The sequence below is a fragment of the Diabrotica undecimpunctata genome, chromosome 1, assembly GCF_040954645.1.
Source record: "Diabrotica undecimpunctata isolate CICGRU chromosome 1, icDiaUnde3, whole genome shotgun sequence".
NCBI classification, from domain to species: domain Eukaryota; kingdom Metazoa; phylum Arthropoda; class Insecta; order Coleoptera; family Chrysomelidae; genus Diabrotica; species Diabrotica undecimpunctata.
The window spans coordinates 34,515,432-34,637,327 of NC_092803.1; the positions used below are offsets into that span (position 1 = coordinate 34,515,432).

A 121,896-nucleotide genomic window follows, 5' to 3' on the forward strand; every position below is an offset into this window, starting at 1 on the left:
GCTGATGTTAGTGCCCTTACATCCAAAATTTGAGAAGGCTGTAACTCTCTATTCGACAGAATATAGTCTATTATAGATCTCTGTCCTTTACTGTTTTCAAAAATGTATTTGTATTGTTCTTTGTGGGGGAAAAATGTATTATTAATACGTATCTCGTTTATGTTGCAGAGGTCCGTCAGAAGGTCTCCGTTTTCATTTCTGATATTTTCGTTATATCGCTGTTTTATTCCTGGAACTATATCATTGAAAACACGGGCGTTAAAATTACCCATAATGATTATATATTCATCATTTGGAGTCTCGTTGATTACAGTCTGAAGGTATTCGTAGAAGTTTTCCCTTGTGGTGTAATCTTTGTTGTTCTCTGGTGCATAGATTGCTATCACATTCAGAGGTTTGACATCCAGTTTAAGTTTTACACTTACTATTCTTTCAGAGGTATATTTACATTCTTGTACTTGGTCTAAAATTTTTTTGGGTATTATACTAACAAGGCGACTCCTTCTTTGGCTTTGGTTTCTTTCGCAACACCACTGTAAATCACCAGATAGTTATCGAGCATAATTTGACCCCTTTCTTTTTTCTTCGTCTCTTGTAGTGCACATATGTCTATTTTTTTTCTACAAGCTCTTTTGTAATTTCTTGCTCCCTTGTGTTTAGAGACTTTACTTTCCAAGTACCGATGCGAAGTATATTTCTCGTTTTCCATAAATTCTTTGACCTCTTTCTCTTGTTAGTCGTCTTAATGAAATCATTTCTGTTCCGAGGCATAATCCTGTTTCTATGAGCTGTATGGTTTTAAAGTCTATCAGTAGGGTGCTAACCTGGTTTTAGACCCCCTCCTCCTTTATCCGGGCTTGGGACCGGCAACAGTTATGTCGAGCTTCTCGATTTACCCAACAAAACTGCAGGCGGAGTTATGAACCAATACATGTTTCTTAACACGTTAAGCACGGTGAGACATCAACGCAATGTCTCACTGTCCGGTAAACTTAGGCCGGCGTGACACCAATAGACGTCTCATGTCAAACAGAAAATAAGACGGCGTGGCTCACTGTAAAGTCACACGATAATGATAAATTTATGGGAGGCGATAAATAGCCGTCTATAGAAACATCGAATGTGAACCGGTCTGGAATTTTTAGACACATTCAGTACTTACAGTCAACTGAGTGTCATCAATGAGGAGATATTGTATTTCAAAAATAAAATGCATATAAAGTAAACAAAACATTTATTAGCAAAAACTCAGTTACAAAATAAAGACATAGTTTTATATAAATGAAAAAAAAATCGCATTACTTTGATTTTGTAGCAGAATGCGTTTCAAAAAAACATGGAACACAAAAACTCTTTTTACAAGATGTGTACTGAGATTTCGTTCTTGGAGTTTTGCTTTGTGCTTCTTGCCGTCCTAAAGTTTCTTTTTTTAAAGCATAGCACACAACACATCGACCTTTAGCGTGCTCTTGTAATACATGACGCTCATCATTTTGGATGTTCTTGGCCGATACAAGCTCATGAGTTACATCTAAAAGTGTCAAGGCAAGATGCTCTCTGAATTCAGTAATCTGCATTTTATTTTTCGTTATTTCCTTATAACACAAGTATGCATTCACTAAAGCAGAACCTAAAATTAACTCGATTGCTAACTTCCGGTACCATTTCGTTCCCTTTCTAAGAGAATGCGAATATGCTTTCAATTGATCCGAAAGATCAATATAAGCTTTGGCTTTGTTATAATCCGCGATGGCTTTTGGTTTTTCTATCTCTTTTCCACGTTGTCTCACTCCCACTACCTCATCGGTGTGTTTGGTGGTCAATAGCAGCACATCTCTCGTATCTTTCCATTTCATCATAACGACACCTGTACCACTTTCCTGGGCAAATACTTCATGTCTTTTTAGTTTTTTTGCCACAACTTCTTTCGCGTTCAGTTTTCTGTTCGTCCTTAGAGTTCCAACAAGATGTGTTTTTCTGTTCAATAATTTAGATGCTAAATCCACACTAGTATAGTAGTTATCCGTATGGAGGGTTCGACCTTTGTCCAAAAGATTGTACAATTTGATTCCAAATTTGTTCTGTTTGTTTTTAATGTACTGTTTAAATTTTAAACGACCTCTAAAAGGAACAAGAGTTTCGTCAATACATACATCTGGTCCTGGCACAAGAACGTACTGAAATCTTTCTATCAACTTATTGATCAGTGGGGTGAACTTTCCAAGTTTATCATTTGCAAAGTTCACATCCTCGTTATTGTTGAAATGCCACATTTGAAGGAGTTGTTCGAATCTGTTTCTTGGCATGAGATCTTTTACCTTGTTAGCGTATAAAAAATTAGTGCTTAAATAAGCTTTTAGACGTGGTAGCTGAACTAAACCCATCCAAATAATTACACCAAGAAATATTTCCATTTCTGTGTTATCAGTGGGAACCCATTCCTTTACGTGGCCTTTTGGCTTCTGCTTCTCTCTCAACACTTGCTCGGCATAAAGATTGGTTTGGTACACCATATGGTCAATAATCTCATTTGTAATAAATAGTTTGAAAAAGTCGTATGGAGTCTGCTCATATCTATCGTAGAATTCAGCTTTAATTCCAATATCAACACTAGAGAAATCAAACGTTCTTAGTGAAGTACCATCAACGGGTCCCCATACTATTTGAGTATCCTGGGTAGTGTTATTTTCTTCATCGGCGTCTTCGGATATATTTCGAGCTATCACATCTTCAATAGTTTGATCAATCTGTAACAAAATAACTGCTGTGATCCAAAAAGTTTTCAATTGATTTATAATAGCAATGTCGCCAACAAAAAAGAAAGATCTGAACTAAGCTTACTCACCATACTGTTGTCGTGTTCAGTTGTAAGTTCACTGATACATTCAACTGACGTGGATGGAGCAAGTTCTCTTTCAACATTGATCGCCTCAGTGGTTTCAAATTTTTTTGCACGTTTTGTAGGAATTTCTTCATCACTACAGGTTGCGTCACTACTATCAGGTACATACTCATCGGATAAATAAACGTCCTCAAATTCACTTATTTTATCGTCTTCATCAGATAACAATTCATCCCACAATGTTTGCAGCCTACGTTGTTCTTGTTCATAATCACCGTTAGCCATGCTGCTCTCTTGATGTTTCGACTTAGAATGATGAAAGATGAAATGTGCGTAGTCAATGAAATCAGAAACACAAACCAACTTGTTGACATGCGCAAAGTGTGACATCACATTCATGTCTCGCCGTCTCTGTAGGCCGATATATTCGGAAAGACGGCGAGACATTAATGTGATGTCACGAGAAAAATGATAAAAAAATACGTAAAATTTTGCAATATTAGAACTGAACTATATGTCAGGTATACATATTGAGCATTCTATTTAACAAAAAATAAAAAAAAAACTCCCGTCCATGCGGAACTTTTTTTACTTAGTACACCCGTGCTTAACGTGTTAATATTCTTAATTTGAGGCCAAGTTGCTTGCGCTTAGTAAATATGTGTTTTGTCAGTCGTCGATTACGGTTAATGCCGAGATATTTAGCGCTATCAGAGTGTGGAAGTGGACATCTAATAAATTGAACAGGTGGGCACGTTTCTCTGCGGAGGGTAAACGTCACGTGTGTTGATTTCAATCCATTTGCTTTAAGTATAGATGATCTAAGTGTATAAATATACTTATAATTATTTTCCTTTCTTTAACAGTGTTTAGCTGTTACCATCGTTCCCATTTTGGTAACAATGAATGCTGAACGTAATATTTTTATAAATAGGTGTTTTTTGAAATTACTTTTATATGATTCATTTATCGTATTTCTATTTAAAAATAAACCACAGTTTGGTGCATATTAAGTAACCCTCACCAACAACTAGAGTATAAAAAAGCAAGTGACATGAATTTTGAAGTTATTTTACGCGATTTTTAGGTGAATCCCGTAAGTAAAAAAAAACATCTCGGCTAACAGAAAATAAAACTGGGACATACAGAAAACATATTTATAAAATATTTGTAAATATTTCGATACTTTCTGAATCCAACATATTTTTTATCGTGTTCCCAAATGGGAACGTTGGCGTTTAAAAGGTTAAGAATTTAGATTGGAAAACAAACAGTATAAAAATAGATGATACATGTCTGAACAACTTATGTTTCACCATTTACTACTACTACTACTAAGGATTTCCACAGTTTTCACTGTCTTCCTTCACTCAACCGTTTTCTCCAATTTTCCCTGTCATTCCAGTCTCCATCTCGCAGGGTTCTTTTCTCCATAGCCTCGTCGATTTCATCTCTGAATGACCTTCGGGGTCTTCCTCTCTTTCTTCTTCCAATCGGGCTAAATTCTGTGATTTTGTTTATCCAGCGTCCTCTGTCCGCTCTTCTGACGTGGCCGTACCAGGATAGTCTCTTCTCCTCTATATAGTCGATTATGTCTGATTGCACTCCCATTCTCCGCTTAATCTCTGCGTTTTCAATTCTGTCTCTTTTTGTAAGTCTACAGCTTCTCCTCAGGAACTCCATTTCTACTGCTCTTATTCTACCTCTATTTCTCTTGTTTATTGTCCAGTTTTCGGACCCATATGTCAGGATACTTCTTGTCAGGGTGTTATATATTCTCTTTTTTGTCTTTATCGTAATGTTCTTATCCCACAACACTGAGTTTAGTTGTCTTATACAGTTTCTTGTTTGTCTCAGTCTGTTGTTTATATCTTCTTCTGTTGTTCCCTGGTTCGATATTATGGTTCCTAAATACTTGAATTTATCTGTTCCATTTATTTGTCTTCCCTCGTCTATCTCTAGGTTTCTCATATCCTTGTTTTCTGTTGTTAGGTATTCGGTTTTCTCTAAGTTTATTTCCATTCCGTTGTTTTTATATTCTTCTTCTAGTTTTCTGAGCATAAAGCTGAGATCTTCTTCATCTTGTGCGATGACTACTTGATCGTCGGCAAAACTTAAGGTGTATAGGTATTCGTCTCTTACTGGTATGCCCATTCCTTCGCACTTTCTCCTCCATGGTTTGAGTGTCTTTTCCAAGAATATTTTAAACAGAGTAGGGGACGTAGCACAGCCTTGTAGAAGTCCTTTTGTCGTCTTAAATGGATTGTAGGCTTTATTTCCACATTTAATAGCTACTTTGTTTTCTTTGTATAGTGCTTTAACTGTTTTTATTAGTGTTTGTCGGATTCCGAGATCATTCATTGCTTCCCATAATTTGACTCTAGGTATTGAGTCATATGCTTTCTTTAGATCAACAAAGGCCAGATGGACCGGTCTACCTTTTGCCATTTTCTTCTCTATCAGTTGTTCTAATGTGTACGTATGATCTAGGCATGATTTTCCTACTGTGAACCCTGCTTGGTCTTCTCCAATTTTTCCTATTATTTCAGTTTCTAGTTTTTCTTTAATAATTTTCCCGTAAAGTCTACCTACCGACGATATTATACTAATTCCTCTATACTTTTCACATTTTTTCCTGTTTCCTTTCTTATGTATGGATGTGATGTATGCTTGTGTCCATTCCGCAGGTATTTCTTCTCCATTTAGTCCTCTTTCGAACATTCTATGTAGCATGCGGAATAACTTTTCCGTTCCGTTTTTAATTAGTTCGTTTGGTATTCCTCCGGGTCCTTTGGCTTTTTTGTTCTTCAATGTCTTGATTGCTCTCTTAACTTTAGAGAACTTTAGAGAAGTTAAGAGAGCATGTTTCACCATTTAAATAGCTCAAAATTGAGTAAAAGCAAAAAAGGTAGTACGTGAACTGAAAGATTTGGTTTAAATATTACCTCTCTGTGACTAAAAGGATGACAAATTTTTCTATATTTAGTTTTTTATCTGTAAGCATTAATTGTTCGGAATATAAAATAAAGTTAATACAAGAATTGGATTATTTCTTTGTAAAAATTATTTATAATTTCCTAGATATTGTTGATATCAACCAGATACCCAATAGTATTAGATGTTAAATTGTTTGTTATTACATTTTTTTTTATAGTAAAAAAATCTTGTTTTTTTTTAGATTCTCCTCAATATAAGGATAAATTGGACATATGTATTACGGATCAACTAAGGGAGAGAAAAAGCCAACAGGGAGAAGAAAAATCATCCAAATCCAAAAATTCAAAATTAAATAATCAATATAAATGTGAAATTTGCTTTAAGCAGTTTCCTAACGTAGCAAATTATAAACGCCATTTGAAAACACACACTGGCGAAAAGCCTTTTAAATGTGAAATTTGTTTTAAACAGCTTACACGTAGAAGTCATTTAAAAAGACATTTGAGAACCCACACAGGGGAAAAACCTTTTAAATGTGACATTTGCAGTCAATCATTTTCCTTCAAGAATAATTTGAAAGATCATTTAAAAAGACACACTGGAGAAAAATCTTTTCAATGTGGGATTTGTAATAAGCAGTTTGTTCAGAAGAGCAATTTGAAAGTGCATTTAAAAAGACACACTGGAGAAAAATCTTTTGAATGTGGGATTTGTAATAAGCAGTTTTTTGAGAAGATTAGTTTGAAAGACCATATGACAATGCATACTGGAGAAAGACATTATAAATGTGAAACATGCTTAAAGCATTTTTGTCGAAGTGGAGTTTTGAAAAAACATTTGAAAACACATACGGGAGAAAAACCTTTTGGATGTGAAATTTGTTCGAAACATTTTTACACCAAGAGTCATTTGAAACGCCATTCCATAATACATAAGTAGGAAAAAGTGTATAATTGTGAAATTTCTTTTACAAGGTTTTCTAGAAAAGGACATTTGAAGACACGTTTGGAAAATCACACTGAAGGGAAACCTGTTAAATGTGAGGTTTGTTCTCAACAATTTTACAAAGTTCTGAGTTAAAAGATGATATGAGAACACACACTGGTGAAAAAAGTTTGGACTGAGGAGTTATAATAAATAATTTTCTCAGAATACCTATTTGAAAGGGCATTTGAGAACGGAAAGTAGCTACACATCTTGTAAAGTTGAAATTTGTTTTAAAATGATTCGTGTGAAATAAGAAATATGTGTATTGATAACAAACATTATCTTCACCTTATTAGTAAATATGAATAAAGTTTTTCATTCATGCACTTTTACTCCTATAATTCTTATGTTCTCTAATATCGCCCCAAGGTAAATAGGGCATAGAATAGCTTCTTTCCACTTGTTTTCCTGAATCAGGTTATCTTATTTCGCTCATCCCCAAGATGGTTGTTTTCATTCTTCTCATCGCTGCTTCAGAGTTTGCCGGTTTCCTGGACATGAATAAGCTGTGTATGTTCCAGGTAACAATGCATAATATAATAATTCTCTCACCACTTCCTTGGAATCTCAATGGTAGTCGATGGGGGGATTATTCTCATCCTCTCCCCATTTAAGTGATATGGCTCGGAATGAGGGCCCTTTTCTAGTTTTCATCTACTATTTAGATTTTTGGGAAATATAATGGGATGGATATCCTTTTGCCTTTCCTAAAGTTTGGGATATCAGAGAAAATAAATATTTTGGTCTAATTAATTCGTTCTTAGGCAATGTTCCAGAAATGAACATATTGTTTTTGAAATATAAAATAAAAATGTAATTCTTTAGACTTTTCTTAGTGTAGAATAAGTAAAATAGTCAGTTTATCAAGTTTGTTCGCGACACCCTGGCGTCTTAGCCTCTTAAATATTTTTTCACACCTAAATAAAAGGGGAGTAATCTTTACTTTTACGCATCAAGTAGTGTTTTATCAGTTCGTTCTCACACACCGCCCTTGAGGCATTGCATTTTTAAACACTCTCAATTCATGTATAAAATATTTCTCTACGCCGAAATCGGGCATTTTTCTCATACATAAGGTTTTTCTCTTTCACGTGTTATAAAGAAAGAATTTTTTGACATTGTATAGTACGCTACGGCCGTGTTGGGCCTCTCTACTCTAAAAATATTTAATTATAAGTCGATAAACCTAAAGTGATTTTATTTCTCTGGAGCTATATTTGCTCATATTAACAATCCTTATCCGTCAACGGTCACTGAAGAACCAAACCTATGGAGATACATCCATTCAAAAGTCCTTTGAAGTAAGGCTTGGAATCAAAAGATTTCGAACCCTCGAGTGTAGGTAGCCAGTTATATGGCTCCCCCTCAGACAATATTGAGACAAAATGAATTTCTAATAATTTTTCTTTCAATATTATAGAATTGTTTTTCCAGGACTGTTAATAGTCTGATGAAAAATTGCTTTTACAACTATTAATAAAAGAAAATGACGAAAATAAACAAACATTATTTCAACATTGTGAACACAAAGTATATAAAAATCAGTGTTAGCAACCATACTACAATAATTATAGTGGACATAGTATAATTCCACTCCTTTTTACTATGTACTATCATCTCTCTCTACCTCTCTCTCTCTCCCTCTCTGTGTGTATGTGTGTAGTTCCATCCCACCTTGTGGAGTATTTGGCGCTTGTCCGTTTCTTGGTGAAAAGTTTAAGATTGCTGACTGGCCGGGTCATTAATATGAAAAATACGAAAATAAAGAATAAAGTGCTTCAATTAGCAAATCAGTTTTTTTTTAATTTACTATTAATATGATTCCTATACGAAAATGAACAAGGAACCGGTGTCGTTATGGAGTGTATAAGAGTGATACACGCTATAAATAATTTAAAGGCAATATACACGGTGTTTTACGACGAGCTAACACTATCTATATATCGGAAACTACTTACACGATATTTATGAAAATTGGTTTATGGTGACTACAAACTATGACGAACTTAAAGAAAATATTTTGACAGCCATACCACTTCGGGTTATGCCGAAACTTAACAGCAACTTTTTAATTCGCTGGAGCAACATAATGAGGCTTCGAGATAAGCCGCATAGTAACCAAGAACATTAATTGTATGATTATTATTATCAATACTAGACTTTGCTTTCTTGACTTTTGTTGAAAACAACAAAAATGTGTTAAATTTACCTAATCTATTCACAGTGTAACGGGTAGTTCGTTGTCGATATGGATATCTTTTGTCAAATTAAGCACATATTCTAGTAATAACTCACATTCTCCGTATATTAAAAGTAAATTTACTAATTCTTTATTGTTTAATTCTAAACAAGTCATGTCTATCACTTTGCAAAAGGGCCAATAACAACAAATAATGACTGATGATAAATATTTGGTGGTTTGTTGAAACACGATTTTTTCCAGCGGTTGTCAGAAGACAAACACAAAATTTTAAATACAATTGTAAGCCACAAGGCCAGTGACCAACAATTAAAGAAGAAAGAGTATCAAAACCTCCACTGAATTGGAATTTTCTGTTATATATTTTTTACAATATTCTTAATCTAAACGAAAGTACAAATAAATTCCCTATTTTAAGTTATACCTTTTTATATTTATTTAGTTTATTGTAACACTACATTTTGTAATACAAATTCGTTTCTCGAAGGAAATCACTGAACACTCTGAGTACACTTTGAACAAGTTCTAATTGGCTGATGATCACATTTGTAAGACCTTGTATAGAGAATGTTTTTGTTCTTGCTCGTACTTAACACACTGTGTAAGAATATGTTGAACGGTTTAGGATTGACTACACTTAACAAACGGATGATTTCTCTGAAGCCATCAGATGTCCATGTGTCGGCCGTGTGTGACCAATCCTTAGCCTGCGCACGATTAATTTGTCTCTTGGCATGGTACAATGAATACAGAAGGTATGATATTGCGCATGACATTTGACAGCAGGCCCAGGAGTGTGACGTAGTCAAGACCGCTCGAACCACCTCGAACCCATTATTACAGCTTAACGTACTATATATTTTATCTATTTTGTACTAGCTATTTTGAAATTATGCTCAAAAAATGATCAAATTTTTTTTAAATGTTTTGTTTTGGTTATAATTGAATAAAAAATATATTTTCAGTAGCATAAAACCTTTACTTTTCCTAGGGATTCAGGCGAAATATTTATTTTTGTTTTCATACATATACTAATAACATAAGCTTTTTTCTGTATGCAAATCTTTTGAAATTTAAAAATTTTCTGCAGAGGAAATACTGTGAATAGGTATATAGTAGTAGATTTGCGTATTCTGTTTCACTGTCACTCATTTCCCAGCAGTTTTACTGAAATAAAAACAAAATAGATTACAATAAAGAAAAATCTGTTTTACAATTCAATATCGTATTTTAGATGAGTTATAATGAAATTTAGTGAAATAAAAAATATACACATTACTATAACCTACCGATTATTATATGCAAAATTTACTTATCAAACAATTTAATAATATAAAAATAAGGCACAAATAAGTTCAAACGCAAAACACAATAAATATTGACTTCAGACGACTTTACACTTACAAGACAGAAGGCTTGTATAAAAACAAAAGTTCGACGATAATATCGGTTATCTGCAAATTGCAAGTTATGAGATAATAAATATATTTTAAAGTAACTCAATACTGACTGAGTCATCTATTTTATAATAGAAAAATAATTTAGACATATGCTTACATATGTCTCTTTATACAAATTTATACACGTTGCAAGTGAATATTACACATCTTTATGAACCGTCGCTGTTAAAAATAGGTGCTTTTAAAAACATTTGGATAAACTGAGTGATGTGCATAGTTATGCAACTAGAAAAAACTCCATTATAATATTTTTCATTTTATAGATTAACGAAGACCCAGAATTCATATGAATATATCAGTTTAAAGCTTTTTAACATGTTACTGCAAAATTGTTGATATTTTTTTAGACAGCAACCTTAAATGGTTCTTTCATATCGATTTGTTAAGTAAGAAACTAGCCTCAACCTGCTATGCAATTTGCAATAAGAACTATTTCGGAAGAAATCAATTTAGCATCTTCCAGAATAAGATAGTTTTCTTTGTTAAATCATGTTATCATTATTAAAATATATAATGTTATCATTATTATAAACAATACCAAGATAATTTTATGTTTGAATACTACAAAAGATATCATTTAAAATGTTATGCAATAGTGTGTGATCTCACTACACTACAATATTCGATGGCCAGCTAGCTCATCCGATCTAATTAAAGTTGACTTTATCATTATTTATTTTGATTTTGTGTTTTGTTCAGTAGGTATATACGTACAAATTTTGTGTACCTTCATTACCAGTTTTTTGTATCTTTTGACGTGACAACGTCTTAAATTAGGTTGTGGCTCGGAGTCACTCATGAAAAAGTGTAACGCCCGCTCACGTCTGTTACGATGAGTCACCGAACGAGAGAGAGGCCCGCCGGACCGGCGAATGCCTTGGGTCTCTCTCCCACTCAAACATGATCGGTCCGCTGCGCGCGCAGCACTAGAGAATTAGGCGCGTTGGAAATTAGTTAAGTTTAAGTTTACATGTACAATGTTTTAGTAAACAAAATATATTTCTATAGTTAAAATTTGTGCAATTCTTATTTTCATTCAATTCCTTGTTCCTATTGTGCAATTTAATAATATTCATATCAATAAATATTCTACCGAGAAAAAGACGTTGTCACGTAAAATCTTCGCCCGTAAAACCGACTTTACAGGCAACCGATTTTTTTTAAACATCTGAAATATCGAACTCTGGAGTATAAGTTAACTAACCTGCACCTACGTGTAATAAAAGATAATTAAAACTTTTTTTATAAAGGATATCTATGTTAACAAAATAACTGTATCAAAAATCAATAAATTTAAATTACCTTCAAAATTTTATTTATGATTAAGATATTATAATAACATAATTTTATCATCTCTTTATAATTACTATAATTAAATTAGCCAAATAATATAAAAAACTTAAAATTAAAAGTCTTTCCTATACTACATTCAAATGTTGCGGGAATAAGCGTTCTTGACTACGTCATGCGCGAAAGCGAACCGATTTTGGAACATTATGTATCATACCTTGTGTATACATTGTACCATGGTCTCTTGGTAACTGAAAGGTTTGGGTGTTAAGTTGTATTTTGTGTAATTTTGGTTGTAGGTAATTGTAGGTTGGTTTTAGATCAGGGCCCTGATTCTAATTGAGATTTCGACTCAAAACATGTCGAAATTAATATGGCGACGTCGAAATGCGACTTTGCGAACCTTGTGGATTTCAGCTGAACTAACCAAAAGACGTCACTAAATTTCGATTTATCGAAATTAATTTCAACTTCAAGAAAGTGGTTGAAATTTAATTTCGAGTCGAAATTAATCTGACATGACTGACTGGACTGGGAGAAGTGAACTTAGGTTCAGTTTAGGTAGGTGGTGTTTTGATCCTTGCAAGGAAAACAGGCAAAAAGTATTAATATGGCTGTGTTTTACGGACATTTGCTAGTTTTGGAGGAATTAGAGAGGATAGATATCCGACGCTCATAACGGAGGATAAGAAGAATGTTACGGGATACTCAAAATTCTTTTTCACTAAGTGATGCTCAATTTAGGCAGCAATTCCGGCTTAATAAACAAGCTGCAAATTATTTAATAAGGGTATTAGAACCATATTTGGAAGAAGATGTTTATGCCTCTAGGATACCTAAAATGTTTAGGGTTAGTATTACTAAGCTGCAGTAAATTTAAAAATATATTAGAATATAACCACTAAGTCAAATCTTAGTGATTATAACTTAAGGATCTCCCACATCGCCTTTTTTTTCTTGCCATCTTTTCTTTCAATTCAAAATATAATTGAGAATGGCCACTATTTATGATTTAACAACTCAAACAAGAAAAAAAAGACGTTCACGTAACATAAACAAAACAAACATTCAACAAGCGTAGTGCAGCCAATAAACAACAGGGCCAACCCAAATTTTCAGCAGTGTCAAAATGATAAAGTAAATATCCCCAGTTTTAACTACAATCGAAATGAATCAGAATCGCTAGCGATTGCGACTGTCATGGCGTAGTCGCTTTTAAATTTCGACATCGAAATGAAATAGAATCAGGGCCCTGAGTGGATCTGGTGCTAGTTGAACAGATTTGATGTCTGATTTGGATGTAATTGCTTTTTTTACAGCAGTCTCATAAAATACCAACGTGTGAAGGAATCCAGATTAATGTTATGTTTGTTCCAGAAGTGAGACAGCTTGTTGCTTTATGTAAGGCATGAAATAATGGATGTTCGGAATATATATTTTTAATTGAGTCGATGGAAGACATCGAATCTGTACATATTGCAGTGTTCTTGGATTAAGTTTGGTTACATAAGAATTTTAATGCTCGTAGGATGGCGTACAGCTCTCCTGTATGGATAGAGGTGGATGAAAGGCAGAACTTCTGAATGATACTATTTGCAGGTGTTACAGAATATCGACACTTGTCTCAGTTTTAGATGCATCTGTGTAGAAAATCTCGTCATATGAGTTTGTGTTGACCAGCTCTAGGAAATATTGTCTCAGACTTTGGCTGTTGGTTTCATTTTTGTGATAATTATTAGTGTGTGTTATTTTTGGTAAATTTGTAATTTTTGGTGTGTTATTAATCCAAGGAGGAGTTGATGACAGTATATTAGTATCTGTTCTTGAAAAATCAACAGGTCGTGAAAGGGGAAGTAAAATTTAAGGTAATGTCTGGTATTTACTGTTAGGCTCACAATTGTAGGGTTTGTAAATTTGCTTATATATAAGGTTGTTTTGATTCGAAGACACTCTAGCAAAGTATGTCAGAAGAACTTGTTGCCTGCGAAGAGAAACGGGAGGTTCATCTGTTTAACAGCGAAGAATTTCGGTGGGACTGGATCTGAAAGCTCTCAGACATATTCGTAATGGGATATTCTGAATTAGATAGAGAAAAGAATATACTCCTAAAAATTGCCCTAGAAAACAACCCGCCCGGTTCAAGACCTCCCGGGAGACCACCTAAAAGATGGAGGGATAGATCTACCTCCCAGGAAATTAACCAGAGGCAGCTTCAGAATTAAACAGATCGAAAGATCTCCAAGAAGTAGAAGATATTCTGAATGATGTCAAAAGTCCTTAAATCAGTCTTTGATGCTGACATGTATACAAAGCATTCATAATCCAGTCGAGAGCGAATGAGAGATCTGTATACCTTAATCTTCATCAGCTCCCCAGTGGTGGTTTGCCACAGATTTTAATAGATTTTAATAGTTGAGGAATTAGCTTTGACGTTTGTAGTCTGTGGTTTCCATGTTAGTCGACTATCAAAAATTAAACCTAGTATCTCTATGTTTAGTACGTTCTCTACAACTTTTCCTTTGGCGTACATGGTTTGTGAACCCCATGCAATAGTGTGGGCATTAAAGTCTCCGACAATTAAAACTGGTGCTGGAAGTTGAAAAATTAAGTCTACCAGTTCAGCTTCAGTGGGATTGTAACACGGTGGGATATATATACTACAAATAGTTATTCTCTTAGAGGCCACCATATGGTTACTGCGATTGCTTCTAGGTTTGTAACTAAAAACAAATGAGTTGAATAGACGTCTTTTTCGACAAAAATTGAGGTTCCTCTACTTGCTCTAAGGCATTCTGTTCTTACGTGATAATAATGATATCCTTCATATCCCCTAAGATCAATGTTATGATTTTGTTTGAAATCGGTTTCTTGTATGCATATTATATTTGGATTGGTGTTGCTGATAAGTAGTTGGATTCTTTCTAAGTGGCAAAAGAATCCGTCTCAATTTCATAGAATAAGTGTGAAAGTTAGTGATTGAAGTTTCAGAATGTTGTGAATGTTCGGTTGGGTCATAATCGTCAGAAGTATCAAGAAATGTTTGTGACACTAATCTATGTGTCTAATTCTGAAGGTAATTTCTGTTTGAGCTTCTTTGATATTCTTTTGAACTTTTTTTTTTAGTGATCTGGTGGTTAGGAGTGGATAAATTGCATACATGTCAGATAAAAATGAATTAATGTCAGAAATAATTTGTTGGGTTTCTATTATGAGATTACTACTTGACGGAGCGTTCTCAATAAAGGCTATGAGATGATCTGATGGAGTAAAGAAGCTTTGTGGGTTTTTCGTGTAAAGATCCTTGATTATTTGCTTTGATGCATCTGATATTTTGAATTTATCTGCGGGATCCATTTTTGGCTTCTTCTTTTATACGTGTGTTGTGCTTTTTTCTATTATTAAGTCTTTAGGAGGAGGCTTCAATGGCGAGTTTTCAATTTGAGGATTAGATATAAGTTGGTCAAGAGACTGAGGGCCTGGTGTCACAGAATAATAAACAATCAGAATGCCCACTCTGCTTTCAGCCATGTTTTAAACGGAACCACTACAGTGATTTTCAGTGAAATTTTTTCTGCATAGAAAAATTAACCCGGTTTAATTTATTTACGGCAACCATAGACATAATATGCACTATTTGATTCGTACTTTTAGTTGAAGAATAGATTAAATTATTTTAAATTTAGTAAATTAATAATTACAGTTCTGTAGTAGCTTGTGTAATATTTTTATTAATCTAATTTATTGTTTTTATTTATTATTAAAGGTTCTATTTATAACACTTACAAATTTATTAAAGTCTTTATTACTAATTTATTTTACACCAATAATTATATAATTATTCTACATTTATTATAATACGTGCGTTACATTTTAAAACGCGACGCGATGTTCAAAAACTAACTGTCCCTTTACAACAGAATTCCTTCTTTAAATATAAAATGCCGTTATTCTCGAAGTTCTGGCGATGAATCGATGACCTTTCATCCATTAGAACGGGATTCTATAGAATAGACGAGAAGGTGACTCAAGGACTGGTCTTTCGGCAAATTTACTAGAAGTCGGTCGACGGCTGAAACTGGTTTTAGCGTAGGGGTCCCTTGGATATTGCGTACTAAAAAATACTTATTAGAAAAACATGTTTACAGTTTTGAGTCATACGACACGTCATTATCTATCGTAACACTTGTCACAAATTTCTCAATTCGAGTCTATGTTTGTGTTTAAAATATGGCGATCGCGTGCTGACACACTTCAAAGGCGGCATCTGAGAGTGGGCATTCTGATTATTATTTATTCTGTGCCGGTGTGCTGAGTGAACTAGAAAGTGCTCTTTTTTGTCCTTGTATAGGTTCACCAGATAATTGTTCTAAAATAGTAGCTGATGAGGTTTTTTTTACCGATAATTGTTCACCTGCAAGTAGAGGAACATTAGAGTTTTAACAATTTGTACAACTTGCAGCTGTAGCCAGTTTGCTTACAAGTAAAGCATTCCATTCTATCAGTAAATAAAACTTTACGGTATGGTGTGAAATCGAATTCAACGACTAGTTAGGTCTGAGGTTCATAATTTTCAGTAAGTGGAACTATGTATACTTGCTTCGAAATAAAATATCTTGAATTCCAGCTTTTAAGAAAGAGACGACAGAAGCAAGTTTTAAACTAAGGCCGTTTAAAGCATTTTCTACGAGATCGTGAGGAATGGGAGGACATATATTCGAAATTATGGTACGTCTTGCTGGAGTAGCTAATCTAATAGGTAGGTCTAGGGCGTTTACTTTGATAGTGGGATTGTTGGTAATAAGCTGGTCAACAAGTTCAACTTTGCTTTGATATACCTATGCAAATCTGGTTGTTAGAGATCCGAGATGCAACATTTTTACAAATCAAAAATTATTCAAAAACTACTGGATTCATGAATCTCGTCATTCAAACATTATGGCAAGACATAAAACTCATAAGATGAGTAAAAGTGATTCCTTGCTATATAGAGTAAAAGTGCAACCACTATTTTAAAAGAAGAGGAAATTTAAATTAAAATGACAACGACACGTCATTATAGGTTATGTGTATTGTACAAAATAAAGATATAAAAATGGGAGATTATATTAATTCAAACCAACAGGACTATTATTGGTCACAACAGAATCCTCCAAACAACCAAGGGTATTATGAACAGGATTACACTCAGTTCCAAAATCAAACTTTAGGTAAGATTAAACATAAACAAGATTTTTGAATTGTAAGAGACTTCATTTTTAGAATTCAACACAAATATTGAATACAATGATCAGTCATTTGCCAATACACCGCAAATGCTCATTCCTGAGCAATATGACAATATAGGAAAAGGTGAAGATGAATTTGATGAACCGCCCTTATTAGAAGAGTTAGAAATCTATCCCGATCGTATATTAGAAAAAATATTGGCAGTTTTGAATCCCCTACGAGGTCACAGCCTAGCCGATGACGCTGAATATCTTACAAAAGACTCGGATGTAGTTGGACCCATATTCTTTTGTCTTCTATTAGCTGCCAATTTATTCTTAGCTGGAAAGAGTGGTTACATATATGGTATTTCAATGATATCATGCATACTAATGTATGCTTTATTGTCCTTGATGTCACCAGATAGTGGAACATTTAGCCTTACTATAGTAGGAAGCATTTTAGGATACTGTCTCATTCCAATAGTTGCATTATCAAGCTTAGGAATATTTTTTAGGCTCAATGGTCCTACTGGATTATTCCTTGCTATTCTGACTATTGCTTGGTCAAGTTTATCTGCATCTAGATTATTTATTGCTGTTTCTGGAGATAAGGAGCAACAACCTCTCATTGCTTACCCTTGCATGCTGGTATATGGTGTCATTACTTTGTTAGTACTATTTTAACTTATTTCTTTGTTTCAGAGTATTTATGTATATTTTCTAGAATTTTTTAACAGTGTAATAAAAAATTTATAATACTGACTTGAGTATGATTAGTCTTAGTGAAAATACATAACTAAAAGATTTTATTTTTTCAACTTCATCAGAATCATACTAACAAATTATATACAAACAATAACTAACAATTATATACAAACATAACATTCACAATCTTGCAACTTACGAAATGCCGAATTTTATTTTATGAAACAAATTCTCTATGAACAATTCAAGTTATTCTACGAACATACAAGGTAGCAGTGATTTCAGCCTGTTTCTCACATGTTTCATTAGGAAAACACGAGTTTTATTATCAAACTAGATGATAGGTATTTTTAGTTTTTCAGAATTTTAAAATATTAGAATACATGTTGCTTAACTTGCAGATGTCTTTTTTATAATTAATTGAGTTTTTGTTGATTGTTACATTTCAAGAAATAGTGTTTTTAATATTTGTTGTGTATATTTAAGATCCGCTTCTTCTTTGAGTGCCTCTCCTATTGGAGATTGGATATTAGGACGATTCTAATTTTATTTACTGCTGTTTTGAATAATTCGTTAGTGGTACAGCCAAACCACTCTCTTAAATTTCTCATCCAGGACATTCTTCTACGGCCTGGATTTTTGCATCCTTGGATTTTTCCTTGTATTATATTTTGTAGGAATGTGTACTTTTGTCCTCTCATCAGGTGGCCAAAGTTTTCTCTTTCTTTTTGATATTCAGTATAACTTCTGGATCGTTATTTATTCTGTGTATTACCTCTTCATTTGTAATTTTATCCACCCAACTTATTTTTAGTATACGGCGGTAGCACCACATCTCAAAGCTTTCAAGATTTTTAACATTCTTCTGTTTAAGAGTCCATGCCTCAACACCGTAAAGCAAAGTACTGAATACATAGCATTTTAACATTCTAGTTCGTAGCTGAATACTAATATCACAATTACAAAATAATTTTTTCATTTTTATAAAGGTAGACCTGGCAATTTCAATACGTCTTTTATTTATATTTAAGATCTTAACATCAGATAAATTAAATGTGTGGCTTGTAGTGTTGGTATGTACTGCACAAAATTTCTGTTTTGCAATCACTTTTGTGCTGCTTTATTCTTTGTTTAAACATCTGTGATGTATGCCCTATATACTGCCTATCACATTCGAGACAAGAAAGTTGGTAAATGAAATGACTGATTTAAATGCGGTGTCTGGACTTTGAGCTTCCAGCTACTATGCCACTGGTCAAATTCAGCTTGATCTATTTGTCATGAGGAGTCTTGCACATTTTGGATGCGTGCCATCCAGAGAAGCTGCAGTGAACATTTGAATGATGTTATATTCCATATAATATAATAGCATCGAGATGCCCCAATGATATCTCACCCACATTTTGTTTTATTTAAATTTAAAGATAAAAAGCACTTAATTAAAGACTGTATATAACTTTATTGTTCGAAAATTATACAGAAAGTAAATTCAGCTGTAATGTTACACTAGTTTGGTGGCTTTTTACTTGAAGCACAGGATATTAAAGCTTAACTTTTTTAGTTACAATATGTAGTCTTATTTGTATAGGTGATCAGAATTTTAATAAGATGTCACGATCATTTTGGCATACATTTTCCCTTATCAGATTTGTCATTATCATCAGTTTTAGCCACCTCTTCTCAGGTGGGAAAAAACAAACCTTCAAAATGATTCTGAAAATGGATCAATTGACTAATTCTAAGCAACTTTTATTCTATAGAGTTTTTTCACTAAGTTCATATTTTTTGACTTAACTGCTAGTGCAAATGTTTTTTTTTCCAAAATTAAAACCATGTTTTCTGACTGTTTTTCACAAATAACTCAAAAAGTAATTATTTGTTGAAAAAAATATTTTTTTAAAAATTGAGCTTATAAAATAGCAAAAAAATTGTGTAGGTACTTATGAAGTCTGTAGGCCCAGTAGAAGCAGAGTTGTAGCTCATGAAAAGTAGGTTCTCATTTGTCATAGGGTACAGCAATAAAAGGGGCTCATCCACATTTTTTGAGTTTTACACCTTATTATGCTAAGTTGTTTCAGTTTTTATGGCGAATCATCCAGTGCTTTTAAAAGTTGATGAACGGGGCTCATTCCGCTTATATTTCATAAAATTATAATCCCGTACAGGAATAAAAGGTGCTGACTGCGATACAAACTAGTAAATAAGGGGCACATTACAGGCTAAAAAGCGATAGAAGGGGCTGTTTATGTGTGTTCAGCGAAAGCACGCGCACATTACCTGACCTGAGAAATTCGCCATACTTTCAGTAACAACTGTTCATTGTTGCGTCATACTTTACTCTTACGCGTTCTTTGAAGAGAGATTATACGTTTTTGATGTGTTTGTTGTTTAGCTAAAATAGTGTTCGTAAGAATTAAAATGAGTAATGAAACTAGTATTGATAGTATGGGAGTGTGTGTAGAGCCAAAAACTAAGAAAAGAAAGTCACACGGACGGATGGCAGACGTTGTTAAAAAAAATAAAACTCCCGAGTCATGAACCGGAACTATCATGTGAGTGTAAAAGGAAGTGTTTCGAGCAAATACCAGAACAAGCTCGACAAACTATTCTGCAAAATTTGAATATTCTTGAATCTCATGATGTACAATATAGCTATTTGAGTGGTTTGATCTCAGTTTTTCCAGTGAAGAATGAAGATGCACGCCATTATGACACTGTCCACAAGTATAGGTTGCTCGCTATGATAAAGTCTTGGGTGACAGAGGTTACTGTATGTAAGAAAGCTTTTATGTCGATTCATGGTATAACTAAGAAGAAAATTGAATATTTAGTCAGTAGTCTGACGAAAACAGGGATCGCCCCAAGTGATACAAGTGGAAAACATGGAAACCACCACAGACTTGACGACGAAATTGAAAGTAAAGTATGCGGATACATCAACTCATTCAAGGGACGGACCAGCCCTTATAGTCTTCACTACTCAACAAAGCTGTATATACCAGAAGAATTAAACGTAAAAAAATGTACAGGATGTTTCTAGAGAACAACAAAGACGTGACAGTATCTTATAAAACATACCGGAGTATATTCTGCACAGATTTTAATATAAGTTTTGGTTATCCACGCACAGATACTTGTAGTGTATGTGATGAATATCAAATTAAAGTTAAAGCATTAGACGTTGAAAAAAAAAGGTACAAATCATCCGAATCGCTCAGCATCCCTTGATCGTGAGATTTACAAATTACATGTAGAAAACAAAATACATAAACTAAAAGCAGGCACTTTCTATGACAGAAAACGACAGTCTCGAATTAACAGTAGAAATAACGCAAATTTTTCAGAATCTGTCAGCATAGATTACGGAAAAAATCTTCCAGTACCTAATATTCAAACTAATGATGCCTACTATAAAAGGCAACTTTCTGCATACGTATTTAATATTCACGTACTGGCTACATCACAAAGTATCTTCTAATATGTATCCAGAAATAGAGAGGAAGAAAGGTAGTGATGACTTTTGATCTCTTGTTCACCACTTCGTGTACAATATTATGCGACGAATTACAAAACACCTAAGTATCTTTTGTGATTCTTGCAGTGGCCAAAACAAAAATTTTACGATGTTTCGGTTACTTCATCATTTAGTTCATGTAGAAAAAAAGTTGGAATCTCTAATGATGACATTTCCAGTAAGAGGGCACTCATACTTAGAGTGCAATAAAAATATGGGACTTATCAAATCTGCAGCTAGGACAGAGGTTCCTGACGATTGGATTAAGGTAGTTAAGGATGCTCGTCAAACACTGACGCCATTTGAGGTAATTAATGTTGACCATTCATATTTTCGAAGTTGGACACCCCATCTTGATACGATATATGCCAAGAAATCAACATTTCCATCACGACCGATAAAGGAACTAAAAATTACTAATTCAAACATTAACATCTACTTCTGTTCAACATACAATGGAGTGTGGGAACAGGCCTTTATCGCTGGAAAAAACAAAAAGCGCATAAAAAATATGCTTGGTACTGAATTCATACTACAAGGATCTGCCTATGTAGATGTTTTGCCAATTTCTGCAGAAAAATATAAGGACCTGTAAGATTTAAAGAAGTTCTGTTCACCGAATGCGGCCGAATACTACACTAACATTAAATATTATAAGTACTTAGTAAGTTTTTTTTAAACTAATGTAACATTGTAAAATTAAACATCTATTACTATGTCAATAAACAGTAGAAACCTTATTTGCATTAATTTCCCCACAGATAAACCCAACTTTTGTTTAATCGTTACGGAGACTATGCGTTTAGATACAGTACAAAAAGGGGCACATTGCAAGAATGAACCCCGTGTTCCTTTGCAGATATCTGACATGGTGCGTGAATGTTAACAGATCGTCTATAACGAGTACATAATTAGACAAACAAAAGTAAATTCATATTATACAGACATTCGGTAATAAGAGAATATTATTTTATAGTTATTTATGTGTGTTTTAAAGAGGCCATGTGTAAATTACCCCTTAAATATTGATTTACTCAAAACGAACAAAATGTCGATGCGCCCCTTTTATTCCTGTACCCTTCATTCCAAATCGAATATTCCAACGTGAAATAACCAAAAAATGAAGCTTTTTTCGGGAAAAGACTCAAAGTGTTTAGAAAAGCTTTATTTTTTTAGTTTCTAGTATCAAAACTAAGCGAGATAATGTATTCAAGGACATTTTTTTAATTATAACTAATCTAGGAGGGGAGATTTAGGGGGTTAAACTGTGATAAAATCTTAAATTATGTTGTCTAATGTCAATTGACATTCATTTACTTCATTAAAAGATGATTTGGTTCAATTGCCTGCTTTAATTTACAATTATACGATTTTTTTCTAATAGGGGTAGCTTTCAAACCTAAAAAATAAAAAGCAACCAACGGCACAAGTCCAAAAGTGAAGTAGAGGATAAGGATAAGTAGAACCTACATCCAAATTTTCATGCAATTCAGTGGCGACACGGAAAATTACAGAGTATCCGCCGCATTTCACGTTTAATTACTGGACTTGGTGCCAATTTTGATTTTTTTCCATTGTGATAGTTCATTTGCTGCTTTTTTGCTAGAATATGTGTCCTTCAGGTTAATTTTTGGTCAAGATGGAAACCCAAATATTTCACCTTATTCGTCATTGGGGTGGGTTGATTGTTAATTTGCTATGAGATAGGATAAGATTATAGATTGTTAAATTGTGACTTATGGATACAAGGTATGTTTGGTCACACAGCCACGAAAAGTATGCTCTTTCGACAAACATTCCTACGAGCGAATGTAGCGTTAGCTCCCATCTAGCTGTGTTTCAAAAATTCCTGTTCTAAGCAAAAAACCATAAACGCCCTCGTCTTTTTAATTGGTGGGATTTACATTCATGCTATTAACACTAAAAAGAAGAATGGTTATGGTTGGCAGTAATGCATTTCTCCCTATTGGTGTAAATGGTCTTTGTCCCTAACCATACTTTTATTCCCAACTATGTTATGATTATCAATAAGAATATTACTTTTATGTCATATACTTTACATACAAATAAATAATACTGGATGTAGCAAGTGTCTATCTCTCAATAAGTCCTGCTGTATAGATTTTAATGAATTCTTTTACAATTATAAATTTAAAAATCAGTCATGATTGAGGAAGAACTTAATGCTTTATCAGACTTGGCTTCAATTCATGCAGATCCTCCGATAATGAGAGATATATGCTCTAAGTGCCAGTAAGTTCGAAAATATTTATCTGTTTGTACATAAATATTAAATATCGCATTTTTTAGTCGTCCTTCCACAGTTTGCTATTGTAAATGGATACCAGTTCCACCTATGTGCCCAAAAAGTAGTATAATACTGTTACAACACCCAGCAGAAGAAAAAAGGTGCCTTAGAACTGCCACTATGTTACAATTAGGTTTAGATTCTTCAAAATGCCTTGTATTTAAGGGTAAACGCTTCCCAGGAAAGTATAATATTCTAGAAGATATATTAACTGCTTCAAATACACTATTGCTTTATCCAAGCAAAACAGCTGTAGACATTAGAGAAGTGCTTAAAGAAAATTCTCATAAGTTTTATAATATAGTACTTATAGATGGTACTTGGCCACAAGCAAAAGCAATATACACATCTAGTTCAATTTTACACAATATTAAACAAATTAAGATTCTTAATAATGATACAAGTAATTACATAATTAGAACTCAGCCTACTGATGGTTGTTTGAGCACTATAGAAACAGCAGCTTTAACATTGAGTCTTTTAGAAAATGATTATAGCTACAGAGAAAAGTTATTGCAGCCTCTTAAAGCGATGTGTGAGTTTCAGTTACAGAATGGGGCTGTTTCACACCAAAGCAAGGAATTTAGGATTAAAAACAATACATATCCTAAGCTGATTGGGAAAAGGTTAAATAGAGTATTGAGAGAAGCAGAAAATATGACTAATAATTGTGATAAGGGTTCATGAAATTTTATTATAAAATTGAAAATTATCTTATAGAATTTTTTATTAAATATTTATGCAGTTTATCAAGTTTTATTAATTCCATTTGATTTCCAGCAAAATAATTGTAGATGAAAAGTAAATGGAGAAAATTAATAAATTTTGTTATATAGGAAGTAAATGAAAAAAATGTAAAAATCAATGCAAAAAAAGGTTCAAGCATTCATGAACAAATATTTATAAATGAGGGGGTTGGAAGTAAAAGGGTTTAAGTGCACTTTTCTAAAAATATACTCGAAGTACAGATTCACATACTTAAATGGTATTATAACTTGATGGTAAAATGATTCAAGCATATTTTGCCCCTGTAGTCGCCGTTACTTTTAATTTAATGAAAACAATTGCAGTTTGGATTGGTAGTAAACAGGTTTAGGTGGGCTTGAACCTTATTACCACAAAACTGTTTTTAGTATTCTGTAAAAAACATAAAACACAGGATTATTTTCAAGTAAATAAATATTAAATTTGTGTCGAATTTTAAAGAATAATTAAGATGCAACATACAAGTTGTAGTTACACTATGGATAACAGCCGGGTGACTAATGGTAAGTAAATTAAATCAAATTACATAACACGATAAAATTTAATTTTCGAGTCTAATATAGGTTATATTTTGTTGTAAGTTGAAAGTAAAAATGTAAATAAACAAAGGTCCACACACCAGTGGCGGATCTATGGGGAGGGAAATTGGGGAAATTTTCCCCCTAACAAGGTCCAAAATTAAAGAAAAAAATTTTTGAAACACAAAAATATACTAATAATAATAATAACACAAATACAAACTAATGCATGTTTCTGAGAATTGTTGTCGGCTTAGCGGTTTCCTTTGTAACAAAGAATTCCAATAATGCCGATTTCGCGGAAAACTATATACTTCCAAAATTAACGGTACGTGTAACTGCCGCTTGTTTTAAATGTCTCATTTGTGCTTCGACTTTCTGTTCAAACGCAACAAACAAACGTTTATTATTGCCACCATTAGTGCCATAATTAGTGTTTATTATTGTTTTTTTTTTGCCAAAAATGCCTTTGACTGTTGTTGAAACGGCACGCATTGTTGCGCTTGTGGAAGACGATCACACTCAACGGCAAGTCGCAAGGACTGTTGGCGTAAGCCTTTCTACTTTTCAACGAGTGCTTCAACGCTTTCAGGAGACGGGTTTGCTAACCAGACGACCTGGCTCTGAACGAAGAAGAACGACCACGGCAAGAGATGACCGTTTCTTTGTGTTTCAGGCTTTACGAAACCGGACCTCAACTGCGGTTATGCATCGAAATCATCTACAGGAAGTACGAAATTGCAATGTTAGCGTTGCAACAGTCAGGAGAAGACTTCGTTCTTCTGGACTACACTTCTTCTCGGGTAATGGCTACAGGACCGTCACTTCGCCGAGCGCATCCGAGTTGCACGACTAGCTTTTGCTCGACAATACGCGCATTGGGGAATTAATGATTGGAGCAAAGTTTTATTCTTAGATGAATCCTGTTTCTGCTTAACTGGATCCGATAGACGTGTAAGAGTTTGGAGGAGAACCGGTGAACGATTTTCACAAGCTTGCATTGCTCCAAGAATGCCCTTTGGTGGATGCTCGGTCATGGCCTGAGGGATTTGTATCTTCCGACTTCCGCACATAATTACCCTTCATCGAAAATGGGTCCTTAACTGCACGAAGGTACATTACGGAGATTCTGGAAGAACATGTTATGCCCACCAAGGCAGGGCTTGGAGAAGACGCCGTTTTTATGGTGGCAATAAACCTCGTCCAAGTATTGAGTACTGATCCTGGCAACGACCGCACGTTGGCAGGATCAGTATGCAATACTTGGACGAGGTTGGAATTACGAGGTTACCTTGAGAAGCTAGGTCTCCGGACCTGAATCCCATCGAACATCTATGGGACGATTTAAAAAAACGTATTCAAACCCATGCACCTCCTCCTAACAACGCACACGAGCTTAAGGATCTGTTAGTAAGATATATATATATATATATATATATATATATATATATATATATATATATATATATATATATATATATATATATATATATATATATATATATATATATATATATATATATATATATATATATATATATATATATATATATATATATATATATATATATATATATATATATATATATATATATATATATATATATATATATATATATATATATATATATATATATATATATATATATATGGAATAATATATCGGAACGACCACATCGAGCGTCATAGACGGGAGATGGTTCTTGATAACTGGTCCTCATAAGACACCTAACTCTCACTTATGGCTCCTCGTGCCACACCCTGGGCAACTGCATTGGTCTGCAGGCTAAACAAAGTGAGGGTAGCCAGATATGACGAAAAACCACCGAGCGATTGCCGGTATAAGCAATCCCCCAGGTACTGGCGTACGGCTTCGGGCAGACGAGCTGGTTAATGGAAGGGCACTCCTTTGTCCTGAGATCGAGAAATCGGTCTCAAAGGCGGATGAACCAGGAAGATGGTCAACGACATAGGGCTACAGAAGGCCAGGGAAACCACTGTAGTAAAGGCTCACAAGAGCATCCCTAGTACAACCATCATGGCTAGCAATAACCAAATGAGTAACCTTACTGATCATGGGCCGCGGAAATCAAGATCCGGCAGGGGAAGTAATTCACAAGTTAGCCACAGGGCTTCCCAGGTCGTAAGCCAGCAAAATCCCTGTGATCTAAATAATGGAACACTTTTAAAAAATATCGCAAGAGGAAATATGAGAATTGCAACATGGAACGTACAAAGCTTACTACAATCAGGTAAAGTGGATAATATTGGATAGAAATTGAAAGATTAAATATCGAAATTCTGGGAATAAGCGATGTACAATGGCCAGGGTCTGGAAAACAACGAACTAGAAACGGAGCTATATATTATAGTGGATATTCTGATAGAACAAACCGATATGGTGTGGCCATAATGGTAAGCAAGGAAATAGATAAATCCGTACTTGGTTTCACCCCGCTTTCGAATCGCATTATAATGCTACAAATTAACACCAATATGGGGAAAATGAATGTTATTCAAGTATATGCACCAACAGCTGACAAGGACGAACAAGAAATAGAAGATTTCTACGAGCAATTGGAAACAAAGTGGGCTGAGGAAGTGTGGAGAGTTGTGTTGGAATGTATGGATTGGGAGAGCGAAATGAGCGTGGTGAAAGACTCATTCAGATGTGCCAAACAGAAGAACAGGTAGTTATGAATATAATGTTTAAATTACCAAATCGCCGGCTCTACACGTGGAAAGCTCCTGGAGACAACAAATATAGAATTATAAGAAATCAAATAGATTACATCTTGATAAGGAACAGGTACAAGAACTCTATTACCCTGGAGCAGATGTAAACTCGGACCACAACCCAGTAGTAGCAAATATGAATGTAAGATTGAGAAAACCATTAATGAAAGGATCTAGACCACAAATATACATTGATAAACTAAGAGAACCAAATACATACCAAGAAACTCGAAATAAAATAAATCAGAGTATCCAAGAAATAAAACAACAAAATAAGAACACTACAGATATTGAAACAACATGGAAGAATATAAAGAACACAATAGAGACTGTGGGACGGAAAACATTAACATTTACAAAAGCTGCCAAACAAGAATGGATGACACAAGAAATTCTCGAAAAGATGGACTAAAGAAAAATACATAAAAACAAAAATAAAATTAAATATCAAGAAATTAATAAACAAATAAAACAGAAAATAAAACAAGCTAAGGAAACATGGATGTCTATTAAATGTGAAGAAATTGAGGAATGTGAGGCAAGGTATGACACTTTCAACACCCATAAGAACGTTAAAGAAATGATTTCAGGAAATCGTAACAAACCAATCGGGATATTAATAAATGCAGATGGTACCACTATAACTGAAACACAAGGCAAATTACGTAGATGGAAAGAATACATTGAACACCTATTTTATGACCAAGAAGTAGAACAATTAGAAGTTGACGGAGAAATCACGGGACCAGAAATAATGAAAGAGGAAGTTATTTATGTCATAAAACACACAAAAGGTAGAAAAGCTACAGGACCCGATAATATACCAATTGAACTATTGAAGATAATTGATGAAGATAATATTGATGTCTTGGTAGACCTTTTTAACTCCATATACAAGACGGGACACATACCCAAAGAATGGCTTCTCTCAACTTTTGTAACGATTCCAAAAATCACAAATGTTAAAGATTGCAATGACTATTGGACAATTGCATTAATGAGCCACACATTGAAAACCTTTCTTAAAATCATACATAACAGAATCCACATGAAATTAGAACAAGAAATAAGTGATTCACAGATGGGTTTTAGAAAGGGTCTAGGAACTAGAGAAGCATTATTCGGAGTCAATGTTCTGACACAACGATGTCTGGATATGAATCAGGACATATATGTTTGCTTCATAGATTTTAAAAAAGCTTTTAACAGAATTCAACATGAAAAGCTTTTAAGTATTCTTAAGACCAAAAACATAGATAGTAGAGATCTACAAATTATATCGAATCTGTATCATAATCAGAAAGCAAGAATAAGAGTCGAAGAAGAACTAACAGAGGAAGTAAGTATACTTAGAGGAGTTCGACAAGGGTGCATACTTTCACCACTCTTATTCAACGTCTACAGTGAAGTGATATTTCAAGAAGCTTTATTGGATATTGTGGAAGGTATTTTGGTCAACAGAAATAGCATTAATAATATTAGATATACGGTCATATTTGCAAGTGACATGGAAGATCTACAGTACATAATACAACATGTATACAATGCATGTGAAAGTTACGGACTGCAAATGAATCTCAAGAAACCGAAATCAATGATATTCTCAAAAAAAACCACAAAATGTAGATAATCTGATCATCAATAATACAACAATCGAAAGAGTAACAACATATAAATATTTAGGAACGTGGCTAACCGAAGATGGAGATCAAACAAAAGAAATCAGATCTAGAATAGAAATGGCAAGAAACACGTTCATAAAATTGAAGAACTTACTTTGCAACTGTAACCTTATCTAGAGATCCGCACAAGAATGCTACGTTGTTACATTTTTTCTACTTTACTATACGGCATGGAAGCGTGGACAATAAAACAGTCTGAAATCAAAAAATTAAACTCCTTTGAGATGTGGTGCTAAAGGAGAATCCACAGAATATCGTGGACTGAAAAAGTAACTAATATAGAGGTGTTACAAAGAATGAAGAAAGAATGTGAAGTCATAAAAACTGTTAAAATTAGAAAGATTCAATATCTGGGTCATATAATGAGGGGCGAGAAGTACGTATTACTTAGGTTAATTATGCAAGGAAAGAGAAACCCAGGACGACGCAAAATATCCTGGCTAAGAAATTTGAGAGAGTGGTTCGGTTGCAGTTCATAAGAATTATTCAGAAGCGCGGCCAATAAAATTAAAATAGCGATGATGATTTCCAACCTCCGATAGGAGAAGGAACCTGAAGAAGAAGACGGAATAACATACCACAACATGTAATCCGGAGAAAAATTAAGAGTTTGCCCCGTCGTCTGTAAGAGGTTATTAGAGCAAGGGGAGGTAATACAAGATATTAGTCATTGAAATTCCAGTGTTTTACCACGTTCTGTATTTTTCATTATTTTTTTCGTATGTCTGTTTTATCAACAATTTGGTTTGTTTTCTGCTTTTTCAATAAAGACAGTAAACAATCCGTTTTTTTTTTCTTCTCTAAAAAAAGGTTATGACTGCACCAGATGCAAAAATATTCAAGAAACTTGAAATTTTCAAGGTGACCCGGATTTTATGATCGCGAGTGTATTAGATGACTTGGAACCTAAACCACATACAGACAAATCCAACCCAAAAAACACATTAGTTAGGAAAATTAAGGGAACTTTATGCATATAAGGTAGTATTTAAGTATATCTTTTATGGGATTTGGATTTATTTTTTTATGTCTTGGTGGGTGTTTCATTGAAAGTTTCCCTCATAAGGAAAATTTCCCATCCCAAGTTAAATGTCTAGATCCGCCACTGCCACGCACCATCACTAGGGTTTTCTATAAAATTCAATATTTCGTATTTGTTGCAGAAGAATCTGGTCCTTTTCAAATTGACGACGATTCAGATTATATACCGAATAAAGAAGAACAAGCGGATGATGACACAGAGGTTGGCGAGCTTTTCTCTGAAACCAATGACTATTTACATATACTCCTGAAACAATAAGAAAACTTAAGCGAGACCCCAAAATTTGGAAACATAGCAAAGAAAATGCGAACTGAAAGAAAAGTGTATGTCAGACGAAAAAATAAACCACAGAAAGCCAGAGAACTAAAAGTCTGTAGCCATGTATGTCGATTTCATTGCAACGAGAACATTAATGAAACGGAAAGACACAAAATATCAGCGGCGGCTCGTGGCCTAAAAAAGTGGTGAAGATGAGGAAAGCTTGCCGGAACCAAAAGGAGTTTTGGTACCTACTTCGCGCCCAAATCTCATTAAAAATTCGTTAAAAAAATGTATAGAGTTTAGGGCCCTAATAACTTGAAAACAGTTTTTTAGGGCACTTATACTAGATACGATTTGTTCTGCTTGCCTGGGGTATTTTAGTTCTGAACCTTGACATTTTATTGAGGGTTTTTTGGCGATTAAAACACCACGCCTGCTAAAACGGGTTGGTGAGTTTCGATTCAGCCGCCCACTCTGAGTCAGACGCAGATGTTTAAAATACTGGTTGGTCGACCATGTAAAAGAACATCCCTTTTAAATTCATTTTTCCAATGCCTAAATTGTAGAAGACTTATAGTAAATTACTGTATAGTAATTTAATTTCAGTATGTAATTTGTTTTCTAATAAATATTGAGCCACTGACACAAGCTAGTTTCATTCAGTAGCGACTGCATCATTTAAACTGTGAGCCACTGTATAATATCGAGAGATCTGCAATAAGATCCTTGTTGTGTCGAAGCCGTTTGCAATTTCAGATTGTAAGATAATGACGAAGTTAACTAATGTACAGCGATTTTTTCTAAATTCTGATTGAGCTTTATCAAAAAAACATTGCTTTTCAAGATACCAAATAGTTTACACAATGTACATGTCAAAGAGATTGGTATGAAAGATTTACCGTGTCATACAGTGAATCAAACTTCTCGATTAGAATTACAAGTAACTGTTGCCAAAAAAAGGAAATTCTTGGCTTGTCCTATAATGTTATAGAGCTCAAGTAGTTTCGATTGTGTATTTCGACGTAAATTCTTGAGGAAAATTGAGCGAATCATAATATTGGGTCCTGCTGATAATTTTTTTAAAGTAGCAATGGCAAATTCGAGTTCTAAAAAAGAAAATGGAAGATTTCTGCACTTTATATAATTGGAATTTGTTGCGTAAGTTATTGTGGATGTTTGTTGTTTTAATGATATATTTTTATTTTTCGTCTTGTTGCTAAATTATTCATCAATTTTTTTTTAATTTCCTGGTCATCTGTAAAAACTTTATTTTCTTGTTAAGTGCAGGAATTTTATATGAAGTGTGTTTTGTATAAAACTTAATGAGGTCGCTGGTTAATATTTAATTTAAAATAACGAAAATTGGAATATGTGTAAATGGATTTGTAAAATAAAATGTTGTAATTGAAATAACAATTGGCAGACTTAATAACTTATTGTCAATTCTATATGAGATTCACTTATCTTTTATGAATGCAGCGTCTGTGGCTGGGGCACCGCTCGGAGTCTAAGAGTAATCGGGACGCACACTTAATGTTTGTTTGATGCTTGTTTTCGCGACAAGTTGTTGCAGAGTGACCGATCATACGAAAGAAAAATTTGTATGTACCAAAGTCGACTAGGGTGGTTCTTTTGTTCTTAGGACCTCCGCTCATAGCAATAAATTAAGCTTAAAATGACATTTTAAACTTTCTACACAAAGGACGGGTACGTTTCCTTAAGGACTCTGAAGTGTTTTGGGTTGATAAATAGTTTCCCAAAAACATGTTGTTTTCCAGACATGTGAATTCTCAGAACTTGACAATAATTAATCAGCCAATTTGAGTTCGAGAATTTAAAAGATGTAGAGCTAAAGCCATATTATAATTAGCTAATGTATTATAACTAAATAAAAGATTTAAAACTAAATAAGGTCATATTCTGAATAATAAAAAATAAAATATTTAAATAAGTCTTGAACACTTTTCCAAACAAGGTGTTTGTTGTGTCCTTTCATTTGTCCGATTTTATTCCATACTTGAGAGGGATCACTGTTACGAGTTTTTCGAGCTAACGTATTTTTTCCACGAATCCGTGAGGGTACGTTTCGATATGGTTCTCATTTTTTGACGTATATAAGATCTGTTTCATTGCGTGTTCTTCGGTATTTATTTTAAGTTTTTTTTACATTTTCTTACCTCAGATTTGCAGGCATTATTCCACTATGGAACAGCTCTTTTCCTTGCGAAATTTGTAGTGTATGTGCTAATCCATTGTTCAGCTGAAGAGATCAAACAATTAGTAAAAATTTCCACGTTTTTGTTTATATCAAACAAGATCTGATAAATTTTTTCCCTAACAGATTCGCTAAAATGATTCCAGTTCGCTTTAAATATTATTAGAGATGATGATTGGATAGTGGTTGCTATTGTATAAGTCGTCCAATGTATACCAGGAGAGGAGAGAAGCAGAACCAGGGTCACAAATACTTAGATCAATAGAGAATGTGCTACCAGATTGGACATGAAAATATGTATGGCTACCTTTATTTACAACATTTATATTTAAATCATTTATCACGTTTTCAATTAACTTGCCACTCGCAGATGTGTATTTGGACTCCCACACAGGACTATGGCAATTAAAGTCACTGACTAGAATAAATAGAGTTGGACGCTAATTTATTAAATTTGTGACTTTAGTTGGAGAGAGATTGTAATTTGCAATTTGTAAGGAATGTATAAGTTACATATTATGATGTTATATGGTCACCAAGCGGTTATTGCTATAGCTTCAAGACTGGTGTCTACCCTCTGTGGAGTAGCTGAAGATTGATATCCTATTTGCTCGCAGGTGAGAAGTTCTGATAAAATGGGAACCAATGAAGTTTTTTAGAAAATGTGTATGAAATTGGGTGAAGTTTTTCTGGGAAGGGAGACAGAAAAAGTATTCTTATTTTTTTATATATAGACATGACTCTGTCTGTTTTTCAATGTGCCTCCAGTAAGTTGACGTTCTATTGTTTTCGTGGTCTTTCTACTGAGTATTCCTATTGGGGAACCGTCTCTTGCCGTCTTTATTACTCTATTTGTTGTCATTCGGCTTATATGATCGTTGCATTCTACTCTTCTATTTCTTACCCAGTTCTTGATGTTCTCCACCCTGCATCTACGTTTTATTTCTGTACTTGTAGCTGTCCCATAGTGTCATACCATCAATTTTTCTAAGTGTTTTCATCTCTGCTGCTTCTAACATCCTTTTTGTCCTCTCTGTGTCAGGTCTTGTTTCTGCCGCGTATGTCACTATTGGTCTGATGACTGTTTTGTAAATTCTGCCTTTCGTTTCTTTCCCGATATTTTTATTTCTCCAAATTGTTTCATTCAGGCAGCCTGTGGCTCTGTTTGCTCTATTCACTTTATCTTCCACTTCAGTTTCGAGCTTTCCGTAGCTAGATAATGTGATGCCTATATATTCAATAGACAGAAAAAACAGGGGAGAATTCAGAGGTAAGATCTGTCATCTAGATTTGCGTATATACTAATCAGATCAGATATAAGAGAATCGACATTGTTTGTGAAACGTTTAGCTTCATCTAGTGTATTACTGTTTCCAAATGCTATTTGACCGGTCTGTCTACAGAGAAAACATTGCATCTTCTCTGTAGAAAGAAATATTCGATGATCGTTATTTTCAAAAAAGATTAAAATTGACGTTTGTAGATCAAAATCATCCTTGGGAAGAATAATATATGCTTGTATGCCTAAAGAAAGGATGTAACCATTTTCGTCGCCGGGAATACCAGCTTTTAGAAATTAAATGGGGGATGTAAATTGGAGACCAATGTCTTTTAGAGCAGTTTTTAGAAGTGTGTGAGGTATGGATGGACAGATATTGGATAGTATGACTCATTTAGCAAGTGTTACCAGTCTTCTTATGGGAAATTCTAAATTACTTTCTACTGTGGGGTTGTTCTCTATTAGTTTATCAACGTTTATATTATCATATTATGTTATTTAAATAAATGCCTATTCTGTTGTTCTTCGATCCAATGATGTCGCCTATTGATTTAACATCAGTTATACATCATAAAGTGATACTGGTTGCCTATTCTGGATTGACAATTTGTATGAAATTTGGACTGCTTTGAGTTTTCTTATCGCTTTAATGGTGCAAAAAAGATACTAGTATGTTTACGTATGGGTTCAAAGATGTATACTGATACCATCTGATACTGACTCGCAGATGATAAGATGTACCAAGATGATATTACCAGTCAACACACAGCACTGTGATCTCCGGATAGTCCAAAACTCAATTTGAAATATTTATTTACTATCTTATTTACTATCTAAAATTGAAGAAATATATCAAGACTTGCAAATATGATCTAAGTCGTATTAGGTGAGTCTAGGAACTCTCAAACTCTTTTAAAATAGGTAATAATAAGAATAAAAACAAAAATTCAAATTTTACAAAATATTTTGTGTTTGAAATTTAATCAATAAAAACTGACATTTTCTTCTTATTAAAATAAAATCTTCTAAGACTACTTTATTGTCCCCTGAATATCTGTAAGATGATCAAATGTCCTTTTAGTAATATTTAATTCACAGTACATTTCACTCAAACCGCAAAAATCCATTAGACTTAAGCCCGCTAATCCAAGATATGTGTGCATGGGATCCGGTACTACATTTACCCACTTGGAAAAACCGCCATACCTATCCTGGGTCATTAGAACGAATTGATTGTTATTGCTATTATGAATAAAATCGTAGGCATTCAAAATCTTCAAGGCTCCACCAGTCCAAAAGGAATAACATGTATCGATAGGTTTGTTGGGTCTACCACTAAATCCTCCATCAAATCTGAACAAAAGCCAACGCCTTAATGCATTAAATTGTGCTTTTGATAGTTTGTCTAGGTTGTTGCTTAAAGCTAAGGCTGCGACTGCGCAGAATGTTGAGCCACAATGTGATTCCAGTTCTGGTCCCTGACCAATTCCTCCATCATATGACTGAAACCAATAAATATGTTAAAAACTTAATAACTCTAAATAAAATGTCATCTAAAAAACACTATAACACAATAACAAATCAACTTATGATAGGATTTTGATTTGAAATTCTGCAAAATATCTTTAGACAAGGCGAAAATCTCAGGTTCGTTCGGAAAAATATTTCCATGAGATTTTTTTGCATGAATTTTTACTTTCATGAGATATCACAATAAGGTTCAAGAGATCGCCCATACGAAAAGTGTCCTAATTTATTTTTTCTGCCCGAACAAGTAAAAATATTCTTGAATTCACCAAATGCCTAAATTCAAGTTCAATCCTTGTTCTATCAGTGTTCGATAAGTATTTTATTGCTTATTTGATATTACTTAAACATTGTTTTTTATTTGTTAATGAAACGCTTATGACAGGACGGACGCTTGGGCTTAAGAGAAACAAGATTTGCTACAAATTATTCCTAGTTTGAATTTTTATTGTACAAATGAGCGCCATTCTGCTATAGACTAAAAAACAATGTTTTAAAATCAAATAAGCCCAAAATACTTATCGGAAACTAATAGAACATGGTTTGAACTTGAATTTGGGTAATTAGAACGATTAACTTAAGAGAAAAATTACAACAGATCTTTTTGTTCAGAATGATCCAAAAAAAATCTAAAAAAAATTGGGCCGGGCAGAAAAAATTGTTTATGCAATTTGTTTAAATAAATTAGGAGAACTTTTTTAATGGTTTGCTTTTACCTTCCTTAATTACACTCTTCACTGTACTTTCTGAGGCACCAGTTGCAAAATGTTAAATGAATTGACCAAAAAAAAGTACTTTAAAAAAATGTAAAGCATTTAATTTCTAGCTACGTGCTTTCGGCTTTAAACACTCGAGAAATTAAATGCACTTAAATTTAAGTACACTTAGTAAATTTAAGTACACATTAAATACACTTTTAAAAAAATTTTCTTTTCAATTCATTCATTCATAAGTGTGTACAAAATATATCAGTTATTTGCAAAAAGTATTAAAATAAACATAATTTAACTTACATTTTTAGTATCTCAGTAAAGTATTAAACATAACTGGTAGCAGAAAAACAATAAAAATACTCCAACTATTTTAATTATGCAAAAACTAGTTTGACTCTTTTTTGCTATGAGAACGCACTGAGAACACAGAATTAAATGTTTTCAGCAATGCCTGATTTCATTGTTTCATTCGTAGATTGACATCATAAAATGAATACGTCGGGTCCATGAGATTGTGAACTCACTCTAAATACCTGTTGAAAGACTAAAGCTCCTTCACTCTATAGTCAAGTGAAATGTTCATCTTTCAGATATTTGATTGTATGTTGTCTTTCCATTGCATTCTGGAACACCCAAGTGACCTTTTTCCTGTGGGAACCTCATCCCTAACTAATTTTACAAGTTTAGTTTATTTGAGTATATGTTTTTATTCTTTTTCTTCACTTGTGTTGGTCATTGTAGAACATACAGCAGTTTGCAGCCTCAATTCTGCTTATTATTTCTTCAATGATATCGTGTTCAGCCATAATTATTGCTGCAAGATATTTGAAACGTTTAACTTCAAATTATGGGTGTTGACTGTGGATGTTTTGTTTTGTTATGTTCATGCACATCTATTTGATTTTTTCTTCATTGACTTTCAGTCCAACTTTTTCCTATTGCTCTCTAAATCTTGAGAAGTTAGTAGTGCTGTTGTTATTTTAGTTAATCTCACAGCTTTTTCTAATACAAGATTAAAAAATGACAGTGTTAAAGCATCATCACGCTTCAGTCCACTGTTTATTTCAAAGTTGCTAAATAGTCTATTATTCACATATATTTATGATACTCCACCTTAAGAGTTTCTTTGCTACTGAGAGCTCCACTATTGCATTCCAACTTTCACACCTGATTTCTCGATATACACTTGAAAATCTATGAAGATGTTATACATAGGTCTGTTAAATATCTATCCTTTTATCCTCCTATCTATCCACAGTGCTTTTCCGCCATATTTTAGGAATTCTGCTGGTATTTCAGTCCCAAGAGCTTTGTGGTTTTTTAGTCTGTTTAAGGCCTTCTGGATTTCTTCAAATGGGAGTTCTTTGATTGGCATATCCACTGTAGAGTTCTTCTCTGTACGATTCTTTTGATATTATATTAAGAAAGTGCTTGAAATATTGTATCCATTCTTCCAAGAGTTTTATCTCTTTGTGTATCAAATGGCCTTCATTATTCCTTAGTGTTGGTTATGCAATTTCCTTTCTCTGAGGCAATTGTTCTATTCTATAGAACTAGACTTAGGTTGATCTCTTTCTATTGCTTCAATTTTTTATTGATCATGATTTCTTTTCTTTTTTCTTATTAATTCTCTTATTTCTTTTCGGCAGTCATCATATTACCTTCTACTTCTGGTTGTTTGTTTATGTAATTTTGTCTTTCTTATTATTTTCTTTTTGTTTCCAGTAGATTTCAACATTCTTCGTCCTATCAACTTTTTGTCTTCTTTATTTTTCATTCATAACCATATTTTCCTTATTATTTGAGTTTTTTTCTAGTTGATTTCAATATTTATTGTATCATCACATTTTTGCGTTCTTTCTTTTAATGTTTTCATATTTCTTATCAGCTGTTTTGGTAATTATTTCTGTAGTTTTCTACCCCCAAGAGTATTTTTACTTCAATACATCCCGTTTGTGAGTTCAGGGTTTGTTCTAGTACTTCTCTATATTTTTGTTATTTATCTCATTTTGCAATTATTTATCTGTATTTTATTGTGGGTTTCCTTCAATTTATTGTATTTGGGTGTAAATATTCTGGATTTGACTTTTGATTTAAGTAATAAGGTTATTATTTCCATAGGAATTTCTTTAATACCCTTTCTTAAATTTTTCAATTTTAGCTAAATGGGAGAATTTTTTAACATCTAAATTTCTTATGCATGAGAAATCTCACTGCAAAAACGGAGTGATGTTAGCCTGTGGTATCCTCCCATTCTTAGTTCCAACTTATAAAATCTTACAAGTAAAAGAGAGGCTACAACTAATGCAGAATCAATTCTGAATTAAGGAAGCATCACAAACAATTTTACATTTAAAATGAAAAAGACAGAAAAGATTTGATTTCACGTTCAAAGCGTCTATGTATCTATTGATACATATTTCGACTTAATAAGTCTCATCACAATAGTTATTCATAGCCGTTCTTAACGTGAAAAATAATCTTCTCTGTCTTATAAGGAAGCAACAATAACATGGCTTCGTTATGGACACAATAGCGACATCTGATAGAAAAATCGGTAAGATAGTTTCGAAACAAATTCAGATTTCTGCTTTAATCTGAAGCCTTCTAAAAATTGCAAGGCATGGCCAGACGATGATAAAGATGTTAATAGAGACATGGGGAATCTAAAATTTGCATTCCACGACATGTCTATTCATCTAAGCAGAAATCCTTAACGAATTTGTTTCTCGTACTCATACAGAGTAGATCCGAATAAAATGAAAAAGACAGAAAAGATTTGATTTCACGTTCAAAGCGTCTATGTATCTATTGATACGTATTTCGACTTGATAAGTCTCATCAGAATAGTTATTCATAGCCGTTCTTAACGTTATTAATAATCTTCTCTGTCTTATAAGGAAGCAACAATAACATGGCTTCGTTATGGACGCAATAGCGACATCTGATAGAAAAATCGGTAAGATAGTTTCGAAACAAATTCAGATTTCTGCTTTAATCTGGAGCCTTCTAAAAATTGCAAGGCATGGCCAGACGATAATAAAGATGTTAATAGAGTTTTGTTTTCATTTTATTCGGATCTACTCTGTATGAGTACGAGAAACAAATTCGTTAAGGATTTCTGCTTAGATGAATAGACATGTCGTGGAATGCAAATTTTAGATTCCCCATGTCTCTATTAACATCTTTATCATCGTCTGGCCATGCCTTGCAATTTTTAGAAGGCTCCAGATTAAAGCAGAAATCTGAATTTGTTTCGAAACTATCTTACCGAATTTTACATTTTTTCATTTTACATCATTACATTTTTAATTTGTAAATATCATAATTTACTTTTACTAATTTTAAGTAGTGTTGAATAATAGTAATATTACAGTCAGTATAAAATAAATGAAGCATTTTTATATTATTCATTTTTAAATTATTTTTATTTTTATATTATTCATAAATATACTAGATATTAATTTATCCACCTACAAAATACTTACAATACTGTTCAATATAAAATCTACCATAGCATCTATGTCTATACAACTCCAATCATCCAACATGTAACAAATGCATGCTGCACAATACAAAAACCTCATATCACTTTCTACTCCATCTTTAGCACCTTTAAATGATCCATCTGGTAACTGTAATGTTTTAAGACCTACAATTAAAATATTAAATGTGTAAGGGCATCTTAATTTTTATTATGGTTATTGAAAATAATTGTAAATTAGATTAGAAATCTCCATTTGGCAACTTCACACATTGAGCTTCTATATTCACAAAAACCCAAACAATTCTAGTTGATTCCAGAACCAGGAAATTATTCAGAAAACATTTGGCCCATTATATTGCCCTGAAACGTAAGATGCTGTATCTCATATTTTGGATTACAGGAAAAATATACCTCGGAACTGCTACAGTTACAAACAAAATATCAGGAAGAAATAATTTTAGACCAATATGTACAAGCACCCATCCATCTATTCATCCTATGGCTCTACAACCCACTTCAAGCCCTGGAATCCCTTATCAAACTTCTCCATTCATTACAGTTTATAGCCATTCTCCTCAACTATCAATTGCCAAGGAGATTTAGTCTTCCAATAGGTCTCCTGCATTCTTGCATTTAACAGTGTTTTTTGGAAGCCTGTATTCTTCCATCCTAAATACATGGTTTGCCCTTTGAAGACACTGTAGGCAAACATACTGAGATAAAGGTGGTTCTTTATATATAATATATTATATATTTCATAATTCTATCTGATTCACCACCTGTTCTAGGGACTCTAGGTACTCAGAACAAAATTAAAGAACTAGCAGAACCTGCAATTGGCTATAATAAAAAATGCAAAGACCTTCTATGTAAAATGCAGTCAGGATATAAACTATTTTTCAAAATATTTTGACCATCCCACAGTTATCAATGACTATATTGTAAACAATATATGTAATAGAAAAGAAACTAAATATTTACTTACTATTTAAAATTGCCTGCCTATTGACTTTTTTCAAATCATCTCCAAGTATTAATAAAGTTGTTAAACATACATAGGTATTGGCTATATGGGACCATTTATAAATACCATGTGTTTTTTTATTGTTAACTGTATTTAGAGTTGTTGATCCTTGAAAACCACTTACTAGTTCTAAAAATAAACACTTTTGAAAGATTCCTAAAAGACTGATACCAGAAAAATACTTGGAGGCCTATAGAAAAACACAAAACATAGCTGTGTTTACAGGCAACCAAATGTTTTGTTAATTACACAACTAAGATTGATTTAAATATATAAATTTTAAATTTCTACGAACACAAATACTAATACTACAGAAGATATGATGTATGAATATATTGTTAAGTCTGCTTTTTGATTGAAGCTTACCTTCCTCATTAACAACCTGCAAGGAATATATCCACTCTATAATTGACTGTCTTCTTTCTTTTGGAATATTCTCAATTTCTCCTAATATATCCAAGCCTGATACAGCAAAGTACATAAGCACCGATCTATAAAAAATTGATACATTTGTGGTTGCTAAGGATATATTAGGATAATTGTAATTTACCTATTTGTGTCCATTGAGCTGTTAGATGATGGCAATTTACCATTTAATATAAATAATAAATACTTTTTGTGCAGTTCTGGGGCAAATTTATGAATATTTTCTGTTTCCATTATAATTTTTTTATAAACAAAATAGTTAAAGAAATTTAATTTAATTCTTGCAAGTCCTAGTCCACGCCCCCCATTACCTTGATTTTGACAACTTAAATCTGACTTAAATTCTAATTATCTTGTCATTTTCAGTACCTGGTAGACTATCCAACCAGGATAGGTAACCTCAGAGTAGGCAACACACAAATAGTCTAAAATAATTACCGTTTTCATGTAGACACAGTATATAGCTTAAAAAGAATGAACCTTTTTAAGCATTAAACTGTGCCGTAAATATCTACAGATATTCTACCTATATCTCATAATTAACATAATTGTTTGATATATTTTATTTAGAATTGAAGCCAACATAAGAAAATGATGAAAATAATAAAGTATCTCTCTATTCGCAAAGTATGAAATAATTGTCAGGAATGCTTATGGAATATTCTTAGGGAATGCTACTTAAAATTCAAAAACAATTTTTAGTGTGCGATGTTAAATATGCTTGAAATGTTTAAGGTATAGTTTAAGGCATGTTGCCCACTTGCTGATGGTGGTTTCTACCTCCATGGAACTAAATAACTATGAACTGTACGTAGACCAGCTTCGATGACTAGTGAGCGGGTGAGCGCTGAATTTACGCTGCGAAATCATATGTGTGCGACCTAGTGGAGACGCTTAGGCAGGATACGTTGTTAAAGGGGATTGATATTGGTATGATACAAAATAAAAACTTATGGAAATATGTAATTAGGGAAACCGACCCGACATAAAGATAATTATGATGATAGTTACTTTTCTTAAGTACTGGTATTGTTCTTATCGCGGCCTTTTTTCAGAGCCCCATTTCTTTCTAATACATGTAGATATCGGCAAAAAATGGTATGATTGATTATTTCTGAAAGAAAATTAACATATTGCATCATCAAAATAAATTTAGAAGGCATATTTATGTACACTTTTTATTGGTTTTCATTTAACCACACCCTGTCCCTAACCAATCGAAATCAGGCGAATATTTGAATAAAGAACTGTCATTCCGTGAGCGAACGATATTTTAATGCTGGAAAAATTTATTTGTACTTATAATCTTATCTACTTTTTTAATCAATTAAAATATTTCGTATTTCAAGCCTGGTAAATAGAGTATCTGTATTTTCTTCTAGGGCATCTTTTAGGGAGTCGGGTATGTTATATTTCCATCATTAACTGTTACATTTGGGAGACTATATTAAAAAATGTTTTACCGTTAGAATACTGTTGTCCATTTCACACACTGGTTAACATTTCTAAATATATATAATACCCATTTATGTTCCATTGAATTAAAGAGTTGAAAATGATATATTAATAAATGTTTGTAGAGGAGTCGCTATCTAAGTCTGTTTGAAGGTCTGGGTTGATATGCTTTAGTATTTTTTTTCTTATTCGAGAGTATTTGACTTTAATTTTTCGGTTCTTTAGGTAAGGGTATATTTTAGCTTATAGATCTATGACCTCTGCTTTTCCCCCTTTATATATTTTGGCCATACTCAACGGGTCTGGTGAGTCCTCACAGTTTTCAAAAATGTCTAATAACTGTTCGTAATTTATAGGGTAGTTGTAGTTTGGATTATCAAATATTGTTTAAGTGTAACTTAGCATTTCTTCTATTGTTTTTTTATACAATTTTGATTAGAAGCTGATGGAGAGATTTGGGATATTGTGCGTTTGTTTTGTGTATGCATTGTCTCATTTTCTAGATAAATTTTTAGGTCGTTTGTTGTTTGTCAATCTTCTTTGGTTGGGTGTATGGTTGGTTTTTGCTGTTGGGTTTTTCGTTGTATGTTTTCTTCTTTTGATTTTTGTTGATGAGCGTTTTTTCAATCGGTAGATTAGTTGTAATTTTAATTGGGTCTATGTTTGGAAATGGATTATTTGATGTTGAATTATCTTGTAATTGCAGTAGGCATTATGCAGTTTTTTTAAGTGGTTGGTTTGCTTAAATGTTTGGCAAGCTTGGTTATATCTAGTGATAGGTAAGTCATTAGGTTATTTCCTCATGTATGATAAGGCATGAATCAGGTAGGGTCTAGTTATTTAGTGGAGAATATTTGTGGGTTTGGCGTCTGAAGTTCAAAACATGTTGGAATTGTTTTGTTGATGTGCCTATCCTTAGGAATGGTAAAGGCGACAGAAGATTTAATCCATGTGATTGTAGTGCAGATATTAGGATTGAGTGTGGGATTGAGGGACAGACATTAAGCAATACTCGCTGCTGGGAATAACTAGTCTACTGGCCTGTATGAGTTGTTAGTTTATTTTCACTTCTGTATAAGATCCTCAACTCGTTTGTCGTTTGCTAAATATATAGATACTGTGTTATTTGATAATCTTGAACAGAAAATAATGTGGGTTGGTTATATCAGAAGACTCAGAACGGACAGATAATCTTGTTTGGTATTTTGAATTGCTTCGAATATAATTGCTTGTTTTCTTGATTGAAATATATTGATGGTTGGTGATTGACTGGTTACGGAAGAATATGTAGGTAATCCAATTGATTTGCAGAGGAGCTATTTGGTATATTATTAGTAGTAGAAATTTCAAATTGAATAGAACTATTTAGTTACCATTTGAATAATTAGAGTACGGTCCTGGCAAACAACCTACATATCCGTAGTAGAACGAGTTTACATGTTCTAGTTTTTGTAGGTTATTTGCTTATATTCCAATATATTATATAATAGAAACTGTTATGATTAAAGTAACTTACAGTCTCTGTGTTGTTTATTGTTGATATTACACTACTGAATCACTAATTAATGAAATATTTTTTAGTATTCTTCTTCTTCGCGTGCTATATCAGAATTATCCGACGTTGGCGATTACCATTGCGAAGGTTTCTCGATCTTCTGCAATATGGAATAATTGTTCTGCATTTGATATATTATTCTGCATTAGTATAACACTAAGTAGTTTTTTTAAATTAATTTGCGGAACTCGATTTTAAATACGTATTCGTCGAATTTGTCGGTAAGATTCTAATCTTTATTCTGTTAAGGTTCATTTTCTCGACTCATATACTTTTTTTGGAGCTTGTATTATGTTACATTGTATTTATGTTCACATCTCGTTTATATCTCCTCCACCTATTGGTGGGTTTGTTTTAAACTTTTCTTCTAAGCTTTTTTCTACAACTAATTTATATTTCTGGTCATCTATATTCTCTACTTTTAGTTTTTCAGGGTATTTGGGTAGTTTTTGTTTGATTGTGTTCGATTATCTATTATTTAATATTTTTTGGAAATATTCCCAATACATTTCTTTTCGTTCCTTAACTATTTCTATGGTAATTTAAAAGATATGAAGATAAGAAAATAGACGTATTAACTGATACAAAAACAATATATATTTATTAAAAAATTTTAACAATTTATAAAGATATTTAAGAAGAGTTACAATTAAAGCTTATAATAACGCTACCAGCGTCGCGAAGCTGTCATTTTTGAGGTTATCTTGATTTTAAACAAACTGAATCGTTTATGGTATTCCCAGTACCCAAACAGTTCATTTTAAACTCTTAATTATTTTTTCCATAATATAAAAAATGGAAGATATGTACTCCTTTTAGAAAAAATCTTTTCTATCTCGAATGATCTTGAAAAAATCTTTTAACATGCTGTATATAAAGTACGCCAAACCAATTCACAGAAACAGATTTAAAAGAAATATTTTGGAAACACCATAAGCAATTTTATGACTCAAGGACTTTCTCAAAACAAACAGCGTTGACTTCACCAATTACATGGCGTAGCCACTCTCAAATACACTTAATATTGCTTTATTGCTAACAAAACAAAATATTTTATGGTTATTACAATATGAAAATCAGACGTATAAATTTGTAGATATAAAACCAGTCTTACAAATATATAATTATTATTCGAGAAAAATAATAAGTTTCAAATAAACCTACAGCTGCCGTATATTTACTTTTCCGGATCTTATACTACTCCAATCGTCAGGGGCGAAAATGCCTCTGAACCTCTATAAATCATACGAACAAGCTGAATTTTACTGAGAATATCAATTAAGAGCTAGGATACCTCAGAAGATTGTAAAATATTGTAATTTAATGAATTGTATTATTGTATTATAAACGGCCCAACACCGAAAGGTACAAATCAGTCTACTGATTAAGTAAGGTAAAGTACTTTAAAATGAGACAAGAAAATAGCTTCAGAACAATATTAAGAAACCGTTATAGGCCCAGCGGTATTCAAAATTTTCGGAGATTGAAAATTCTTTACAAAAAACTGGCACATTTCCAAAATTCAATCAAATTTTTACGAAGATGTAGAGACAACAAAATAAAATACTTTGTTGAGTATGAGGGACATGATCAGGCGAATATCTGCGTTTTTAATATGTTTGAATTAGAATTGGTTAAATGAGTTTTCAAACGGATAGAAAAGTCGAAATTTAGACGGTATCCATTTAGAACCCCAAAAAATATGCAAAAAAGTTTCCTATTTCTATCCGCTGGCTTCTCACTAAAACCCCCTTTGTAAGGGGGGCACGAATCTGTACACCGTAGAAAAAAATGTAGTTGAGATCATTTTAAACAAAAATGTTTATTAGTACTTTTTGTGTAGAATGAATATTGGCCGGTTACTATGGAATTTCCATTGTTATAGGCTAATCTTCAAAACTTATAGCATGGAATTTCGGTTTTGAGTTTTCCACACACAGGTGAGGAGTTTGAAATATGCCTACAAAACGTTGAATTTAAACTTTTACATTAAAAACGATCTTAAACGTTTAAAACTGCTGCTTTTCAATTAAACACGTACATTTTTCGAATCTACACAACTTTAGCTATAAATTCCGCCAAATAACGTCCTCGTGGAGGCATTTCCCGTAACGTGCGATCGTTTGTAATGTAAAAGTTTAAATTCTCCGGCCCATGAAAGTGATAAATTTTATTGATCTCATGGGAATTGTAAAAAATGGCAAAAATCGCGCAACTTTTATTTATTTAACAGATTTTTAGAAACTGACATTGTTTGCGGCAAAATACAAAAGCTGCACCCTTCATCTTTAAAACGCATTTTAATTTTCATCGGTAGGACACTGATCACAAGATATCGAATTTTTACCACCTAGTTGATACAAATTTTATTTAAAATTAATTTCGCGCGCGTGACTGACATTCAAAATCGCCGGTCGTTTCAAGCGATGTTTGTGAAAGAACGGTTTATTCTACATAAAACGTGCTAATAAACATTTTTGTTCAAAATTATCTCAGCTACGTTTGTTATTTAAATACATAACTACTTGGGAGGCCACAAACGAGAGAATGATGAAAATGAATCTTACGATTAGAGGACACAAATGCACAATCTTGGGTGTATATACATCTCGAGAAATTATCATCTTGGGAGACTTAAACAGCAGAACTGAAAAAAAAAACCATAACGCAGTTATAGGTCAATTCGGAGAGGACCACGTAAATGATAATGGTACCAGACTAATATCATTATACGAACAAAATGAAATGAAAATTGCAAATGAATTTTTTCAACACAGAGACTTACATAAATACACATGGACGCAAAATACGAGAGGGTTGAAATCAATCATAGGCTACACAATCATACGACAAAAAACAAATATGATTATACAAGATGTAAGAGTATTGAATGGAGCTACCTGAGGAAGCGATCATCACTTATTAAAACCTAAGATCACATTTGGAGTAAATAAACCTAAAGAAGAAAACGAAGGAAATGAAAGGGAGAAAGAAATACAGAAGAGGTATAACCTACTCAGCTTAAAACAAGAAAGCGTGAGAGAATTATACAGAAATATTAAATCAAAAGTTGGAAAATAAACAATTTAACAATAATGAAGAACATTACACTCACATAAAACGGTGTCTCCAGGAGGAAGCAACAGAAGCCATTGGATACCAAATCCAGAATCAAGGAAAACTTCCATTTTGGTTTGACGAAGAAATAGAACAAAAAATAAAGAAGAAAAGAGACCAATATCAAAAATTCTTAAATACAAAGAATATAACGGATAAAATAATCTACAAGGAGTCTCAAGCTAAAGTACGAAAAATGATATGTCGGAAGAAAAATAAGGCATGGCAACAAAAGTGTAACATGATAAATTCACATCTAGGAGGACGAAGAAACACAGAAAGTTGGAGAGTCTTAAAATCTTTACGACAAAATAAGAAGAGAGACATAGTGTCAACAATAACAATGGATGACTGTGACCAATATTTGAGAAACTTCTAAGGGAAGATATACCACAATTTAAAGACAGCAACGAAACACAAAATATAAATATTTTAACTTCGCCCATACGAATAACAACGAAAGAAGTGGAAGATGTATGTAGATCTCTAAAAAATAACAAAGCACCGGATCCAGGTAACATGAGTTAATTAAACACGGTACAACCAAACTATATACAAGTTGAACCAAACTGTTCCAAAACTGCATTAATGGAATGACAACCCCAGAGTGGAAGACATCATTCATATCCACTATACACAAAAAAGGCAGAAGGGATGAATGTGAAAATTACAGATGCATTGCCGTGACAAACTCGTTCAGTAAAATATACGCAAAAGTAATTAAAAACAAAATAGAAAGCGAATATAAAGACTTAGAGGCTGAGGAACAGGCAGGATTTAGGGCAGGTAGATATACTGTTGACCATTTGTTTTGCATTACACAGATTATTGAACAGAAAATAGCCGTTAATCAAGAAGTACATTTATTGTATGTAGATCTACGAAAGGCTTAAAATAGCGTACCACTTTAAAAAATATGGGAAGCGTTAGAGAAAACAAACATATGCATGAATTTAATAAATGCGACGAAGGAACTGTACGATACTGCTAACCCAAAGGTAAAGGTTGAAAATAATCTGTCAAGTGGATTCCAAATGAATAAAGGCCTTAAGCAGGGCTGCTGTCTTTCCCCGACATTATTTAAAATTTATCTAGAATAAGCTCTAAAATCGTGGAAGCGCAAATGTAGAAATATGGGAATGCCGATTAACAACAATAGCATATACACTTTGTCATTTGCAGATGATCAACTAGTGATAGCACAAGATTATGACGATATTGAGTATATGACTCGAAAATTAATCGAGGAGTATAAAAAATGGGGACTTAAAATAAATATCCAAAAAACCGAGTATATGTGTATCGGCGGGAAACAACAGAACTTCATATTGGAAGATGGAGAAGTTATCAAACATTGCAACACATATAAATATTTAGGTATGATCATCACAAAAGAATGCAACGTAGACAAAACAATTGAGAAAAAAAATAACCAAGCAAGAAAAGTAATTTCCCTTCTCAATAGTATCCTTTGGGATCAATCAATCTCTAATAATAACGAGCACAAGATATATAACACAATCATTAAAAGTATAATTACCTACAGTAGTGAAGTATGGCAAATAAAGGAAAGATACAAGAGAAAGCTTGAGGCAACGGAAATGGATTTCTGAAGACGTTCAGCTGGAAAATCTAGACTAGAAAGAGTAACGAACAACAGAATAAGAAAAATTATGAAAGTAAAACATACAATAGTAGACGATATTGGTATCCAACAACTCAGATGGTACGGTTCTGTACTTCAGAATGTCTGAAGAAAGTCTCCCAAAACAAGTCTTAATGTGGACCCCTCACGGTAGAAAAAAAGGGGAAGACCCCGCCTTAGTTGGAGAGAAGGCATCAATAGAGAAATGAAAGACAGAGAGATAGAAGAAGACTTATGGATGAATCGAGAGGAGTGACAACTGGTAAATCGATTTTTTTTGTTCTCCTCCACCCGTACGAGTGGGAGTTTTAGAGGGAAGCCAGGAGTGGTAAACTTTTTTGCATATTTTTGAGGTCCCAAAATTAACATTCTCAGCAAAAATTCAGCTTGTTCGTATGATTTTTAGAGGTTAAAGCTCTGATGACTAGATTATAAATATCCAAATTTTTTTGTATAAAAAGAAAATAACCAAGATACCAAAAACTTGCACCTTCATTGGCCAAAATATTGATTTTTGATAGCCAAGTTGGCCTGAAGACTCTGAATTTTATGGTAGCTTGGAACCGCAAACATCTGTAAACAACTGACGAAGCACCACAAAATAACTTTATTGTAGGTGCCACGGCACAAAGAAATTGCTGACAACGGGATAACTGATAGATAAAGAAGGAGCTAGGACTCCTTTTATCGGACCAGAATCATTCTGTGGTATATCACACAAACGCATAGTGGAAGACGCTCGAAAAGGGAAAATGAACAATCCAATACACAAACAATAAACGTTCTATTGATAACATTGCTTAGAAAACTAAAAGGAAACATAAAGAAAGACAAGAAAGATAAAGTAAACGAATAATAGCCTATTTAAAATTAGGAGAATACATTTATAATAGGTTGCCAGTCAAAAAGTGGCCGCAAATAGTTTTAATTCAATTAATAGTAATTAATTTTTGATACAAATTTTATTTCGTTAATTTATTTGTAAAATAAAATTCGCTGCGCATGACGTTTATGCATGTTTTTATATAAAATTAAAGCTATTTTTTTTTAATATGATGATGTAAGTTTGCCTGAGAAAAAATGGTCGAAAATTAGGGTTACCAGCTGTTAAAGACGCGAGGTATCAAAGATAAAATAAAAGACAGCCAGCGCGCAACGCTACTGGTTTGAAGTGTCACTTGTGTGAGTACATATTATCACTTGTCAAACCAGTGTCGTTACGCCCTAATTCTATTTTACTTTATCTTTGGTACCTCGCATTTTTAACAGCTGGCAATCCTAATTTGCGATTTTCTCAGGCAACCTTATATCATCATATTTAGAAAAAAATTAACTTTAATTTCATATAAAAAACATGAATATACGTCATAAGCAGCTTATTTTATTTAAAATATAAATGAACGAAATAAAATATTTGTCAAATACTAATTACTCTTAATTGAATTGTATTCTCCAAATTTTAAATGTATGTAAAAATTTGAGTTTGATGAACTACGTCATGAACGTAGTGATTCTGCAGTGGGATCTTGTACTATAAGCAAGAACCAACGGATGGAATGAAATGAAACATCTAACACAAGATTATCGGTAGGAGATAATTCGATTATTTAATTCTTCTTACAGCCAGGTACCGAAAGATAAATGATAAACATTGATAGTTTGTAATTAAACAGTTTTTTCTTAATGACAAAACCTGACATATGCGCTTTTTTTATTTGTATATTTTGAAATGTAGTAAAATAAATTAAAAAAAAAAAGCTTTGGCGATAACATCACTAAAAATAACAACAAAAAAATATATTTAAATTCTTTGGTTTGATTACTAGAAATTTGTTGTTTATATGCCTCATACAATTGAAATATATATTATTCTAAATTCAATAACTGGAAGACATATAGATAATACATATCGTGACTGAGGCTGTAAAACCCGACAGACATTTGCTGAGCAAATTGTGGTTAAATGCAAATTGTCGGCTTTTGGAGGCTGAACAAGGATAAATACAAAAAAAAATAACATTTGACACAAAATCTAATTAACACAAATCTTCATGAGGTCGAAGCGACCTTAAGTCACTTCAATTTTAATTTTTAAGATATTTAATATGATTGTCTGATAAGACTGAAAACATTTTTTAAACTACGGTATACAGCCAGCCAACCACTGGGATTTTCCCCTTTTCTTAGTAAATTTGAGATTACCGAAAGAAATAAGTAAGAAAACAGTTAAAGATTTACAAGACTGTCATAAGACTTGTAATTCAGAGAAACCAAGGATTTGGAAAAATATGATTAACACAAATATATGAACAGAAGCTAGAAATCCTACAAAAAAAGATAATTAGCTAAATAATCGAAGCGTGCAAATTATACTAGATGAAATAAGAAGACTAATAAATCAAACCATCCAAGAATAAGACATTGCGAAGTTTGTGATATGTAAAGATTTAAATGGCTTACCACATATAAAAACAGCTAATATATAATTCATCCAAAGAGAATAACAAGCTGGAGACCAACAACAAAGAGGTTAATATACTACTTTCTGGAAAATAACAAAGAGAAAAAAATTACGAATTAATGTTGGGCAGCAACTGAATCAATGGAGCCCAAAACGGAGGTCAATAAGGAATAAAGAAGCACTGATGATAATGATGGCAATCAAACTACTAAGCAAATATTATAAAGCAAATTATGAAATTTAGTGGACATTGCTTGAATAAAATTGGTCATCTAATTTAGGTGTGACTATGACTAATGCCAATTTATATTGCACCAATTAATCTCATGCAATATACCACGTTATGAGAGTGAATAAATATGTGTTGCTACAAACCATAATGCAGGGAAAAATACAGGGAAAACGAAGTATTGGAAGAAGACGCATCTCCTGGCACAACAATATGAGAAAGTGGTATAATTGCAGTTCCGTCGACTTGTTCAGAGCTGCAATCTCAAAAGTGAAAATAGCTGTGATGATTACCAACCTCCTTAGAGAAGACGGTACCTAAATAGAAGAAGAATATACCACGGGACAAGGAAATTGATTTTTGTGAAATCAATATCCAATATTATGACGCAACTATTAAAAAAGGGGTATGTAATAGGTCTGCAGATCATCTTTGGATAATTTATCAGTGAAAAAGATTATATTCTGCACGCATACTTTTGCTTAAGTGAAAAAAAATCCTGCCAGGACTGAGGGAGTTAAGATCTAGAGAGGTATATTATTGATGGCGATAATGAAATATAAAAAACCATTCGAAGGCGTGAAAACGTTGAGTAAACAATTCAGGAGTGCAACAACCACTTTCAGAAGAATGGGAACAATAGGGCGAAGATGTAGTTTTTGCAACCAATTTTTCAGCAAAAATGGGAGCAATTGAACCAATATGTAATAGTCTGACAGGACAATTATGCTTTATTAATATAAGTCCGAAAATGTATATGTATTTTCAAATTTTAAGCATACGCAGCTCTTCTGCATACGTTGTGTATAATTAGATGTACATCGACACCAAAGTAGCGGATCCATACTAGATAGAGCTAGGCAATATTATATTTGGTAAAAAGATAATACCTTTTATTAATCAGGTAGCTTTGACCGTTACAAATAGCAACGCAGGATTATGTTTATTATATAAAATATTAATAATTGCAATTAAATCTCAAAAATATAAAGCATACAAACAAAAATTACTCCATAATCGTTTTGGCGTTTGATAAAAGTCAAATATCACTTTTTATATAATAAAGGAACACCTTTGGAATAAACTTTTTGTTTTTATAAATCCATCACATTGAAAGTTCCGTTTCTTATTGACTGTCTAATTTTTATTGATTTAATCAGAAAGTCTACGTCCAATTCGTATGTCGTTAAAAGGGTGCTATTTGAAAACGCTACTCCGTTATCTTCAAAAAGTAAAACGTTTCTGGAATAAAAAAATAAATATAAATTATTACTGTAAATATTTTTCTCGATTTAAAGATTACAATTTGTCATAAATCAGCTAACGAATAATTTTTTGTTAACTGACAAACTGATAGTTTAAAATCTTATTATCGAAAAAGTGAGAATAGATATTTTCCATTTGCAATATTTTTATAAGTCTAATTGCTGTTGTATAACGTTTTCTGAAAACATACAATTAGAGTATCGAGCTATCATCAAGTACCTATATTTGAAGGGGTTAAGAAATGAACAGGTGTACGTAGGTATGCTTAATAACTTTGCCGATCAATGTTCTTCGTATCCGACCGTCAAAATTGAATTGCAAGCTTTAAAAGAGATACATTTTTATTACAGATGAATACCAGAAAGGCCAGTTTCTCTGTCGACTGCAGTAAATATTAATGGTGTTCATGAAATGATTTTATCATACTGTCGAATTGGACTAAAACGAATATCTGCGCCACTGAATATTATATGAACTCGTCTGTTACATAGTTCCCGTCGATTTAGACATGAGAACAATTTCTGCAAAATTAATCCCAAAATGTAATGTTGACTAGACGTGTATGTAAAAGTATCGCGTTGGATCTGTGCTCCGTTTGACTCCTGTGCACGCAAACTCCTTAAACAGTGTTGTTCCTATGGATAAAATCTTTGTTATGGATCTTCTCAGACCCTTCTTTCAGTACCTCATTTCTTTCTAATACGTGTACGTGTACCAGATAGTAACAAAAAATTGTATTTCCATGATTATTTCTCAAAGAAAATAAACCAAGGATGTATGTATTGAAGATAATTTGTCTCTAACACCAAAAATATACCAAATAATACACGCATTTGAAATTAGTAAAAACAGAAAAACACACTCGCAGTACTGAAGCGTATAAACAAAAAGAACATTCCTTGTCAAATTATTCAATAAAATCTCTATTCATAATTATCCCTTAAATTTAGTCTTATGTACCTTTTTACGAACAATACATAGCCGAATTAGACGTAATTGCGAACAAGTGCTTTTGAAACCCACGAAGCATTGAATAAACCTGCTGCCGAGATCAAATAAAGGACGCATTTGTTTTTGTCATTGACTATGAGAACGCTTTTGACCGAGTCAAGCATCATAAACTGAGAGAAATGATTCACAAGTCGATGAAAAGAATATTCGAATTATACAATAACGAACTTATATTGGAAACAAAAGGAATGAACACGAGCAGGACACTCTATAACAGACGACTGCAGGGGGTTCGGCAGTGATGTATACTAACACCTCTGCTATGCAACCTATATTCTTATCAAGTATTTGACGAAGCAGTAGGACTAATGGATTCCGGTGTTACGTTAAATGGAGTACCATTAAATACAATTAGATATGCAGACGATACGGTCATTATGTCTAACACATAGAGGGATTTGAAGAGCTTTTAAATGGTATGAATACAAAAGAAATCTTTGCGCTCAATGTAAACGTAGCTAAAACAAAGTTTATGTTATTTAGTCGAACACCACACATTAACAATGGAGCGCAGATAGAAAACATTGAAAAATTTAAATACCGGAGAAGTATTATTGCCCAAGATTTGAACCCTGACTGTGAGATTAAAAGTAGAATAGAAATGGAGCGAGCAACATTCAACATAATGCAATAGATTCAACAATAAATCGTCTTCTGCCTTTTGAGATGTGGTTATATAGAGGAATGCTTAGCTTCTCATGAGTAAAACATATATCTACCTCATATGTTCTATAGAGGACCAATACTAAAACAACATTATTGAACACAAAAAACTACAGCAAAATAGACAATAGGCGGCACATCTTGAGAGGAGCTAGTGTTACTAAAATACTAGTTTATCAAAAAGTGTTGGAAAAAATACTTTTACAGTTTATTAACACGTTCCCTGCCATGTTTGTCCGATTTGGACCAACGTAAGTTTTGCATTAACAGACCATGTTGGTCCCATAGGAACATTTATTCCGATGGCCTACAAGCTATGTGCTGTATACAGAATTTGTGCGGTGAACCCCTTTGCGGTTCACCTAATTTACTATCAGAGAGGTCTCTGGACTTCTTGTTACTTCGTATAGATGTCGCTGCTAGCGTACCTGGCTGTTATTTTGGTTATAATAACCAAATACTAGACTGCATTTCATTTCAGTTGAACTTCCACAAGTGCTCCTGATGATGAGTTGAATAACTCGAAACACGTGTAGAGCAATGGTGGAGTTCCGATTGAAATGAAATGCAATCTTTTACTTTCATTTAAACGTCTTTCTCTACGTAAAGAGCGAAAAAGATAGTAATTTTCAAAGGTGAATCGTAGATGCATGTTGAAGTAAAAAGATACTTCTAGCGTCGTTAAAAGTCTCTAGTAAGGGGCTTTGAATTTGCGGTTCACCTAATTTACTATCAGAGAGGTCTCTGGACTTCTTGTTACTTCGTATAGATGTCGCTGCTAGCGTACCTGGCTGTTATTTTGGTTATAATAACCAAATACTAGACTGCATTTCATTTCAGTTGAACTTCCACAAGTGCTCCTGATGATGAGTTGAATAACTCGAAACACGTGTAGAGCAATGGTGGAGTTCCGATTGAAATGAAATGCAATCTTTTACTTTCATTTAAACGTCTTTCTCTACGTAAAGAGCGAAAAAGATAGTAATTTTCAAAGGTGAATCGTAGATGCATGTTGAAGTAAAAAGATACTTCTAGCGTCGTTAAAAGTCTCTAGTAAGGGGCTTTGAATTTGCGGTTCACCTAATTTACTATCAGAGAGGTCTCTGGACTTCTTGTTACTTCGTATAGATGTCGCTGCTAGCGTACCTGGCTGTTATTTTGGTTATAATAACCAAATACTAGACTGCATTTCATTTCAGTTGAACTTCCACAAGTGCTCCTGATGATGAGTTGAATAACTCGAAACACGTGTAGAGCAATGGTGGAGTTCCGATTGAAATGAAATGCAATCTTTTACTTTCATATATATATATATATATATATATATATATATATATATATATATATATATATATATATTTGTTTGGTTACAAATCAGACTAATTACTCTGTCATCGACCACAGCATCAAAAAAGTCTTCAGGCGTACCATTTGCCAACATTGCAGCTACTTCATCATTTACTCCTGACGGAATAGAAAAGGTGTTATTAGCTTATAATTACCTACTCGTCTTCTTCACGTGCCATCTCCGCGACAGAGGTTGGCAATCATCATGGCTATTCTGATCTTAGATGCTGCTGCTCTGAATAGTTCAATTGATGTGCATCCGTACCATTTCCTCAAGTTACGCAACCATGAGATTCTTCTTCTTCCTACACTTCTCTTGCCCTGGATTTTCCCTTGTATAATCAATTGAAGTAGGTTGTATCTCTCATTACGCATAACATGCCCCAGGTATTGCAGCTTTCGTGTCTTGATGGTTTCCAATACTTCCATTCTTTTGTTGATTCTTCTCATGACTTCGTTGTTTGTTACATGCTCGGTCCATGATATCTTCAGGATTCTTCTATACACCCACATTTCAAATGCTTCCAACTTTTTAGCAGTCGACGCGTTAAGTGTCCATGCTTCTATCCCATAAAGCAGAGTCGAGAAAATGTAACACCTTGCCAGCCTAACTCTGTCCAATTTTAGTTCTCTTGCACAAAGTACCTTTCTCATTTTATTGAAGTTTGTACGTGCTTTCTCTATTCGAACTTTGATTTCTTTGGAGTAATCGTTTGTGTAATTAAATATTATGCCAAGATAGTGGTAGTTTTCAACTTGTTCTAAAGCACTACCGTTAATTGTCAAGCTTTCACCATTATTTTGGGTTTTTGATATCCTCATAAATTTGGTTTTCTTGGTGTTTATTGATATTAATTACCTACTACTGGACCCCAATTTGATTCTATATTCGGGACTGGATCTTCACTACGTTGTGGATCCAAGTTCGGTTCTGGATCGAGTATTGAATTTAAGTTCGGTCCTGGAACGATATTACCTTGACGATTACGATTAGGTTGTTCTGGAGCATGCATTGAATTCAAGTTCGGTCCTGGATTGATATTATCGTGAACATGACGAGTAGGTTGTAAATCTAATTTTATTTTTTTTCTCTGTAAAAACTTTCGTACATTTTTCACCGTTTCTTCTGAATCTGACGAGTCTGATTCTTCTTTGGAACTACACAGGTACTCACTATCAGAAGCTTCGAATGGTTCATCATCGTGATTGGAAAGTTCTCCAAAAGTTATTGCAATGTTTTGCAATTCAAGCTCTGTCAGAGGTTTAGAACGTAGAAGTATTTAAGATCACACAATATGTTGTAAAAATATTGTATTTTAAACATTATTTAATACTTACAGCAATTTATTCTTTCAATTTATTGAAATGAAAAACAATCAACAAGAACAATACACAATGTGCATTCGTTTATTTATGTTAGGTCATGTTTACTGCGATGGACCAACGGCGCACAGAAGCATTAGTACGGTTCACTGGGCCGCGTTGTCCCGATGGGACCAACACATTTTTTATATGGTGGCTCATAGACGCACTTAAAAGAATGGTTGGCTCACGGAGGCATTGATTTAGAAAATATAGTCGGCAGCGAACGTGTTAAACAAATAATTTGACATAAAACCCATTAGAATAGCGGATAAAGTAACAACAATGATCAACAAAATAACAATCATAGGGTAAAGCAATTGGACCAGATGATATTCCTGGAAAAGTGTGGATATCATTAGGAGAGTTGGAAATAAATTGGTTAACAGGTTTGTTTAATCAAATTATGGAAGTGGGCCAAGTTCCAGCCGAATAAAGAAGCAGTATATTAGTACACAAAGATCTTCAAAGAACAATGCACACACTACAGAGCTACAAAAATAGTTGGTCACACTATAAAAATATAGAATAGAGTAAATAATAAACGGATACGTGAAGAAACCGAAATATCCGAAAGTAAGTTTGGAATTAAGCAGTTCTCGATAAGTATGGATAAGAGGGAGTAACACGTTGTAGTAGTGACAGGTGTAGGAGAGGCGTAAGTTTCATTCCCTGGTGCTTAATGTCTGATGATGATGAAGTGTTAGTAGGAAATACGGAAAGAGTTTTACAACAAAAACTGGAACAGTAGGGACAAGCTCTTGAGGAAAAAGGGGAACAACGAATGGGGGAAGCAAAAGTTGGACAGAGAATCTTAGAGCTGTTCCATATGGCAGAAGACAAAACGACTCAAAAACTATGTCTGCCGCAATTGCAGACGAAATATCAGAAAGAAATAATACCGGAAGACGGCCTATAAATTCCGATAAAAATGTATCTTAACAAAAGCATTTTTTAGTAATTCGAAATTATCCAATCTCTTTCTAAATCGATTTTATAAGTAAACCAAATCTGTACGTGTTCATTATATTAAAGTAATTATTTATTTTAATAAAGTGATGCATTCATTAGTGATTAAATGTGAATAAAGATTAAAAATAATCACTCGACCTAACAAATGCAGTAATAAAACCAAAAACGAACTTACTTTATGTCACACTTGCAGTTTTTTGGACAAACTTTAAAAACGGATTTCATCAAAACACCATCATCATCTACCATCAATGGAATATCTACATTTGAAAATGGCGAATTGCGCAACACCTTGGCTCTTTCGTAAATATCCATCCGTTTGCCTTTGGTGCACAATATAACTCTTGCATTTAGTTCCAAAAATTCTACATATCTATCTCGAATTTGATTAATTTCCATCGTTGTTTCAGGTTGCACAGCAAAGCTTAAAATTGTATTGAGTTTTTAAAAAAGGTATAGAAAAATAATATCTAGTTGAAATAATATCAACCACACGTGTTTTACACTACTAATGCGAATATTACATTAATATACACAGAGTGGCAAACGTGTGGAATATTCTGAATAATAAACAGACTATTTGTGAAAAAATTTCTCGGACAGGTCAATTTTTATTTTCAATTTGAAATTTTCTTATGCTTTAAGAAAATGTACATGGTGAATTACCTTCATGTAATGACGTCACTAGCAAATTTTTTTAAACGTCTTTTATATTTTTATAGCAATAAAAAGAGGACTTGTATTCAATTCATTTGTTAACACATACTTTACTTTTAATATACCTCCCAGAAGAAAGTCTAAGAGTGTTAGATCAGGTGATCTTGCAGGCCCTTTCGTTCCATCCACCGATTAGCAATCAATTAATTTAAGTATTGGCGCACTTGTATTGCGTAATGCGGTGTAGCTCCATCTTGTTGGAATCATAAACGACTGTCTGTTTATGATTGTCAATCAAGACTGTAGACTAATTTATCTGTATTCGTCGCAGCTTGTTTCCCGCTGTGTCTTCGGAAGTGCTATAAAAACAGTCTTGAGCTATTAGTCAGGTATTTCACAAGTTAACATCTTTAAAAAGCTTAACTAGAGTACTGATGTCTTCGTATCTCACGTTTAATAGTACATTTGAGGTGTTGTCTGGTACACTTGGTATCTTGGTTTTAGCTGCTTTTATGCCATAAAGAGCTTCAGGTCATTCTTCTTGATTTACATTACCCTGTATGTTTGATCTGCCATCTTGAAACAATTCAGTTATATAGTTGTTCCATCTTTGTAGAATTTCTCGTTCATCAATAGCTTTTTATGCATTAACTCGTTGAATCTCAGCGGTTTTCTTATTATATAGTCCAGCAATTTCACGAACTTTCTTATGTATATTGAACATATTACACCTATTTTTGAATTTTTCATTTCTGAACATCTACTTCTCTGTACTTGCTCTATTTTTTTTTTGCTTTGTACTTGCATCGTCTATACATATGTCACAAATCACAACCACTGGTTCAATATATACATTCGGAACTTTATTTACGGAACATATGATTTTTAATACAATTACTAAGATTACCTGATTTGCAATTAACCAGTGTAAATTTCTATATAACGTCGGGATGTTTTATAACTAATTTATTTGTTCCACTGGATTGCCTCTCCTCTGCGGTTTGTAGTAGCGTATGTGGCACGCTGACAGTGTTGCTCCGTCTACCGATTTTTCCTGAAAGTCTGGTTTGTTTGTTTCATTAGGTATTATTTGAATTATTAAATTTATACTTAAATACATTTATTATTCCAAATATTGTTTATAATTTCAAATTAAAAAGAGTGTATTATTATTATTTCATTTTTGAAATTCCTTTTTATTTTTATAAATCTACTTTTTTTTCAAGCCGTTTTGGCAATAAAACAACCATTTTTTTTAGTTAAATAATATTTTTAATTCCATATCTAAATTTATAAATACGTACGTTTTCGGCGAATTGACATGCACTCTAGCTGTGTTCCGTTTTTACACTTACACTGGCAGCATCGCGGCATGAATTGAGACTCTAGTCGAACAAAATAATTAATTATAAAACATCGCGATGTTATGTTGAAATTTACACTGGTTAATTGCAAATCAGAGGGTCTGAGTTATTGTATTAAAAATCCTATGTTCCGTCAAAATTTTTCCAAATCTGTATAATAAATCAGGTGCAAATCCTGGCCTATGCTGATGATGTCAATATTGTTGGGAGAATGGACAACGTTGTACGAGAGGCGTATGTAGCAATAAAAAAACAGCTACAAAAATGGTTTAATAATAAACACCAACAAAACCAAGTATATGAAAATAAGCACGCAACCACAAATCCTCGACCACTCGTTATAGAAATCGACGAAGTAATCGAAGCAGTGAACGAATTTGTATACCTAGGAGCGCTCCTTAACACTGAAAATAATACTACCGCAGAGATAAACCGCAGAATTTGCACGGTCAACAGATGCTATTTTGGGCTCAATCTCCTCATTAAATACACAATTACATCGAGAAATACAAAAATAAAACTCTACAAAACAATAATATGCCCAGTCCTAACATATGGTTCAGAGACCGGTACTCTAACAAAAAATAAGAAAAATATGTTAGGATGTTTCGAAAGAAAGGTACTAAGGCGAATCTATGGAGCAGTGAATGACAATGGAGTGAGGAGAAGACGATACAACTTCGAACTTTATAGAATATACCAGGAAGCTGATATCGTAAAACATATTAAGATAGGACATCTGAGGCGGATAGGCCATGTAATGCGGATGGAATAAAATGACCCAGCTAGAAAAACTAGCTAGCCAGAGAAGAAGAGGAAGACCCAGAACAAGGTTCCTTGTTAACATCGATGAAGACATGAGAAATATGGGAATACGTGCTTGGCGGAGAATAGATAGGGACGACTGGAGAGAAATTCTTGAAGAGGCTAGGACCTCTAGAGGCAGGGTTGTAAAGCTAGAATGATCATGATGACGACTTGCATAAGGTTCTTTGTTCCATAAGGTTCAGTATTTCTTCTCTCATCCATTGTTGTTTATTGAACCTGTAGATATTTCCGGATTAATCTGTTATTAGTGCATGGTTCTCATCATTGTACTTTACAATCTGAAGAAATTACAGTGTTATGAAACATACCATTAAAGAAATAAACTTAATTATTGCAGGTAACAGTTAAGTCATGTAAATCTTATGTCTATTCTTATACTTACATGTCACAATGGAAACAAATTATGGACAAATAAAATCCATTAAATTGTTTCGAACTTAGCATTACAGGGTTGTCGTTAACTAGACCTATACAAGACCATATTGCCTCTTTTCCAAGCATATCATAACCTGAAAAATTAGTTCGTCATTTACATAGCCTACTATACAGCTCTAAAAATAAATACAATTTCTTTATAAATAAATATTAGTTGCAGAAATAAATAATATAGAACAAGGAAATGCAAAAACTTTATATGAGGGGTTACAGAAAGTCCGCCATAATACAACAAAAAAATCATTAGGAGAAAAGGAAAAACAAAAAAGAAGAATATTCACAGCGCGGCCCACCCCGCGGATTTGTTTGTAATTAAAAAGGAAGCCTGTCAGACATTAGTTTCACATGACACCGTTTAAGGAAGGACGAAAAGCACTCTACTACTTTAACGTCAATCACAATGAAAAAATGGGAAAAGTAATAAAGAAAGTTGCTTTAAAGAATACACGGGAATTTATGGCAAAGGAATTGGACACCAAGGAAAAGATGAAAATTCAAAAACGGTTACTAAAGAAGAAGTTAAAAAGCTCTACAATGGAAAACAACATTTTCAATACATATCCTACAAATGAAGACATTATCCCAAAAGATTGACAAAAATCTGTTATCAGCTCAACACATAAGATAAGATATAAAACAAAGATAATACAGTGGGCGGTACAGTAGAGTAGCGCGAAGCTTTATACCATGTTTTTTCTATTTTTAAAATTTAAATAATATTTTTAAAATTAAATAAAGTAATTTTATTATTTATTAATTATTTATATTTTAAACAAATTATATTATATTAAAATAATTCAATAAATTATTGTTTGCTTCTAAGCACACGTTGCCTACTTCTGACAGACTTGTCAAATTCAGACGAAATATTTTAATTTTATTTTATATTTATTATTATTTTAATTTTGTTTATATATATTATATATTTTATTCTAATTTATATTTTAATACTAAATTTAATTATTATATAAACTAAATAAGAGTTTTAAAAATAATAATTGTATTTATATGAAATTATTTTAAAACGAGAAGCGTCATAAACATTTAAACACATGATTTAATATTGTTAGAGAAAAAGCTGCAAATATGGGCTCGCCTTGTAATGTGGGATAGGTAGGTTTCACAGCTATTCGTTGCAGATCACTACATTTTGACTATTGCAAACGGTATTTGGCGAAGTTAAACTAGCACCGTAGCGATGGCTTCACAGTGGTACATATTTTCCAGTTTATAGTAATTGTTTGTCGGTTGGTGTGAGTGTCAAAACTTTTTCAGCTAAGTTGATAAATTCCAGTATTTGAAAATAAACACTAATTTAAAAAAAAAAACGTCTGTGTCACATTGAAGCCCTATAATCAGTCTTTGATATATGCTAACGAGTTTTCTTCAAACTGACTACTTTTAGACATAACCTCTTTTGTTGTGCAAAGCAAGCGTGTTTACAATATGGGCTATGCCTCTGTTTTCATTATGGGCTAGTACAGGGGTCACCAATTATAGTCCCTGAGGGTCCGTTTCGTTTCCGGGTTACTCACAAACCATGCAGTAGTTGTAACCCACCCCTCAGGAGATCATCCTGGTTACGTAGTTGAAACTGGGATACTAGGCCATCTCGTTTAGGGAGGAGTATGAAATAAACTCAAGGAAAAAGATGATTATAAAGCTATTGTATTGTTTTTTTTCTGCCGTCTTTGTTTAATAAATTTTTGCGGCGTACTTTGAAATATTTGCATCTTAGAACTTAATTTAATCATTTAATGCCACTGTTTCTGGTTGTTTTCTTTCTGCAACTATAGTGTTCAACAATTTTATGGAACATATCTAAATTTATTTAAACTTTTGCTTACCTTAAATAGCGTTTTTTTACTTTACAACTAAAGTTCTGTACATTTTACGGCGAATAAAAAAGTATATAAGTATGAAAAAGCAAACTAGTATCTCATTTTTTCTCATCATGTATCTCAAACATAGTACACAGTTACATTGCCAAAGATTTTAGTTCTGGATATTTTTTGTCACACACATATTTAATCCAAAATTTGTCACAGGCGAGTGTTTCTGGAACTTAAGTATAAACCTCCTTTAAAACATAATCTTCCTGATACTCAATCATTTCCATCTGAAGGGCAACTTTGTTACTCTTAAAAACGTCTGCTGGTCCATACCATTAGACTTGAATGAAAAACTGTTGCTTAATAGTTCCACAACATTTTCAATTTAGTGGAAATCAGCAAATCGTTTTTTAAATCCCAAATCAAGTTCATAATAAAACTTGAGAACTAGATAACATCAAAATCTTCATTACTATCACAAACGGATTTAAGAAGAGAAAATGCAAAAGTTCTGCCGTAATATCCTCATAAAAAAGTTCAATATTTTAAGAAAAACTTCTAATATCCGACAGAAGTTCACAAACAAGTTTTCCCTTGCACTGTAGTTTTAAATTCAAGAAGTTCAGATGTCTGAAGATATCCGCCAAAAATGCGATAGTTGCAATGTTTTCTGTGTCCAAGAGGAAGCCCAAATGGTCATCTGTAGCTTCATTATCAATAGTGGACACAAATTATTTTATGTTGTCAAGTATTGCAAAGAATCTTTCAAGCACTAAACCTTTGCTCAGCCATCTCACGGTGTTATAAAGAAGCAAATCGTCAAACTGAGCATTAGTGTCTTTTAGGAATGATTTGAATTGACGATGTCTCAAAGATGATTTTGCACGTATAAAGTTCACTATCTTCATGACGGTTTGCATTTTACTGTGAAGATTTGGATTTTAACTGCAACACAACACACTTTGATGAATAATACAAGATACGATATTAGATTTCCATTGCACATAGGATCGCTCCTTAGTCGCTGAACAAAGTCTTTTCTACATCCAACCATCGCTGTAGCGCCGTCCGTAGTGATCGAAATAACTTGTTTTAAATCCAAATTATCCTTGCCAAAATACTCCAGACACTATAATTTTATTACTATATTTTGAATTTAATGGCGGCCCGCAAAAAACAAGCCCCACTACGATGTAAAATCGAAATTGATGGGAAAATAATAAAGCAGGAAGCAAGGTTTATATATCTGGGAATAGTGATATAACTCGTTATGGAGATATTGAAGAAGAAATACAAAAAGGCTTAAAAGCAAGTAAAGCGGCGGGATCTCATCTCTTAATGACACAATCTGGAAGAACAAACACCTAAGGCAAGACACAAAATAAGAATCTATAAAGCAGCAAATAGGCCTATATTAACTATATATAACCTATATACTAGAAACAACAGATATGAAAATACTCCGACGAATATCAGGGTTGGATATCAGGTTGAAATATAGAAGTCTGTTGGATAGGGAGAGAAGCGAAAACACAAGAAGAGCATGCAATATAGAAGACATAAATGGATGGGTGACAAAACGGAAACAGGAGTGAAACGAACACATTAGTAGAATTGCAGAGGTTAGGATAGTACGAATAGCACGAGATAAGAAGTAAAGTAATTTATTTTATCTTTTTTATTAATACAAAAAAAGTTAAGAAATACAAAAGTAAAAGATTACAATTATATAGAGCGAATGAATTGGAATATAGTATAAATTGCGGCATTTACAATGAAATTAATACTAAAACAAAATACTAACATATTTTACAAAGTCAATTTTTATGTTAGTCCCTTCATTTACTTTCAAATCAAATAAAACTTTAAAATTATAAAAAAATATTTACGGGCAAATATTTAAAATATTATTCTTATTTTTAGAAAAACTTTGGCATCAGATGTATTAATACACTTCTACAACTATTACTACAACTACTAATCTACAAAACTTTTACAAGACATAACAATTTTTGTAAATAATATAAATGTTATCTACAACTCTACTAAATTGAAATTACTATTTTTGACGAGGCAATACAAAATAAAACATTTATTTTGAAAACACTGTACAAACTTGATGCCGAAACGTCAAAAAAAGTAATTCCAATGTTAAATTGTGCTTATTTCTAGTATATATAAAACCTCCATGCGCAATATTTTAAAGAATATACAAATTTTTTATAAAAACATAATATACGTGTAAAATTAAAAAATATATACAAAGAATTAATTACAATTTAAACACAAGAAATGTGCATAATAATTTTTACAACAATAATTCAACTTAATTGGAAAAGAAACTCCAATCGTCAGTTTTTTTGGCATGATAAAGACTGACACCATTAGATTTGGTTAAACACAAATTAAGAAACTTTGTGTGATCGCTTATTCTATCCGCCGAATTGCTTTCTTTCGCAAACACAAGTTCATTGATTTTTTGCTTATAAGCATCCAGCAAAATCCGCACTACTTGTTGATTTACATCCACTAGTTGTATCTGAGAAAAATGTCTATACTTCTCGTGATACACGGCTTCGATTTCTTTGTAGAGTTCATCTATGGTAACACAAAGGGAGTCACTTAATTGAGTTTTTATTTCTAATCGATCGTTGACACAATTCTCCACGACGCAGAGAAGTTCATCTTCAACAGCTTTAAGTACTTTTTTCAGGGTCATCAAAGTTGTATGATCACCGGTTTGTTCATACTGTTTCTTAAGATGATGGTTTTGAAGAACAAGAGATTGAAAATAGTTAGGTAGGTCGTGCATTTTCAAGCAAGGTAGTTCTTTACCACTTTGATACAACTTCACCAATTTTCTTCTTAGTCGATTGATCTCTGAGGATTCTGCAACAGAAAATGCAACTTGTTTGTAAGATTTTTTTAGTGCCACGCGGTTTTTAAGAGGAATAGTTGGATTTTCGACTGGTGTTTGGCCAATATTTAAACTATCGTTAAGGTTTTCGTTGTTAGACACAGCTTTTACCTTTAAAGATCTTTTACTTATCATTAATAACTGTAATCGCTGTTTAATTAATGAATGAAGAAGTATACGAATTTCTGCTAATTCGTCATCTTCTCGTGGTTCGTTCGAAGTAATAACTTTTGTCGATCTAGAGTTGCGAAACCTCTCTTTACATATAAAATTTATTGGGCAAGACGGTCCTTTAGTGGCTCCATCAGAATTAAAATAAATTGGAGCATATTCGTTTTCACTAGCTACAGGATGTACAGAATTTAAATTTGAAATAGTAGGCACAGGTTTAAACATAATTTTACTAGCAGTTTTTTCATAACCAATTGGTGGAATTATTGCTTCGGAACTGGTATTATCTGTAGATTTTACCGACGAAGTAGTACTTGTCACCGGGTCACTAGTAAAATCAAATTGTTCCTTGACAATAGATGATTCTTCAAAATCACCTTCAGAAGACTCACGATTGTAAAACTTTAGATCAGGCGATTGAAGAATTGGTGTACAATAGTTTGCCTCTTCATGTAAAAGTGGTTGTTTAGCAATTAAAGTACTACTTACAGTCTCAGATGCGACGCTGGCAACAGATTCATCTTCTTGATTCAAATTGCTTGGTAATCTGGACAAAACACTAAGTTCGTCACCTTTCACTGACTCTAATCCGTTTAAATTGTTCGATATTTCATCGTCAATATTTTCACAAATGTCCACAACGTTATTAATTGGTTCATGTAAGATGTAAACTTGTTTTAGACCGCTGATATAATCATCCTCACTAACTTTAGAAGACGTCACTTTTGAAGTTATTTTAACTAGTAGAATTTGTTTTGGATTTACAAGTTTATGTACAAAAACACTATTTATTACCGTTTTTGAAGGTTTTCTGATATTGCGATTAATTGAAAAATCTTGCACTTGACTGTCCAAGTTTTGTTTGCTCTTATTTCTACGATTTTTCAGCTTGCCTTGGCATTTACGATTAATCTTTTCATGCGCAAGAATCTGAATACCTGATGGGCCGGCAATGTCGCGCGGGACAGGCTTATCCATAATACGACCGCTATTAGGATTCCCGGAAATTTTGTTTAATATGTTAGTAATTATTTGAATTAAATCTTCAGTTTTTATAACAGCCGCCTGATGACTTTGACGAAGTTGTTTGAAATCTTGAATACCGGTACATACAGCTTGCCGGGGTCGCAGATTCCCAGATGATTTTTGTTCAACTTTTGAAGCGGCAGATAGATGCATTGGTTGTTTCGATGGATCTTTCGTTAACTTATTTTTCATTGTCTCGGAAACCGGAACTTGGGAATACACTAATCGTCTATTAACGTAGGTAGGTGCCTTCGTGAAAAACGACGGACCTTTATAATAATACAATAGGTTTTTTGTAAAGGCTTTGTTCGGTTGAAACACTATGGGTATAGAACTACGTCTGTGAATAAAAGACATACCTAATAAATTCTTATCCACATTGGTTGTGTTTACATCAGCCATATTAACAATCGTCACTAAACACTGTTTGAAAACAAGTAACTTTAGCTTAGGTCAACACTAGTAAGTAGGTACTGATCGTCACTGTTAACAGTTTTAAACTAAATTTGTGAATACTGTCAGAGATCTCTCTTCTTCAGCTAATTCTCTAATAATTGTAAGAAGTGGGAGGGGCTAAAACCTATTATCACATAGCACTTTCTATTCATTGGTTGTATTAATCTCTTTATAATTACTGCTTTTATCAACATTACAACTTATCCGCTTTCTAATTTTATTTCTATTTACTGAAAGTAAATAAACGAAAATTTGAAAAAAAAAAGAAAATAACTATTTTTGCTAGAAGATAAAAGTGAAAATATTTCATCGGCAAGAGTGAGCCGCTATTGAAAAAAATCAATTTGCAAAATGTTTACGATCTTATGACTTTTCTGGCATAGTAGTTAGATCTTTGAAAACCCGTTTATTCGATTAAGTTGAGCCATTTTATATGTAGATACAACAACATAGTTTAAGTTGCAAAGAATATGGGAAAAAATTATTTTTTTAGAAATAAATCATTTCTCAGATTATATTGAATATTAAGAGTTATTTTAAGTTATTGGGTTAATACTTTCTCCGAGTAATATACGTGCCTCCTAGTGGCGGAAAACTGGCCTATACAGAAAAATGTAAGCAGGTGTGCGGTAATACTACACTTTGGTTACATTGGCGGTGTATTGACTAAAATCGTGCAGGACATGATGCTGATACGTAAGGTATTCAGACATAACACGTCTGAAAATCTTTTCAGGACAAAATAATGAGAATACCTTCTAGAATGTAATAAAATTTTTACTGAAATGATGGCATCTTTTGGGGTGAAATGTTCCAGAAGCAAACTAAGCCTCCGTTCGGATTTCCGGGTGAGAACTATTTCAGGGGAACCACTATTACAGGTTAGAAAAATTAGGATTGGGTCTTGGAATTTCATTTGTGGTAACGATATATTGAATGTTGTGTGTCTATGCTTCTCAAACAGGGCTGGGTGAGAATAAAAGAAAAACTGTCTATGATTAATTAGGAGATACACTCATTGACAGTACACAGCATTAGGAGTGGCGATTGTTAACACATTCTTTTGAAAGACAGAATATTAACATATTACGTGGACAAAATCACTCCCAAATATATTATTTCATTACAAGAAAAGACAAAGGACAAAAAATCGTGGAGACCACGGGCTGACAAGCGAAGCCGAGGAAGACCCCCAACTCGATGGACCGACGACCTCAAAAGAATCGTGACCAATTGGATAGCAGAGGCGCAGAACAGAAGCAGATGGAAAAGTCTAGAGGAGGCCTATGTTCAACAATGGACAACTCAGGGCTGATTGATGATGATGATGATGAAATGTAAGGACTGTGAGGTAATAGTTAGTGAGAGAATAAGCGCACAACATAAGTTGCTTGCACTGGACATCGAAGTAAAAAGCGAAACTAAATCAAAATATCGGAAAGGACCACAAAAAATCAAGTGGTGAATGTTAAAATATGAGAAAGGTCGATTCAGGGAAAGAATAGTAGAAAAAATTTGTTAGATGAAAGAAAGTCCTAATACAGTTTGGATGAAGATGACCAATACCATTAGAGGTACTGCTATTGAAATACTTGGAAAACATCAGAAAAGAAGTTTGAGAACAAAGAGACCTGGTGGTCGCATACGCGTACACTGATACAAGTACGCTCGACTCAGTTCGAATAGCAAAATGTAGAATATACATTGATTTTTAATTTTATGAATTTCAAATATGTATTTACTTTGAGGACCAGGATAACGTACCACGCAATTTGTAGGACAATCTTACAATATATTATTTTGTTCTTCATGATTGTGGTCTTGGTTTATATCCATTAACAGTTCTTCAAAGTGCTGTATCCAGCTTTTAACTATTTCTTTTGTTTCTGTTATTAATTCTCCTGGCGATTCTCCTTAATTCGGAGATTATACACCTTGCAGTCTCCACAACATACGCATGACAACATTGTAAGAAATCAAATTGATTTTTTATTGATTAATCAGAGATACAGAAATGGATTGCAAGGAGTAAAAACGTACCCTGGAACAGATATCGGATCTGATCACAATCCCGTAGTAGGAAAATTGAAAATTAAGCCTAAGAAAATTAAAAGAAAATCCATAAAGAAAATTGATATAAACAGCTTAAAACAACCTAACGTTAAACTAAAAGTCAGTGAAAAATTAAATGAGGCAATAGCGAATATTACAAGATCTAAACAACCGGCCAGTATAGAATTGTATTAAAAAAGCTATCGGAACCACCACCAAGTCTCTGATCGCTTCCCAAAAGTACAAAAAGAAGAATTGGATGACTGACGAAATATTATTAATGATGGACGACCGCAGATCATTTAAAAACAAAGACCGAACCAAACATCAGCAGATTAACCGACAAATACGAAAAGAGTGTCGCAAAGCTAAAGAACAGTGGCTGCTAGACAGGTGTACAGAAATGTAGGAATTAGAAGAAAAACATGACCACTTTAACATACATAAACTCGTTAAAGAAGTGACAGGTCATACAAAACCTTGCAGTTTTAACAGTATTGTGAAGGACAATAAATTAACTACTGATCCCAAGGATCTACTTCAACATTGGAGAAACTACACACAGCAACTATACTCAGACAACACTAGAAGAAACTCTGAAAGTGAATATAAAAGTGAACCCTCCCCCAAAATATTGAAGTCAGAAGTTGTAAGGGCAATCAAACAGAGCAAATGGGGAAAAGCACCAGGCCCAGACGACATATACATAGAGGTTCTAACAATGTTGAGTGAGGATAATATAGACGCCTTGGTAGATCTTTTTAATGACATTTATGGGTCCGGTCAAATACCACAGGATTAGCTTCAAGAAGCCAATGCTGTGGTATTTGACCGGACCTGGTATTCAACCTTTATACCAATCCCAAAAAAGCCAAACGCTAATAGTTGCGACCAATTCCGAATGATCAGCTTATTGAGCCAGGTCCTAAAACTCTTCCTCAAGATAATTCACCCAAGAATATACAACAGATGTGAAAGAGACATTAGCCCCACACAGTTCGGTTTCAGACAAGGATTTGGCACAAGAGAAGCACTTTATAGCTTAACTGTCCTACTTCAGAAATGCAGACATCAGCAAAAAGATGTCTTCCTATGCTTTATAGATTACCAGAAAGCGGTCGATTGTGTTAATCATTCAGAATTAGTAAGATTGCTCCAGGAACGTTTGATAGATGAGAATGACCTTAAAATCATAAAGAACCTTTATATGAATAAAGTGGCATCTGTGAGAATAGGACTGGAATCTACATCATATTTCTCAATCGAAACAGGTGTACAGGCTTGTGTTCTGTCACAACTTCTTTTTAATCTTTACTCTGAAACGATTTTCGATAGAGCCTTAAGTGACACTGAAGATGGAATCAAAATCAAAGGACATACTATTAGTAATCTTCGCTATGTTGATGATACAGTCATAATAGCTGATAGCCAAGAAGAGCTACAACGACTAATAGATAGAATAAACACTGAAGGAGCACGACTGGACTTTAAGATTTATATAGACAAGACGAAGGTAATGGTGGTTAGCAGAACACGAAATATGCAATTAAATATAAGAGTAAACAATAAGAACATAAAAGGTCCCAAAAGTTCAGATATCTCTGTAGTTGGATATCTGAAGATCTAGATCCAGACATAGAGATACGTAGCAGGATTGGGCAAACCAGAACAGCATTTACTAATATGAGAACCTTGCTAAGCAACAGCAGCCTTAACTTAACGCTTCGATATCGCTTTGTAAAATGTAACATTTACTCCATACTGCTATATGGTGTAGAAACCTGGACTATAAAAGTCAATGTGATGACCCGATTGGAGGCCTTTGAAATGTGGGTATTTCGAAGACTACTTAAAGTTCCCTGGACAGATCACACAACAAATGTCGAAGTATTACATCGAATGGACAGAGAACGAGAATTGATGCCAATAATAAAAAGAACAAAAAAATGCTTATCTGGGTCATATATTTCGAAATTCCAAGTACCAGTTCTTAAAGCTTATTATGGAAGGGAAGATAGAAGGAAAACGGGGCATCGAAAAAAAAGAAATACTCATGGCTTAAAAACATAAGAGATTGGACAAACCTCGATACAAACACTCTTTAGAGCCACACAAGACAGAGAGGAGTATGCCAGAATTGTCGCCAACATCCACTAATTAGATAGGGCACCCATAAGAAGAATTAATTCTAAGACTTCATTTTTACCTTTAATGCTGTATATTTCATGTTTTTTTGAGTTCTTATCGTCTTCAGGGTACTGTGGAATAGCTTTAGGTTACTTTTCTATCATTTTATCCAAATGTTTCCCAACTATCTCTCTTTGCTGATGTTACTAATGTGTTTACCTTTTTTCTTTCATTTTTATAGTTATTGTAATTCTCGTTTGTTTTATCTTTCAGATATTGTTTCCATGCATTTTTCTTCACTTTTACTTGCTTTTTTATTTCTTCAGACCACCACGCTGTCTGGTTTCTTTGTTGAGGATTTTTTCGTGTTCCACATACTTCCTCAGCTGCATTCAGTAGTATACCGATATAGTTGTTGCATAGGTTTACATTTGCTGCATTTATTTATATGATTATTGCCTTTGTTTCTTTTATTGTTCTAAGTTTTTCCTCTACTTTTTTCTCAAATATTTTTGCCATTTCTTAGGTTATACGATTTTATCGTCATTTTTAATTGGTTTTTTATCTTGGTTAATACTATATAGTGGTCGCTTCCTATTTCGGGCCCTCTGTGTACTTTTGTGTCCATTACTTTTCTTCTATCATTACTTTCAACTAGTATATAGTCAATTATGGATTTTTTATTTCGACTTCTCTAATATACATGTGGATTTCTTTGTGTTTAAAAAATGTATTAGTTATTGCCATATTGTTTGAAGTGCAAAATCCTAGCAAATTGTCTCCGTTATTCCGACTTCTCTTCTTTCTCTTTTTGCATCCCAATATTTTTAAAAATGTCTTTCTTTTCCCATCTCGAGTCCTCTCCGTCTACTATGATCTTTTTAAAACCTACTTTTACCGTTTTCTTTACATTTTTCAGTTACGTCTTTTCTCATTTCTCCTTCTTTGGATATTAGATAAATATTTATGAATACCTTTTCTCCCTTTAACTTTTTCAGCCGACTCTTCTTTTTGCACAATTCTATTTATATATTAAAAGTGTTCTCTTATTTGTAACAAACAAGTTTTCTGCCCTAGTTTTATCGCTCTTTCTACATTTACTTTCTCGGTTAGGTGTATTCTTATTAAAATTGTCATATCTTCTTTTATTTTCTCTTCATTTGTATCAATATTTAATCTAGTTACTAAAATATTGATTCTTTTTGAATCCTTTTCGAGCCTTTCCAATCTATTTTCCACCTCATTTAGTCGTTGCTTTGTATTTTCTAATTCCTCTTTTATTTCCAGCATTTCAGCTCATGACTTAATTCGATTATCTCTTCTTTATATTCTCCATTTTCTTTTATCATTTCTCTTAGTTCTTTGTACATGTCTCTTAGTAAGTATTCATTATCTACGTCATCACTCTCAGATTCTTCTTTTCTTTTTCGGCTCTCAGGGGATCTCATTGTTTTCTTACTTTTCATAAAAGAAGAAATAGAATCTCTTTCTTTCCATTTCAATAATCTGACGTATTCGAGTCAAGGGTTGACTGGCACTCTCAAATCTAAACTTGTTAGGTTCTTATGTTAACATATTTTGCTCGATTTTCATATACTTTCTTCTTCTTCATGTGCTTCATCCTTTAAGGGCATTGGCGATCATCACCGCCCATTTTACTCTCTCGAAGCTGTTGGCTACTAAGAGCAAATTACTTATACCGACTTCCGCCGAATTTTCTTGTCCGCCTTCATCGCCGTTGTGGTCTTCATGTGCTTAAGAAGTTTTAAACATTTTAAAAGAGAGGACACACAGATAAACAATATTTAATTTTAAATGACCTGAGTTTTGGGAGTTTTATTACATTCCTGACAAATAGATCCCCTACATATGATACAAAATTAACAAAAAAGACTTTTACATACTTTAGATGACTTTATTTTTTGTTTGATAAATAGATGCCCTACATATGATACAAAATTAACAAAAAAGACTTTTACGTACTTTAGATGACTTTATTTTTTGTTAAGTTGTGTTTTAAAAAAATCAAACAATTGTATACATGTTTTTATCAAAGTTTAAAATACCAAAGAGGCATTCTTCACATATATGACTGAGGTGAGACCCAACGTATTTAAAACGAAACAAATCATGTACAGGGATAGATATGTTTACGTTAGGATACAATAACAGATCTAGTTTATGGTAGATCATATCCATGGAACAGACATGATATCCTTCTCAGTAAAAAAGTGCGTCATTTTTTTAAACATAAAGACTTACTTTCTGAAATATCTGTTTTGACCGCCTTTAGTTCATCTTCCTTCTTTATCACTTCTTCTATCTCATAATCGTCCCAATTTGACGGAGATCTGGGTTTCGAGGGATTGAAAATTTTTATTTTTTGTGCATTCCTATCATGTTTATTTGATTCGAGATCTGAAGTGCTAGAACCGATGCTTATAACTTCTTCATTCCCTCTTACGACAGTAATATTTGAGAGTATAACAATCTAAAAAAAATATTTTTGGTTTCAATTGAGGTTAGACAAAAGGTGTGATTAAAAATGAAAAAAGAAAATGATGTAATTTTACCAAAATATTATTATGAGTGCTTAGTTTTAATTCTTTTCACAACATAAATACTAATATTCAGATCTCAATAGTACGCAATTTGATTAATAAAAAAATAAATTTAAAGTATAGTGCTCCAAAAAATTAGCGGTATAATTTCTTGAGAAATTATGCTACACAAATATTTTCAAACAATTTTAATTGCCATTTAATTTAGCTACACATATTGAAAACGCAGTGTTACTAGAGTATTAGAGTAAGTAAGTAAGTACTAGAGTATTAGTGATCAATGTAGTAGTATTCTGGGGGCTCGGGAGACTGAAACCTTGGAAGCCCTGAAGAAGACATCGAAGAGGATGTCGAAAGGTTTATATATATATATATATATATATATATATATATATATATATATATATATATATAAATAAGTGGTAGGAATTTAATGTTATATGTTTCCAACAATGATTCTGTCAAAATATTCCCAACCTCGGTGATTTTCTACCCATTCCAAGGAAAGCAAAAAAAAAACGTTGTGAATAAAACGTTGTATGAAAATAAAAATATTTCAAAACTATTTACTTACCTTTGGTGTTTTTTGTTGTTTGCCAGTAGCCCGTTTACATGTAAGACGTGGTTCCTCACTGGAGTTGCTACCAGTTAATGAATTTTTTTTGTCATGGGTCCTTTTCACGGCCGATGTTTTATTTCTTAAATTATCAGAAGTGGAAGGTTTCTCTAAAATTTCAACGGATGTACCAGTTGATTTTTCAGATTCAGATAGACGTCTTTTTCTGTGAGACATTGCCTTTTCTGGTAATATTTTCAGTTCATTCTTACTATGTGACATATCACTTGAAGAGAAATTATCAGAAAAACTTTTTTCAATAGTTACATTAACTGTCTTGTTTGATAACTCATTTTTTGAACCTAAATCGCTTTTGTTAAAACCTTTATATGACCGATTTACACTCTCAGAGCTACTTTCTATTAAGTTCTGATGTATGTAGTTACTAGCATTGTTAGTTTTGTTGTTAAAATTTGAATCTCCAGCTCTAATTGGCTTATATCGGGTGGTACGATTCCTAAAATGTTTTGATACAAACTTTTTAGTGGCAGTAGAAGAAACCGAGCTACCAGTAAGACTAATATGACCTTTATTCGGGAAAAATTTATTACTGAACTGGATATAACGTTCAAACTCGCCGGCTATACGTTGAAGTTGTTCTTCGGAGGTAAAGCAAATGCTGGTGTTATCAATTTGGTCTTCAATATCCGCAAACATACGATAATCTTTATCGGGTTTAATATATATCACAGAAGGATTTTTACTGTTGCCTAGTTGATGAGTAATGTTGATATCTTTAGCTTTCAGTATATTTGATAGAGATTCTTGGACTCTGGGAAGACAGGTTCCGATTTGTACATCTTCAGATTCGGATATGGACGTTACATCTTTGCAGATTTTGCAACTCGATGATTTCGAAGTGTTGGAAAAATCAGAGCAATCTGTGCTCTTATATTCCTGAAACAATTGCATGAGTAAATACACAGTACTAGCATTAGCGCTGGTAACAGACCGAGATAAATACGTAAAATTAAGTAACAAACATCAAAAAAATTCGCCAAAAAGTTTTAAACAAAATGTTTTAGCGTCATATATCTATTGTAAAGTCATATTTCTTCAAGTGCATCTTCAATTCAAGTACATTGAAGAGATGCACCAATGACCCTCAACGCGTGGTTTCCTACAAATTCGCCGGTTGCTGCGAATGGGTAGGCGCTACCGCGTCGCCACAACTTTGAGTGTTTTCCAATACGCCGGTACCGCGACTCAGTCGTTGGCGAAAACTGAACGATGAGTATTAGTAAAAAATCTGTACTTTTAATGTTATTGTATTACCAAGCAGGAAAAGAAAATTTATTATTATCATTGCTGACACTGCAAAGTAAGAAACGCAGGGAAAAAGAATCAAATATTTTCAAATCTAGGCAAGTAGAAAGATACCAGTCAATTTTAATAAAAAGACATCTTAACGAGCGTGAAACAACATTTTAGGAGTTTTTGTGCATTTCACATCAATTTAATTTTGTATTCAATTTAATAAAAAGTGATATTGCAATTAATGTCTGCAATCATGTCAAATGTACTATAACACCATCTGAGAAATTGTCAGTAACATTAAGGTAAGTATCTACATGAATTCTATCTCTAAAATCTTTGTTCGATATTATTGAAGGTGTAGGAAGGTGTAGGAAGCCAAAACCGTAATTTTTAAATAAAACACAGAGAGAAATATAGAAAATTTATCAGGTACTGTCCAAAATAACTCAAACTAAATCACCTAACAAAACAAAACAAAAATACGCATGAAAATTTCCGAAACACTGTGGTGTGTTATTAGATATTGTTGAGACATTGTGTTGACCCCAGGTAGAAATAGGAGAAGACTTCGGTGTGCTAGTAAGGCTAGAATCATGAGAGTAAGTCGAAAATTCAGATAAGCTTTTAACAGCACTGGAAAAGTTTTTATGGTCGTTGCAAAGCTCTTGAAGAGTACATCAATTTCATCTTCGGGAACGGCAGATTGCATAGGAGGAGACGCTGTAATCCGTTTTTTATGCATTTTTGATGTTTGACGTTCGGTACCGTCATCCATGCACTTTGAATTGGAAGTACAAATTGCTTAATCGTTTCTCTAGACTCCCAATTAATTGCCTCACGCATAGCTTCGACTCAGTCGTTGGTAGCAGCGACTGGATAGCTTCTAGAACAGTCCTATTTAAAACGCATTAACGATGTCTGAATCAATTGGTAGCTGCTACCTATTCGCGACTACCAGCGAATTTGTACGAAACCGTAACTTTAGAGTCCGCCTACAAGTTTTACGCGAACATCTCTCTACGACGATCTCGCGAGTTGTCAAACTCCAAAAACTGAATTTAACAAATAAACCCCAACGCACGATAATATCTGATCATGAGCTTGTTCTGTTTGTTTTGGGTCTAATTAATTGTCATAGTCAAAGATGCCTCAAGCATCCGACAGTGGAAACCGAAAAGTCAACGAAATTTTCTGTAATCGATTACAGCAAAGGTTAAGAAATCGCCGCAATATTATTCGCACTGAATCTGAACCAATGTCGGCCGCGTTCGGTTTCCGATGATGAAGCCTCTTGAAAACGCCAGCAAACTGACATCGATGAAGCTTAAATGAGGCATCGAGAGGCCAAGGGGATAAGAAACATTTTTGAAGTTTTTGAGTTGTGTAGAGTCGTGTAGTTTAAATATAAGAAAATTTTGTGGCCAAGTGTAATAATGGATCTCTAACGGTTGTCGCAATCTAGCGCAAGGTTTAACTACTCCTAAATTATGTTTTCTTTGGAAGCCAATAGAGGTAAACACATTTTTAGAAGACAAGGGAGATATGTGTAGTACTTATCTCCTTTGGCATCCAACTTAACAACACTATTATTGTTAGCGCCACATTTTTGTGTTTGTGTGGTCTGATTGGTTTGATTACAGTTTTCAGAGCAAAACAGTGTTTTTTAGTATTTTCAGCGTACTATATAGCATAATCGAAAATACCGTGTCATTATTTTAAATAGCAACAGGTAGTTAACTGTTTAGAAATGAATACGGATGATAATATTGCCGAACATAACCTCTACTCTGATGGTAAGTACTGAAAAAGTATTTTTTTGATAGTTAAAAAGTATTTTGTGTTAAAAATATTTATCAAAGTATAGTATATAGAGTTGAATGTTAAATTTTTTTGTGTTATATTCTTTTTTTGCCTACTAAGTATATAAATAGTAGTTGAAGGAGTTATTTTTAGTTGTTGTCGGCAACAGCAATTTAAATGAAATGAATTTTTATACTTACTCGCTAACGTCTTATCCGTAAAAGGAGATTCTGTTTTTGTTATTTAGACGAGAGGCCTATAATCTTTAGAATAACTAAATTTTTTGTTTATTTTCAGATAGCGAAAAAGATCACACTTATGAACCTGGTTATGATGTGAACGGAAATGGAAGGAAAAGAAGATGGAATTTTGGCCCATCTACTTCAACTGCTTTCGATGGTGGTAAGAATACACAATTTTTATAAAATACTGCTCGAGATATCTCTACAACACATTAACTTACTAAAATATATGGGTATTATGAAATAATTTTTAAAAAGATGCCCAGCTGATGCCAATAATTTATAAAAATAATAAAAGCATATACAGGGTAACTTAAAAGTGTATTTCTATTTATTATCAATTTTATTTAGGATCATCTTTTTGTTGCAGATTCAAAATGGTTATCAATAAAACTGCAACTGGCGATGCTTATAACATCATATTAGATTTAGAAGAAGATAACATCATATTAGATTAGATTAGAAGATTGTTCGAGATCACGGGAATCTAGGAAAAAGTTTCGAAGAGAGGCATTGTGGAAGAGATCTAAGGCGCATAGAGAGAGAAATTTCGGAAAAGAATATACTGATCGTAAAGGAAAACTTCACACAGCTAGAACATTAAAGAAGTATGATCACAAGTGCAGATTTCAGTGCTGTGCAATAATTTCTGAAACAAAGCGCTAGGAGATGTTTGATGAGTACTGGAAACTGGGCAACTATGACTTACAAACATCTTTTTTGTTTTCTGCAATTTGTTTGAAAGATCCTGTAAGAAAAAGTAAAGTAGATACAGTGAAAAGGAAGGTAACTGCAGAATATATTATATCTGCTGAGAGGGTGGGCAAAGCGTTTTTTCGCTACACTCTCGGTGAATCAAACAAAAGAATTAATTGAGATAATGTGGTAGCAAAGAAAGGAAAAACTTCTTGTATGGCACCAAAAGATCAACGAGGCCAGACACAGCCTGGAAACAAAATCCCACAGGAAAAAATTGATCTAGTGAAAGAACACATTGGCAGTTTTAAAAAATATGTCAGTCACTACACGATTGCTCGTTATCCAACTCAAAAATACCTTTCGTCAAATTTGAATATTAGGAAACTTATTGATCTATACAAAGAATTTTGTGAAAAGAGAAACACTGAACCGGTGAAAGATTCAGTTTAAGATTCAATGATCCTTTTGCCTTACTGTACAAAACAGCGTTTGGTACTGATGTTCTGTTTGACAGAAGAAGCCTAAGACCTCCAGTAAAGGGCAGACCACTAAGTCTGAAATATTTCCATATCTTAAAAGAAAAACCAGGCAACAAAATCCAATGAATCTAGCCAAGTACAAAGATCTTCAAAACTTCTACAAAGAACTCAGCCGGAGAACGGGAAAAAGAAAAAAAGCAAGTTGCCGACAACAATGATATTGAACAGCAAGACAACATATTTTTCACAGACGATGAATCTTAAACCATCTGTTTTTTTTTTGTAAAATATATTATTATCTGAGCTAACTGGTTTTTATTACCATTAACCTTATTTCACAGGTCAAGGGGGATAAGTGCTGTACCTAATCAGAGATTCAATTTGTAGCGAACCTACTATTGTTAATATTTTTTCAAATTTGGTAAATAGATAAACAAAGTCCCATATAGTTTGAAACTATAAAAATTAAAATAGAGAAACCTGCCTACGATTTATCATAACATTTAAACTTTAAATTTCATTTTCTTAAAATGCGATAAACCTCACTTACTCCCTTGGCTTCTCGATGCCTCAAATGGGAGCTTCCCAAAGTAGCCTTTCCAGTCAAAACCATGTTTTAAACCATATTATTTTTCAAACCTATAATAATTAATCGCGACCCGTTACTCAATCCTTCGTGAAGCCAGCAGTTACACAATAGGATAATAATAATAATAATAAGTTTAAATTGTATACATTAACTGTTAAATCTAATTCTTAATCTAACTACACTTGAGTGCAAAACAATCGACTCAAAAGCAATATTTTAGATTACACCTTCTGTTTCAATATAAGAATTATAAAAATATAAAGATTTAATGTGCAAACAATAACTTTATTATTGAACTTACAAAAACTGCTATTACATTATTTGGAAGATGCATTATAAAAACAATATGTAATACGAACAGAAAATTTTAAAATTTTTCGTCATTGGAACTAACCCAAGAAAGACATTATGAACAGAGAAATAATCAATTACAAAATGAATTTTTTTTATTTTTCAGTATCTGATATTACCACCTCTATTCCTAATTACATTTTCCAATCGATTTCGCATGGATCGGATGACTTTTCTAATAAATTCTTGAGGCATTGCTTCCCATTCATCATTAAGCGCAGCTCTCAATTCCATTATGCTCATTGGTGCATGATTTCTATTTCAGTCAGATAGGTGGTGGTGACTCGTGCGGTATGACATCGTGCATTATCATGCAATAAAATAAAGGCATCACCAATAAATCCCGCATATGAAACCACATGTTCCTCCAAAATGTCTCTGATGTAACGATCCGCCGTTAAACCTCCTCTACGTCCTCCACTAGGCATGAAAACCAACTCGGTTTTCCCATCAATGGAAATGCCTGCCCAAAACATTCAAGAACCGTCTCCATATGACACAATTTATCGTATACAACATTGAACAAGTGGCTCTCCTGGCCTTCTATAGACTCGATGCCTCTTGTTGCCATGTAGGCAGATCCTACTTTTGTTGGAGAATAATACCTGACTCCATTAATAGTCGTCCCAATCCAGATGTTCGCGAACAAACTCTAATCGCATTTGTTTCTGAGCTACAGTTAGTTTGGGACCCGTAGCTGCCCTTTTTGGTGTCAGGTTGGCTGCTTTCAGTCTCCTTCTGACTGTCCAAACGCTGGTAACCACACCTCGGACCTCTCTAAGCTCTTCTTTGAGATTAGCACTAGTCAAATGTCGATTTCTCAGAGATTTAGATACAATAAATCGATCATCTCTCTCCGTTGCTATTAGTTTACGGCCTCCTCCTTGTTGGCGGACATAATCACCAGTATCTTGGTACCGACGATACACTCGGGACACAGCAGATTAGCTTAAGTTTAGTTGATTTGCCACGGCCCTTTGGCTGAGGTCTTCTCTCAATAATGCTACTGCTTGAGCTGCTTTGACGGATGTGGTATCCATTTATTATGAAGTTGCGAACTTAATTGACTGATGTATTAGTGGGTTGCTATGGAAATTGATGCGTACGATGTTAACCGAACGCGTCAAGTCGGTGCATGTCGATTTCAATGAGTCAAATTCTGACCCCCTCTCTAAGTGTTGCATTATTTATTTGTAATATGTCACCCGATTTACCAAAAAACAAAAATTTTTTCAAACTCCATAATGAGGTTAATTTAATAATAAATATTTTTAAATTTACACTTTTTAGATTGAAACAGGAGACGTACTTTCGCAAAATAATTTACAGTCGATTTTTTTTGCACTCAAGTGTATTTTCGTATAATATAGATGAATTTTTAACTGCAATTAATTTATTGAAAACCGGTAGTAATTGTTGAAAATCTAAAGAAAATCTAAACTAATTTTTTTCGGCGTTTACTTGACAATTACACAATGAGAGGATAAAATCTTGCCCCCTGTCAAATCGTTTATTTTAAAAATAAAACAAAATCGATCAATCACGTCGATTTTTAAAGTAATAATAATCACTAATATCTAATGGTATCAAAGTTTCGGTATTTCGACGAAGCCACATCAGGTTACAGCCACATCTTCAATTTTTTTAAATAGCAAAGGGGGTCATGTGACACATCTTTTTAAAGGTTGAAAAAATCTGATTTCAAAAAATATTAGGGTGATCTACTTTTATGACAGACTCGTTACATCTATTATTAAAAAAGATACCAAAACAAGTTATTTCAAAAATAAGATGTAGCTGTAAGCTTCATATTTTTAAATTATTTATCAATATACAGGGTCTTTAAATTAAGAGAACTAAATTACAGAACTCTTTAAATTAATTAAAAAACGCAAGATTGGTTACCTTGGGCACATATTGAGAGGAGCAAAATATGAAATACCACAGTTAATCCTACAAGGGAAGATCGAAGGTAGGAGAGGAGCCGGCCGCAAACAATTATCCTGGTTAAGGAATATTAAAGAATGGACAGGAATACACAATACAGGCGAGCTGTGTCACGCCGCCAAGAACAGAATTCTAGTAATGAGATAGTCGCCTACGCACTTTGGTGTATGGCATGTTAAGAAGAAGATACAGGGTCTTCCTAACACTGTACTTGATTTTGTTTTATTCGGAGATGAAGCAAGGTTTCACAAAAATGGATGTGTCAATCTTCATAATTTCAACAGAAAACCCGTACTTAATAATTACAAAGAGTCAGACTAGGTGGCCCTTAAAACGTTTGGGTGGCATCGTAAGTAATAATTTAATATACCATTTCTTCTTTGAGAAAATAGTAAACGGAAAGGTTTATTTCAACTTTTTAGTAAATCATTTACCTATTTTACTTCAAAACTTGCCACTCAACATCCATCAACAATTATGGTATTTACATGACATAGCTCCTCCTAATTATAACGCACTTACGTGAATTCTTTTCTTTCTTTCTTTCTCCCCTTCCTTTTATCCTATCAGGGTGTCGGATTTGGGCTAGCTATTTTAATTTCCATTTACCCACCTCTTCCATTCTTATCTGTTTCCTGACATTATTTTCAATTCCTCGAGTGATTTTTGTTTAAGTTTTCCCGCCTCTACTACTTGCTGTATCCATTTTTTTCTTGGTCTGCCTCTTTTTCTTTTTCCGATGTTTTTTGCTTCATAAATTTTTCTTGTTATTCTATTGGATTGCATCCTCATCAGATGCCCATACCAGTTCATTTGTCTCTTTGCTATTTTGTTCATTATCGGTTCCTGGTTGGTTATTCTCCTAATAGTCTCGTTGCTTAATCTATCCCATTTTGTCTTTCCAACTATCCTTCTTAGATGTCTCATCTCCAATTCGTTTATCCTGCTTGTATGTTTTTCCAGAATTGTCCAGTTTTCACTTGCATAGAGCACAGCCGGTATCACTATTGTGTTATATATTTTTATTCTTGTTTCTCGTGCAAGTTCTCTTTTTCCCATTATTGGGGCTAACGCATAATATAACTTGTTTGATTTCTTTGCTCTCTTTGTTATTTCCCAGTCTATTTTTCCGTCATTAGTTATAATACTTCCCAGGTATTCGTAAGTTATTATTTCCAATTCTGAGTTTTTACATTTTATCTTTATTTGATTATCTTCCTTATCTCCTTTGCCGCTGATTATCATTATCTTACTTTTTTCCTCGTTTATCTCCATTTTTAGTTCTTCTATTTGTTCTACCTATATATCCATTAGTTTCTGCATTTTATTTTCGGAATTTGCTATTAGTACTATGTCGTCTGCATACATTAAGGACTCTACTCTGTTACCGGTTGTAATCTGCGGTAACCTATTATTGTCTGTAGTTGATTGGTTCTGACTCTAGTGTTGATCAATTCGTTCATTACTATTATGAATAGCAAAGGGCCGAGACTATCTCCTTGTTTAATACCTCTCTTCCAATTAAATGCTTCCGATCTTTCCCTTGTTATTTGTACCCTTCCTTTTACCTCTTTATAAGTACTTTCTATAATTTTTATCAATGCATTAGGTACGTTTATTTTCCTCAAGCATTTCCCTATAATATGTCTTTCTATCGTGTCAAATGCTGCTCTTAGGTCTATGAATGCTAATACTAGTTTTCCCCCGTATCTATGCTTCTTTCTATTAGGTTTCTTAGGTGAATTGAGTGAGCAATTTTATAACAGATGGATAGGAAGAGAATGGCCGATTCATTGGCCAGTTAGATTATCGGAATTAAGTAAGGTCGACTTCTCCTGGGGCTATATTAAATATATAGTGTGCTCCATGAACTTCCAACAAAATAAACATAAACATAAACGTAATTAATACAACAATGAATAAACATAAACGTAAGAATTAAAAAAGCATTTCATATTATGACACAAATGCTTACAGGTCATTATTTTAAAACCATCTTGACAATCTGTAACGATGCTCTGATCGTTTAACAGTTCGAACCGTGGGAGTGTCAATATTTGCGCATCCACTTCTACAACGTGACGGCGAAGTGGGATTCAGAACGGCTATTTAAGGCGTGTGAATAGCGGAATTAGACAGTCTTGTAGCTAGCGCTCTAGGCTCCCTGACTCGCCGGTGTAGTGAACCTGCGAGCCATCCCGGACAGATAGATTTCCGTATTGAGGATCATACTCTGTCCTTAACCAAGCGGAACCCATCGGTATTGTGTATTGAACATTACCGTGGGTCTGCTATTTCATTTCTTTATTAGTAATAATTAGTTTCTTTTCTTTTATAGACGTTCGCCGGGGAATTCATTCATCGCGGGACCCAGACGGGAACGTAGAATTCATTTTATTTTTGTTTTATAAGTATACAACGAAGAATTCCTTTTTTATTTTTATTTATTGTATATATACTAAATCGATTTATTTTTATTTCAAACCTGTGTTTTACTGAGTCTGTCGCCCCGAAAGAGCTACCCATCACAAATCATTTAAAAATTATGGGTACATCAGGTAGTTACTTTTATATCCATTTTTAATTATACAAGGTACGCTATATAACACAAAACATCTTTGTATTCATGAAACGTGTTTCATTAAAAAAGCATATCATTGATTCGGTACACAGTTATGGAAGAGCCTGTATATTTATAACTAATTTTAAATTGTGAAGCTTACAGCTATCTCTTATTTTTGTAAATAAAATTTTTTGGTATCTTTTATAATAACAGATGTAACGGACTTTTGTCACGAAAGTGGATCACCCCGAATAAATATATATTTATTAGTGTAATATGTTTTTGTTGTAGTACTAAGTATTTGATGTCTGTCTTGACCTAAAACATTAACTTCAAATAAAAGAGATTTCATGTACACAATTTAAACCTTTTACTTTAAATTTACAGGTTGTTTATTTTCTTGCTCTCGTAGCGTTCGTGGTTGTTCATACTCACCCAAATAGGTTTTCCAACATTATACACCTTTCTATCCACCCAAGAGGCTTTTCTCTAAAATAAAAATAAGTTAATAACTCAACAAAAATTAGATCATCTTAAATACTTTTCTCTTTCCTATTTTGTCAGGCTTACGCATCCAGCGATTGAGTACATGACAAATCAGAAATTTGGCTTCTTCAGAATGGCTTAACTTCAAATGAACCGAGAGAGCTTTATCAAATATGGATTGGGAGCTCATTACGGGTAATTTCAGATCAAAGTTTATGATGATACATTCATTGTAGCTAAAACACAAAATAAAATTATATACTTGAAGCGGTGAGCGCACAAAGGGATTTTGTGACAGGGTAATTCCACGTCAACTATACAAAGTTGGTCAGGCGACCCCTCTCGATTTGGTCTAAATTTTACAGGCATATGCTATACTACAAAATATAATGATTTACCAAATTTAGGTACCTGTTAGGTCCAAAACAGCAGTCTATTGTGGTTAATTAAATTTTTTCCAAGTAAAAAATTGTTTCCCGTATTTTATCACTTTTTCTTGCATAGCGGGCTCTATATGATGAAAAATATTCAAAAATACATTTTTGATGTAAAATTTTTCGCTGAATACGATCCCGGTAATAAAATTAGCCTCAGTATCAAGGAAAATTAGGATAATTCGAAAAACCCCATTTTTCTTAAAAAAATACCGTCAATTCGGATGACTTAATACATTTTTGAAAGACAATTGCTTGTAGTTTTGGAATGGAAAGACCTAGGAAATTTAGATACCCCTCAAAATTTAGCCTTGATCTTTAGTTTATATAGTAAAACTGCCATAACGTTATAAATTTTCATGCAGTTGTTGATTTAAACCTGCTTAGAATAAAAATATATGTTGACCAGAACATACTTCAAAAGTTTTTCAATTTCGATAAAAATTAAATGAAAGAAAACGTTAAATAATAGTTTTGAAAAGAAATAATTTTTGATTTTTATCATCACCATTTTATTAAGTAAGAAGATTAAATAATAATTTAATTGAAGCTTATATCTCACATACTACATTTTTTACTAATTACATTTTTACCAATGTCTAATTTGAAATTAAATAATTTAAAATAAATTTTAATAATTTATTCCATAAACGATAATATTTAAATGATAATCACTGATCACCACTCGAATCAAGGAAAGAAAACAAAAAACATTATGTATCATATTTAAATGAGGTTATGTGCTTCAAATATAAAAAAAATCACCAAAAACAGTTTTTCGAATTTAGAGTAGGTTTCTGTATTAAAAAGGACAACATGAATCTGCTATTAGAAAAAACGGAAAAAATAAATGAAAAATCGTAGGCGAGAGGGTTTTGTCATATTTTGAGCATGCTCTGGTCTGAAAATGGCATAAATGATCCCTGATGGCTATTAGAAATAATAAAAAAATATATCAAAAATCGCTATTTATTGACATACAGTCTAGTTTATTTAAACATGGGGAGAAAACACCAAAAAATAAGTTTTTTTGAATTTTGAGGATGTTTCGGAGAGAAAATGGCAAATCTAACCTTTTCACTGCGGCTAGTTATAAAAGTAGTATGGTTTCTGGTACGGCTGTTTCATGCCCGTGCTGATCAACACGGTTGCCGCAGTCAGTCGATGAAGTACTATGGCGTATAAATACGGTTCGCGCAGTGTATCAATACAGTCTATTCAGGACTGTATTTACAATTTAGTAGAAGTACAAGTACAAGTAACTATAAATTTTTTGCTTTTAGATTTTTGAAAAATAAAAAAAAATTAAATATATTGAAAAATTATCATTATTTTATTTATTATTAGTAATTGTAGCAACAAGGTAAAAAACTACAAACAAATGGTACACAAAACATTCAAATGCAAAATATAAATAGTTATAAATAAAAAAGTTTTGACTACATTAAAAGGAAAATTTAAAATTTGTTATACAATTGTATTTTTCAAAACATGGCGTAATGCATAGAGGCTCATTACAGGCTATGCCTTTTTTTTAGGTCTGTATCAAAGATTTTAATGTCAGTATTAGACCCAGTATAAATAATAAAGTCCAAATTGTAGCCTGTCTCACAGTCACATAAAACGTGGAATTTAATTCCAAATCTGTGCCTTTTAGAGGGTATATACTGTTTAAATGCTAGCCTTCTCTTATAAAGCATCAAACTTTCGTCGATACAAATGTTTCTGAATGGATACAGAAATCTACGAAAAAACGGTCTTTAAATGGTCTATAACGATTCGCAGCTTAAAAAGGGAGTCTTTTTTGTCAACGGTATTGTTATCTGAAAAACTTAACAACGACAATTTAAGGAACGACAAAGCTAGAAAACAATACTCTTCATCCACATCAGTGTCTTTCCAATTTGTTGCGACACGAGAATTTTGTTCAATATCACTATGTTCCACGACGAATTTGTAAAATTGTTAATTTCAACAACCATTGCTTTTATAAAAGTCAAAGAAAAAAATGTTTTGAAACTACTTAAAACACTTGAACTACTTTTAAAAAAAAATTTCATTCAAACACTATGATGTATTGTCGTTAAAATTATGAACTGTTGGTTGAAGATCTCCCTTTTCCCATTTATATAACGGAATCTTTTTACATTTACGACGTTTAGCTTGTTGAAGAGAAGTAGATTCCAAAGTTAAAGCACTATTTTCACTAACCTGTGTTGACGATGGTAAAGTCTCTTCATTATCATTTTCTTATCCAGATTCATCATTTTCTGCATCAGATTCTTCAAGAATACACTCATTCTCACTGTCACTTTCCATTAAAATTTCATATAGTTTACTTTCGCTAAGATATTTGCGTATACGAGCTGTTTCACTCAGCAATTGTTTTTATTAGTCAATAATGTATAAGAAATCTAAATTTAAGAATCACCCACTTATTTTTGTAAAAAAATACACTACTATTAGTACAGAATGGTGTACAATACTACGATCATAATAGAAATAGACGCTGCACGCAAACCGGAGGAGAGATGCAGAATTCATTTATGGCTTAAAAGAAATAATCTTAACATTATCAAGTCTGTAATTTACGTCTTCTTTGAATATTCATAAAATATTATTATCCTAAAAGGTTTTTCAAATGGTCAAGTAAATTATAAATTCTTTACATTATAGAACTAATCCAAAAAATATGTTTTGACAACAATAAGTCTTTCATTTCGGTCCAACTTGAATTATATTAAAATATTTATATCGTAAATTTCAGGTAGTAAATAAAAATCTTTTAACAATACCCTACAATATGACAAGCTGTCTCGAACCGTCTTTACTATAAGCTAATTAATGCAATAGGTAACAAAAATTATTTCAATTTGAATATTTCTTACCTGTTAACCATTCTGTGAAATTTGATAACAATTCTATTGTATTTACTAAAACTCATAATTCGACAGTTTTTTTCCTATTTTTCAAATAGGTTTATCAGCAGCTATAATTCACACAATTAAATTCTTAAAGAAAATAAATTAAAATCCGCTGCTAAAAACGATCGTACATAAATACGGCGAAAGGGAATCCTAAGATTTTACAAGTAAATCCCTGTAGTGCGTGCCTGTGTAAAAAGGTGCGGATTTGTACGGCTCCCGCAGTGAAACATAAAATTTTTAAATGTATTGTAAATTTTGATATGCTTAACTCTTTTCTATAGGCAACATACAATACGTAAGCAGTATCTGATTCATACGGTTTCCGCAGCGAATGCCGAAAAAGGATACGCGTATTTAGCCGGTTCCCGTTGTACGGGCACGAAATTATTTTACGTGTATATCCGGTTCCCGCAGTGAAAAGGCTAAGACCGCCATTAAAAAAAAAAACAGAAAAAATACACGAAAAATAATAATTTAGAAGTTTGCCATAAATTACCTACATAACTTACAACATTTTTTTTAAATTTTCAAATATTTTTCCTGAGCACAATTTTGATCAAAAGAAATCTGAAAAAGAATGTGAGTATTTTTGGGCATTAAAATGTATGTTCATGAATATTTTCAGATTTTTTAAAGAAAAGGATCACATACGATTTTTTTTTTTCGAAAAAACACATTTTTTGACATAAGGGACCCCTGGGGCTACCTAGGGAGTTGAACATTTAGCTAAATGGGTTTCTAAACATGTTCTTTTCAGTGCCTAATCCCAAATAAGAATCCAGACGAGTGCAGATTTCACCATCTTCTCCCGCTATAACCTTTAAGCTTATTTTTAAATAATACACCAAAATCATTTCTATTTATAAATAAAACCGAACTATACCTCTGAATATCAATGTTTTCTATGCTACTTCTAAAAACCATAATTAAGTCCCAATTTCTAGCATGCAATTCCTCATTATTTTTACCCTTTTCAGGATTTAATGATTTTTTATCTGTATACCAACTAATTATTGAATCGAGAAGATTAATATCAATCCAAACACCAGTGCTTTCACCCTAGAAGAAATTAAACAAGCTAAAGCAATAAAGAAAGCTATATGTATTGTATAATAGGTGAGTTGAGAATAATTATGGAATAACCGAATCCAGGCCATTTTTATCGAATTATATTAACTAAAATAGATTTTATTAAAATATTAAAATTTACTGTCTTCTGTTAACCAATTTTCAATCATTTTAACTTTCTAGTTCTGCGCCAATTTTGTTATTAACTATTTCCGTCGACCATCCATTTATGATTAATTTTAACACCCTCAAAATCATTGATTAATGACCCCTATTAATGAATGATTTTCTATTAATGAACGATTTTATTATAGGCAACACAACATATATTGCTTGTATAATAATTTAACCACATTTAACGCTCTGTGATTGGCAGTGGCCTGTGGTGTAGGCAACCAAACATATAGGTACCGTTCGCGTCATAAAAAACTGGTACAACTCGTATAACCAAAAATCGTGTTTTTTAAGTTGTGTACGTTGATCTTGTCACATGTGTCATTCTAATTTCTAGGGCACTGTTGCCAGTTCAACGAAAATATTATATGAAACCAGCTGAAAGCAGGGCTGTGCGACAGACCGCCAGTTTTGAGTATACTAAAAACTAAAACATTACCGAGCATTCTCTATCAGTCAGTCACATTTATTTAAACATGCATCCTAAAAAATTCTCCTATTACTATTGTAATTTTCCATAATCTCAATTAAGTACCCACACATTGTTTTGTGTTTTATTATAATTTATGAAAATATTTCAATTAAAAAATAATGATAATCAATCTAATAAATTATTATAATAAAACATTACAGTGAGATATTGGATTGTAACTGCCACGTTTTATAAAGCGTTTTTACCTCCCGGATATTTTATAGTTTATAATACGTAGGATAAAGTATAATGTTAATTTTTCACATTTATTGTCCTTGTAATAAATAATAATTTATTCTTGGTAGTTTCCCTGTTACTAAACTTATTGACACAAAATACAGTTCGTGTTCGGTAGGTAATTGAAGTATAAAATTACAGTAGATGCATTCCAATGTTCCCTTCAAACATTTTGGATATTAGCTCAACCCTATCTTTGGTTATTTAATTTATTAGATACAGTTTTTTGTTCGTAATGATAAAAATAATACCTATCTAAAAACTTTATACATTTTTGAACGTTATTTTTTATATTTAGATTTTGTGCAATTCCGTTATCTGTGATGGCAACAACGAATTGATTCACGGACCATTGTATCCAGTCTGAACACAGGTTTACATTGGGAAAAAAAAGTGTACCAGTTTTATATGACGGGAAGTGTACCTATTTATATTCCCACTAAAAAATTATTTAAAATGACATAGCCGCTGTAAGTACTGTCTGTCATTGTATGTCATTATTTATCGTTAAGTAAATAAAAATTTAAACTAAGATATTTTTATTTCTGAAAAGTTCGGTCGACGGAAAAGTTTTGTAACGAACTCGTGAATTAAAATGGCGATTAACAATCTCGAACATTAACGCACTCGCTTCGCTCGCGCGTTAATATATCTCAATTGTTAATCGCCCTTATTAATACACTTGTTGGTTAAATAACTATTAACCGATTTTAATAGACTTACTTTAAAACGATGTTTTCCAAAAAATGTTAGTTATTGCACTGTTATTCCCAACACCTTAAATATAATATATATAAAAAATATACAAGAAGATAGACATGTGTACATATTAAATGGCTTGACTATAAGTTGAAGCTGTTTCTGTAACTACTGATGAAGAAAATATAGCTGTAAGAAGTATAACTTTTGAGTTGTACATAAAAGATAGTACCAGTGCAATTATTATAATATAGAATACAGAGAGAATAATTAGGCGATACAGGGTCTACCGTAGGTTTTTAGAGTGTGGTTTTTCTTTTGAATTTAAATGTTGTTTACCAGCCATTTTCCGTTAGGTGAAAGTTTAGGGAGTCATCTCTACTTTTCAGGCTTTCTTGTGTTTCTATTTTTATGGTTTCTTTTATTGCTCTCGTTTTGTAGCGTGGGACTACTGCGATCTGTTTGCAAGAGCTAAGGTCAATTGTGTCTTAGGGCGATCTATAAACTCATGGATTTTTCAACGGAAAGATATCATTTGCATTTCTTAACCTTGATGCAATTGTTTTTCATGGTTTATACGCGGATATGATTTCCAATTCCCTTTTGGAACACTGAAGTAAAAAATTAAAAGATTTGAAGATGAAGAAAAGAAATAATTGAAGATACGAAAATATTTTACCTACCTTGGGCAGTCATGATTTGGGATTTAATGTGCTGATTTGACTGCAAATATAAAGATGATATACCTATAGAGAAATAGAAATGTCGCCCAAACAGCGCTATTTACAAAATATATTGTGGAGAGATTCACCCTCTGAGGATTTTAAATAGATTGAATCCCGCCTCAGTTTTGGACAAAATTTCTTCATTTTTAGCCACCCGCGTCATTAAAAATATTGCACAAAATAACCCTCAATTTCCGCTAGCAGCTAGCGCTTTGTTATCCCAAACATATATGGACGATATCTTAGGTGGAACCGATGAATTTTCTGAGCTTGAAGTACTTTATGGAGAATTAAATCAAATATTAAACCTACATGGTTTAGTGGTAAACCTTTACATAAATGGTCTAATTCGCCCTGCTTTTTAAATGACATTTCTGATCAAAAAAGCTGTGGAAACGTTGGTCTGTTGACTATTTAAATAACTTACAACATCGCCCAAAATGGTGGCCTCTAACAGGAGTGATATAATCAATTAGCAGCAAAGATGGAAAAGTTAGAATTGTCCGTGTTCGTACTACCGATGGAGGATATATTCGCCATATCACTAAGCTGATTCCCCTTCCATTGTCTGAAGCGGATAGCCTTCTGTAGCACTGTAGTTGTGCTCAAGAAGTAAGTTTAGGATATTTCTAGCTGAAGTGATACTGCACCTAACCGCGCGACCCCAGTATGGATAAATTCTGTAAGAAATTTATTCAAGTGTTGCTACGCCACTGCTAGCAAACAATTTCTAATTTCATAAGATCTACCGAGGTAACATTATATCCAAGAGGTTTTAACAAAAAAAACACTGAAAACTTTTGAGAGGGGACCGAGAGGATTTGGTTATCGTTTAAAAATACTTTGATGCAGACCTTGACTGATTGCGAGTTACTCGTCTGATGTGGTGTGGATGTCTGCAGCTACTTTTGACCTCATAGAATAACGCCAAAAACTCAAAATTTCTGGAATCGATACCTTCTTTTCTGTAGACATTCCCAATACCAAGAGCTTTCTAGAGTTATTCAAGCTGCTGGTAAATCATCAAGTTACTAAAAAAATTCGAGGTAGAGAGTGCTTAGTTTGCCATATAGTGCAAAACTTTCCTGAGATTCAAAGTATAGCGGGATGCGAGGTAGTCTAGTCTATAATATACCTCGGCTATCTATGCGACATTTGAAAATGAATACAGCTTGCAAGAGCGACAATAAGTCAACTAAACGGAGTCTGGCGTGATCATCACATTACTATGACAAACAAGAAGAGACTCATCTCAACTTTGGTCTTTTCCATATTTTACTATGCATGCGAGACTTGTACAGTCAAAGAATCAGATAAACAGCGCATACACGCTTTTGAAATGTGGACATGGAGACTACTACTTCGAATTCCATGGACAGCTCGCCGCACGAATATTTCAGTTCTAAATGAAATTAGAAACCAATTAACCCAATCAACGTCTTTCTAGTACAGTTTAGTCTAAAATCTTAAAGTTATTTGGTCATATCCATCGAAGCGATCACAAAATAGAGCGGTTGTTGGTCCAAGGGAGACCTCAGCGCCAACGCGGTAGATCTCCACGAAGATGGACATACATTAGAAAAAAGCTTCTCAACAAACAGTATACTGAGGCGGCACATATAAGAGAAGACCGAGCTGCTGAAGCTCAATGATGAACCACAATACATATGCCAAGATGTTAATGACTATGATGATGATATGCGTTTGTTACATTGTATTTACGTAAGACTGGTTTAATTACGTTGATAAACCCTCTGATTTAAAATAAAAGGCTTTTGAAATTCTACATGATATTTTTAATGCCGTTATTGTTCAGCTTTCTGTATGATGTTGACCTTGTAGTCATTTTCCCTAGGGCGTGCTTACTGTCTTCTTGTGGTTCTAGTTCTTGTGGTTTTCTGAATACGTAACATAGTCGTATGGATCTCGACAAAAGAGGATTCTGGCAACTCCTTGTACGTATGACGGGTGATGATATGTGTATTGGTTTACGACAAAAGGTTTGTCCTAGACAGGGTAAATTGCAGAACAAGAATGTATCCAGAATAGAGATGAAGGGCTTCAATTTGCAATCGTTGGTTAAAAAACAACATAGAGATTAACAAGAAAAAATCACACCCAGAAAACTGAACGTACAACGCTCAATACCCATAGTACATATTATTTCCTCCATTCAACATAACATAATATAGATATTGTTGTGAATTTATTAAAAGGTTCAATATTTATAACACTTACGGATTTAATTTATTTCTTTATTTATATTAACTTATCTGACAATAATTTATTATATCCGTACGTAACAAATTCGCGAGCGCGGGTCTTGAGAATTAACTGTCCCTTCCAAATAAAGTTCCGTTATTATATACCAGTGCCGTTATCTCGAAAAATCTAAAACCTTCGATGGCGAAACGGTAAAGGCAAACTGGATTTCCCTCGCATCGGTTCTGGAAGGTCGCTCAGGTAAATCGAGGCCTCTCGTAAACTCTACAACATATTAGAATAAAAACATGTTTTAAAGGTTAAAACTATGACTCATATTTTTACGTAACATTGCCCCCCTCTCAAAAGATGGTTCCTCCTGGAACCTTGTTGGGACTAGAACTGGAACGGTATGCTGGTATCGGCAACTGGACCCTCTTTTACAACTTCCAGTTGTATAAAAATGACAAGGGACGGTTTTCTCTCCCCACCAGTAACTATGCGGATTGCAACAGACTAACACCTGGACTTCGGTGTCTTTAAAGATCTCCTCCACCATATTTCGGATAACCCTCCAATCTAATTGGCGGCACTCCAACTTTGGCATGGCTAACTTTTGCACGTCGGACTCTAGTACGTGCCCTCTCAATTGAAGTAAGGCTTCCCATACATCTCGGTAGGTAGGTTGGTCACGGGCAGTGTCTTTTGTTACCAGGTAGAAAAGGTAACGTGATGCATCTTGGAGTTTCAAGGTTTTACCGGGAGCTGGCACTTGGCATTGAAGTTCTGCAACTCGACCAAACTTCCTTCGAAAGACGGATGCCAACCCTGGTGCGTCTTTGATACTGGCCGGGATGGTAAGGGCCAGCGAGTAGTCATCGGGGAGAGCGAGTAGATCTTGCTTTTCTTCAGTGGTAACACCATGTCTTGCTTTACCGGTACCTCCATAGGCACCCATGAATTCCTCAAACGTGAGGTCAGACACGTCTTGGACTTGGTTTACTTCCACTTCTTCATCTACGTCGTGGTCACCTTCGAAAGACGCCAGCCGGTTATGGTGTACTATCATCGGCTTTCCCTTCGGAATCTTGCTTATTCGGTAGATGACATCGTTGATCTTCTCCATAATGAGGTATGGACCTTCCCAAAACTGCTGCAATTTGGGAGAACAACCTTTTCGCTTCTTGGGATTATACAGCCATACATTGTCGTTCTTCTTAAAGCAACCCTTTTCGGCTTGTGTATCGTACCGTTTCTTCATTCGGTCGCTAGCGATCTGAAGGTGGGAACGGACTAACTCATGTACATCGTCCATTCTTCTTCGTAATTCGATCACATAATCTTCACCTGCTACATCTTCTCCAGGTCGACATCCAAACTCGAGATCACAAGGTAGTCGCATTTCGCGTCCGAATAGGACTTTGGCTGGTGTCTGGCCTGTTGATTCGTTAACAGCAGATCTGTAGGCCATTGTGAAGAACGGAAGGTATTGGTCCCAGTCTCGCTGATGATCGGACACCATCTTTGTCAAATACTTGCCAACTGTCCTATTCATTCGTTCTACCATACCATCCGATTGCGGATGATACGCGGTAGTTCTTGTTTTCTTCATGCCTAGTCTATCACATATTCCTTGGAATAGATCACTTTCGAAGTTCCTGCCTTGGTCACTATGTATCTCCAAAGGCACTCCAAATCGGCTGATATATTCTTGGATCAACTTATCTGCAACGGTGGCGGCCTTCTGGTCGGGAAGTGCGTAAATCTCGACCCACTTAGTAAAGTAATCCATTACTACCAGCATGTACTTGCCTCCATTTTCACTTTCTGGAAATGGCCCTGCAATGTCCAAAGCTATTCTTTCAAACGGGCTTCCAACATTATATTGTCTCATAGGAGCTCTCCTTTTTCGGTGAGGCCCGTTACTCGTAGCACAAATAGTACATTTCTTACACCAGTCTTTTACGTCGTCGGAACTGTTCATCCAATAAAACCGTTCCCGAATTCGCTGAAGGGTTTTCCTTACACCAAAATGCCCTCCCGATGGACTGTCGTGTAACTGACGAAGTACTTCGGCTATTCTGCTCTTTGGGATCACCAACTGTCTTCTCTTCTCTGAACCGTCACCATTTTCCAGGACTCGTTTAAGCAAGCCATCTTCGATGATAAATGAGTCCCACTGGGCCCAGTACGTCTTAACTACTGAGCATAGGTTTGATACTTCCTGCCAAGGTGGTCGACGGTTTTCCTCTTTCCATTTTCTGATTTTTTGTATAACTGGATCTCTCTCTTGTTCTTCCCTGATCTTAGTAGGCGTCCAGTCGTTGTTGACAATCGTCGTTCTTAGCACTGCTGCTTCCTTGGATTCCGTTTTGTTGCAGTGGGAACACTCTGCTGAGCATGGCCTTCTGGAAAGAGAATCAGCGTTTCTGTGGCTAACTCCGGCCCGGTGCTCAATCTTAAAATCGTATTCTTGGAGTCGTTCGATCCACCTGGCTATCTGACCCTCTGGATTCTTAAACTGCATCAACCACTTAAGGGCGGCATGGTCGGTTCGGATTAGAAACTTTCTGCCATAGATGTATTGATAGAAGTGCTCTACTGATTTAACTACTGCTAGAAGTTCTCTTCTCGTGACGCAATAATTCCGCTCAGGTTTTGAAAGAACTTTACTAAAATATCCGAGGACTCGTTCCTGTCCTCCTTGAATCTGAGACAGCACTCCTCCAATTCCCACATTACTTGCATCCGTATCTAAGATGAACTCTCCTTCTGGCAGTGGATACCCCAAAATTGGTGCTGTTATTAAATGCTTTTTCAACGTTTCAAAGGCATTTTGGCAGTCTATATCCCAGCGGTATTCTCTTGCTTCCTCTGTAAGTCGCGTTAATGGCTTAGCGATATCTGCAAACTTCTTAATAAACCTCCGGTAGTAAGTACATAGTCCAAGAAAACTTCTCACTTGATGTTTGTCAGTTGGTTTTGGCCATTCCTTAATGGAATCGATTTTTCCCTTATCCACGGCCACTCCTTCTTTACTGACTATATGACCCAGATAATTGACTTTACCTTGAAATAGCTGGCACTTCTTGGGGTTTAGCATCAATTGGGCAGCTTTAAGTCGATTAAAAACGTTTTCTAAATTCCTCAAATGATCTTCGAATGTCTCCCCCAAGACGATTATGTCATCTAAATAAACCAGGCATGTTTTCCAAGATAACCCTCTCAACACATTTTCCATAAGCCTCTCAAATGTCGCAGGAGCATTACAAAGTCCAAATGGCATAACGTTGAATTGCCACAATCCAGATCCTGTGGTGAAGGCTGTCTTTTCTTTATCGACTGGGTCCATTTCTACCTGCCAGTATCCAGACTTCAAATCTAAAGTAGAAAACAATTTACTTCCAGCCAATGTGTCCAATGTGTCATCGATCCGAGGCAGAGGATAACTATCTTTCTTGGTAACGTTGTTCAGCAAACGGTAATCCACACAGAACCTCGTCGTTCCGTCTTTCTTCTTAACCAGGACCACCGGAGAGACCCATGGACTCGTAGAAGGTTCTATCACCCCGTCTTTCTTCATTTCCTGAACAATCGTTTCAGCTTCCTCTCTCTTCGCCTGTGGTAATCGTCGAGCTGTTTGACGAATTGGCTTAGCATTACCAGTATCAATTTTATGCTTAACAACGGTAGTTCTTCCCGTCTTTCCTCCTTTCGGTACGAAAATATCACGATACTGCCGAAGAAATTCCCTTAATTTCCTTTTCTCCATCTGATTTAGAGACTGTCCTGCAACTGCAACCATTTGGTCGAATTTGTCGTTGGAATTATCAGATGTTGTCGCCTGACGAATTATGGATGTCACAGGTACACAAGTTCCTACTTTTGTCTCTTTCTTTATGGTCACTGGGTAGTCGTTGACATTGATAAGTCTCACAGGAATTTCTTTAGCCGAAGTCACCAATTCCTTTCCAATTATGATTCCACGGCCAACCTCATCGTCGTGGTTCCAAGGCTCCATCATAACAGGTCTCCCTTCGTCTACAATTCCCTGTAGTCGCGCTACTATGATCGTTTCGCTTCTCGCAGGCACGACTGTATCTTCTGTAATGGCTGCTTGCACAGTGTTGTCATTATGTGGATGGAGAAATACCTCCTCGTTGCCAACTTTGATTACCTTATTCTTAAAATCCAATTGGAATCCATGCATATTCATTACGTCCATTCCTAATATAACATCCTCTTCGATGTCAGCAACTATAACAGTATGGACAAACTTTTCTGCCCCAATTCCCAATTGTACCTGGATTTCTCCATGAATGTTGGCATTTTCACCTGTAGCGGTCCGAAGTCGTAACCTCGTTGGTAACAGTTTCTTTCGGCTGTTTATAACTGTCGGGCGTATAATGGTTCTGGTCGCTCCGGTATCCACCAACAACGTATGCTTTTTACCATTTATGTCTCCATCTACATATACACTATCTTCACGACATTTCAAAGAAGCTATTAGTATGAGAGGGTCTTTGGAAAAGTTCTGGGTCGAAGCTGCCCCCCTAAGGCTGACCCGTTCTAGTTTTCCTGATGGTGAGTTTCTTGATTTGCGTCGTACCTAGGGTGCTTACAGGAGCTTCGTACGTGTCCTATTTCGCCACAATTCCAGCATCTGATGGTCTTCGTTTTCTTGTATGTCATGCTTTTCATCATATTAACGAGCTGGTCAAGTTTATCTTCATCTCCTTCCTCTTTTACAGTCCTAACTTTACTGTACCCGCCAGAGGCCTGCGTAGCTGACTCGTATTCGAGGGCGGCGGATAGGACATCAACCAGCGTCTTGTGACGAGCTAATCGCAGTGTTCTCTGCATTTCATGATCACGAAGACCATCAATAAACGTTTGAACGGCCAATTTTTCCATCATGTCTTCGGGAGCTGTTGGATAAGCATATCGTACTAATCTGGCAATATCTACCTCATATTCTTGAAGAGCCTCATCTTTCTTCTGTCTACGATTTTTAAGCTGTGACTGATATACATGCTCCAAATGTTCGTGGCCATATCGCATATTTAACCTCTTCTTCAGTTGTTCGAAATCATCGGTCTCCTCTACGGCTATGGTCTGAAGCACATCTAAGGCATCTCCTCGAAGGGCGATAGTCAGGTTTACAGCCTTTTCTTTTTCAGACCATCCATTTGCTCTTGCGGCTGATTCGAACTGTTTCATGTAGTTGTTCCATGATGATTTTCCGTCGAAAGTTGGGACTTTAACATGAATAGAACCTCCACTTCCTTCAAATTTCGGCCGTGTCTCCAACTTAAATTTCGTCTCGTCTTCTTTTATCTCCACTGTAATCGGATTGTTACCTCTCTCTGCTGTCCCTGTTTCCTCCATCTTCTTTTCCATCTCTTTCCATATCTTTTCTTCGAAGGCTAACATATCGGCAGCAACTTGGTTTTTTAATGAAGATATTCTATCGTCCAGGGCAGACATCTCAGAAGTGACTTTAGAGATTTCCGAAGAGATGTTAGCAGAGACTTTGCTTTCCAGCGAAGAAATCTCGTTAGAAACTTTGTCTTTCAACGAAGCGATGTCGCCGGAAACTTTGGCTACATCACCAGAAACTTTGGCTACATCACCAGAAACTTTGGCTACATCAGAAGAAACTTTCGAAATATCGTCAGAAACTTTGTTCTCTAATGATGCGATGTCACCAGAAATTTTCGAAATCGACGAGAGGACAGCATCATGTTTGTCTTCAAATATATAAGTCTCTGGATCTAGTCCTTCTTCTAGCAAAGCGTTCTTTAGTCGTTGGACTAACTCAGCCTTTTTTCCGGTAGAAGCTAATTCTCTGTCTTCAAGATGTCTTCTTAAATTAGTCACTGTCAGCTCATAAATCGTAGCCATTTTCACAATTTATTTTATATTCACTTGTATTATTATTATAAGTCTAATTTATGTTCGATCCCACTTCTGACACCATTTGTTGTGAATTTATTAAAAGGTTCAATATTTATAACACTTACGGATTTAATTTATTTCTTTATTTATATTAACTTATCTGACAATAATTTATTATATCCGTACGTAACAAATTCGCGAGCGCGGGTCTTGAGAATTAACTGTCCCTTCCAAATAAAGTTCCGTTATTATATACCAGTGCCGTTATCTCGAAAAATCTAAAACCTTCGATGGCGAAACGGTAAAGGCAAACTGGATTTCCCTCGCATCGGTTCTGGAAGGTCGCTCAGGTAAATCGAGGCCTCTCGTAAACTCTACAACATATTAGAATAAAAACATGTTTTAAAGGTTAAAACTATGACTCATATTTTTACGTAACAATATCTTGACGAAACAGCTTAAGTTTTACGCAAAACTCAAATATAACGTACATATAAACTATTTATACGAACCTGGATACCTGGAAATATACAAAGAATTCGTTTATGACTGAAATATTCAATAAGTCTAAGAACTAGGTGACGCCCTTTATTTTCCCCCTTTGTTTGAGTACCAAATTCTGTCATTTTCATTGGTAACTTTATATTCCCCATTTTTTCTAAATATACCCCATCTCCAAGCTCACCGTTGTGTCCTACATAGATATATTTTTCCCAGTAATACCTATGGACTATAACTATACAGATAATAATACCACTTCATAAACAAAATATGATGAATAGAGCTATATCAAAAAGTATTAGAACAATATATACCACTGATACTTACAATATTCTGTTCACATGTTATATCGCCAATGATAACCTTTTCACAGTATATAGAAAATATTGCTTTGGTTCTACGGTTCAATACTTGTAGGAAGTCCCTAACAGTCGAGTCAAATTTTCGTGCGCTAATTTCGGAAAATTTTGTTCGTAGCTCTTCCGATTCTGGAAAAAGATCGTTTAATATTTTTCTCAACTCTTGGTTAGTACATGTTTTCAATATAAGTTCGAGAATCAGTGACTGAAAATCATAATCTCCATAGATACTCAATGTATCGACCAGTTTGTATCTAAAAATAAAAGAGAATTTTTGGGTTAGTTAAGGAAAACACATTAAAGACTTTACGCGGTATTTAAAATTTTCAGACTTTTCACGATACAAACAATATAAACATAAACTTGTAGGGTCGATAGAATATCATCGCCCAATTAACTGATTTCAAAAGATGAGTAAATAAATTATGCAGTCTAACTATTTATTGATATAAGGCTGAATGCTCGAATAAATAAAGTTTGATCAAATGAAAGGCAAATATCGTGATGTACAATACATTAATGATGTACATTATACAAAAAATGTACAATTTTATGTTTATGACATTCTCAACAGATTGTTGGATGGCCAAAATTGACGAAATGCCCTGAAGATGCTCTAGGAAGCGAAAGTACTTCATCATCATCATTGGCTTTTACAACTCTTCGTGAGTTTTTGCCGCGTTTACTATTGCCTTCCATTGATTCCGATCCTGTGCTATTATTTCCCATGGCCTTACTTCCATCTTTTCCAGGTCTTCCCTGACTGCGTCTTTCCACCTTTTTCTAGGCCTTCCTGTCGATCTTCTACCATCTGGTCTTTCCCAAAACACATTGCTAATCAGTCTGTCGTCATCACTCCGTACCACGTGGCCTGCCCATCTTAATCTATTGGCTTTTATGTATCTTACGATGTTTCCTTTCCCGAAGAGAGTCTCTATTTCATTGTGCGAAAGCGAAAGTACTTGGGCAAGATTTAATTAATAAACTGTGCTCGATATTTGCCTTTCATTTGATCAAAGTTTAACTATTTATTATTTTAATAACAATTACGAAAGCATATATTTTTTAAGTAAATGTTAACTATTTGATTAATCGACGAACCAAACAAACTTTTAATGTACAGGTACATTGTTATCGACATTGTTAAAGGACGTGGTCTGGAATTGTTTTTTCTGACGTTTCGTCTGTAACTTCAGGGGACATTATCAAAGGCGATACGAGAGCGATCGTACACGTTTCAAGTGGGTATACTTATTTCTAGGTTTTTCACTCATGATGATCTGATAGAATCGAAAACGTTCTGAAAATTTATAAATCCATTTCGGATAATTTTAAAATCTTTAAACCAATTTACAAAAGAAGTTTTTCCTTCATTGTAAGTTTTTTTTTTAATTCTAATTATAAATGAATAAAACCGAAATTAAGTGAAAATTAATTTTAAACCTTTAATTTATTCTTCTGACTTCTCTCTTCTTTCTTCTGTGATTTCACTCGAAAGTGATGAATTTTGGAGCTGTCAATTATTAATGTCTATATGTCACTATCACAGATACTGATACAATACAATGCGTGCATTAAATAAATTGTCTTATAACAAATGTGGAACTTAAAAATACTCTATGTCTGAACCGTGCATTTTGTAGTTGTAAACTTTTATACTTGACCGACATATAGATGAGAAAAGAAATTGGTAAAATAGGTGATCTCTTGAAAAATAATGGACAACCTGTACTGTAGCTTCTATTTTTTCTTGTGTCTTGTTATGTTCATCGCAGGTTCCAGTTTGGATTTGCACTAAGTTTTTCTGTTCTGTCTTCCGTAAGTTTTACAATGAGTGTGTTGAAAATAAGGAAACGATTTAGCTTTCTCACTGACGTGCCATATTTCAAAGAATATATATTATTTAGATTAATCAAGGAATATTAGTTCGGAGAATAAAATAAATAAATAAATAAAAGTACGTCATAACATAAACTTTTTTTCCTTTGAGATACTTATTAACAATAAATTTTTATACCATATCTTGCAAAGTTACTGAAAAAATGTTCTTGGTCAAAATATAATTGTTTTGTTAGTAAATAAGTTATTTGAAATAAAATTGCAGTTCTCTGTACCAAGAGCAAGCTGAGCAACAGCAAGTAGCAAGAGCAAGAGCTGTACAAGCAATGGACAACATATCGAACTAAAAAAAATTATAAGACATTAAATGTCATAACTATAACGTCGGTCAATAAGTCTCGGTTCCAACTAGTAAAACATGTATACAACATTTTTTTGCAAAAATTATTCTTCAAAATAATCTCCTTTAGCGGCGATAGAATCATTCCAACGCTTTCCGAATTTTTCGATGGCGCACTTATACGATTTATCTTTGCCCTCAAAATACGCGTCAGTTACGGCGATTACTTCCTCAAGGGAGCGATATCTCTTGCCCGAAGCATTTTTTTAGATCGGAAAAAAGGGCAGTCGCTGGGAACCAAATCTGAAATATTAGGTGGGTGCTCGCATTTTTTTCATCGTCTTCATCAATTTGTGACACGGTGCATTGTCTTGGTGAAACAACCATTTTTTTCTTCAACAAAAGAGGCCTTTTCTTTTTCTTTGCAATTTTGGTCTTCAAATGCTCCAATAAACCAATGTAGTAGTCGCTGTTGCTTGTTTCTCCATTTCTCGGCTTTCTCCGTATGCTGTCCACTCAGATGACTGCCGATTTGATTCCGGCACCCATTTGGAAAGCAGCTTTCTCATACCCAAATGCGTATAAAAGTGAAAACGTCACCGCATGATAACTTTAGAGTATCAGATATCTCTTGCTAACTTCGCTTTGCGGGTTTCTATAATAATTTTCAGCGTTTTTTCGATGTTTTCGGAAATAATCGCCTCATTTGGATGGAGCAGAAACCCGGTAACACTTTTCGAGCCATTGCTCAGTTTGGACGGTATTTTTCCTACTAAATAACAATCATAAATCAAAACACGAAATCGGTTTAAATCCATTGTTTATCTTCTTCTTCTTCTTCCTTCTTGTAAGTAGACAAGATGCATGCAGACTTTTCCCTGATATTCGTCGAAGTATCTCTGTTGTTTCTAGTAGTCGTCTCATTTTAGATGTGTCAGGTTTTGTCTCTGCCGCGTATGTTAATATAGGTCTAATTGCTGCTTTATACATTCTTGTTTTTGTGTCTTGTCTTAAGTGTTTGTTCTTCCAGATTGTGTCGTTAAGAGATCCCGCCGCTTTACTTGCTTTTAAGATTTATTGTACTTCTTCTTCAACATCTCCGTTACTAGTTATATCTATTCCCAGATATCTAAACCTTGCTTCCTGCTTTATTATTTCCCCATCAATTTCGATTTTATATCGTAATGGGTATTTATATGTTGTCATACATTTGGTTTTTTCTTCTGATATTATCTTATTGTATTTCTTGGCTGTTGTATTGAAGATATGTGTTAATCTTTAGAGCTCGTCTTCTGTCTCGGCGATTAATGCGGCGTCGTCTGCATAACATAATATTTGGATTTCTTTGTAACCCATTCTGTAACTATGACCTTTACGTACTGCTCGCATTATTTCGTCCATTATTATATTAAAGAGAAGTGGGCTTAACGAGTCACCCTGTCTGACTCCACTTTTTACTGGTATACATTGTGTTAGTTTTTCATTTATCTTTGCCTGTATTCGAATATGGAAATAGATGTTTTCGATGGTTTGTATAATATTGATTGGTGTGTTTTTTTATACAGTATGTGTAAGACGTCTTCGACTTGGATGCTATCGAAAGCCTTTGTCAGGTCTATAAAACATGACTGTGATTTGTCTCGTTAGTTTATTGATTTTGTTGGTTAGGACTTTTGTGGTAAACTTAAGTGCGGTGTTCAGTAGATTTATACCTTTATAATTGTTGGGGTCTTCTTTATCTACTTTCTCCTCTCCCGTTTCTCTTTACATTTCTCTATTATTTCTTTTCTGAACCATGGTGTATTGTTGTTGTTTCTTTTGTTCAGTATGACTTTGCGTTTTCCTAGAGCTTCTGTTGCTGCTTCTTTAATGTTGTTTTTAATTTTCTCCCAGCTCGCATTTATATCTTCGATGTTGTCTATTTTAGTGTTGCCCAAATGCAAGAACAAGACGAGACTTAGACAGTCTTGGTCTTGGTCTTGCGCCAATGCACCTGGTCTTGGTCTTGGTCTTGGTATTGCACTCCCGGTCTTGGTCTTGGTCTTGGTCTTGCAGCAAGAGTCTTGCAAGTCTTGCAGATACCCATTAGCCTAGTGCTATTTATTAAACGTTACTTTAGATCTAAGAACAACGTAACAGAGTAAGTACATTTTAAGCTTGAATTAACATAACTATAATAAAGACCAACCAAATTAATAAATGTCTAAACAACTGACATCGGGTGAGGTTTGAAGCCACGATCTAAGCGATTGGTGCCTATGCTCTAAATAATTCAGCTATCTACCATGCCCCACGAAAGTCAATCTGTTTCTTAATAAACGTTTGCAATTACTAAGCTTACTTGTGCTAAAACGTGGTTAAAACACAAAAAAAAACAAATAAATGACATCAGCATGAATACATTTTAAAGAACATTATCTGCCAAGAAAGGGATTGATGGACATGATGGGCAAAAAATCCACATACATGTATCAAGGGCACAGATTTTTTAGGTGATCAAGTTGTTTTAAATTAAGGAGATACCTACTTAGTAAATACATTAATTTACCAAAATAAAGTAGCAGGTACATCATATATGTAACTGTTAATAAGGTAATAAGTATATTTTTTTACATGTCCACTTTTTCTAGCGGTTATTAAAAAGCTTGTGATATCTCCACCGAATTTTGGTTTTTCATGAAGAAATATTTGTAATTCCTTTTTGTGAAAAGATATTAGATGCTTCCTTAAACCTGACGTGTTTCTGTTGTTCATTTTCATTTCAACGTTTCTATGTAGGCACAATTTACACAAAGCAATTTGGGGTGCATAAATTATTTCGAAAAACTCATCAAATTTGCTTTTAGGTCTTTTAGATCTATAACTCCAACGCTCACTACTCCGACTAGAACTATTTGAATCTTTGTCCCTCATGTCAAATTGTAAATTTGTCACTCCGGGAACAACAAGGATTAGATGAAAAACAATTATTACATTAGACTCAAAGAAAAGCTCAATTGGGAATGAAGTTAAGTAATGTCGAAAAAGTAACTACTATAAACTAGTTACTTTATGTTCGTTACTATCCAATACCCTAAGTATCTAATAACAAACCGATAATTATATATCGTTACTTCGTTATTATAAATACTTCGGTATTTTGTTTACACGGTAGACATTATCTGTTATTAATTTGTCTCGTTACGTTTGACTCTTTCAGCAAATTTTTAACCGAATGATCTCATCGCACACTCAGCAGAAACAATTTATAGCCTTAGGCCGATAAGATTTGTTTATTAGCTAGGGTGACATATTTTAAAAAATATCGATACGATATTACTGTCGGCGTCGCAATGCATGAAGATTATTTTGATGATTAGAGAGCAGCTATTCTCAAAATATGGACAATTAATTTCAGAGCGAAGAAATCTGCTGGAAAATGTACAGAATATTTTATTTTTACATTGTAATTATGACCTCTGAGCACGTGTCAAATGTGTTTTTTTAATAAATATTTTAATTCGGTATGTATGTTTATGGTCTTGTTTGTAATTCGCATAAGTCCAGTTTTTCAAATTTTTATTACATACTTTTTTGCATCTCATAAAGTCCTTAAGCATATACCCAAACTACTATACTCGCTAAAACCAGACTCAGTCCTAACTGCAAGACGCAAGAGTCTCGCAGGCTTAGTCTTGTTCTTGCTTAAGTCTTGCACGGCCAGTCTTGGTCTTGGTCTTGCTAAAATTAGGCGGTCTTGGTCTTGGTCTTGGTCTTGCAAAAACGCAAGAACAAGACCAAGACTGCAAGACCAAGACCGATTTTGGGCAACACTAGTCTATTTGTTTCAGCTGTACCTTCTGCGTTAACCTCCTTTGGCATATTTCTCTTGTAAAGTTCTCTTGGCACAATGATTCTACATTGAATTTTTCCTCGGTGACTTCCTGTAGGAAATGTTTTGGTAAATTTTCATTCTTATTTTTTCTTATTTGTAATTCATTGTTTATAAAATGGATTCATTTTTTTTTTTCATTTTGATACAACATTTTCAATACAATAATTTACGTACTATAATAATCAACTATTAAATATTTTAATTTAGAACTTTAATAATAATCCTTTAAATATTTGAAATAAATAAAAAATAGTTAGTTGTCTCAAGATATTTTGTTGAAAATTGTTACCAGTTAATAGCACATCGTTGCGTTTGTTTAGATTGTAACCTCTGTATAATACTTTGTTTATAACTTGTTAAAGTAAAGGTTTAATGTTAAATGTTCTGTTAGTATTTTTTATTTATATATAGTAGCAAAATGATGTTAGTTTTATAAAGTAACTACGTTCGGTTAATCTATGCTCTTCTTTTTAGCACAGTCGGTAAATTGAATGGCAAAAGCGAGGCTTCTCACATGCACATGCTTGTCACATGATAAAGGCCACGTTGGTAGAAGAATACCGAACGGTTTACAACTCACTCAGCATTGCAATATTTCCGTTAACCCATTAAACGACTGAAGAACGGATATACCACATTGCAAAACACTCAGTAATGGTCAACGTTTTAATAGCAAGTAAAGTTATCACATGGGATAAATTCACAATGGTGCAAAAACGCGCAATTAAACCACATAATAGAAATATGACGGAATTAGTCTACTATCTGGCAGCAATTTCCGCCAGCCAGTTCTCAACGAAACACTCTCATCAAGCTTATTTATGACTGAATTAAACATCTATCTAGTCCGAAAAATTTTAACCAGTGGTGTCTATCTCTGAAAAACATAACATCCTTTGTCTATGTATTTCTAATTGGCACACTGTTTGATTAAAAACTCATTAACAGTGTTTTGTGATTAGCTTCTAGCATGGATGGATGTATAAAGTTCAACATTTCGCAGTATGGTGGATAAATTTGAGTCCACTGGTTTAGTAAACAATCAACAAATACCGTCTATTTATAAGAGTATACAGAAGAATCTGAGGCAGCAGATTTTACGTTGCTCACTGGACCACAACTTCGCCAATTTTGAGTCGTCATCGTGCGAGTAAACGACCATAAACAGCGACGTGTGTGCGCTGATAGGGCTCTAGAGCAGTTGAAAACTGACTCTAATATTTTCATCTTAAAATCATCTTCACCCATTAGGCACGTTTTTGGATGAAAAGTATGCCAACAAACAGAATTGTCGAATTTGGAACGATATCAAATTAGATGAAATCCACGGGCGTCCAATGGGGATATTTGGCATACATAATGGCATTCAGAGGCATTTCAAATAAATAAAAAATGTCAAAGATCTCACACACACTTTGTTTAATATAAATTTAAAAATAGAAGCACTTAAAGCCAAAACATAATTCTTTAATCATTTGTTTATCATTTTGACGACATAAAAATAGAGAAAAGCTTTTAGAATATTGTAAAGAATATATCGTACTTACATATAAAATTTATTGCACTCATTCAGATTACTGAGTTTTTCGTTGAGACTATGACATTTTACATCCTTCATTTGATAGAGGCAGTCAAGAAAAACTTTTAAAATTTCCTTTTTGATTGTCCATCTTGCAAGTTCCCCGATTAAAATGTCATAAAGGAATGTGGTATTTTTTATAGCAAAGATTTCCATATTACATCCAACCAAAAGGTTCTAAAAGTAGAACTATAAATAAAAACATGAAATGTTATCAAATAAAGGAAATCAACATTTTTATTTTTAACACTTGGAAAGTTTGCATTAATTGAATAAAAAATTAAATGTACTGACATCTATATGGACCTTCGGTAGCCTAAAGTTCATATAGAGATGACGTCTCAGGGCCAGCAACCCCAGTTGGGAGTTTTACGTTACCATCAAGTAAATCTGTTTTAAAACATCATATAAAATTATCAGCAACAATGTATGTACACATGTATACCTATTAACGTTAGAATTCTCATTCCGAAAATGTTGTGTAATGTAGCCCGAAAGGGTTACATTACACAACATATATACCCATAGGGAAACAAATATACCCTTTTATAAAAGATTTTTTAATTAAATTGAAAAAAGCCAAATGAGACAGATACGTTACCGAGATAAATCGCGCGCTGGGAACCCCTGGAGCTACCCTAACAAATTACGACACTTTCATTGATATAGTTCGGAAATCCTTTCGAAGACACAATCCTAGAAGCTGTAGAGACAGAAACAGACCCCTTCAGTGAAGAAATCATATAATACGGAGAAGAACTTATGAAGGCCATGGGTGAGAAGTGGCAGTGAAAATGGATAGATGCATTGGAGAATACGGATATGACACATAGCAGTCAGATCGCATGGAATCTAGTCAAGAAACTAAACTATGATAAAAAAAAGCTGTGACAACCTCTAGTCAAATTACACAAGACCAAATCGCTCATTAACTACTAGTCAATGGAAAATCCAACTGGAGATCACTCCCGCAAAAAGCAAAAAATGTTACAGTGTCGACAACTAACTACCAAAATGTGCTTTGTCATCATTTACTTTCTTATCAACGGCTTTTATATAAACAAGATAAATTGATTAGGGTGCTGGTTGGCCTAAAAGGTAATTAAATTGGTATTGGGTGTGAATAAAAGAATGACTCATCTGATACACTACAATGAATGGATGGCTGTTTATTTGTTATTCTCGCTTATTTTTAGAATCATTTTTAGTTTACATACAGTACTTACATAAAAATATTATTTTGGGAACGAAGTACAAAGCAAAATGTTAAGATAAATGTATGATCAAATAAAACTATTAGTAAATAACAAAAATATAAAATCGATATACATTTAATACTAATAATACAGTCGTCAGAGACGAAAAAGCCACTGACTCTCATATAAGAATCATAAGAAAAAGCTGAATATTGCTGAGAATTTCAATTTAGGGACCCCAAAAAACATGCAAAAAAGTTTACCACTCCCATCCTCGGCTTACCACTAAAATGTGTCATATGGAGGGGAAGGGAAACAGTAAAAATCAATTTACCAAGATTCTGTATGCTGTAGAAAAAAATGTTTCAAATAAAACATGTAACAGATAATTTTGAATAAAAATATTTATTAGCACTTTTTGCATATAATGAACTGTTCTCTTAGAAACCAATTTTAAATAAAATTAGTATCAACTCAATAGTAAAAATTCTATATCTTTTGATCAGAGTGTCCCATTAACCAGAAACAAAACACATTTTGATAGACTTACAAAAATAAAAAAAAAGTGAATGAGCAACACAGCTATTTCCACCTTAAGGCAACATTAGTTTACCACTATTTTCTATTTACCATAAGAACCACATTGTACAAAATTTTTATAGACAGAATAAGATTATACTTTTAGACATTTTCATTCAATATTGATGCTATTAAAAATATTTTACTAGATACTTTAAAGTATACTATACATAGCATAGTGTTTCTTTAGCTAGCTCACTGCATGTGAATCATTTATGCAGGTGATAACAAGCTGTAATGCTATTGTTTTAATGCAATCATATTTCTGAGAACTTAATACCTACAATTTTGCACTTATAGTAAAGTATTAAATAAATCTATTAAAAAAAAAACAGAAAATCCTCAAAAAGCTACAATTAAAATAAAAATTTTAACTCAGATCTATAACATAAAAATTACATGTGAAAGCAAAAATGCCCCGAAGGCAAAGAAAAATATTAAATTATAAATAAAAGATGTATGAAAGTGAAACTCTAATGGAGGAAATACAGTTTTTCTATTTAACAGTTTTTCCAAAGATGGAATAAAGTTATATCATTAATGTTGTTCTGAAGCTATTTTCTTGTGGTATATTAATACAATTTACTATTTTTATTGGAATAAGCCATAATTTTACTTTAAAATAAGTTTATTTTGATGTTTCGATTTGTGAATTGCATATTTTATTTACTTATAAAAAGATATTTAAAATTTTTTTCCTACAAGTTCTACTAATAGTAAGTAATTGTAGCAAATATGTTATGGCCTTGAGAATAATTTTGGCATCTTATCAATGACTTAACAATTTATTTACATATCTCTGGAAGTTAAAACTGTTTGATTAAGATTGTTCGGTTTTATTTTACCTCCTAAAATGTAGAAATATATGTTGGATACATTTAAATGATTTTCATAAATATTTGGGTTACAATGTAGGGAATTTAAATATAAATACCCTCTATGGGTCTTGTACATTTTTAAGTACTTACTTCATTATTCATAAACTTCTAAAATAATGCAATGACACTTACATGGCACAAATATGCAAATCAATCATGCAGATCTTTGATAAACATCATTTTTCGTTTCTGAAAGAGACTGTAAAATCCTCATGTAACATTACAAAGTGTTTTAAACATTTTCAAAATAATTTGAAAAAATATTATTAACAACATGCATACTACTGTAAGTTGATAGTTCAATAATTCAATAGATATGTGTTCAAATTTAGTAGATATTCAAAGCCAAAGCTGGATGGTTATTAAAACTGAATGTTTACAAATTATTCACCAAAACCTGAATAAACACAATCAAAACTACTTTTAGAAATTTTCAAAAGGTTTACTTACCTTAACGTGTTGCATTCGGGTTCTAGCAATACATATTTCCTCACTAAAATTTTCCAAACTCCAGGTATCTTCAATAACCTTTTGTATGGTTTTCTGTATGTTTTCATATTTAGTATATGTATCTTCCATTTTTACTGTACTGTGAATAAGTATTTACCAAGAAGAGCAAAGAAATAATCAAAAAAGGAACATATCCATAAACATAATATAAAACTTCTTTACTCTTGGTTTTATTGTGGTATTTTATTTAGGTAGTTTAGATTTGAAAATTGAAAAAGCTTTGAATTTGAAGTTTAAAGAACGCCGACCGCCGACTGTCACAACAATATACTTAATGTCAAAACATCTTCTTTTCTGTGACATTTTACGCATTGATCTGTTAACCAATCACTTTTATTTACTGTGATGATAAGTTTAACAGTGATATACATTCGGTGAACATAATTTTCATAGTATAACAATAACTATTAACAAATATAAATGATTTAAAGAAAAAAGTAGAAAAACTTCCAAAGTTTTGGTCTTGATTCAATGTATGCAACAGTCATTGGCGTGGTAGCGCATTGTCAGTTGCCATAACAACAGTTCAATTTAACTACTTACTGTCAACATTTCATAACAAATCAATTTTCATGCTTTAGGTAAGTCATAAATTGAATTTCTTCCAAACCATAAATTAGAATCACAACATAATGCATTATTGCATACATAAACATAATGCAGACTGTAATTATTACCTTGTCATCTCATAATCGATATACTTGAATAACTCTATAGGCGTATTCCCCTAATTAGCGAAATGATTCCTATTAACTTTGATTCTTTGATTTATAAATTTCTGCATTAACCTTTTTTATTGCAATTAAATTCAATACATAGCGATTTATTTTACAATGTGGTCAACCTTGTGACATTTTTCTTATTTTGGTGACCCAGACAAGGCTAGGGATTAATTTTTAGTCCATGTCCTTTTAAATAAATAAATTATAATTACCTATATCAAAATAAGTAATACCTACTGTAAAAGTATAAAATTTTTATAGCGAATTGTATTCAAAACATTTTACAATATTTATAAACAATTTTAAATTGTCGCTAAGTATTTTTGACCTCATTTAATCTGTAATTTAGTATTAATTTGTATAAATATAAATATTAAGCTTCTAATTATTTTTGCGATAAAATTATTTATATTTAGTTGTTGATAAAATTTGTTGCCTCGTTGAGTTCAGGTTAGGTACCTATAATTTAATAAATATTTTAATTTACATAATCTCAGGTTGACAAAAATCCTGTTTGATTTTGATATAGTTTTATTATGGCTTTGTCAGTAGGTCATACAGCAATTTCAAGCAATTTATTAGGAACCTGTGTTATATCATTTTTTGTTGTATGGTGCTTATTTAAATAAGTATATAAATAGAAAAATGGTACCTTATTTACTACATCCTAAGACATACACCTGAAAAAACGGAGACCGAGATTTACTCAATAACAATGTCACTTTTTGCTTTTAAACAATAAATTCATAAGCATTTAAACCGTTTTATAACCCATTTATAACGAAATAAAGTAGTAATTAACCTATGATATTCCACGAAATGATTATCTTCTATTGTGTTTATAGATTTTCTTACTCCTTCATTGACTATATATTTTTGTAATACGCGATATTTAATTATTTATTTTCACTTGATTCTCTGTATTTACTTTGTAGAATCAATTTTACCATTATAGTAATCTTTCTGTCTATTCCCAAATCTATAAGGGTTTGTGGTAATGCTGGAGGCAGGCGGCAAAGTAATATTGCTCGAGGATAAGCATTATTTCGGGGCAGGTGTAGGTTTTTCGTATATAATATCATAAGAGAGAAAATTTTATCGGCAATATTTTCGACTGGTATGAAAGTTTTGTTGCCTGGTACTTTTCGCGAATTAAATTTTGACAGTTAAATCATGAGACTTCAGTCGAGTGATTTTGTCAAAATTTCATAAGCGAAAATTGGCAAAAAGACAAACTTGAATAAAACCAGAAGAAAATGTTGCCGGTAAATAATTTTCTCTCGAATGATATTCGACAAGACTATTTCACGAGACAATGCACCATATGAACGAAACATAATCTTGATTTATTTGTTAATAATATTAAATGTATAATTATTATAAGCTATAGTAGTTTGCCCATTTTTTTCTATCAAAGCATGGTTTTGTGTATTATTGACCTGTAGCATTTGGGAACTCGAAGGTCCAGCTTCATTTGTTATTCTGATATTTTCGATCAACTTCTGGTCGTGACTGGAATCATTTTCAGATATGGTTTTAGAAAGCTTGTATTTGAGTAACTAGTTAATATAATTAACTCCTGTTCAGAAACACGTTGCTTGAATCCTGAAGATCAATGAGAATGGTTTGTTATTTTAAGTCTTTTTTTGTGTCTATTTTTGTCACTTAGATACGGTGTTGATTCCAAGTGAACAGTTTTTGAACCAAGATCCATCCTTCCAGTTGGGGTGAATGGTAAGAAAGAGTCTGTCTGATAAAATCCTTGGTCCCCTTTTTTCCATTAATTTAAAAAAATAATCTAACTGGGCATAAATTTTCGTTAATTTCTTACCGGCCATTTGCTGCTTGCCAAACTTTTCGAACCGCCATAATTTGTTTTCGAAAAAATGCTGTTGTATTCAATTCGGCCCGTAAATTCTCACATAACATCAAATTCCTTCTGAAAACAGTGAATCTTGCAGTTTACGGCCCCATTGGCTCTCTAAGCAAGTTCAAATGAGCAAAGGCGAAAAAACTTTTTTTGTGCTCCATCGGGGGTTTCCTCGTCGTAGCTTTGGATGATTTTTAATAATTCTTCGGTGGATAATGCTTTTGAACGGAGTTTTATTTTTTATTGAACAGTTTGAAGCTGCCTCCACTTGGTATCTCTGGCCAATATTGTACATTTGAAAGATATATCTGTGAAAGGGTTGATTTTTATGCCGTACTCCGTAAAATATTTTTCTTGTACCATTTTTGCAGTTGTATTCCACATTGGCTTTACAGACGACTCTTTATATTCTTCGCCATTGCCTTTTTTTTTCAGGTTAAAGGCATAATCCTCGAGAATATTTGCTAGTTCCGTTGTGGTAGTACATCTTTCAAGCGTGCAAAATTTCTCACCCGTAGGAACCCCGAAAATTTGGTCCAAATAGCTTCTGGACCTCTGCGTGTTCAATGGGACATTTCTGAAACCAATTTTTTGTTTTCTTTACCTGACTGGCATCGAAATCTTAACCTGGAATTACCAGACACCTTCGTGACATATCTGCCATAATTTTGTCGCTGAGAAATCACGGACAGGACAGGAAGGAGTTTTGTCAGTAGGAAACGTGGCGTTGCTATGACGTTTTATCAGTTAACAACAGTCTAGTGATATAGTCAATGTTAAGCAGTTATGTGAGAATCAGGACACATCTTTATTTGATGAGGCCTATGTTACATTGATCCATCTTTGTTTGTTTAGGTTCACGAAGCGAAATATAAACATTTTTCTTTTACTGATATAAATCGTTGGTTCTTTCCTTATATATGTATGGTTTTGTATAACTATTACCTTTATTTTATCATATCAAAAGTTTGCTTGAAATTAATAAACATATCTAACTATCTGTGATAGTGTTTAGTTAAGATTAAGCAGCCAAAAATCAACTGTGTAAAATAAAATTTTTGTAAATATACATGCTGTATATATGTTTGTAAATATATACAGCGAAAATTTTTAGATAGATATTACTAATTATTATCGTTTAAAGTAAATTATTAATTTAAGTACCAGTTAATTGTTGTATAAATTACTTAACTAACATGTTTTACATCGAAAGTTAAACTTGACTATACTTGACATGTAAATGTGTAGTGTACACACCTATCGCTTTTCTGAAACATTAAAACTTTAATACCAGACTTACAAGAATTTTTTACATAACACAATCACTAATTAATAAGAAATATAATATACGAAATACTTAAGGTTCAAAACAATAACAGCTGCTCTTCCATTTCGCAAAAATCGTTCTATTGAGTTCGTAATGACAGGAAAGTACCCGCTCTACACGGTATTTCTCAGCATGTTTCTTCTCGTATATATCTGCATAACAGTGTGATATATTCAATAGCTCTAACTTCAAATAATCTTCAAAAAATAAATTATTTTCTCGTAACCATTCTTGAATATATGACTTGTTCCAGAAACTTCTTGGAAATTTATGTTTGTACGAATTGTATGGACTTTCGTTTATTATTATACCACAATTCACTCGAAGTTTGGGAGGTTTACGATCAGTTTATTCTCAAAAAAATCCTCTAATGACGCGCTGTTTATTTCTCCATATTACAAGTAGTCGTTTGAATATTTTTTTTGCTAGAGATACAAATTTAGCATTTCAGTAAAAAACCTTTACATGATCCAACATGTAAGAAGACGAATCTCGGACCTCTTTGTTTTGGATATTTTTTTTCCAGGAGTCAAGTTTTTTAGAAACGCATCCTAACAACTGGTTGTGGTTGATTTCGTCCATACTTCATTTTCATCAATCCGATATATTTAAGTTTCATCAATGTAAAATATATTGAAACTTTCCCATCCATATTTCTTGATTTTTCTAAGACCCCAAAACTTTTCTTATGTAAAAGTGGTTTCAGTTAAATTGGCTGAAACTTTGCAGAGAGGTAGCTTTGACCATGCTAATCAAAAGTTCTCATTACACCAATATTAACTAACGATTTATTTATTGCTCCGAAAGCGGTTTAGATATCCAAATACAATTTGGTGGGTTTTAAGGTTTTTAATTTTATATTCATTATTGGCGCACATACGGGTAATGGTCTCAATTTAAAAAAATGGCACGCCCATTTGAAAGGTAATTTCAAATGCTATAAGGTGGTATTAAATTTAATCTTTTAAATCCCTTAATTTTTAAAAGATAATAGATTAAAGGGCCCCGGTTACATGATTCTCGCAGTAAAATTTAATTTTTAAAAGTTTTTATCTCAGTTATTTTTTATCCTACACAAATATAAAAAAAATCTTTGTTAAAAAAAACCTCAAATTTTGTTCTATATCATTTTTTAAGTATATTGAGTATATATGGAGTTATTCTCAAAAGAAAATGAAATTTATGAAAATTTGAAAAATCCTGATTTTTTTAAATCAAATTTATTTTCAAAAATATGCATTCTAAACCGGTCAAAATTTTTAAGGTCATTACTTATACTAAAATAAAGGAAGTCTTATAGGAATTACTATGAATTGTTATTTTTGTGGAAATGGCGTATGTTTTATTTTTCACTTTTTCCAAAAAAAATCGAAAGGGTTCTCTTATTTTCATCATAACTTGCTTAATTTTGATGCTATCAAGTACTTTTAGAGCTCATTTTATAGATATTTCTGAGTACTTTGAAAATTGTTCAATAGGTATATTTTATAAAATGCATTGTTTTCCCGTTATTTAAGCTTGAATATTCAGATTTGAGTATTCGCCAAAAAAAAAAAATATATTTAATTACCTATAACTTACTTTGAATTAATATTAAAAGGTTTTTCAAGCAAGAATTTTATTCAATTTTTTATTAGCTTCAATTTTGGTAATGACAACTTTTTTATAAAAACATAGTTTTTGAGTTATTTTTGAAAAACTGCTTTGAAACATGCATTTTTTTTTCACGAAATATCAAAATTTTTGATCTTCAATAACTCAAAAAGTATTGATTTATTTTAATAGCTTTATAAGATACATTTTGTTTAGATTTGGTCCCTCTATCGATTCCTGGGGTTATTTTTAATAAACTAATTTCCACCCCGAGAAGGGGTGACATTTACCCCCAGGGTAAAAGCGCAAGTTGACACCTTGTCACTTTTGTTTCTTAAACTATCCTCTAACTACTCACCAATTTTCATGAAAATCGATGGAGGTTCAACGAAATCGGAGTGAAAACCTTCAGTGACTGTACTATTAGGTCATGAAATCGAAATTGCTAGAGACAACCAAACTGCTGAATTGCAAAGAAGAAACACTTTAGCATGGGCTATACATGGAGTTTTATCAGGCATCTTCAAGAGCAACATGCCAAATTATTTGAAAACTAAGACGTTCAACCAATGTGTGCTTCCAGTCGTGACTTACGGCGCCAAAACACTTTCCTTAAGCCAGACTACAGCAACCAAACGCAGATTAGCCCAAGGACAAATGGAACGCTCGCTACTTAGACTGAGTCTGGGAGAAAAAGTTATAAACAAAGAAATAAGAAGAAGACCAGGCGTCACAGATGTCATAGAGCGCATAGCATGGCTGAAGTGGAACTGGGTGAGTCATGTGGCCAGAATGAATGACGGGCGATGGACCCAAAAAATTACAATGTGGAGACCACGAGCTGACAGAAGAAGCAGAGGTAGACGACCTATACGATGGACAGGCGACGTCAAAAATAATCGCTGGGAATTGGCTGCAGGAAGCTCAAAACCGACAAAACTGGAAGAAATTAAGGGAGGCCTATGTTCTACTTTAGCCGCAGAAGGCTGGATGATCATGTTGATGAAGTTTTGACAGATTATAGAGTTTTTATAATATCTTGCTTTTTAACAGTACAAACTCTATCTGATTTCTGACAATATGGTTTTTTTGTGTTTGAAGCAGACGTCCTTCTAAATAATTTTCTCTTAGGTAGCTGAAACAAGGTATTGGCAATAAGTATATTCATTTCTTAGCAGAATTCTGTGAGACTTTCTCTTCTCTAGTTTCTAGTTCCTAGTCCGAACTGTCTTACTATATTTTTAACCATACCTGCTCTAATTTTTTGCATTGTAGTCTCCTAAAATGTACGTAATATTGCTAGAATTTGTAAACAGAAGAGAATAATAGTCCGGTAAAATTTGACTGTCATAGTGAAGATAATAGTGCTTTGCTTGGCTTATTCTATTTTTATAATATAAATCAAAAACTTTCACTGGTATAAACTACAAGCTATAAGTAACTTCTAACTGCATAGATCTTGAATTTTTGGTGTTTGATATACAATTGGTGGAGACTTTAGTGCTTCCTGCGCGTGTAAGTCAAACGTAAAAACGCAGAAGTTTTGGATATATTTTGCTTCCATTAATGAGATCACAATTTTAAATCCACGTGTCAATCCACAAGATGTTGCGACAATCGCGTGTTTCAAATTATAATTAATAAAGATCGAGAGGTACTTCCAAATGTTGCGAAAATTCTAACGTAAAACTACAATACGATTTTAACTTTATAATTTCTAAAAAAGCTACGCATAAAAATATTAGGACCTGACTGGTAACTAGATCAAAGCCGATAGTAGTTCATGTAAAATGTATTAGAAAAATGAATAATTCATTTAATAACACGATGTAATAATGATTTTTCAAGTAACCGTAAACGAATAAAGTGAGCTTGATTTCGCCATTTACATTTTAATGAAAAGCTGTATTTGTAAGAAATAGTTTGTGTGGAATTTTTGCCGTCTACCTTCTCCGTTATAATTTATTCAGATTGCGAAGCATACTTCGACATCAATTTGTATTCTCGTTTATCTCAGAATTCCCAGACGGTCGAGGAGTCGTCGCAAATTTCAAGATCAGAGAGTTTCCGAAATTGACAAATTCAAAAATTTACAATCGGTGTCGAAAACACACTAAAGATTTGAGTTGAAACATTAGAAGTCGTATTAGAAAATTCTTGTAGAAAGGAAACAGGGAAAGAAACAATTTACGAAATACTTATTAGATTCTGTAAGAGTTAACTAGGATCCTGAAGTTAACTATTGGTGTTTTTGTAACCTGAAATGGACAACACAGGTTGTGAAAATGGAGGAATGTAAATGTCTAGAAACATTAACTCTGAATATAAATATAATCTTGATGCACATCAACGTATCATTATCTTGTCATAATGTGGCATACAATACGCTTGTAGAAATGTAATTGAAGAACGTGCCAGTGATGTGTTTGTTGTATACATATTAACAACTCAATCCTTGTAGACTGATTAAATAACCAACTGGCGAAATACTGGGTGTTTCAAAAAGGTATGTCATAAATTAAATCACGCATTCCGGGAACAAAAATAAATTGATTGAATCCAACTTACCTTAGTACAAAAGTGTACACAAAAAAAGTTACAGCCCTTTGAAGTTACAAAATAAAAATTGTTTTTTTGCATTATCTCCTAAATTACTTGACATTTTGTAATAAAAATTGACACGTTACTTTCTTGTTCTGAAAGAATTTTTAATAAAAAATAAACAACAAAATCTAAGCACACAGAAAAATTTTAAGGGGGGTGTGCAGCCCTAAATCCCCCCAAAACTTTTGAGTACGTTCAAATCAAATGAATTTTGTGGCATCATTAGTTTAACACATTATTTTTAAAAATTTTTTGCCTCTTATTACTTTTTTCAAAAAACAGTTTTTATTGAGTTACGGCCCTTTTCATTAACCTTTAAAAAATTACGTGCAACTAAATAAATGGCTTAAATGAATTAACAAGTACAAAAAATGTCTATAACCTCTATAAATATGATATTACAATAAATGTTCAAAATGACCCCCATTTTCTTCAATACACATTCGGTATCGTTTTAATAAGGAAAACCGAATGCGCTGAAAAATCATATTTTTCTGACGAAATTGATTTGCAGCTTCAATTATTCTAACCCTCAATTGCTGTTCGTCCTCTATTGTTACAGAATACACTTTCTCTTTCATAAACCCCCAAAAGCAAAAGTCCATGGGGTTAAGACCTGCACTTCTGGGTGACCAAGAAGTAGGTGCGTCACGACCCCTTTCAATCCACCGACCAGGATACTGCATGCAAAGGTATTCCCGGATTTCATTACTGTAATTCGGTGGAGCGCCATCTTGTAGAAACCACATATTTCGCCTTATTGCAATATTCACTTCTTCCAAATACTCTTGTAAATTGTTTGCCAAGAACTGCAAATAATTATCACCATTCAAATTGTAGGGAAAAAATACTGGGCCTATTAGATTGTTATCCACAATTCCTGCCCAAACATTAACGTTGAAAGTCCTTTGGTGATGAGTCGTTTATTTGGCGTGAGGATTTTCGTCGGCCCAAATGTGCTCGTTATGATGGTTTGTTATTTCAGTTCTACTGAAGGTAACCTCGTCGGTAAACAAAATATTTTTAATAAAATTCACATTTCGAGTGTTTTCCATTAACAACCAATCGCAAAATCCAATCCTTTTAGGATAATCTTCAACCAACAAGTATTGAACCGTTGTTAAGTGATATGGTTTTTAGCAGCTGAACGTTCAAACGCCTCCAAACCCTTACGTGAGGAACATTTAGTTGAGCAGCTTCCAGGGACTTCTTCAATGATTTCTAAAATGTCTTCATCAGTTGTATCCATTATTGGACGACCACTATTGCCAGCAACTTGCCGTTGGAATGTACCCGTTTCCCGTAAACGACGATCAATGGTCAGAAATAATCGTCTATCGAGTGTATTTCGATTGGTGTATTTTACTGCATAAGGCCTTGCGGCTGCTGCACTATTTCCTTGACATTCACCTACGATATTCCCGGTAGTTTATTGCAATTATAATTTAATCTGACCTAACTTACCCAAAGTTAAATGCATATCCGCCATTTCCTGAAATGTATAGGCCATTGTAATATCAAAATTTTTAATATTAATCTTATTCACACAATAAATGATAGCTTCAAATTATTGACTATTATTGATGGAACTGTTTGTAATTATTGTCTCCGTAGAAACTAATTGTA

The 121,896-nt window shown here is 33.5% G+C and overlaps 4 protein-coding genes across 5 annotated transcripts; 2 read left to right on the forward strand and 2 right to left on the reverse strand.

Annotated features, from left to right (window-relative positions):
- The first annotated feature begins 16,740 nt into the window (after positions 1-16,740).
- Yip1d1 (Yip1 domain-containing 1) lies at positions 16,741-17,683 on the forward strand. Its single transcript, XM_072540344.1, has 2 exons — positions 16,741-16,923; positions 16,976-17,683. Exons 1-2 carry the CDS (start codon positions 16,779-16,781, stop codon positions 17,605-17,607), a joined length of 777 nt encoding a protein of 258 aa, XP_072396445.1. The 5' UTR covers positions 16,741-16,778; the 3' UTR covers positions 17,608-17,683.
- Positions 17,684-23,101: 5,418 nt separating this feature from the next.
- On the forward strand, positions 23,102-24,197 carry Dtwd2 (DTW domain containing 2). Its single transcript, XM_072540355.1, has 2 exons — positions 23,102-23,395; positions 23,453-24,197. Exons 1-2 carry the CDS (start codon positions 23,307-23,309, stop codon positions 24,135-24,137), a joined length of 774 nt encoding a protein of 257 aa, XP_072396456.1. The 5' UTR covers positions 23,102-23,306; the 3' UTR covers positions 24,138-24,197.
- A 10,697-nt stretch (positions 24,198-34,894) lies between these two features.
- Positions 34,895-41,455, reverse strand: betaggt-I (geranylgeranyl transferase type-1 subunit beta). The gene is made up of 5 exons (XM_072540368.1): positions 41,250-41,455; positions 41,066-41,190; positions 40,661-40,828; positions 39,677-39,840; positions 34,895-35,450 (listed from the first exon to the last, which is right to left on the reverse strand). The coding sequence occupies exons 1-5, from the start codon at positions 41,357-41,359 to the stop codon at positions 34,980-34,982; spliced, it is 1,038 nt and encodes a 345-aa protein (XP_072396469.1). The 5' UTR covers positions 41,360-41,455; the 3' UTR covers positions 34,895-34,979.
- Positions 41,456-44,779: 3,324 nt separating this feature from the next.
- On the reverse strand, positions 44,780-112,407 carry LOC140447619 (uncharacterized). 2 transcript variants are annotated; one of them, XM_072540379.1, is made up of 11 exons: positions 112,095-112,407; positions 108,960-109,168; positions 101,328-101,613; positions 89,908-90,083; positions 85,719-85,899; positions 85,613-85,666; positions 75,209-76,147; positions 74,336-74,564; positions 61,440-61,566; positions 58,384-58,632; positions 44,780-52,829 (listed from the first exon to the last, which is right to left on the reverse strand). In XM_072540379.1, the coding sequence occupies exons 1-11, from the start codon at positions 112,221-112,223 to the stop codon at positions 52,682-52,684; spliced, it is 2,727 nt and encodes a 908-aa protein (XP_072396480.1). In that variant the 5' UTR covers positions 112,224-112,407; the 3' UTR covers positions 44,780-52,681. The 2 variants fall into 2 exon arrangements, with proteins under 2 accessions (XP_072396480.1, XP_072396486.1); XM_072540385.1 differs by having other exon boundaries at positions 108,960-109,180; positions 112,095-112,200.
- Positions 112,408-121,896: the final 9,489 nt, after the last annotated feature.

What these genes read in the sequence shown, in the direction of transcription:
- Yip1d1 (XM_072540344.1), top strand. Translation starts at nt 16,779, where the DNA reads ATGTGTATTGTACAAAATAAAGATATAAAAATGGGAGATTATATTAAT. An exon ending in GTTCCAAAATCAAACTTTAG is followed by an intron (nt 16,924 to 16,975) that starts GTAAGATTAAAC and finishes CTTCATTTTTAG; the next exon opens with AATTCAACACAAATATTGAA.
- Dtwd2 (XM_072540355.1), top strand. Translation starts at nt 23,307, where the DNA reads ATGATTGAGGAAGAACTTAATGCTTTATCAGACTTGGCTTCAATTCAT. An exon ending in GATATATGCTCTAAGTGCCA is followed by an intron (nt 23,396 to 23,452) that starts GTAAGTTCGAAA and finishes CGCATTTTTTAG; the next exon opens with TCGTCCTTCCACAGTTTGCT.
- betaggt-I (XM_072540368.1), bottom strand. Translation starts at nt 41,359, where the DNA reads ATGGAAACAGAAAATATTCATAAATTTGCCCCAGAACTGCACAAAAAG. An exon ending in TAGGCAGGCAATTTTAAATA is followed by an intron (nt 39,841 to 40,660) that starts GTAAGTAAATAT and finishes TTTTAATTGTAG; the next exon opens with GTCTTAAAACATTACAGTTA. An exon ending in ATTTTATATTGAACAGTATT is followed by an intron (nt 35,451 to 39,676) that starts GTAAGTATTTTG and finishes TATTGGTTTCAG; the next exon opens with TCATATGATGGAGGAATTGG.
- LOC140447619 (XM_072540379.1), bottom strand. Translation starts at nt 112,223, where the DNA reads ATGGAAGATACATATACTAAATATGAAAACATACAGAAAACCATACAA. An exon ending in GAAAACATTGATATTCAGAG is followed by an intron (nt 85,900 to 89,907) that starts GTATAGTTCGGT and finishes TTTGTGTTTTAG; the next exon opens with CTACAATGAATGTATCATCA. An exon ending in AACTGCAAGTGTGACATAAA is followed by an intron (nt 52,830 to 58,383) that starts GTAAGTTCGTTT and finishes TTTTTATTCCAG; the next exon opens with AAACGTTTTACTTTTTGAAG.